Here is a 128,060-nt window from a genome sequence, read left to right as displayed (position 1 = left end):
CGCGCATTTTGCTCTCTTGGGTGGCCATCTTAATCAGATTGATGAGTTTTTGGGGTATTCCGAAGTTGTTAAGTATGGCGTATAGTGATCCCCTGTCTATGCTATCGTAGGCCTTGCTAAAGTTCACGAACAGTGCGTGAATGCTTTGTGCGTACTCCCATTTCTTCTCCATGAGCTGCTTCAGGAGGAATATTTGGTCCACCGTGCTACGGTTTCTTCGGAACCCACACTGATAATTCCCTATGATTTGTTCCGCGTAGGGTTCTAGTCTATTCAGCAGCACGTAGGATAGTACCTTGTACGCTGTCGGGAGCAGAGCAATTCCTCGGTAATTTGAGCACGTCTTCTTACATCCTTTTTTATGGACAGGGATGATGATACCCACTTTCCACTCTCGCGGCAGTTGTTCTGAAGACCATATCTTACACAGTAGCTCATATAGTTTGCACTGGGTGGCGACTCCTCCGTACTTCCAGATTTCGGCGTGCAAATTGTCCATGCCAGGAGCTTTATCGTTTTTCAGCCTCATTATCGCCTTCTTGACTTCTTCAAACGATAATGGCGCTACGTCAGTATGTGTATTTGCTTCACAGTTTAAATTAACAGTCTGCTCTGGCTCTGGGCAATTCAATAGACCCTGAAAGTAGGACCGCCACATCTCTTTGAGATCTTCGGTGTCTGTTACAAGATTGCCTTCGTAATCCAAAAGAATCTGTGCGGTAGGTTGATATCCTTTCTTGACAGCGCGAATCTCTTGGTAAAACTTGTGTGACTCATTGGCTCTTATTAGAGTTTCCATCTCTTTTATCCTATCTTCTAGATGTTTCCTTTTGGCTTGTCGTATTACTCTTTGCGCTTGCCGTCTAAGTTCGTCATATCTCGGCTTCTGTCGAGGGTCTTGTTCTGCGAGAATACGATGTCTCCTCCTATCTTCCACTATTTTCTCGCAGTCTTCTGTCCACCACTTCTTCTTTTTTCCTTTCCTTTTGCCTATAGTCTTTAAACCCGCTTGTTTGGCTGTATCTTTAACTTTCTCCCAAAGGTCTTCTATATCCATTTCGGTGACAACCCTAGTTATAACTAAAAAGAAATGCGGTCAATTAACTCTTTGCCAAGTTTAACTGGCAGTTAGTAGTTAACCGTGTCGGTGTATAGTTGTTTGGATTAATTTCAACCAACACAGTAAGTTTTCTTTTAATACTAGCGGTGTGCATGAACTCAGTTACGATTTCAGCTCTACTATGCCTTTGGGGGGGATGATAGTGTTTTATGAGACTGTGTAATTCGCAGATCTGAGACGTCCCTTTCTGTTCAGTGCCCTAGACGGTCGTCCAACTGCGCCCTAACATAACGCCGGCATTGACCTTTGTACGGGTTTAACTAATATTACAGCAAATCGAAATAAAATGCATTCTTTTCTGGCGTACTCAGAGTATAAATTAAGTACAAACATTTCTTATTAGTTAATATTTTTAGTATACGTAGAAACATTTCGGTAAGTTCAGGTGGACGCTTGCTCGTTTGCCGCCTAATATATAAAAAGGCAAGCTGTTACCCTCGACTTTGTCCGCGTAGAGTTAAAAAAATATTGAGTAGTCTATGTGTTCTTCCAGACTATGTTCTACATCTGTGACAAATTTCATCTAGATCTGTTGAGATGTTCCGGAGATAACTTCATACAAACATCCAACCATCTAAACTTTCTTATCTTATCTGTCTATCTATCTATCTTATCTATGTATATAAAAGAAAGTCGTGTTAGTTACACTATTTATAACTCAAGAACGGCTGAATCGATTTGACTGAAAATTGGTGGGCAGGTAGCTTACAACCAGGAATAGGACATAGGATAATTTTTACCCCGTTTTTTTTTTTTTTTTTTTATTCTGCGCGGACGGAGTCGCGGGAAAAAGCTAGTTTATAATATTAGTAGTCACATGCGATTCTTGTCTCATCACATGTCAATAGGGTTAGATTATTTACCGTTTAACATTGACTTATATCTAATTATAATTTAATTTGGCAACAATTCAATTGATTGGCAAATCTATTGTGTAACATTGGCAGGTGCTTGGTATTTGACGGAAGATTAAAAGGAATTTAATCGCTTTCAAGTGCACACGTGACATTTGTAATAATTACATTACCCTTACGGACGATAATTTTATTTGATAACGTCATAAGAATATGGTAATAAAAAAACTTGAGAGGTATCAAGGGACACCCGGATGGAACGAAGTTCCTTTCAATTAATTAGTGAAGGAACCAATGTTTATTCTATGAATAAAAAACTTAAGTCTTCACAAGAAGTATATTTTATTTCTATGAATTTTCGTTATATATTGTCACGTCGTTGCCATGGTGAAGTAGCGCTCATTCGTCGTTAACATACTTACTATAGCAAAAAGTGTCGTGACAACTTTTCGTAAGAATTTTTCCGTCTAGCCCCCTTTCACAACGCGCGATAAGGAACTTCGTTCCAAAATTGCATATTTTTAAGGTTAGATTTTTAAGTCCATGTTTGGTTGCCGCTGTCTCTGTTCTCGGATACATCGGCCGATGAGTGGAAGAGAAATAAACTGATCGTGCCGAGAGTTGCCAGGACGCCAAACCTACTAGCCGGACAGACCAGCCAGTTTAACCGGACATTTAGGTAGAAAAGTTGGACACCCTATATTATTTAGGATTTTGTCTCAGTATTAATAGGTACACTCTCGTTTGGGAAATGTAAAAAGCCTAACAATAGCCGGAAAACCGTTTATTTTGGCCGGACACGCAATCAAAAAGCCTACCTATGTGCGGCTTTATCCGGACGCCTGGCTACGCTAATCGTGCCTCTCTATTAATTGTATCCGCTCTCTTGCACTCTCGGTTCAAGCGGAACGCGACACTGAGCCATGTTTTTTCGTGCCTTCATTAATTTCACGTCAAAAACTGCTCAACCTATGCGCTTTATAGACTTAAAGATTAGCTGTTCCTAGTTAATTTAAACCTGTTAAGCCGTTCTGGAGTTATTAATATTTTATACATGAAAATAAGCAGAAAATATAGATGTCTCTGTCATCGACTTTAATTTGAGTGGCGTTGTAATCACGTGGTGATCTTTGCCAATATTTATTATACGTCGATATAAAGATGTAGCCAAATAATTGATGATTCATAGACAAGTGCTAGAATTATTATTTAATACGAGTTCCGTTGGTTATTTATGAAAATTATATTTAACAATTTTTACAAGGCTTTATTAACTTTGTCTGTGGGTTTGTGCAGTCTAATCTCAGAAGCGATTAACCTAATTTATTTTCCGTTTCACTAATTTATTGAAGTAATATTTATTTAAAGTTTAGCGTCTGTTATATATCAAAGAATGCGTAATGGAAAAAAGATATGTCAATTGAAATTGACAGGACCGGTTTTTGATCTACATATAATAAATATAAAATTCTCGTGTCACGATATTAGTTATTATACTCCTCCGAAAGTCTTTGAATGATTTTTATAAAACTTTATATGCATATCTAGTACGTCTGAGAAGCAGTACAATTTTATACCTCTACTAGCTGTCGACCGCGACTCCGTCCGCGCGCAGTTAAAAAAAAAAATGGGGGGGTTATGAAAAATAGATGTTGGCCGATTCTCAGACCTACTGAATATGCTCACAAAATTTCATCAGAATCGGTCAAGCCGTTTAAGATTGTTTTTTTTTATCGCGCGTGGACGGTGTCGCTGGTGTCAGTTTACGGATCTCTAAAAAATATATTTAATACAAATTTAGATGCGTTCAGAGAACGTAGTAACATGAATCATTAGAAACATTAATTCGTTTGTCTTATAACGATTGGTTGTATTTCAATTGGCCTAATATATAATGTTACTATGAAACATTACTTGGTCTATGAAAAAAAGTGAGTTTTTTAATTATTATGTGTCAGTTTTATTTAATGAAAGTGTTATTGTGTTATTGAATTGTAAAAGATTTTATAAGTGGCCAGCATTTAAAAAATTATGAAGGGAGATGGTTTTTTTTTAATATTCAAATAAAGAAGTGTTATTTGATTTTGAAAACATAAGTGCTAGTTAATTCAGTGGAAAAAGACCTGGATAATATAAAGAAAACATTTTAAGAATTATTGCGCATTGTTGTCTTTTTTTGACAATATTAAATATTTCAAATAATTATTTATGTAATTTATCTATTATGTACCAAGATAATTTTATTTTCTATACACAGTCAAACCTCTTTAATGAATAAATTGTATTTAAAAAAAACTTGAGAGGTGTCAAGGGACACCCGGATGGAACGAAGTTCCTTTCAATTAATTAGTGAAGGAACCAATGTTTATTCTATGAATAAAAAACTTAAGTCTTCACAAGAAGTACATTTTATTTCTATGAATTTTCGTAATATATTGTCACGTCGTTGCCATGGTGAAGTAGCGCTCATTCGTCTATAGGAAAAAGTGTCGTGACAACTTTTCTTAAGAATTTTTTCCGTCTAGTCCCCTTTCACAACGCGCGATAAGGAACTTCGTTCCAATTATTTTATTAATTTCGTCTTCGATATGACAATCAATTTACTTATTCAAAAAAATTTGCTCTTCCTTCATTTCAGACTACTGGTGACTTAGACAAATATTAGTGTTAATGAAACTAATTTTGTGTCATAATTATTTCCAGAGGGCATTACGTCCCGGGAACAGACGATATCGAACAAAACACAGAAGTCATAGACCAAGGAGCTACGACTGTCAGACCACAAACAACTAAGGTATTATTCGAAGTACCTATAAACGAAACAACGACAACTAACGAACGAGAAAAGAAAACATCTCTCACACACGTAAAGAAATACCGACCTTTTTCTATAGAATATTACAATGAAATACTACATCAAAATATTCCAAAATCATCAACAAAACAAACAGAAACACAAGAGAAAGTTAATAGATTTAAACTACCAGTATCAAATGATTATGATCCAGAAAATCTTAATTGGAATCAAATTATTGATCAGAAAATACGAAAAATTAATTCAAATAAAGATATAAATGAACAAGAATTTATTAAAACAGAAAATAAAGTGTACACCGAATCTTTTATTCATGATAAAAATAAAGAAGATTATGTGAAAGAAGATATAAAAGAAACTGCTCGTAAAATAATCACACAAAGCTTAGTAAAAGCTATTCCAATGAGGGAAGAAATTGCAAAAGATATTAATAATGAATTAAATATAGAAACTGATATACGAATAATTAAAACGCAACCATCTGTTATGTTGAAAGAATTAAAACAAGAAAATGAATTAAAGGAAAAACTATTAGATAAAACTAGTGAAATTAATAAATCTGTAAAAGAGTCTGTCGATTTATATGAATCGATTGATACAAAACTTGGAATTAACAATGATATTAAGACAGATGATGAAAGGAAACTATTTTTATTGCAAGAAATAGAAGAAAGTATCGAAGAGGGTTTAGTTAAAAAGAAATCAACGATATTTGAAAACAAAACTAAACAAATAACAATTATAGGTAGACAGATGGAAAAGTTTGCAGCAAGAAAAGTATTTTGTATAGCATCAGAAACCGTAAAGAATATTAAAAGAACAGCAGAATCAAGATTATCAAAACCTTTATTGAAAATATTCTTGTTGTATATAATACATATAATGATAACCTTAACACGATGTATGTCAATGTATTCAAAAGTATACAGTAGATCGAGAAAGGAAGAACTAGAGTCTACAACAAAATTAACTAAAGAACATCAAGAAAGTTTTAAAAGAAAATTATCAAGCGCTGATATAGTCCAATTGGTGTCTAGAAAACCTAAAGATTTGACTGAAAGAATGGATACTGTTATTTTAGAATTTCACACCAAATTAAATATAAATAAATCACAAGTCAAACTTCATGATAACAGAAGAGCGAAAAGTGTTAGTAGAGTAGATAAAATAAATAATAACAATACTTTCGAATGGATTAGTGAGTTGGATAGAGAAGAGAGAGAACAAATTAAGGAAAAGATTAAACTTGCTACTTTAGCAGCAGCAAGAAGAGTGTTAGGTAGACGACGTTCTTATCACAATTTAACTGACATCGAAAATGAAAAAATAGATGGATTAACATACATAGCGATAGTAGAATCTCACGTATACACAAACAGAAACGCTATCTTCAACGATTATATATCACGCCTAAAGAAACAAGTAAACGATGTCCTAGAAATTACAGATATAAACGAAACAGTTGCTACAGATTGTACAGTAGGTAAATCTTATAAGTATTCAAGTAATCAAAGAGAATTGAAGGATGCTTATGTCAAAAATACAGAAGATTCGCTGTCTAAAGATGCATCTATTGATGAACGTCAAAAAATAGAATATGTAGCTACTGTTACAGTTGAACATAAGCAAATACCTAATAAAATAAGTATCGAAGAAGACGAGAAATATATTGAAATTAATAAACTAGCACTAAATGAGACAATTTTAAATTCTAAACTAGAAGAAAGTGAAGTGAAACAAATAACAGGTAAAATTGAAGACAGGATCGAAGTAAACGAAACTAAAAACTCGAAGGAGGCAATAATACCTAAACCAATTATGAAGAAAGTAGAATTTACAACAAATATAAATGAAGCAACAGTCAATCAAATGAATGAACTATTTAACAAAGAGCAAAAGGAATCTGTAGAAATAACTGAACTCAAGGAAGATTTGTCTAAAGTAAATAAAGAGTCAAAAGAACTAAATAACGTTCAAGCCAGAGGTGTAGAAACAATAGAAGAAATAACAACTGCTATGCATGAAACAGAAGAAAATCAAATATCGTATGCGATTTCAAATGCAAGTGTCGCAGTTGGAGAAGAAAATAAATTTATTGCCAAAGGAATCGCACCTACCGTCGAAGAGGTTAGAAATGAGATTATTAAAGTAGAAGTTGCAAAAGAAGCTACAGCAGATTCTCATTTTACAGAAGCCGGTACAGTTACAGTAACAGATATAAAAGAACAGATACCAAAAATCACTGAAGAACAAGAAAAACTTAGCAAAGCACAAATGTTAAATAAAGAATATATAAGACAAGAAAATGAGGTTTATTTCGAAGTAGATGTGAAAGATGGAGAGTCTTACAAATTGTTGGAAGAAAAAGGTATTTTAACTACAGAAACAGGAAAAATATTTGCTACTAAAATGGTAAACGAAACTTATATTAATGAAGAACCTATTGAAATGCCTCAAACTGAAGTACAATCTGAGGTATCAGCTAAAATTACGACAGAAAAAAGTCACTTAGAGTCAGCTTTAGCTACAAGTCGTGGTATGCTATGTGAGTTTTCTACGGAAACTGAAATAGCAGTTAGTACAGAAGATGTTAAAATTGAAAAAGAAGTTGCAATGACAAAGGCAGAAACGAATGAATTAGCCAACGCTCAAATTGTTGCTATAGCAACGGCTAGACAAACAAGTGAAGTTTTCGATGAAGTGCAAAATGATGTTGAAATTACTGAGATAACAGAAGAATTGCCAACAACAAATTTAGTGGAGGAAAATTTAAGGAAACCTGTCATATTTGGCAAAGATGTATTAAGACAAATTAGTGCTGTTTTCAATACTATTGAAGAAGATATCGAAAAGGAACATTTACAAGAAGAAAAAGCTGTTGAAGTTATTGAAGTCAATGAATTAGCAACAGCTCACAAACTTAATTATGCTCATATTGAAGAAATACATGCAATATCAGATCAATTAAATATTCAGTCTTCCTATAGCGAAGATAAAAATACTTTTGAAAATGAATGTATGACAGAAGAGCATGCTTTATATGAAGAAGAGAAAAGAGATTATTATTTATCTCAGCCTGTATGTACTTCAGTATGTTATTATATAGAAATAAACTTAGAAGAAAGTAAAATATTAGAAAAGGATAATATATTAGAACAATTGCCTAAAATATATATTGAAGAAAATGTATTTGGAAGCGCTTTATCAATCTGTAATTCAACTCTAAATGAATTTCATACAACATACATTGAAGCAGAATTAATAGATAAAGAAGATTTAACATTAGAAAAAGCAGAATCATCTGAAGAAGAGAATAATTATTTTAAAACTTTAGTAACGTGTATTGAAATTTGTGAAAATATTGAAGTACTTCTAGAAGATACTTATGAGCTTATAATTTATAAATTTCAAGAAGAATTTGCAACAACACAAATAGAACCAGAAGTATTTGTAAATGCTTTAACAATCTGTATATCTATTTCAAGCGAAATTAATACGATTTATGTTGAAGCGGAATTCTTACCTGACGAGCGATTGCCAGAAGAGAAATCAGAATTATCAGAAGAGAAGAATAACTATTTTAATGCTTTAGCAGTCTGTAATGAAGTAAGTCAAGATATTGAGTTACTATTAGAAGAAAGTAATGAACTCATTATAGAACAATTGAAAGACGAATTTCCTTCAACGTCCACAGAAACGTTTGTTTTAGAAAGAACTTTACCATTAACTACTTCCATTCTTAGTCAAATCGACCAAGAACTATATGAAGCAATGAATTTAGAAATTGAAGATTTAAGAAAAGAAGAAGTCAAGGTATTAATAGAAATAAGTAAGCTGACTTTGATATTAGCAATATGCATTGCTGCGATGGAAGAAATTTATAAAGATTTAGAAGAATGTACACCATTCACAGTGGAAGAAATAAATGATGAAATAGGTAATTTTATAGAAGAACCATTAGTATTAATTAGAATTCTTCCAACATGCGTTTCAATTTTAGAACATATTAATATATCTTATAAGAACGCTGAAGTTTTAGAAATTAAACCATTGCCTGTAGAAAACGCAAGCTCTACATTAGAAGTAAAACATTTTAGTACAATATTGGCAATTTGTACGGGTAGAGTTGAAACAAAAATAACAACATTAGATGAAGTTAACTCATTTAAAATAGATGAGATTTTAGAATATAAGGCTTCAGAATATTTAGAACCAAAGATATTTTCCAAAACATTGCCAAAATGCATAGCAACTGTACTCATTTTAAATGTACCCGTTTTTGAAGTAACAGTACGAGAACCAGAATGTTTTGAGCATACGACAGCTTCAGAATCTTTAGAAAAGAAAGACCTCGTAACAGCACAAATAACATGCCAATCTATTCTCGAACAAGACGAAATATCTGTAAATGAAGTAGAAAAGACTTCTTCAAGTTACGAAGTGAAAGAAAATTATGCTAATTTAAGTTACGAAGATATTGAAGTTAATGCTACTTATAATGTTAGTACCGCTATTGAAAAACAAATAGAATCAGTCGATGTTAAAATCGAACCTACACATAATAAGAATGTTGCATCAATTCAAGAAGTGAATGTTAATAAAGATAACACTTCTGAAATAGTTAAAAGTCGTAAGAAAAAGAATATTAAAGCTGTTTCTCTAATAAAAGATAAAGTCGATACAAAAAAAATAAAAGTAACGGCATTTGAAGAAAATTCTGCTGATTTTGAATCATTCCATATTGATGAATTAAAAGAAGATGACTTTATTAATGAACAAATAACAATTATTGAAGAACCAATACATTTAATAGAAAAGGAAACCGTAACTATTGGAAGGAAAAAAGCAAACATCAAGAGCAAAAATGAAAATGTTGCTCAATGCAGTACTTCCATCAACATACAACCAACCAAAAAATGTATTAATAATGAGGCAAATGTTAATATATCTATTCAAAAAGCTAAAGCGAAAAAGAATGAAAATTACCAAGAAATGTCTTATAACTTAACTTTGACAAAACCTCAAGTTATGGATATACCTATTTCTGAAACAAAAGAAGAGACTCTATATGTAAAAAGAAGGGAAGATTTAAAACAACATCATACAGAAGAGTTTGAAGAAGAATTTAATGTCAGTTTAAATGAAGACGTCGAATCTGGTGTTGTGATACGTGAAATTACTGCTTCTGATGAAGTTATTGAAGATAGCATCAATGTGGAGAATAGTAATGAATCAATAGATGCATCCCTTGAATTTAGGTCACAGTCAAAAACACAAGATGAATCTAAAGATGTTTACGAAACATCGACATTGATGAAGCGAAGAAGTAAAGAATATGATTCTAAACAAAAGTCTGCAGCTCTTACTATATTCAGAAAAGAAGTTTTTGAAGAAGATATACCTGTTATTGAAAAATATGATGAAAACAATATAAATATCAACGTGATAAATACATATTCAAATGATAGAAGTGAATGTGTTGGTAAAACTGAAATTATTTCTCAATCATCGGACTTTGAATCGAAAAATCTACCTGAAGATACTGTTAATAACAAAAGAGTTAGTAAGAGTATATCAACAAAATCAAATGCTTTAGCACTTAATGTAGGATTCAAGAAAGACAAACGTCAAGAAGTTGGTGGACATAGGCATACGGATTTAGAAATAAATGCTTCTAAATCTCAAATAAATACAATTGAAGGTAGTTTTGAAAAATCAGTAAAAACAAGTTCAATTTCACAAGAAAGTACAACATTGGTTTCCCAAGAATATGATTCTACAATTGTTAATAACAAATCAAAATCACTTTCTCTAAAAACAAATCTAAAACGAGAAGAAATTGAAGGATCTCAAATTGAGGAAACAAGCGAAAGCTCACCAGAAATTGAATCTCCCACTGAACCTCCAACACCATTAACAGACGAGTACATATTTAGACTTGTAGCACCATTACCTAAGAGTCGAGGAACTACACCAGTTCCGAGAGAACCAAGCCCTGAAATAATAGATAAAGATCAGAGTATACTTAACAAAAATCTTGTACCAAATATAGATTCGGTGGCAATCGAAAGGGTAGTTTACAATCCACCTCTACCTACCCCACTTACAAGCCCTGTACACTCTCCTACTTATACTAAACCAGGTTTAAACGGCGGTATGAAGCGACTGCCAAGATATTTTAAGCCAGGCTTGAGAGGTGGATCAGACAGACCTCCAATATCCAAGGTAGGATTAAATATTCTGCTTTATAAATGTGTCTACGCTTCTGTCATTTTCATACAAACCTAACATTTATATATGTAAATATATATATACAAATATATATATATATAAATATATATATATATATATAAATATATATATATATATATATATACATCATAAAATTCACCTTACGTACTAAAACTGTGTCAACATAATTTTTTTGTAAAGAAAATAAGGTCTTTAAATTTATAAATTTAAAGCTATACACATATATTAAAGTACATAAGTTATCTTCACAATTAATAATAGAATCAATTATATTCAAACATCAACAACCAATTTTCTCTATAATATGTGTTGTTTGTATATCAAGGTAGTTTTAACACGAAGTAATTAATGAAAAGAAGCAAATCAATAGTAAATTACATTAAACTCATAAAAAAAATCTTTTACAGGAGGAAATATTAGAAGTACGGAAAAATTTATCAACTCTCACTACAGATATAAATGAAACCCTAAAAAACATTGAGAAATATAAGAAATTGGTTGAAATATTAAAACAACAAAAAGCCGAAGGAGAAAGTTCTACAATGATGGAAGTAGACGACACAACGAACAAACAGACAAAACCCGAAGAAGTTGAAGATGCGAAAGATGCTAAAGAAAACGAAACATCAGAACAGATTATAACAGAAAAACCCATAAACGAAAAACCCCCAGAATCAAATGTACAAACGAATTCTCAAACCGATGAATTTGTTGAAATCAAATTAAATAATAATAAAACGGATACTATGAACATAGACATCAAACATGACTTTGTAAATAGAATTGAAGAAGCAAGAATTAAAAGTTATGATATCAAAGAAGTGACATCTTTCGAGGAAATCGAGAAAGAATATGATAACACTGGAATAGTAGAATTAGCACCAGATATAGCCGGCGAGGAGTCTATTGAAAAAGAATTTAACATAATTACAGAAGATTCAGAATCTGAAAAGCCTATAGTATTGATTAAAATAGAAAGAGATAAGGTAAAAACATAAACCACCTCCGCAATCTTGATACACCTCTCGCTTCTTGTACAGTAATCTACCCATGCATGCACGTCGTTTTCGGGTGCTCTTAATACCGTCCATCTTGAGCATTTCATTAATCTGAACGGTAAAAGTCTGTGACGTCTTCGACCGACACTCAATTTTGCGCCATAAATTTCCCTCGTTGGTCTCCTAATCCTCTTCTTCTAAGCATATTTTCCTCAACCCAACTCAATACATCCTCTTTTATACCACATTCTTTCCTTTTAGTACTATTTTTAATCTAAGAAATAATGACTATAGTATTTAGAGTCTTTAACATACTCTCTTATGGACTTAGGTCTTTCTCATAATCATTCTTTCACTTTATTCTCATTCCCCACATATACAAGATAATATATTTTAACAATTAATCACTTATATTTTAGGAAAAAGAAAAATCTGAAGACAAAGTTGATGTAACTTCTGATGAAGAACAAAAAGAAATTGACGAAGAAGTTGCGAGTAAGTTAAAAGTTCTTTATTCTACTAAATAGTTGCAAAATGGCGGTCAGTAACAGAATTACTAGAATACAAAATTAATATGAGATTAAGTCGCCATTTTAATCTATTTTAGTAGAATTAAGTCTTTAAAAAAATCCTTATATCAAAAATAAAGATTCAAATTTGAAAATTCTTCTAGTATTTCAAATACTTTTCTAATAATTACAGGATTAAATACAGATCTTAATACATCTAAAGAAATAAGTCCTATAGAGTCAAGTCCTAGTGAAGCAGATACAATCAAAGAAGCTCATATAATAAGGTAAATGACTATAGTCCCAGTAATTTATCAGATCCGGTGGACACACGTGCCACTAAATTATAACAGCGCACTAGCGCCCCTCTGTCAACGTTTATGCCCACAAGTAACTGTTGCTGTTTTGACAATACGATCTTGTTTCAAATTAAATTAACAAATGCTTCAACAATTAATATCAATTGGACAAATGCGTGTGACAAAGTTGTTCGCTTACTGAATGCTTAAAGATCTGTTCATGAAGACTAGGGTGGCCCAAAAAAATAAAATTTTTGTTTTTTTCGATTCTCGTGTGGAAATATGTGAGTTTACTATGTTTTAAGAACCTCCACCAAAGGACAGGTTAAAAAAAAAATCTTAAAAGACGACCTTTTAAGATTTTTTTTTTAACCTGTCCTTTGGTGGAGGTTCTTAAAACATAGTAAACTCACATATTTCCACACGAGAATCGAAAAAAACAAAAATTTTATTTTTTTGGGCCACCCTAATGAAGACAGATAGAGAGCAGAGCAGATTTATAATCGCAAATGAAAAGTACAAGATCCATTTCGTACTGTAGCTGTTATGATTTTTCTTTTTTTAACATATTTTCTGACAGAACCCACCGCGACAGTAGCGACTCTCATCGACTCATATATCCTTGTTTGATTTATAGTAGGGGAAGCGAAGCGGTGATTTTGGGTTTTACACGTGCGAGGCAGTAAAACTTCAGGGCTGATACCTGTACTTGGGTACACTTTCCACAAAGGCCGCGTATTTAGAGTAGCCGATAAAGGTATTAAGTAAAAAAATTTATGGTTATTAATACACTAACGCCTCAGTTTGATACAGGGTGAGTTAATTTTATGCATAAAAGTATAAATTTCAATTACTTGTCAATTTGCATGCTAAGGAAATAACAGTCTTAAAGTTGCAAGGATAAAAACGCCACCTAGACATTGTCGATCGGTTTAAAATTTGATTGTAATTATCTCACCTTGTCTTAACCGGAATAGATTTTTTTACTTAGTACCTTGATCAGCTGCTCTAAACTCGCCGCTCTTAAAAATCATTTCATTTATGGTAGGGTTACTTGGTTGGGTACAATGTGGGGAATTTTATAATGGCTATCACGCTCGAGTATATCCAAAAATCCCCTCTTCGCCTCCCTTACTGTTAATGTTAACTAGTTATTTTTTGGTTCCAGTCTTACTAGAGTTCTATCATCACATATGCTTCGTGAAGGATTAAGTCCGGATTGTCAAAAGATGAAAGATAAATTCGAAAACGAAAAGAATCTACCAGAAGAAAAGATAAAAGACGAAGATAGATCATGGACGACATTCTTACAGAAATCGAATAATTTACCAACACAAAAATTAGGACATTTTGCGGATTTACAGAATAAATTTGAGAAGCAAGTAAGTAATCTTATTTGCTTTATTACAATGCGGAAAAAATTGTACAGAAATATAACGGTGTCTCATGTTAGCTGTGAGTATGAAAGAAATATCGATGTTTTTTTTATATGAATAATTCGGCAGTGTAAGTCCACACTATCAATTACTAGCTTTACCCGCGACTCCGTCCGCGTGGAATAAAAAAAAATGCACACAAGATAAAAAAGTTCCTATGTTCGTTTCCTGGTTCTAAGCTACTTGCCCACCAATTTTCAGTCAAATCGATTCAGCCGTTCTTGAGTTATAAATAGTGTAACTAACACGACTTTCTTTTATATATATGGATTAACAAAACTAACAAAAGTGTCACTTTATAATTAAAAAAAATACTATTAGACACTGTTTAGCTTAACGCTTGTTTCAACCCTTTGACTGTCGATAATTGATCGTCGTCGTCGTTAACTTGGTTATAAAAAAAATATTTTTTTACCTTTAAATATGTATCAAAAAATTGCTTGCGTGTTAAATACTTTCATATTGTTATCAAGATCAAATTACGGAAGCCGACGCAATCATTATTCAAAAATCATGGATTCTGGTAATATCTAATATCATTATAACGTACAGTTTTTGTAGAATGAGTAAGTGTAAAGATTAGATAATTTAAGTATCTATTCAACGTTCTTACGGTAAAGGAAAACATCGTGATGTACATATCTGAGAAGAAATTTAATGATGTGTGTGAATTCAACCCACACTAGGCTGTGGTTGACAATGGCTTAGTCACACAGTCACAATGGTTGAGTCACACTCAGTTAGATAGGCTCTGAGCTCCTCGTTGAGGAGGTAAATAATAAGCTGACGAACATATTTTTCCTACAGGAACTATTTACTACTAAAGTAACAGATCGGAACGAAGTAAGATTATCTCCAGTAACTAAACCAAAGGTATGTCAATACTTCTAGAATAATTTAAACAGTTTTATTTTTTTGTTTTATTTTTACAAGGCGGCAAATGAGCAAGCGGCTACTAGAAGTCGCCGAAATTGAGAAAAGACCTCTGCTTATATAAATCCGCCATTGCAGATATGTTGCTACGACGCACTAAAAGAGAATATTTTCCCTCCCTTTGCGTTCCTTCCTCTTTCAAATCCACTTCCGCTTTTAACTCTTTTCTAATCAGACGAAACGCGCGTCTTCTGGCTTCTGAGGCGTGTCGTGTCTTTTGTGCGGTCGTAGTACAACGAAAGTTGTTTTAGGTTTTTCATATTTTACAATAAAATAAAATTTTGTTGCAATCATTGTCATGTTTGATAACATTAAATCTTATATTTGGAGTCGTCCGTCCAATTTTATTTTATACATTAATTTTTTCCTCAAGGATTTCAACTCAAGTCCGGTACCTTGGCAAGAAAGAGCATTAGCTGATAGTTTAGGTGCATCTAATATAAAAGTTGAAGAATTAACACCAGGAGATGAACCACAATTCTTTCTTGCTATACCAACAGAATTTAAGGATGACGGCGTTTTAAAATCTACAGGTAAACCTCAACTAAAAACGATAACTTATATACTTATGTTTGTAACCGACTAACTCGAAAACGGTCGAATAGATCTGGATGAAATTTGTAACAGGGTGATTCTAGTCTGGTTATCTCAAAAGCTACATTTCATCCCGAAACAAAACACATATTACGGGAACAGATGTAATGAAAGTTTTTTTTAACTGTCAAAATAGAAACTTCAATTGTGATTTTCAAAATTATATTATTTTAATTTGCAGTTATTCCTCTACCAAATCCAAAACAAGATATACCAAATGTTGATATAAATGAAAAACTAAATGAAGAAAGAAAATCAGAACATACTGTAGATCAAATAATACAAGAAGCTTTGATAAAAGTGGACAGTTTAAATATTGGAGCTGGTAAAAATAGATTGATACAACTTTTATTGAATAATATAAAAAATATAACAGGTAAGTTTACACAATTATCAAACTAAATAACGTAAAAAAATATATACAAAAATAAAATATAAAAACTTGAGAGGTGTGTTGGGACACCCGGATGGAACGAAGTTCCTTTCAATTAATTAGTGAAGGAACCAATGTTTATTCTATGAATAAAAAACTTAAGTCTTCACAAGAAGTACATTTTATTTCTATGAATTTTCGTTATATATTGTCACGTCGTTGCCATGGTGAAGTAGCGCTCATTCGTCGTTAACATACTTACTATAGCAAAAAGTGTCGTGACAACTTTTCCTAAGAATTTTTTCCGTCTAGCCCCCTTTCACAACGCGCGATAAGGAACTTCGTTCCAATAATCTTGTCAAAATGTACAGATTGACGAAATTTTAGACAGAGATTTTGGTTTCGAAAACCAACAATAAGTAGTTTTAGACAATATTAATTAAAATCGTTTATAGCGAATGGCGTTGGCGCCTTTTTATTACCAAATGTCAGATGTAGTGAGGGGACGTAAGAGTTGATATTTTTGAAGGTCTAGTGTTGTGTGTAACCCGTACGTTATCGGTTTTCTTCTTAACAATGGTTAAAGTTATTTCACTACAATGTCGAATTTGATTTAGATGTTTGTCAAAATGTAGACAGGCGTGAAGTGGAAGTAATTCCGCGTTTCGTCTGATGAGTGTAGTACCGCAGGCCTAATTTAATCCTCTTTCCCTTCCCACCCCTTTTCTTATAAGGAAAGGATGGGAAGGGGAGGTGGTTTTGATGGAGGAGATACATATAGGAAGGTTAAATGTTCTCTTTTTGTGCGTCTCCTTCGTCTATTGAGTGTAGGTAACGCATCTGCAATTGCGAATGTCTATGCAGCGGTCGCTTCGCCTTTTCGGTGAATTCATGTGGCCGCTTGCTCATTTGCCACCTTGTAATATAAAAAATGTATATGGTGGTCGTCATGGTAACCATTACGTTATAATTTAAACAGTGTATTATGAAGTATTTAAACGTACATGTTAATATTTCTTATGACAGATTCCGACATCCCTGTTGAAGATAAATTAAACCAGATGAAAAAACAATTAGATACGTTAGAACAAGTTCCAGATATTATCAAAGAAACATTGGAAAATGTAGCGGGAAAACTGCATCTTATAAATCAGGTTAGAATACAGAATGTTTCAAAATTAAATGAAGTTTTTTCGCTTTGAACACATCTAGCGTCTGAATTATGCAACTTTGAGAGTTAGATTAAAAAACTAATTTTATACTATAAAGAATTTCCAATAATTCTGTATATAATGTGAACATTTTTAACATCTGTTTGAATAATCTTTTTATCGTAAAACCGGAAATTAAACAACAAGAATTTACGATACGTTATGTAATTTGTATTAATTATAATTGATTGTATTATTTTCAAATAATTTTACGTTTAAATTTGTGTATGTTATTGATATATGAAATAAAAACCTCAAGGCTATAAATAATTATTACTTAAGTAATATTTTTGATATTTGATATTTTTAAGAAAAGATTTGATTGTTTGTTTATATCGAATAGACTCCATAAGCAAAAAGATTCTGTCAAATTGCCGATGATATAATACGATGGTTGTTTTTTTGGTTCAGAAATAAATAGGTTATGTAAATACCGAGACACTCGATTCTGCTATTTTGTTAATATAAAATTACTCGAGATTTTTGTAGCATGGAGTTTTGTTAATTTAATACAAGCTGTGCACGCGACTTCTTCCGCGTAAAATAGTGTCTTCTGGTTTCACTTTTAATTACTTAGGCTAATTATTTTACTTAACATTACGATATATTACAACAAAACATATTATAGTCACATAAACCTAACATATTCCCACGCAAAATTTCATCCCCTATTCTTTATTGTTATTTTGCACCCTTGAGGGTAAAGCTCTTGAAAAACATTGAATGTCATACTAATTTATATCAAACTAGCATTTACCCGCGACTCCGTCCGCGCGGAATAAAAAAATAGAAAACGGGGTAAAAATTATCCTATGTCCTTTTCCTGGTTCTAAGCTACCTGCCCACCAATTTTCAATCAAATCGATTCAGCCGTTCTTGAGTTATAAATAGTGTAACTAACACGACTTTCTTTTATATTAGGTCCTTACATATGAAATTGGCGTTTTGTATGGGAGGAACAAAAAGTCGAATATTTTTTAATATAATATATTTATTTAATCAAAGTATGAACCATTATTTTCTATGCACTTTTGCCATCTCATAGGTAGTTCATTGATCCCTTTACTAAAAAAACCAGTCGGACGGGAATCAATAAAATCTTTGAAGGCGATTTGGACTGCCCCATCGGAGTTGAATTTTTTCCCTTGCAAGAAGTTATCCAAATTTCGAAAAAAATGGTAATCTGTTGGAGCAAGGTCCGGGGAGTACGGAGGATGTCTTAGACTTTCCAATTGAAGCTCTTCTAATTTAGTAGCCGTCTGTAGCGCAGTGTGTGGTCTAGCGTTGTCGTGAAGCAGCAGTGGCGTGGAGTGATTGACCAGCCTAGGTTGTTTAGCCGCTAGCTTTTCCATCATGGTTTGCAATTGCTAACAATAGACATCAGCCGTAATAGTCTGGCCAGATTTGAGAAAACTGTAATGAACAATACCGGCACTAGTCCACCAAAGGCTTACAAGTAACTTTTTTGGGGTTAATTTTCGCTTGGGGCAGGATTTGGCTGGCTGGCCAGGATCCAACCATTGCGCTGAGCGCTTCCGATTATCGTAAAGAACCCATTTTTCATCACAGGTAATGATTCGGTTTAAAATACCTTCATTATTGTGCCGGTTTAGTAATGTAACGCAACAGTCGACGCGCGTTTGCCGGTTTGCTTCAGTCAATCCGTGAGGTACCCACCTTTCAAGCTTTTTAATCTTCCCAATTTGCTTCAAGTGAATTAAAACAGTTTTATCACTAACATCGCAGCCTGCAGCTAACTCGGACGTGGTTTGCGATGGATCCGCTTCCACAATAGCCTTCAACTCTTCATTATCAACTTGAGTCTCAGGCCGTCCACGGGGCTTTTTCTGCAGATCGAAATTTCCAGAACGAAAACGTTGGAACCAAAAACGAACTGTGTTTTCTTTTGCAACACGACCGCCATACACATCATTCACCCTTCGAGTCGTTTCCGCAGCACTAGTGCCACGGCGGAACTCGTACTCGTAAATAATGCGATATTTTAAGTTTTCCATTTTGTAAAATGAGTGACGTAAACAGAAAAAAACAGAAGAAAAAAAACAAATGAATGACGGTCATCGAACCACAAATACATGAGTCTATAGCTGTACAAATTTGAATTTGGAATTCCTTACCAAAGAGGAGAAATTCGTGATTAAAGTGGCCTGTACGAAAAACGCCAATTTCATATGTAAGGACCTAATATATATATATATATATATATATATATATATATATATATATATATATATATATATATATATATATATATACATATATATATTAACTACACCAAAAAATAAATTTCACGCTTCTTAATGTAAAAATGACGTTACTTGGAAGTAAAATTGCAAATTTGAACCTCCACTTTCCCTCACAATCCCTTTTTTGCGTTAAAAAGTAGCCTATGTCCTTTCTCAAGCACTAAACTATCTGTGTACTAAATTTCATTTAAATCAGTTCAGTAGTTTTGGCGGGAAAGCGAGACATATAGTTACTTTCACACTTATAATTTATAATATTAGTAGGGATCAGTACATTAACTACAGAATTACTCTGAATCAATTACTTCTGTCTTGTATGAGGTATTTTTCTACGTGATTCAATCAAATGCAATTGTGTTGCTGTTTACTTGTAATTATTTTCAACCCGATTAATTTAATTGGCAATGCATTAAACCTTGGCAATGTGACAAAATTGTAGGTCGACTATTTTGGCAACGTTTTTGGCAATTGCTAAACGATGCAGTATTATTTCGTACTAAGTGGGCAATAGTTGCTTACTACAATATCAAGTAAGTTTTAATAATTTCAAATTGTGAGTGAAATTATTAATTAAACATCCTTACTTTTTCGTTGCGGTGACATTTGTGTACATAGTGTGTTCTATTTCTTTCTCTTTGTTTAAACAGAGACGACAATATGTATGTCACTGCAGTTGAATTTTAGGGTAGCTTTAGCATAATTTGTCAATAGAAGACATCCGACTGTTATAACGTTGTACACCAATCCACACAAGTTTGAAACAAGCTTTTTTGCAGTGTTCGTGGAATTTATATTTCGTGTGGCATTATTGTTGCTTGTGTGCTGGATTGTATTTTCAAAACGCTTCTCACGAAATACTGAAGATCTAAAGAACAAAAAGGTACCTAAAAAATTAAAACAAAAAGCTAATAAATTAAAACAAAATAGCAGAATCGTGGCCAGATCAAAAGTTCAGGTCATATAGATTTGAACTACTGTGCTGAGGTTCAACAACCAAATTGGTATCTCATGGCTCAATGCAATCTATAACTATGCGAGCCGATGATCCGCGAATCAGCTGATGAGTCGAGTGAGTGAGCGACCATTTATGTGATCGCTGTCGCAGCTAAGCTTAGAACCGAATCACTAATCTGCTTCACATATGCGAACCGTGAGCTGATCTGCAACTCATTTTAGTTGCGTTATCAATAACTACATAGACGTCATTATTATTAATTAATTTTTATTTTTAATATATTTTACAGAAAAAAGAAGAAACATTGCATACAACCGAAGATAAATATCAAAAAGAAGAATTAGGTATATTTTTATAGTTTTTTTTAATTGTATTATCTATGTACCTATTAAAAGTCAGAACTTTCTTTTATTAATTACGCTCGCATAAATGTTAAGACATTAAAACTAGAAAGTTTATAATTTTTTTTATATTAAAAAATGCTTTTCTATTATTTCTTGTTATTTTTAGCCGACTTCAAAAAGAAGGAGGTTATAGAACCAAAAGTGATCACAGCCGTGGAAGCAAGTAAAGAAGAACCACAGATTATAAAAGAAAAGGCAAAAGAAACAAAGGTTGCCAAAATGTCGGCAGAGACAAAAGGAGAATTATTGGTCAAAGATAAAAAGGTATTTTATTACTTTAAATATATAAATTTGAATAACTAATCTTTTCCAGCTGGAAAATAATAAAAAAGTAATCTTTTTACTCCATTTACATCGTTGCCAGCTTTTTGAACCACAAATGACCCATAAAAATAGACCACAACAAAAGTTTGGATGGATGAAACCTGAACCACGACCTATAAAACTATTTGGCGGTAGACGATGGAAGCGACCTGGTGAAGAATATACTGAGGAACAAATAGCGGAGACAATTATAGCACATTCTGAATTAATTCAAGGGAAAACTATGGGGTATTCCGTTATTTAGATAAATTTGTTTTAGGTTTTAATAACTCTTTAATGTCTTAATCTTTGACATGCAAATTTCCGCCAAAAACACCGTCACAATGACAATAGACAAATTGAACAACGTTTAATCTTTGGCACTAGTTAACGAAGAATCATATTAATAAAAATAACGTAAGGCCAACTATTTTTATTCAATTTAATTTAATGGAGTGTTAATTTTTTTATTATACAATTTAGGCGCGAGATTGACAGCTGTCAACAGATTAAACGAGAAGTTTGTATATTTGTCTATGACTAATTTTGTAGTAATACTAATACAAAATAATGTTCTATTTTGCATGTTTGCCCCCAAGGCTGAACAATGGGACAAGATTTGGCCCGGTCCGTCTGTTTGTAAGAAATTTAGGTATGTAGTTGTCACTAATTTCGTTTCCATTGAACTGAAACATACATGAAAAACATGTAAAATATTTATTTAGATTAACACAATTGATTTTACAGAGAATCGAACTGCCATCTTGTGGATTTTCATAATGTACAAGAAAAGGTCATCCCTACTTATAATAAATTGATTGAAGTGAGTTACCGTTTTTCATTCGTTTTTGCCGCATTACTAATCGCACTGGCTGTATATACTTTAAAAAAATAAACATGTCATATTGTACAGAGTATAAATATTTTTAAACAGAAAATTTTACTTTTTTACTGCATATTTCTGACTTCTTTTTTTAATTTATTATTTTAATAATTGTTAGGATAAACTTCATGAAGTACGAAAAACCTCCTATACCCCTCGACCACCTGCAGCATTCCGAGGTGTTCAAAATGATACACAACACGGAGCAAACGCCGCAAAAGCCTGTTGAATTACTCCGCACAGTTATTGCTGAGGCTGATTACAGAGAGGTAAGTATTAAATATACATGCACACCCTTCTTTATAACGCAATATCATAGAAATCACGGCATATTTTTGAATAATTGTTTTTGTAATAAAAAGCTCTGTTCTTACGGCACGCTTTAGGCTATATATTTTCTTGCCATTAAACTTAGGAGGTGAGTAAATTGAAATAAATGTGCGAGAACGGGACAAAAATTGCAAACCAACAACAGCAAATATGGTTGGTTGTGCCATAGTAACGGTAATTCTCACTCAGCCAATGACCTTCGTTGTCATTTGAGCATTTGAATTTTGACATTTGCAATTGAAATTTTGCAATGTAAACAATAAAAAATAGTTTATCTGTGTAACAAAAATGAATGAAATTTCATACGGATACAGCCGCACCGGTACAGCCAGTTAATAATAATCGATTGTGCTATTTTAGCACAAATTTGTTAGATTTTTGTTGATTTCTATAACATTAAAGTGGAAGGAGACCCTAGAATAAAGAGATGGCCATTGTTTATGACTTGGATGTGCGTTAAAAAAAACTACATCTCAATTCAATCCATTAAGTCTGGCAATTAAATTCACACAATTTAAAAAACATATTTTTGTTTTCTTACAGAGATGTCGTTCATTGTCACCATGTCCACCGGAATCCAGTACAGAATATAAATCGACCTTTTAAATATATAGAATTTGAATATGTATAAAATTATTAACCATGCAACATTTTAATTATTAAATGACGTTATTTATTTTATAATGCGTTTTATTCCTAAATATTTACATTTGAAAATATATTAAGGTAAATTTTTTAATATCTTAATATATATATAAATCTCGTGTCACAATGTTTGTCCTCAATGGACTCCTAAACCACTTAACCGATTATAATAAAATTCGCACACCATGTGCAGTTCGATCCAACTTGAGAGATAGGATAGTTTAAATCTCAAATTATAGTCGCAATTTTAATTTATTGCTAATTATTTGTCTGTTATTATTTGACAGTCAAATTTATCTGTTAACTCCAAATGATTCTAACAGATGTCGATACCTTTCCACTGGGTTGAGTAAGTAATCAATAGATGGCGCTGCTATGGTAAATCTACGAACGTGTCATATAAGCTTATTAACTGCGCGCGGACGGAGTCGCGGGCGACAGCTAGTAGTATTATAAATTCAAGACGTTATTTATAGTTTCACCTGTCCCAATGTTTGTCATCAAATCTTGTTAATTAAATTTAATCCACTTCCTGGTTACTGGGATTAAATATTGCATGCACGTGTAAATCACGTTATAATGCAATCATACTTATATTATAAATGTGAATGTTTAGATGGATGGATGGATAATGTGAATGTTTAGATGTTTGTTTGAAGGTATCTTCGGAACGGCTCAACGGATCTTGATGAAATTTGACAAGGATTTAGAACATAGTCTGGAAGAACACATAGGCTACTTAATTATTATGTTTTCAGTACCGCGTGAACAGTGTCGCGGGTGATATCTAGTATTAAGAAAAAATAAAATAATTATTCGGAATTAAAATTATTTGGATCCACGGCCGTAAAACCAAAAAACATTTGCCTGATATCACTAATGTCAGTGTCAATGTCATTGTCAAACATTGTTTATCAATTTACGTTTTTGAAAATCAATATTCGCTCAATATCAATATTTTGAAAGCAAGAGAAATATTCTAGAAAGTTGTAGAAACATTTTAAAAGTTTACGTACTGTGAAATTGTGTATATTTATCTGTGTTACATTATGTTAACATCCAAGGTAACGTATTATTTAAAGATTCTTAAAACTTTAAACAATTTTAATTAACAATCATGACGATGCTGATTTTAACTCTTATAAATAAAGCATTATAATTTCAAGGTAAACAAGAAACTTTGGTAATAATTATTGGTTATATAAATAGTATAATAAAACAATATAAAGTTAAATTATGAATATAAACTTCGGTTACATTTTTATTTCGAAAGTTTACAGTTTATAACTTTTATAAAGTTGAATTATAATATATCGTAGTAAAATAATGACAAAATTAATATAACATATAGTTTCTCGGTTCGTTATAGTAAATTAAGATTTTTGTTTGCAGCTTGAAGTTTTAGTTGATTTTGGTCCAAAGTTGGATCAAAATGTACTTGATAAGACATTGAATATGTTGAAATCACAGGATGGAGTACAAGAGGTGAGTTAAATTGAATAATTTCACAATATTGAAGTCAATTAAGTAATATTATTGAATTTATTTAATCAAAAGGCCAAGTTTAACTTTATATAATTACTAGCTGTCGCCCAAGACTTTATCTGTTCGTATTAAAAAAACTTGGTAAGTAGCCTATGTGTTCTTCCAGACTATGTTCTACATCTGTGCTAAATATCATCAAGATCTGTTGAGCTGTTCCGGAGATATCTTCAAACATCCATCCATCTAAACTTTCACATTTTTAATATTAGTAGACTAGCTGTAGTTGTGGCCTGCAATGAATGTTTGAAGGTATCTCCGGAACAGATTATAAAATCTTGATGAAATTTTGCACAGATGTAGAACAGTCTGGAAGAATATATAGGCTCATTACATTTTTTTTTAACTCCGCGCTGACGGAGTCGCGGGCGACAGTTAGTAATATTATAAGTAAGATGTCAAGTTAAAATTAATTTGTTTCCAGGCAGTATACAAAGATGGCGCGATAATGGTGGAAACAATATTACCCAGTACTCAAATATTAGACATAGTGACACAAACTTGCGGAAAAAGAGCCGTCTTACAAGGATTTGGAGGTGAAATATATATTTTAACTTTTCCAGAGTTGCATAAACTTTTTTTTTGTAATCCACATACAAAATGTTACTGGTACCCCCTGCTGTGGTCTTTACACCCTATGGGGTCGGGTCTTTAGACCCTATAGAATCATAGACCACTATGGAGATCACTGGAGAATTTTTTTTGTTAATTAGCAGTTTTTTTTTAATATTAAAAGGTTACAAACAAGCAAACAGCCACCTGAATTCGCCGCAATAGCGAGGCGACCGTTGCCCATAGACATCCGCAAATGCAGCATTGCCTACCTTTAATTAACGGAGAAGGGGACGCACATAAAGAGGATATTTCTCCTTTCTATGTGTCTCTTCTTCTGCCAAATCCACTTCCCCTTCACATCCTATCATATTAAGAATAGTATGGGAACGGAAAGAACACAAAAAATTAGGCCTCCGATTTTTTTTTATAGTAAATGTTTGCTACCCCTGCATTAGATTATTGATACTTCTAGATGATATTACAGATACCCAATCAGCAGTATCCATGGTGTCCAGTCAGTCATGCTGTGGTACCAATGTATTAGGTGTGATCAGGTTCCAACAGACTCGGGAAGGTTCTCTCATAGCTGATGGTTGTATAGACGGACTGACACCTGGATTTCACGGCTTGCATGTACATGAAGTTGGGGATTTGAGTCAGGTATAGTTAACATTTATATTTAGATTTTTTTTTATTTAAACTATAATTTTTTTGCCATTTTTTTTTATTTAAAGCCTTTGTATTGTTTATTTTTATCCGATTTATGTAAAGGTAATTTTTGCAAGTTTTTTTGTGACTGTCTAGTGCTTGAATGACTGAACTGATTTTGACGAGTATGGTGTCATTAAATTCGTCTTCTTTTTCTGAGTGTCATAAGATATATGACATTGGTATAATACACATGTAATGGAACTTAGAAAAAAATCTAAATTATTAAAAAAATTACTTGCTCCCAATTTTTTTTTTTAATGGTTTGGACTATTTAAGAAAGTTTTATATAAAAAAATTTCATGTAATTCAATTTAAATTAAAAAAAATCTTTGTTTTAAAATGCGCTTTGTTAATTTAAAGCCTCAGTCAGTTGGTTTTTTTTAAATAAAGTTAGATTTTTTTACAAAAATTGCCAAGTGTAACAACATCTGTTTAGTTTAGTGTTTTTTTTTTAATCAATAGTTAACATTTACATTTAGAACATTTTTTTTTATTTAAACTATAATTTTTTTGCCATATTTTTTTATTCAAAACCATTGTATTGTTTATTTTTATCCAATTTATGTTTTTAATCAATTAATAGTGTTATGTAAATTTGATTTCTAAAAATAAACTCTAATTCCTCAACTAATAGGGTTGCAAATCGATCGGTGAACATTATAACCCTTTGAGTGCTACACACGGGGCACCAAATGACCCTGAACACAAACGACACGCCGGTGATTTGGGCAATATTGTCGCTGACGAAACTGGTCGTGCTACTTTCAGGATTGTAGATAATGTTCTTAAGGTTAGTTTTAATTTAGCAAAAAAAAAAAAACAAAAAAAAAATTTTTTTTTGTTTTTTTTAGAGTAATTTCATGATGATATCATTCTTAAATGTATGATATAGTGTCATTTAATTCCGAAATAAGTTAATTATTACATTGTTTGTAGCTAATTACGTATTTAATTTTTAAAAATAAAACTTGAGAGGTGTGTTGGGACACCCGGATGGAACGAAGTTCCTTTCAATTAATTAGTGAAGGAACCAATGTTTATTCTATGAATAAAAAACTTAAGTCTTCACAAGAAGTACATTTTATTTCTATGAATTTTCGTTATATATTGTCACGTCGTTGCCATGGTGATATAGCAAAAAGTGTCGTGACAACTTTTCGTAAGAATTTTTTCCGTCTAGCCCCCTTTCACAACGCGCGATAGGGAACTTCGTTCCAAAAAAATGTCTATGAATTATGTTTTTTCGAGTAATGGCAACAATTACTATAGTAAATTGTGTAATAATTTAGGTTTGGGACATAATAGGCAGGTCAGTGGCTGTCACTGAACGTGGAGATGACTTCGGCAAAGGAACATCTCCTGAGTCCAGGATAGATGGTGACAGCGGGAGTCCGTAAGTTACAATTTCATTTGGTGAACAAATTATAACATCTTTACAGTGTTTTTCTTGTGGGCTGTTATCTGTCATTAAAAAAATATCTTCCTTTTTTTTTAAAGAAAAAAAAATCTGAAATGTCTTAAAAAAATTACTTATTTTTTTTCGAGTTAATTTTGTCTGCAGTTTAATTTGTTTGCTATAACTACAGTTCACAGATTACTTTTTTTTTTTATAAAATAAAGTGTTTTTTTGTAGTCTGTACTATATTTAGTACAAGATACTCTTTATAATGCCGTCATATCAAGCAAAAGACAGTTTTCCTAACTCATTCTATCACCTAAAGTAAATTAATCTAATTCCTACAGTTAGTAAATACTAAAAGATAGCATAAAACTAAATACAGGATGTTTATTTAACAGTGTAGCTTGCGGTATAATAGCCCGATCAGCAGGAGTGTTCCAAAATCCAAAACGCATCTGTGCGTGTGACGGTGTTGTTGTATGGGACGAAAAAGATCGCCCTCTAGCTGGTAAAGGGAGAAGAGAAGAGACTAAAGAGCAGAGATGTTGCAAGAAAGAGACACATAACGATGTAGTAAAACCTTGTTGTAGAGTTTAAAAGAATTGTAACTTGTATATGGGATCATTTTTTTTTAATTTATTTTGTTATTAATTTTATAAATGTCATTGTAAATTGCAATAAAATAATAAAAGCAGTTAGTGATTTTATTTTTTTTATTTTTAAAATAATTCTATATGGCCTTTAAAGCCAAGTCTTGAAACACGTTGTGGCTGTGTAAAGGTTAAATAATAAAAATAAACAAAAAATCAACAGTCATAATATTTATTACATCAAGTGTTTACATAATCATAAACTATTCACAATCTGTGCTCGCGGCATCACTCCAGTGACATTGACAGCTGTCAAAGTGACTGACATAAGAGATGTCGCTTTGACGTTTACGAATTAAAAAATCTAGCCGCAGCGAAAACAAAGTGACGAGTTTTTATCATATAATATTATTTAAAGAAAAGAAAAAAGTAAAGTAATACAAAATCGTATTGAAAATAAACATATTTTTAAAGATATAAGACAAAATAATATGAATATTAGGTCTCTGCATAAAAAAATAAATAAAAGAAAGAAAAAAAACTCTTAGTCACTTTATTATCGTCATCAAATGCATACAGACCAATGTTTGTACTATATTTAATCAATGGCTCCTACGTAAACGGTCATAACCTAGAATTTTGCTATTTACCCCCTGTTTTCAGTTTTTCATATTAACTTGATAAATTGATGGCTACGAATAAGTCAATGTTCAAATTAACAATATTTCAGGAGAGAATCTCAATGTTTCAACCATAAAAAATTAGCTTCAGCAAAAAAATAACATTTACACCTGTAAATGTGTTTATTGTATGTTGTTAACTAAACTAAAAGGTAACTATTGCCTCAAAAAAAAAAAACACCAACTTATTACTTTGGCCCTTATACATAGAACCCATCGATTACGTTATTTATATGTAAATTTGAAAGTAAATAGTAAAAAGAACTGTAGATTTTGATTGTCTATTGTAGATTTATGTATAATCCGTCATTTACATTAATTCGTAAAGTTTTATCTTCCAAAATGCGTTTCAAACATACGACAGTTTACGTTGGAACCATCGAAAATTTCCTGAAAAAATGGCACGAGTTAACTTCCAAAGAGATTATAAATTCATAGATTATAATTTATTTGTCGTCTATGGACGGTTTTGTCGTTGATCTGTGCAGTTATAGCAACACTGGTTAAAATCCTTACAGCCATAACAAAGGCACAATATTAAGACTATTATAAAGAATAACATAAGTACAATAAAAGCTTTAATTATATTTTGTTTAATTTATCTATTACTTTATTACTAAATGCTGTAATAAAAAACATGTCGAAGCAAAATTATAGTTGCATTTATTAAAAATGTCTTACTAAGCAAAAAATGTGTGACCATTTTTTTATCGTGAAATTTCAATGTCCAAATATTGATATTAAAACATGTTTTTTATTGAATATATAGACAGAAGATAGTAAACATTTTATACATATGTAATAATAGTGAAAAAAATATAGTAAATCGCAAAGAAAATTGACAATTTGTGGTCTATAATATAAAGTTTATTTATCAAAGATATATTTTCAAAATTAACCGTAATTTTTTTAAATATTAAGGCCACTATGTATATCACATATAGTATTCATAGGGCTATTTTTACTACAGGGGTTTTGTAAGTTATCAGAAATAAGATGGAGAAAAAAAAACTAAAAAAAAACAATTTAAAATGATGAAAAATCTTTGTTCTTTTTATGTTTAATTAAAAAAAATTGTTTATGTAGTTTTTTTTTTGTGGAAAAAGATAAAATTATATATCATAAGTAATAACTTTAAAATTTTCATAATCAGGATATTTTATTTGTTAACAAAAAAAGTTTTTGTCTTGTCACTGCAGAAAAATTACTAAAAAAATTATATTTACTAAAAAAAAATACAAGAGTACTCGTAAATAATATATTCTTTGTTTAAAGATACTCTAATTTAGTAATAATTACAAAAAAAACTAGAAAAAAAATACATCTAAAATATTTGACAGTTAAAAATCATTTTGGTATAAAGACTACTTTATACTTTCGTCAATAATGGTTTAAAAAAAAACGTAAACTATAAAAAAAACTGGTATAAATCAGCATATATAAAATAAAATAAAAAATCAATTAGAAACTAACAAAACAAAATAATTATAATGCGTTTCAAACAAAAATGTGCCCGAACCTAAAAAATAGGTGACATCACCAGTTAAATTTTTTTTTTTTCAAATAATTTTCAATTGAAATCGATATTTTTCAAGAGTTTTTTAACAAATCGAGACGATTAACGAGGGAACTTCCCATTGGGACGTCCGTTAGATTAATCTGTCCAGTGGGAATACTTTTATGATTCTATGGACATTGAGTCCATTGCCTCATTGGCGAGCACATTTTTATTCGAAACGTATTAAACAACAGAAAAAAATCATAGTTATAAGCTTATTGCAAAATCTATGGTGAATTAACTTTGTCAATTTATAAATTTATACGACTCACTCTATTTAAAGTATTTTTTGCATAATATAAAAAATGTAGTTATTTTTACTACATTACTCATATTAATCAAAATATCTCATCAAAAACATGAAAAAAATTGCATTATGATCATTGATTGATTGAAAATGGCGGCAATTTTGACATTTACATAACTTACAGATTAAAAATAAAGTGATTCTTGTGCTTGAGTATTTAACAAAATGTGCATTTTGGAACTTTTAAATTTGTATTTGTATAATATAAAATATTTGTTCATTTTACTTAAAAAAATACATATTTATTCTTATTTAAGTGACTTCAACATATTAAATAGTGAACATTGATAATATATTTTGATTTTGAATCTATGGCACGGTGCTATTTTATAAGCTATATAAAATACTTGACTCGAAGCTATTGAAAAAAATAACCATCAACTTACAACTATAGGTAAATTCCGTGTTGCCACCTAAAAAAAAAAAATATTGCCATATTCAAAAAGTTTTAATCTTCCGTACATTACTACATATTTTAGACTTTCAAACGTCCAAAGTTCAGATGTATGGATCTCCGGAACGTCTCAACAGATCTTGATGAAATTTGTCACAGATGTAGAACATAGTCTAAAAGAACACATAGACTAATACTTTTTTTAATTCCGAACGTACAGAGTCATGGGCGACAACTAGAATAAGTCATAATTTTGCCCTTTTTCCTATGTAGTGTTGGCACAATGTCTCTTTCCCTACCTATCTCTATCAGACGTCATATCTGAAATCACTTCCCTTCTTACACAATACTTTCTTCTGTCTTCCTTTAACTGTGGTGAAACTTATTTTAAGACATCTTACTATTATTATAAATGCGAATGTTTAGATGTATGTTTGAAGATATCTCCGGAAAGACTCAAGAGATCTTGATGAAATTTGGCATAAATGTAGAACATAATCTGGAAGAACACATAGGCTACTTATTAAGTTTCTAATACCGCCCGGACAGAGTCGTAGGCGACAGCTAGTATGTCTATATTTTATCCATACAAGTGATATGACAGTCGTAACTTACTAACCTTATTTCATGCTCATATTCCCGCCGTAGAAGTCAAAATCGTCAAGACCGTCAGGTTCGAAGGCTCGTATTTGCTCAAACAACTCGCTGTCCATAAAGCTACTCTCTGTTTGTGCGGGAGTAGCGGCGCTGAAGTAACTGTTGTTTTGTCAAGTGTATTTTTTGTTGTAAAATGTTTTGTAATTTATATTTGTGTTGTTGTAAAATGTTTTGTAATTTATATTTGTGTTGTAAAATGTTTTATAATTTATATTTGTGTTGTAAATTGTTTTGTAATTTTTATTTGTGTTGTAAAATGTTTTGTAATTTATATTTGTGTTTTAAAATGTTTTATAATTTATATTTGTGTTGTAAAATGTTTTGTAATTTATATTTGTGTTGTTGTTAAATGTTTTGTAATTTATATTTGTGTTGTAAAATGTTTTGTAATTTATATTTGTGTTGTAAAATGTTTTGTAATTTATATTTGTGTTTTAAAATGTTTTATAATTTATATTTGTGTTGTAAAATGTTTTGTAATTTATATTTGTGTTGTAAAATGTTTTGTAATTTATATTTGTGTTGTTGTTAAATGTTTTGTAATTTATATTTGTGTTGTAAAATGTTTTGTAATTTATATTTGTGTTGTAAAATGTTTTGTAATTTATATTTGTGTTGTAAAATGTTTTGTAATTTATATTTGTGTTGTTGTTAAATGTTTTGTAATTTATATTTGTGTTGTAAAATGTTTTGTAATTTATATTTGTGTTGTTGTTAAATGTTTTGTAATTTATATTTGTGTTGTAAAATGTTTTGTAATTTATATTTGTGTTGTAAAATGTTTTGTAATTTATATTTGTGTTTTAAAATGTTTTATAATTTATATTTGTGTTGTAAAATGTTTTGTAATTTATATTTGTGTTGTAAAATGTTTTGTGATTTTTATTTGTGTTATTGTAAAACGTTTTATGAATTATATTTGTGTGGTTATTGTAAAAAAGTGTTTATAAAAATAGTTTATGGTAATTTGTGTATTATTTTTAGAAATCGTGATTATAAATTGAAATGTTGAGATTTTTTTTAGTAACGACATTTGAAAATTAGTTTATTAGTTGAATAGAAATTTTCACAAAATTTAGATTTTAACAATGATTTGTATTAATTGTATAAAGTTTGTATGAAGTGTGTACGATGTGTATGAAAGTGTATGTATTACCGGATCACCATTACAGCAGCCATCGTGTTGGTATCGGGAAAAAAATAGAGAAAATGCAACACATTATTAGACGGTCGTGAATGAAATGACAATATAGTAAACAAAAAAAAAATAACATCGAAATTAAATAAAAAAAAAAAACTATTTCCCCGCCAAAATGGCAGCACAGACACGAAAGGCGTAACATCGCCCGTCTTTAAAAAATAAAAGATGACATATAATAAAAAAAAATATTAAAAAAAATCAACAATAATACAGATTAAAAAAACGACCGTCTGTGTTGCATTTTCGCGAAGGTTGGCAAAAAAAAATTGTCTTTGTCTTTAGTTTTTTTATCTTAAGGTGACAAATGAGCAAGCGGTCAGAGTCTTAATAGTTGTCAAAGATTAAATACGAAATATCACCAAAGACAAGTTTCTTTTTTTTTTGATAAATAATAACAAGGCTTATTTTTTCTGATGTCACATATAATTAAATTATAAAAACATCAAAATGGATAACCTTAATCTATTTTTGTCATGTAGAATTAGTAAAAAAAGAATTTTTTTTATATATAAATCGAGTCCGAGGCAATCGTAGAACACTTCTGCAGTGACACTTGTGTTGTTGAGACGACATATGTACAAGTACTACGGCAGTGGAATTCTACGATTGTAGTCTAATAATTCATTTAATTTTATTTTATAAATTCTAGAATGTCACAGTATAAGATACAACGTCTTTGAAACATTTTTCGAAAATTACGATGTCATTCATACATTTTTTTGCTATTTTTTTGCTTTTTGCTCAGCAGCTGTATAATAAAAAAAAATCATAACCAGACTTTACAAATAATTTGTGCGTACCTTTTCAAAACTTAAAAAGACTTTGATTTTTTCCTTCATTAGTCTGTATATTTTAAAAAATTTTACAAATCAAAAAATTTGAAAAAAAAAATCTTAAATAAAGAAATCTTGATAATTGGTAGTTATTAAAAATAATCTGTCACTAAACAGATTAAGTCCTAAACATAAAAAAATAATACTTTTCGATAATTCAATTTTTTTTTTGAAAAAAATTCAATCTCATTTAATACAACGAATTTGTCATTTTGAACGATTATGTTAACCTTTCCTTATATATTTCATATTGAAAATTATTATTTCAAATAGTCACATCCTTTTATTCTTCTATATCAGAGACAATTCATTCACTCTAAGGGGGCGTCCATAAATTACGTGAGGTGTTTTTTTTAATTTTCTGCCCCTCCCTCCCCCCCTGGTGAGATGTCGTGAGATTTTATTCAACCCCCTCCCCCATCTCCTAATCTCACGTGAGATTTATTAATTTATTAATTTATAAATTATTTTCTATTGAACGAATTAGTGAATGATCTTTATCGTATTACGATTACGCTTAAGATTAAATCTGAAGCATGTACAATCTGGATTAAATGGACCAAAATAGTATAATTTTTTTTTGTTTCAATCAGAAAAAAAATTGCGTGATATTTGCCGAGACCCCCCCTCCCTCCAACGTAAGATTAGATGAGATTTGACTCGACCCCCTCCCCCCTTTAAACACCTCACGTAATTTATGGACGCCCCCTAACCATAGTCTAATATAAAACTTTTGACACATGTCATCAAAGAAAACTCTCATAGTATTTTTTTATATACGTTGTGCAGACATCTCTTGAAATCTAAAATATACTTAACGAAAAAAGGTCGCTCAGTACACAACTTATTGGCATACGAACTTAATTGGTTATTATGTAAAAGGGTACCGAGTTCTCTTTGCATGAAACAAGACAATTCTGTAACTGGAACACCGCGAAGTGCCCTGACTGTACATATGAAATTCAAATTAAAAATACATTTGTATTTGGCGGGGATCGAATCCTAACCTAATAACAATTGCGCTACAGACGATCTCAGTAACATATTTCAACGTAATCCGATATTCTTTTAAACCATAGACATTTAATTCGAAAAATAATTGAGATTCAAATAAGCATTGTCGATGGTTTAACAATTTTTTTTTTGAGTGATCTAAGAGATGAATTCACAACATATAAAACTTGTGCTAGTCACTTCAAAGTTATAGCAAATGCATAGAGATCATAATTTTACGAATTGGTCGAATAAAACCACGTTGGAATTGATCGCAAATGGAAAGAAAATTAAAAAAAAAAAGAAACCTTTTCACACAATGGTTAGTTAATAAAAAGTGTAAAAAAAAACTATAAATCTCCATTTAGTACCTATATAATAAATATAATATATAATTTTAAAACTATAAAATAGTACATATTCAATAAATCCAGAATTAACATTTTATAACAGTATTTCAACAAGAGATATTGAAAAAAGATTTAAAAAAAAACTATAATCCTGGCAACTTTTAAAATATATTTTTTTATCTATGGACGTTTTTCGTTATGGTAGACAACTACTGTTCGACAAGGTGACTTTGACATTGACAGTCTCTAATGAGCTGTTGCAATTTAGTTACTCTTTTTGCCCACCGAGCCAGAAAAGTTTGTCGTATTATAAAATAATATCTTCGATTTAATTAAGGACGGTTTATCTGTGTAAAAATTGACAATTTTTTGCATCTAGTTATTTAATTTTTTATTCTGATTAAAATTTCAATATATCTTAATAACAGTGAATAAAATTTGAAAAAATCTGTTACGTCAAAGACCAAAAAAAAATCAAATGACTAACCGTAGGTTTCTAAGAGCAAAATCTCCGGTTAACACATCTTATCAAAGGTGGGCTTTAACTCGTTAATCCATTAAACGTTAATTAACGAAGTTAACATTTTGCTTAACGGATTAACTTTTAAGTTAACTTCAAAAAGTGTTAACGCTTTTATTAACTTCTGTTAAACTCAACTTCCGTTAATTAAGTCCGTTAGAAGTTAACTTTTTAATTAATGTATCAACGATTAACGAAGTTAACTTTTTAATTAACGAATCAATGATTAACGAAGTTAACTTTTTAATTAACGAATCAACTATTAAATAAGTTAACTTTTCGATTAACTCTCGATTAAGCGTCAAATTTGTAGGAACCACATCTGTATATTGTATTTCTATGGTTTAAAATTTCAAAATATATAATTTAATATAGAACGTAAAGTTTATTTAGTAAAAAAAAAATATTTAGATGTTTTTTTTTAATTTAAATTTATCAACAGTACTGACATTAAATGTCTGATATAAAATTTTGGTCGCATTTTAAAACTTAATTTCCGAAATAGTAACATGCTTGGTCCAGGGCCGTATTTATTATTATTGTAAAAAATTTAACACTAATTAATTGCGGCCCTGTATTTTTTATAATAATAATTAATTATATTTTTGAAAAAAAAAAATTAGTTCGTTGTTCTTCGCTATTTTTTATAGCTAAAATTCGAGTCATCATAATTTGAATTACATTTGTTAAAAAGTTTTTTTATGATATTCATTTCGAGATATGTATTTAATTAAAAAATAAATATAAACAGTCAGTAGTTTTTGTTAAAAAATGTCTAATTTTACTTACATTAGATACAAAAAAATTATTTAAAAAAAATAGTTGTAGAAAAAAAAACTTTTAAATTCGATTGAAACCCTGAGTTATATTTAGATATGTATAACAACCGAAATTTTGAAAAAAAAAATCCTCAAAAAATTTTTTTCTTTAATTTTTTTTTATAAAAATAACGCTTAATTTTTTCCAAGCAAAAAAAATCTTAAAATAGAGCCTCAAAATAGATAATAATAATAAAAAAAATTTCGACCAAGACAAAATTATAAAAAGTAACGCGTTAGACTAAAAAAAAATGTGACTCCACAAAATACTGTTAGACACTTATTATTAACCCTTTCACTGCAAGTGATAAATATTAATAACGTCAACGTGTTTATAAAAAAAAACAATGTTTACTTTTAAATATGTCCTAACAAAACTGCTTCCGCTTTAAGTACTTTGTAATTGTATCGGATTTCTGAAAACTACGCAATCAAATTTCATTATTTTTATGGCTCCTATGAATAAGGGACAATGTACAAATTGACAACTTTAGAGATGCTCTCAAAGTTTCAACCATATAGGAAAAATAGACACGCATTGGACCTTTTACTTCAGCAAAAAAATAACATTTACACCTGTAAATGTGTAGTTGTGTTTAGTGCATGTTAATTAAATTAAGAGATAGCTTTTAACATAAATAAAAAAAAACTTGAGAGGTGTGTTGGGACACCCGGATGGAACGAAGTTCCTTTCGATTAATTAGTGAAGGAACCAATGTTTATTCTATGAATAAAAAACTTAAGTCTTCACAAGAAGTACATTTTATTTCTATGAATTTTCTTTATATATTGTCACGTCGTTGCCATGGTGAAGTAGCGCTCATTCGTCGTTAACATACTTACTATAGCAAAAAGTGTCGTGACAACTTTTCCTAAGAATTTTTTCCGTCTAGCCCCCTTTCACAACGCGCGATAAGGAACTTCGTTCCAAAAATGTAGAAATCAACAATTTGTTACTTTGGCCCTTATACGTAAGAGCCATAGATTTCTTGTAATAGACGTAGGATAAAATGTTTTGAATTTTTTTTAAGTTAAAATGCAATTTTTTTATGGTTAGGCTTTTAGATATTAATAAGCTAATAAAATAAGAATATATAAGCCTTAAAAAGTACACAACGTAATACTAATCAACCACAATAACATGATATGAATAATGACGTCACAGTACGAAATTTCGAGACTAAAAAAGCGACTGTAATTTTTTTCACGTTAATTTAAAAACGTTCAATTCATTTAGAACGGACGTAGTATTTAAAAAACAGTTTACAAATTTTATAACATTTAACATTCATTAATATTATTATTTTTTTATATTAGAAACTATAGTCCATTTACGATAATTCTGCAATGTTTTGAAAATAGTTCATATTAAAAGTTTATACACGACAATAATGTAAAGATAAAATACTTTAACACCCAAGGCATTGGAAAAAGAGGGCGTTGTGGAAATTTCGGCCGAGGAGCTGTTGAAATTTCGCCCAGGGCGCTGTTAAAATGTCACCCTGGGCGCTGTTAAAATTTCACCCTGGGCTCTGTTAAATTTTCCCCCAGAGCGCTGTTGAAATTTCGACCAGGAGCTGATAAAATTTCACCCAGGGCGCTGAAAATATCACGCTCTGGGAGCCATTGAAATTTCACCCAGGGCGCTGAAGAAATCACGCCCTGGGAGCCATTGAAATTTCACCCAGGGCGCTGAAGAAATCTAGCCCTGGGAGCCATTGAAATTTCACCCAGGGCGCTGAAGAAATCTAGCCCTGGGAGCCATTGAAATTTCACCCAGGGCGCTGAAGAAATCTAGCCCTGGGAGCTATTGAAATCTCGCCCAGGGCGCTGAAGAAATGTCGCTAGTTGCGCAAAATGTATGTAGGTTTGTTTTTATGTGTCCGTAGTCATAAACTGATTTATACGAGTGACGTCATATTCATAAGGAAAGACGATTTTTTTTTTGTTTTTTTTTTAACTAGCAATAGACCTATGACATCGTTATCGCTAAAAAAGTATCCTATAACATTCCCGTATGCATCAGCTACCTTCCAGTAAAATTCCGTCAAAATCGATCCACCAGTTCCGGAGATTACCCAGAACAAATACTTATTTGCGGACAAACAGTAAGACAATTTTTTTTTATAATCATGTTTCGTCCACATGAATGTAACGAGGCATTTTTTTCGATTTTACACACAGACATTGCATTTTTATTTATATGTATAGTGTTATCTTATGCAGAATCATCGTGATTGGATTACAGACAGACAAACGTTCCTATCTATCTAATACGAACAGCTAGTTCATTGAAGACCTTAAATTTAAACACACCGAAAAATACCTTTAATACTGATTTTTTTTGCCTACACAAAGACAAGTTGATTTAATCATCCAAAAAAAAAAAATAGTGGTCACCTGTCAAAAATGATGAATCGGCCATCTTGTAAAAATTGGAGGAAAAATTGATCTATTAGTTTTGATGAAAAAAAAATCGCGGTTTTTTTTCTTAGTGACAAGATTTTTTTTTGCCGAATTTGAAAATAAATTACAACATTTTTTTTCAACAACATCTATCTAATACATTTTAATTTTGAACAAAAAAAAAATTGACATTTCGTATTTTTTTTTCCTTGCAATTGATTTACAATTGCAATATAGTAGTGCCGCAGCTGGAAGGAATAAAAAAATATTTTTTTTTGTTTGTGGTCAACTTACAAAACTAAATTATCATAAAACCAGGGGTGGTCAATAATTTTATAATACTTAGTAATAATAATCGATGAAAAACTGTAAAAAATTAAAAAAAAATTACGAAAATCGATTCGAAGACATCAATTTTAAAATCGATTAATTATTACGCCAACATTCAATTTCCGATATGACAATTTACGTCAAAGTGACAGCTGTCAAAAGAACCGCCATTTATTTAATTTGACGTATTTAGCAATGTTTATATTCGACAATAATTGCCCACCCCTGGTATAATTTTTTTCCAGTCTTAATTTTTTTTTTACGACGATTTTTTATAATCTTAAACTAAATAAAGCAACTAGACTAAAATGTACTTTAAGTAATAGAGTTCAAATTTTATTTCCATGTAACTATTACATCATCTAAAAGGAAGGGAAGCACAGATACTTAAAAACTAAAAAAAAAAAAATATAAAAAAAGTAAAAAAATTATCAAATCAAAGGATGTGACTATTTCACTCGATTCAAACTTAGCTTAAACTAAAAAAAAAACTTAAATTAAATTTCACGTTGCGTAGTTTCAAAACTCAAGCATGTACCTACAAATGAAATAAAAACAACAAAAAATGTAAAAAAAATTAAAAGAAAAAAAAAACGAAAAAAAATCCCATGATTTCTTTAATATTTACATGACTGAAGTGTGAATTATCAATAAAAAAAGTCCTCTTTCCTTCCCCATTCTATTCTTATAAGGAAATTATAGGAAGGGGTTGAGAATTTAACATAGGAGGGGACTTACAGGAGGAAGTGGAAATATACCCTTTCTATCAGTCCCCTCCCCTGTCCATTCAAGGTAGTTCCAGGGGAGGGGACTTACATGAGGAAGTGGAAATATACCCTTTCTATCAGTCCCCTCCTCTGTCGATTTAAGGTATATAAAAAACATACCTGCTCTGCACACTGGGTGTATTACGATGCGAGTCAGGAGAGTGCGAGTGCGCGTACGCAGGTGATGGAGACATGTACGGCGGCAAAGTGGTCACCAGTACTGGCTTCACGTAACCGTTCTTCAGCATCTCATTCTCTGAGAGACAATGTTAGGTATATTGTGGTTGGTTTACTCTTTGATGACTGATGTTTTTTAATCTTTGGTAGGTATAAGGATGTTTGACAATTTATTTGACATAGGTATATTGAAGTTGGTTACTCTTTGACGCATGTTTACTCTTTGATGTTTTTTTAATCTTTGATATGTGATTTAAGGTTATGTTCATTTGACATTTCACTAGAAATGATGATTGAGAAAATTTCGTGATTATTTCTACTGAAATACTATTAAAATGCGAATGTTTAGATCAATGTTTCCCAAAATGGGCGATAATGCCCCCTTGGGGGCGTTTGAAACCTAGGAGGGGGCGATAAGGGGCCCAAATGGGGGGCATTGAAATTAATTAAAGTAATGAAATTGTGGTTTTTAAGTTTTAGGGCTGAATAAAAATTAGGGGTCTCTGAAATATAAGTGATTTTCAAAGAGGGCGGTGAAAGAAATAAGTTTGACAATCACTGGTTTAGATGTATGTATGTTTGAAGATATCTCCGGAACGTCTCAACATATCTTGATGAAATTTGTCACAGATGTAGAACATAGTCTAAAAGAATACATCGACTACTTATAAAGTTTTTTTTTTATTTTACACGAAAGGAGTCACGGGCGATAGCTAGTATTAATCCAAACATCTTGATAATTGTAAAAGAAAAGTGTACTCACCAGGTTTAGTATAATATTTGGAGAAGACATCATCTTTAGCAACATTAGGATAGAGGAACTGAAGCTGTGCGAGGTCCAGGATGCGATCTGCCAGAGAGCGCAGCATCAGATCACGAGAGGTGAACGGCTGCAGGCTGAACACCTCATTACCTTCTGGATATCAACAGACAAAAAAAAAATCAGTAAAGCATTTTTGGGGAATATTTCCCAAATTTAGAGTAGATTTATCTCATTTTTAGAGTAGATTTCTCACCAATGCCAAGTAAATCAGATTTGAATATTCTAACTAATATAAAAATTAACTAGAGCGGATCATAGATCACTAACATTAAAAATATTCCCAAATTTAGAGTAGATTTATCTCATTTTTAGAGTAGATTTCTTGCCAATACAGAGTAAATCAGTTTGAATATTTTTACTAGTATAAAATTTAACTATATTGGCGCCCAACATTAAGAAAATTCCCCAAATTTAGAGTAGATTTCTCACCAATAACCCAGTAAATCATATTTGAATATATTAACTTACAAATTACTTAAATATAGTGGTAATCGAATACCTAAATTTAAAAAAAATTCCCCACTTTAGAGGAGATATTATATTTATTTTGTGGGATATAAACGTAATGTAATGTTAATTACCTCCAGTCCATGCGATAGTTATCCCTCCCAGTTCAGAATCAGAGAAACGCAACAGAAAAGTGCCAGGAGGACATTTCGCTAGCATTTCCTCAGCTTGCTTCTTCTGTATGAAGCCCATAATCAATCTAGAAAATGAAAAAAACAAATATAAAAAAAATAATATGAAGACTTTACATAAAAATTAATTCCGAATACCTAAGGCTCTTATGTAAATTGTGGTACGTTTGAAATGAGAAATTTTCCAAAACAAAAAAAAACTTTAAATATACAATAATCAATAAAAATCTACAGTTGTTCTTCTTTTTTTACATCACTTTAAAATGTATACATAAATTTGTATTTATCAAATTAATTTATTTATTTCATCCCGATTTTTATTTTTTTTACTTTTCACATATTAACTCAGCAACGAATACGATAGAAGATAAATAAGCGAGAAAACTCTATAAGCGAGAGTCATTATCCAATTGCAACGGACTAACTCCATAAGCGAGAAACTCAGATTAGAGATACCTCTATATGTGAGAAAAAGAGATACCTCTATATGTGAGAAAAAGAGATACCTCTATATGTGAGAAAAAGAGATACCTCTATATGTGAGAAAGAGATACCTCTATATGTGAGAAAAATCTCACAGTCTCTTGAACTCTCGCTTCAAGTTCGAATGTATATTTTTAATTCCAATAGTCTAAAAATCTGAGGGTCAATAGCTCAGGGGTTAAACACTTGACTTGTAATCTGCATGTCCTGGCTTCGAATCCTACCATATACCAATGTGTTTTTCAATTTACATATGTACATTTATCTGACATTCTTAAGATGAAGGAAAACATCGTGATGTAAATATCTGATAAGAAATTCAATGATATGTGTGAAGTCAACTCGCACTTGACTGTGGTTGACTATGACATAGTCATCTCTAACTTAGTGTAGACTCTGAGACCTTCAATACAAACATATCCAACATACACTCACCTATCACACCACAGAGTACGCAGATAGTCCCTGGTGACCTTCACCACCATGTAGAACCACTCCCAGAAGGTGAAGTTCCTCTCCGGCAGCGCATCCTTGCAGAACTGGGTCCAGCTGACAGCCATCGCGTTCAGCTCCATTGTGGAAATTGGGAGATTGCTCCTGTATGGGAGACTTAAGGTAAGAGGGGTTTAGTTTGTGAGGGACTTATTATATGAGGGGCTTAACCTAAGGGGGTTTTAAACAGTATTATTCAATTTTCGATTTAACTTTTTTTAGCGAAATATTGGTGTCTATTTTTAATCGATTGAGGAAAAACCCACAGAATATAAATATCTCCCCTTTCCATTCCATCCCTTTCATCAAATATCCTTCCCCTTCCAATCCTTGTAAAAAAATTGTGTATTTTTTAACATACCTAAATATCTTCTCTGCGAGGAAGCGTAAGTTATCTTCAGAGAGATCTCCTCCAGTTGCTGAACCAAATTTGATGCGAAGTGTCTCCGCCAACTGACCCCATGTCACCTGAACATAAAAAAAACAAGCTTTAATTTAAAAAAAAAAAGATAAATTACTCGTCAATTCGATTCAAATGTGTCCATACTCTATTAGGTTGTATTTAATTGTGAAGTTCCTATGACCACCTTCCAGTTCCATCATCAGATCAGCGACATTTCATCATTATATTGTATTGACATCAGATTTATAAATATATGCAGAATTTCAACTCATCAGTTAATGGGAAGTGATTGAAAATTTGCAATATTTTATTTAAAAAAAAAGACCGATCAAGTGCGAGGTGAATTCAAACAAAGGGTTCTGTACAAATTTAAAGGTATATGAGTCATAATTTACAGTTTTCACCGATTTTTTCCTTTATCTGTGCTGTAATACGTTATTTCGTAACAAATTAATAGATTTTAAGATCACGAGAAGTACTTTGTAGTTTTTAATTCCTTTGCTAGTGTCAAAAATTCGGGAAAAATTTGCGTCACAAACGTATCTCTTTTGATAACGTTTATTTAAAGGTTTGATTACTTTAAAAATCCAAGAAACAATAGATCTGAATCATCATCAGCTCACTACACTGAGGGTCTCAGAGTCTACACTAAGTTAGAGATGACTATGTCATAGTCAACCACAGTCAAGTGCGAGTTGACTTCACACATATCATTGAATTTCAACTCAGATATTTACATCACGATGTTTTCCTTCATCTTAAAAAAGTCGAAAAACAGACAAACAGACAGATAATAAATCCTAAAAGATTTCCGTTTTTCCTATCAAAGTACGGAACCCTAAAACAAGAAAAAAACTTGATTTTTATATCTAAGTCCACAAGTGGACTTTCTTACCTTATCCGGTACAGCAAAAGGTACACGTCCTGGTGGACTGAAGGCATTATCCCACGTGACTGTTGCCCAGCCGTGGGGCTCCTGGTTACCATGGACTATCACCACCACGGGCAGAGATAGAGTCCATACCTACATACATACATAAATACATATTATAAATGTGAATATTTATATGTATATTTGTTTAAACATATCTCCGGAACGTCTCAACGGATCTAGATGAAATTTGGCACAGATGTAGAACATAGTCTGGAAGAACATATAGGCTATTTATTATGTTTTTTTTTTAATTCCGTGCGAAAGTCGCAGGCGACAGCTTAAGGAGAAGCAGTAATATTAAAAATGCGAATGTTTAGATTTATGTATGTATGGATGGATGAATGTTAGAAAGATCTTGATGAAATTCGGTGTATAGATGTAGAATACAGTCTGGAAATCATTATATTATTACTAGCTGTCGCCCGCGACTCCGTCCGCGCGATATGAAAAAAAAAACTTAGTAAGTAGTCTATATGTTCTTCCAGATTATGTTCTACATCTGTAACAAATTTCATCAAGATCTGTTGAGTCGTTCCGGAGATAACTTCATACAAACATCCATTCATCCATACATACATAAATCCTTACATTAGCATTTATAATGTTAGTAAGATTTATTTTACCTGAAATACAAGTTCTCCTCCTCCGACATTGAACTCTGATTGGAAGAGTAGAGTCAACTTTTCATCCATTACACTTTCTGTACCTTTCTTTTCTGCGCGTTTTATCTTACGCAGTTGCATGTTTCTGGAGGGGAAAGAAAAAAAAAACAATTTTAAAAAAGACAAATTTTTTGAAAAAAAAAAAAAAAAAAAAACTGAGAAAAAAAATTAAAAGCTTTTTTTTCTTTTCTGATATTGTAGAGTTTTTTTACATTGTTTTTAAATGCCAATACTTAAATATAATAAAAATATTAATCCATTTTTTTTCCTCATCTCTTAACAGTAGTAGTCGGGAGATATTTTTTCAAATTTTTTTTAGTTTTCATTTTACTACAATATGACATAACTATATTCTATAAATTGTAGTTAAGATTTTTTCAAATTTTGCAATTTTTTTTTTTTGAAAAAAATTTTTTCAAAAAATTTTTTTTACTTTTTTTGTAAAAAACCTCACCTGAAGCTAACACTGAGCTGCCTGCTGGTGTGCTGGTACTCCATACAGCCGCTATTATTGAGGATATCACCACATTCAACCGGCTGCTTTCCTCTACCACCTTGAGTGTCACTCTTTAGTAACAACTGAGCTTGTTGCTCCGATATTATTACCACCTGGTAATAAATATAATGTTAGGACTGTTGAGGGTAGTCACACAAAAGGTTTTATAAGGAAGCATGCGCTGCTGCTCGAGGCAGTCTCTTTCCATCCGTCATTGCGGAACGTCTGACATTTTTGTTTATTTACGTTCGGTTTGAGTTTATACTATTGCGAGGATTATTATGAAGTAGAGTTAAATTCATTATTTCGCTGTTAGTTTAATTCTTTTAAAATACTTTTGCATCAAATATCTTATAATAATAATAAAGCCATTTATTTCCATACAGATAAACACGAAATTAAAAAAAAATTAAATAAAATGTACAAAGTAACTTACTTCTATTTGCAATTTTTTACAATTATAATAAACTAGCTTTTACCCGCGACTCCGTCCGCGCGGAATAAAAAATAGAAAACGGGGTAAAAATTATCCTATGTCCTTTTCCTGGTTCTAAGCTACCTGCCCACCAATTTTCAGTCAAATCGATTCATCCGTTCTTGAGTTATAAATAGTGTAACTAACACGACTTTCTTTTATATATATATAGACTAGCTTTTACCCGCGACTCCGTCCGCGCGGAATAAAAAATAGAAAACGGGGTAAAAATGATCCTATGTCCGTTTCCTGGTTCTAAGCTACCTGCCCACCAATTTTCAGTCAAATGGATTCAGCCGTTCTTGAGTTATAAATAGTGTAACTAACACGACTTTCTTTTATATATATAAGATGTAAATTAAATATAAAAAAAATAATACTTAAAGATAAATCTTTGGGATACAAAACTTTAAAGAAAGAGAAGAAAAAAACTGTAAAAGTTAGTTTACATTACGGAATAAAACAATTTTTTTGTCAAATAGACGTATAATGCGAGTTAATCGATAACAGAGAAAAAATTACACGGTTAAAATTAATTTCAGTCCTCTTTCCCTTTCCACTCTTTTCTTATGAGGAAAGGATGGGAAGGGGAGGTGGATTTGATGGAGGAGGAGATGCATAGGAAGGTAAAATATTCTCTTTTTGTACGTCTCCTCCTTTGTCGATTGAGGGTAGACAACGCAACTGCAATTGCGAATGTCTACGGGCAGCGGTCGCTTCGCCATTTCGGCGAATTCTTTTGGCCGCTTGCTCGTTTGCCACATTGTAATATATATATATATAAAAAGATCTTGATGAAATCTGTCAATTTATCACTTTTTAAGTTTTTTTTTTAATTCCGAGCGAACAGAGTCGCAGGCGATAACTAGTATGTAAATATTACTTATTACAAAGTTAATTACTTTATAATAAAACTTACCGTAACTCTGGGTGGTGTCATATGAACATTTAATTGACCACCGACGAGCAAACGAACGGTTGCTGTAAAACTGAAAAAAAAAAAAAGAAAAAAAAATCTTAAATTAGAGTCGATTCAATAGTAAAAAAAAAAAAAATTTATCACTTATTTTTTTTTATTAAATTTTTTTTTTACTTATTTGTTATATAATTAATTTTTTGACATTTAAATATTTTAAGTGATGATAAAATGAAAAATAAAATACAAGAATATAAGAACTTATAAATTGCTTTCGATTTTTTTTTTAATTAATCTTTAAAACTCAATTTGCTTCTACAGGATGTTTCTTAAGCGACTAAGAGCTTGAAGAGAAAAAAAATATTTGCAAACAAACATACTTTGAAATTCAATTGGTTGACAAAGGACATCATCTTTTTTGGTCCAAATATGAAAGTGCCGGCCAATAAAAAAATATGCTGTATTCCGTTAGAACTTGTCCCCCTGAGTATTTATTATTATGACACCAAAGCTGTAGGGTCATTGTCCTTGGTGTTATTGGAGTTCAAAAATTCAACATCTTGATTATAAGAAAAATATATATACAGGGGTTATTTTGTTTAATTAAACACTATAAAATCATCATCGTCTGGTACAACAATAATGTTCTCCAATCCATAAGCTGGAGGGGTTATTGCTGGCAAATGTCGTGCATGGCTCATGTACCATATAATGCACATAATATGGGAGCAGCATCCAATTGTTCGCTTTCCTATGATGCACGAACAATAATAGTGAGCGATTGCTTGTCGGCCTGATAACGACCTATCGATTATAATGTAGACATAATACTGTCTTGCTCTAACATGCCGCGATTGCAGTCGGCCTCTTATCATCCATAAATCATTGCCCTGCAATTCCGCCAAGTCTTCATTTGATAACTCATTGCTGAGCTCAATTGTGAATGCTCCATTGTCAAGGACGTGCTCACCGTAATAGCTTTTGGCCTGTTTTAGTTGATAAACGCCCAGAGCGAATAATAATAATTCGTTCTCATCCATTCTTGGAAAATCTACAAACTCTGGCATATCTGCAGTCATTAAAGTAAACTGAGCACGTCTGCGATTGTAGTTATGGCGTATTACAAGATCTGCCAATCTTTTTGGCATATTAATTCTTTGGTGGATAATCTCTAAAATCGCAGCAGCATTTGGATTATCTTCAATCAAAACATGAAAACGATTTATGATCCCCGCTGCTATCTTGAAATAGTCGAACATGCTGGGAAGAGCTCTGTTATTATATACATTTCGCAACAGGCGAAAATCTCTTTTGAACCTGCCGTTGACCACTTCAACCACCCAACGACAGATTGTTACCAGTCTGGACTTATTGGCCTGATCCGTGGTTAGCTGTGTCTCATTTGGATACTTTGTTTGAGGCATATGTTGTACGTATCCACAAGATTTCAGATTTCTTGCTGAGTCTGGAAAACCACGGTCCAGAATAAAAACATCGCCACTCCTATAAAACCAGTGGAAGGCACTGTCAGCATTATTAAGCATATCATTCATTATATCTGCGTCAGACGTGGTGGCAGCATATGGTCCGTTAACTTCGATAATGTGTCCATCACAAGAAACCAAGAGGAACGGTTTTAGGAGGTTTCTGTATTTGTGATGGCTGTAAGACTTGCGTTGGAAAAAATAATTTCCACTTTTTTGCAGATAGATGTACGTGCCATCACAAATCGTGATAGCTTTCCTTTCATCTTCTGGGCTCGATGGGTTCCCAAACAGATTGTTGGGTAGAAAAAGATTCCTGTGTGCTACATCCTCACGGGAAATATGGTCAAACCCAACATTTAAGGGCACAAAATCTTCTAACAGAGCGTTGCGTCCGATTTTTAACCACGTATGAAACGCTGTTTCGCTACATTTAAAAATATTAGCAAGCCGCGCGTTCGAGTCACCTGTTCTTAACTTGACTAATACTGCCGCAAGTACGGTTCTTTTATTCTTTTTAGTTCTCAGACTTGGTAAACTGTCTAATAATTCAGTAAACTGATCTTGAGTCAGTCCTGTCCAAGTATGAAACTCGGCTGGTGCTATATTTTCATACTGCTCAAAATCAAGTATTTCCTCCGTAATATGTCTTTGTAACATCGACATGATAGTCATTATTTGAGCTGCAGTGAATTCCTCAGAAGAGTTGTCTTGTACAGGAAGTAAATGCCACAGATTTTGCTCCACGTGTTCATTACAGACACGTGCGCTTTCTGGCACGAAATAGCTGTAGCGGCATACCATGCGAAAAACTATGTTCTCTGGAACACGACGGCGTGATTCATTCGTACAATGTAGGAAAATGCAACTATTTGCGGTGTTTGGAGCACGAAGAAGACCTGGCAAAATCAGCGAAATTGGTCTTGAATTTGGAACTTCCGATAGATCACGGTCTTGATCAGCTTGCTGTTCAGCCTCCCGAATAAGTCGCTGGTGCGTTCGTTCCGTTCTTTGCCAACAGGGTCGACAAATGAACGCAGTAGGCTCCAACTGTCGAGCTACTATATCTTCTATTACTATTTGGGCGATATCAAGATATTGCATTTCTCTGGAAACCCAATCATATCTTCGCCGATTCTCTGTCGATGCACGGCACGCGATACACAACTCTGCCATGACTCGCAGCAATGTTCAAACTTAACAACGGAGATAACAAAAACAAAAGAAATCAAAGCACAAGAACTGGTGGGCATGACACAAACATACACGGCAGCGTTGCTTTCGGTACTAAACAATAAACGCGATTGCTAGCAAACGAATGAGCCTGGCGATGGCGGTAGTTCGCGGAAAAAAGAGGGGCATCTGCTCGCTGCACCTGCGCGGCCATTGTTATTGCCATTTTCTAGGAAAAAGTCCCGGAATCCCACCCGATTATGCAGTAATATTAGTGGTTTAAATGTTATCTTGTCAGAAATAGGTCAAGAACCACTATATTTTACTAAACGATGTTCAAAATAAAAATATGGTAGAACTGAAATGTATGAAGATGTTGAATTTTTGAACTCCAATAACACCAAGGACAATGACCCTACAGCTTTGGTGTCATAATAATAAATACTCAGGGGGACAAGTTCTAACGGAATACAGCATATTTTTTTATTGGCCGGCACTTTCATATTTGGACCAAAAATGTATGAAATCCCGATGATGTCCTTTATTGATTTTGGCTAAATTATTTTTTTTCTTTTATCCTTTGTAATTTTTAACCTGTTTTCTATAAATCTTACTAAAATTATAAAATATTTGGATGGATGAATGATGTTTGTTTGAAGATATCTCCGGAAAGACTCAACAGATCTTAATATTTGTCACAGATGTAAAACATAGTCTGAAAGAGGACATAGACTAAAGTTTTTTTTTTAATTCCTATTAAACTTTAGATTAATTATGATAGATATAGAGGTCTTTTTAGGTCAATGTTATGAATCATTGTTTACTGTTAATCTAATTCTATCTTTTTTTTTATCTTTTTTCTTTATTTTTTTTTTTTATTAATATTATTTTTTATAAAGGTGTCAACTGAAAACTAGCCCAGGGGCAGTTTAGTCTGTCCCTGCTTCGCTGAGTTGGCTCCCTTTTGGCACACTTTGTGCCTTGTATGTGTGTATTTTTTCTTTTTTGAGTTTTTTTTTTTTTGAGTGGTAATAAATATTTTTTCTTTTTTTCTTCTTTTACTTCTACAAATTTTTTGAATAAAACATCCTGTATATAACTCACCGAGTGTTAGTCTTCATAACTTGAGGTGGTTGCTTCTCTATAACGAAGGTGGATGTAACGAGGGTAGACAGTAAACTTGTCACCTGAAGTTATTTTAATTTAATGAATTAAACTGAACATTGAGTGAATGTATGACAATTTATCTTACTAATATAAACTAGCTTTTACCCGCGACTCCGTCCGCGCGGGATAAAAAAAATGCACATAAGATAAAAAAGTTCCTATGTCCGTCTCCTAGTTCTAAGCTACCTCCGCATCAATTTTCAGCTAAATCAGTTCGACCGATCTTGAGTTATAAATAGTGTAACTAACACGACTTTCTGACTATATAGTATAGAAGAATACATAAGTTACTTGTTAAGTTTTTTGTTAATTACACGCGGACGGAGTCGCGGACGACAGCTAGTTTTGTCGTAAAAAAAAAAAAATTTGAGTACTTTTTTATATGACTATAGTTGACATAATAATTAATACATAAAATATTTTTTTTTTTTTGTATATCTTTAATATATTTAATACAAATGTCGCTTTTGATCAAAATCAAAAAGATCAAAATTAAAAAAAAAAAGGAAAAAGGATATGATTTTTTTAAATCGCGACACGTTGACTACATTTTAAGAGAATCTTTTCTCTATTGTCCTGCAAAGAATGTGTGTTCTATGGGTAGGAAATAAATTTCCCCTACTGTACCAACCTGTTTGCTCATATCATCAAGCATTTCAACAAGATGGGGTTGCCGCAGCTCCACTATAGTCTTGCTGTTGATTCTGGCAACATTATTGACCTGCTGTCTACTTGTCCATATTAAATCAGCGAGTAATTCACACCATTCTTGTATCGTATTTAGGTTCGATTGCATCGGTACTCCGTTACCGCTCAATTGCTGTTCTCGTTTCCATCTAAAATGATTTAATGAATGAATGAATGACGTCTATTAGAGGAAAAAAAATGAAATTTTTTCAATTTTTTTTCAAATTGTGAGGCAATTTTTTTTTTTAAATTAAAAAAAAAATGTTTTTTTTTTTTTATGTAATCTAAAATACACATATTATAATGAGTGAACGGAAGAAACAATTTTGATAATTTTTTTTGTAAAAAAATAATTTATATAAAATGTAAATAAAAAAAAAAATATATTTATAAAAAAAATTATTGTCAAAATATTCTTATAAAAGAAAAAAATATATTTTTGGAACATGATGTATATGTGTAACTTATAATGAAAAATCTTTTTTTAATTTTTATCTAATTTTTATCTCCGGAACGGCTGCACAGATTTTAACCGGACTTGAACTAGAAAGTAACTAATGAGAGAGTAACTTAAGCTATTTACAGCACTAACTTAGCTGTTAGCAGCGAATAATTAAGTAATCACTCACTTGATCAACTCCTCGTCCAATACTTGACTCTGAAGCTGACGTAAGTTAGCAATATTATCCTTCATACGATCAACCAGCTCCATTTGAGACTGATTTATTTGTGCCACCTGGAATATAGACGTTGATTTACAATCTGACGAGTGTTGTTATACTGTTAAATTACGAAATAAATACTCAACTATCACCCCCAACATCTTTGAAACACTTTTTTTATATCTTGATTAACTGTATAAATAGTTTTAATTTCTTATTCTATGTAAGACCCCCCAAAAACGTATTTAGGACCCCCAAAATGAAGTAACCACCCAAAAACTAGTACAAGCCCCCACAAAAACAGATTTAACACCCTCCAAAATGAAATAACCACCCAAACATTAGTACAAGCCCCCAAAATGAAGTAACAACCTAAACACTAGTAAAAGACCTCTAAAAACAGATTTAAGACCCCCCCAAAATGAAGTAACCACCCAAATGTTACTCCAAAACTAAACAAAAAAGAAGACAAACCCCTAAAATCACTGTTATACCCCCAAAGACCAATCCTCTACCACTATCACCGTATCTCACTCACCAGCGCATTAAGTTTCCTCTCCATATCCTCGATTTGAACACGAAGATGAGCCTCCAGCTCTCTACGTTCAGCGGTGATAGGACCTGACTGTTGCAGGTAATTTATATGACCTAAAATGTTACCACTATATACAATATCTCTAACAATAGTAATCTTACTAATATTATAAATGCGAATGTTTAGATTTATGTATGTATGGATGTTTGAAGTTATCTCCGGAACGTCTCAACAGATCTTGATGAAATTTGTCATACATGTAGAACATAGTCTGGAAGAACACATAGACTATTAACTTTTTTTTTAATTCCAATATAATCAAACCTAGATAAGCGAGAATCCATAGGACCGCGATATTTTTCTCGCTTATAGAGGATTCTATCTAACCAGAGTTCCTCGCTTATAGAAGTTTCTATCTAACCAGAGTTCCTCGCTTATAGAAGTTTCTATCTAACCAGAGTTCCACGCTTATAGAAGTTTATATCTAACCAGAGTTTCTCGCTTATAGAAGTTTCTATTTAACCAGAGTTTCTCGCTTATAGAAGTTTATATCTAACCAGAGTTTCTCGCTTATAGAAGTTTCTATTTAACCAGAGTTTCTCGCTTATAGAGATTTCTATCTAACCAGAGTTCCTCGCTTATAGAGGTGTCTATCTAACCAGAGTTTCTCGCTTATAGAGGTGTCTATCTAACCAGAGATTCTCGCTTATAGAGGTCTCTCTCTAACCAGAAATTCTCACTTATAGAGGTCTCACTCTAACCAGAGATTCTCGCTTAGAGAGGTCTCTCTCTTACCAGAGATTCTCGCTTATAGAGGTCTCTCTCTAACCAGAAATTCTCACTTATAGAGGTCTCACTCTAACCAGAGTTTCTCGCTTATAGAGGTTTCTATCTAACCAGAGTTTCTCGGTTATAGAGGTGTCTATCTAACCAGAGATTCTCGCTTATAGAGGTCTCTCTCTAACCAGAAATTCTCACTTATAGAGGTCTCACTCTAACCAGAGATTCTCGCTTAGAGAGGTCTCTCTCTTACCAGAGATTCTCGCTTATAGAGGTCTCTCTCTAACCAGAAATTCTCACTTATAGAGGTCTCACTCTAACCAGAGTTTCTCGCTTATAGAGGTTTCTATCTAACCAGAGTTTCTCGGTTATAGAGGTTTCTATCTAACCAGAGTTTCTCGCTTATAGAGGATTCTGTTCTATCCAGTTCTAACTTATCCATGTTCAAATTTTCGTTGTTAATTTGGAATATATACCTTTATTCTTCAAACATTCGTGATACTGCAGTGAGAATGATTCAATGTTAGCCTGAAGTGATCTGATCTCTTCACCGACCATACTGACTTTCTGTCTAACATTTTGTAGACCTGTTATTAGCTGAAAAAATATAATATTCAAAGAAATATTGGTCGTGTCCTTCTTTTAGGAATAAATTTATTAAGTTTTTTAGTTGATCTATTAGTCATTTGATACCTATATTGAGGTTAGTGTACATTAAATTTCATCCGCCATTTTGTAATGACAGTCATCTTGAATGTTTTCAAAGTGTACGAGGTTGGATTTACAAAAAGATAAATTTTCATCATCATCTGACTATACCCCACTGAGGGTCTCAGAGTCTACACTAAGTTAGAGATGACTATGTCATAGTCAACCACAGTCAAGTGCGAGTTGACTTCACACATATCATTGAATTTCTTCTCAGATATTTACATCACGATGTTTTCCTTCATCTTAAGAATGTCAGATAAATGTACATATGTAAATCGTAAAACACATTGGCACATGTCGGGATTCGAACCCAGGACCTGTAGATTACAAGTGCTTAACCATTGAGCCACCGACGCTCATTTATATAATTTTGCCATCGTCAAATTATATTGTCACATGAATAGTCAACCAACCCACAACCCCTTACCCCCCCCCCTAACCCCACCCTTAACACAAATCTCAATTCAATGAAAGTCTACCTTTATAACACTCACCTCGCTATATTTCCTTTCAGTATGAGGTTGCGCAACATACGGCGTTCCCATTGCGTTCTGTATAACTTCCATCTCCAAAGCCAAACAACGACGTAAATAAGCGTACAGTTTGTGAGGTTCATGACTGTAACAAAATGCTAGCTGAAACATGTCTCGAAACATTCCAACCTCGACCAGCGAGAATTTGAGGGAATGTGATACTATTCTCGCCTATAAAGGTTTCTTTTTAACGTAAGTCTCTCGCTTATAAAGTTTGCTATCTAATCCGAGTTTCTCGCTTATGAAGGGAGCGAGAGTCACCTTGCTAAGGGTCAAGGATTGGATCTGTGAATGTTGGCTTGAGGAGGGATCAGCACAACACATTTTCTTTAACTGCCCTAGGAGACCGTCCCTTTATGAAGTGCTACCGGCACTATCCCCAGACCGACGAGTTTCAAATCTTTGTTAGGCCTCGTACATACTTCTTTGTAAATATATTATCGGAATATGTTAACCAGAATAACATAAGACTATAAGTTGTTTTTCTTTACTGACCTTCTAACAATCTGTTTTGTTATATATATTGTTTATCTTTTTTTAGGTAAGTATTCAACAGTTGATTTTTGTAAAATAATCAATATTGTTGTGACCGTGTGCAATCACGAAACCCACCCAACAAACAAGAGCCCAAACCACAGACCAAGATCTGGATTTTGGCGAAATCAAAAAGGATCGCCATTATAAAAGAAATAGAAAAATATCACCGGAACGGCTCAACAGATCTTGATGATATTTGTCACAGACATAGAACAGTCTTGAAGAACACATAGACTATTAATTAAGTTTTTTTTAATTCCGCGCAGACGGAGTCGCGGGCGACAACTAGTGTAAACGTATTTTATATTATTTGTATCCAGACATTGATAACACTAAGAAGACATGTTTAATATCAATGTTAAACTCTACCTGTACTGCACTCTAAAGTTATTGGCAGCTTCCTTCAATTTCATCTGGGTCACAAACATCTCCGGAGATAACATCAGATCCGCATTCGTCTGGATCTCTTGGACCAACTCCTCCACGAAGTACCTCTGCTGTTCCTCTGGCTCCGTAGTCCTGGAAGATCACGAGACCATAACTACCAGAAATTCACATTTTCTTTCTCCTAAAAGTCTAGAATTCAATTCAAATCATGCGTTATTATTTTATTTTATAAAGTAAACTGGATAAGCAAGGGTCCAAAAGAATGAAATGATTTTCTCGCTGGAAGTTGTCAGTCGGGACCAAATAGGTTCTCGCTTTTAAAGGTTTCTCGCTTATCCAGATTCTACTCTCTAAAAACGAAAAAAAAAGTGAACATACCAAGAGGTGTGCAAAACCCACCCAGTAAGAAATTCCGTAACTTCTATTATGTTCTATTGCTCACATAAAATTTAGTCATCATGTTACAGTCCATGCGTTGTATTAGGTGTCATGTTATCCCGCACTTGTACTCACCATATCCTGCTCTCTATCCACGATGCGAGACAATGACGTACTTCGATCGGAAAATGATCTCCATAGATGGCGCGCACCTTGGACAAATTACAAATGAAATTAAAAAATATATATAACAACTCCTTTGTGTATTGTTACCAGGTAATTCTAAAATGGCTGAACAGATTAATAAAATTCAACTGTCTGTATGTATACTCGAAAAAAGATAAAACATATTTCGTACCCATGATGTATTTGCATATGTAATAAAGAAAAACTAATTTTATAAATATCGATATATTTTATTTTATACTAGCTTTTACCCGCGACTCCGTCCGCGCGGAATAAAAAATAGAAAACGGGGTAAAAATTATCCTATGTCCTTTTCCTGGTTCTAAGCTACCTGCCCACCAATTTTCAGTAAAATCGATTCAGCCGTTCTTGAGTTATAAATAGTGTAACTAACACGACTTTCTTTTATATATATAGATATAGTTAAGAAGGTGGCAAATGAGCAAACGGCCACCTGAATTCGCCGAAATAGCGAGGCAACTGTAAATAACATTAATCAATGGAGAAGGGAACGCACAGAAAGAGGATATTTCACCTTTCTATATGTTTCCACTTCCATTAAATCCACATCCCCTTCTCATCTTTTCCTAGTAAGAAAAAGGTGGGAAGAGAAAGAGGGCTAAAATTAAGTCTACGACATGCACACTCATCAGACTGTACGTGGAATTGCTTCCACTTGACGCTTGTCTTCTGTGTGGTTGTGGTATTTCACCGGTCAAGGCCCATTTGTGTACCCAACAAATGTTATTCGATCTACCACTGTTATCTATATATATAAAAGAAAGTTGTGTTAGTTACACTATTTATAACTCAAGAACGGCTGAATCGATTTGACTGAAAATTGGTGGGCAGGTAGCTTAGAACCAGGTAACGGACATAGGATAATTTTTACCCCGTTTTCTATTTTTTATTCCGCGCGGACGGAGTCGCGGGTAAAAGCTAGTCTATATATATAAAAGAAAGTTGTGTTAGTTACACTATTTATAACTCAAGAACGGCTGAATCGATTTGACTGAAAATTGGTGGGCAGGTAGCTTAGAACCAGGAAACGGACATAGGATAATTTTTACCCCGTTTACTATTTTTTATTCCGCGCGGACGGAGTCGCGGGTAAAAGCTAGTATTTAATATAACTAAATGTACCTGCTGCAAGCTCTCTTGGGGCAGCTGTTGAGCTCTCGCCCAAAGTGACATGGTGAAGGCTGGAAAGAAAATTTATAATTAATATAACACTGTTTGTTTGTTAAAAAACAATAAAACTAAACCCACTGTATTTTGACCCTCGGAGGAAAAAAAAAAAAAAACTTGAGAGGTGTGTTGGGACACCCGGATGGAACGAAGTTCCTTTCAATTAATTAGTGAAGGAACCAATGTTTATTCTATGAATAAAAAACTTAAGTCTTCACAAGAAGTACATTTTATTTCTATGAATTTTCGTTATATATTGTCACGTCGTTGCCATGGTGAAGTAGCGCTCATTCGTCTATAGCAAAAAGTGTCGTGACAACTTTTCGTAAGAATTTTTTCCGTCTAGCCCCCTTTCACAACGCGTGATAAGGAACTTCGTTCCAACAAATTGAATGACACCTAATTTGTCTATTGCTTCAGTTGTTTCATCATCAGCTCACTATACGTCCCCACTGAGGGGCTCGGAGCCTACCCCAATTTAGGGGTGACTAGGCCATAGTCAACCACGCTGGCCAATTGCGGGTTGGTTGACTTCACACATATCATTGAATTTCTTCTCAGATATGTGCAGGTTGCATCACGATGTTTTCCTTCACCGTAAGAACGTCGGATAAATGTACATATGTAAATCGAAAATCGAAAAACACATTGGTACATGGCGGGATTCGAACCCAGGACCTGCAGATTGCAAGTCAAGTGCTTAACCCCTGAGCCACCGATGCTTTCAGTTGTTTATTCAGTTACTCTCAGTTGCTTCATTTGTTTATGGTACAGTATACAATGGAATTGATATATAAAAAATATATATGCTCAAAAATCATTATTGATTGAATCAATCAGGAAAATAAATAATAAAAGGTCTCAGTATTTCAGTATAGAGTTTCCAGATGACATACTCTTTTAAAAATTAAGTGATTATATCTAAACATAATATGTAGGGAAGCATTTTTATTTCTTAAATCAAAGATATTATTATTGTATTAGACAAAGGAATTTTTGTACAAAAAGTTATTATCCATGTTTGCCTATGTAATATATTTTTCATATTACAAAAAGGTTGTTGCAAATTGCACATTCAACCTCTAGTTACTAACCGGTGACCGCACTTCAGCATATAGTGCAACAAACTTATAAAAATAAAATGAATAACTGTATTAAAAATAGCATATAAACAACATGGTAACCAGGAAATGACTTTAATACGTAGATAATTGAATATTAAATACTTTATCTATATTAAATAGATTAAACAACCTACCTTATTCAATATGCGTAGTTCACGATTCCAAGAAAACGGATTACAATAGTCAAGAAAAAATACTTGTACATGCGATAAGGAAAAATATCTAAAGATATCGCGTCTGAAGTATACAGCACTAAATTTGGTTTTATAATATGTCTATCGGTATTATACACTCGAAAAGGGGTGGGTACATATCTCCTGGGAACTGAATAACACCTGTATCGAACGCTTTCCAAATCGAGGCACCGAGGCTCCGGCGGCCAGGCGAATTTCTTGGAAATTTGACGTTTACACACACAAATATACATGTACACAATACTGATGTAAGGAAATAATTACTAGTGTTTGACAGATGCGAATAATGCGAACAGATTGGTAATCGATTTTTATTCGAGTTAACATGATTTCGATTTTTAGAATTAAAATTAACCAAACTTAATGGAATAATTTAATTTCCTTTAAAAAAAAATTATAACATTAAATAATATTTACATCAAATCAAAAAAAAAAATTGCAACCTTGTTAAAAAAAACAGATTTTTTGGAGATGTAGAAATTGAAGTTTTCTGAAAATTCTAACTGCAATATAATCGTTGGTCAAATGTTATTTTTTTCAAATACATACTCAAAAATGTAAATTTTGTTTCTCATATTCAAAAAGTAATACTAAAATGAAATCTTGGTAGTTTTTTAATATTTTATCTTCTTTAGATCTTTGTTATTTTCCCTTTGCGTTTTAATTTTTAAAAATCAATTTCAATCATAAAATCGTTATTTTGGAAACTGTGGAATCGATTCTCAAGTAATGCACGTATGGACATCACTAAAACACGTAAAATGAACAAAGCTAATTTTAGCAATATGTCAACAAGTGTCTGACGCTTACCTGTTATACTAATTTTCAATATGTGACTTTGATATTAACATAATATGACACGGTTATGTATTAATGTAAGGAAAGCACCAAAAGCCTTACAATTTTTCCAACAAAAAGCTTTCAAGCCGGTATATTATTTACTAGATCAATGCAAAGAAATAATGTTAAATTTTAAAGAAAATGTGTAATGTCGGTGCTCGGTGTTGCCAGAACAAAAGTTTCTACACAATATTTTTATTATGTGATTAAAAATCTGATACGTCAATTTACGATTCAAAATAAGTTTCTTCAGACATTTCTTTCCTGTGTCAGTTAATTACTACTTTGGTTAATTAAGAACTTCATTCGAAGAATTAACAAACAAAAAGTTTCCATTTGATACAAATTAGAAGAACACGACTTCCAAAATATTATGAAATTCTGTGTCAAAAACAGAAGAATAAATCATCTTAATATAGAGTTGACACTTTATTTCAAAATTGTATTCTGTCATGTTTACATATTTCGTGATTTAAAAAAGGGTAAAAATTACAACACGTTAATGTAATAAATCTTATCATGGATAAAACAAATTCTAAGTAAGTTGCTTTATATTAGTTTTATCAATAATTACCTAAGTTTATTTCACAAAATAATAAACATGGATGTGTCAATCAAAAAAAAATATATATGAAGAAAATAAAACTACGCGCTCATTGGGCTAAAATTTGTGGTTTAATATTTAACTGTTTAAATTTTCCCGTAATATTACGTTTATTGAATACTAATTCTTAATGTTAAAAATGAGTCAGTACCTGAGTTTTAAGTTCAAAACATTAACCGTGGGTTTTTGAGGCCGAAATCTCCGTTAAAAACAATTGTTAGCTCTGTTTTGTCAAAGACAATGACAGGGACGATGATATCTAATATATAAAATTCTCGTGTCACAATTTTCGTTCCCGTACTCCTCCAAAACGGCTTGACCGATTCTCATGAAATATTGTGAGCATATTCAGTAGGTCTGAGAATCGGCCAACATGTATTTTTCATAACCCCCCCCCCATTTTTCTTTTAACTGCGCGCGGACGGAGTCGCGGGCGACAGCTAGTGTTTTATATACAGATTTTGGTTTCAGAAACCAATGATAGGACAGGTAAAGCAAGAGAACATAGGTTTTGTAAAATAAAACTAGCTTGAGTTAGCTATTTCGGTACAACTTTAAGCCGTCACGTCACCATCTTTTTTGTTATACAAAAGAGGTTTGATATTGAAACTCGTATGATAATTACATGGAAGTAATTTTTTATTTATTATTATATTTATACCAGTGCTACAAAATGTTCATCAAAATCATGGAGCCACAATAGATCTGCTGATGCTGAAACCATAGAAAAGGAGACTAGTCAGAAAGGCAAAGGAAACACGTACGTACAAGATATTCTCGACTGACCTAAAGATATCAATAAGTTTTGTTTATCTGTACCCTACAGTAGATTAAACAGCTGGACAGATTGCAGACTCAAATACATATATATTCTTCCTTAAATATTATATTTTAAAGGTACACCCAACAATTTTAAAAAATATCTTTCAGTGTGAAACCTCCATGCCTATATTGCAAGTCATGGCTGAATAGCACATCGGATTTCGAACAGGGCAGAATAGATAAGACACCATTGTCGCAGGGGACACCGTAAGAGCTATTTGTAATATTATGTAATGATTTCTATGAAATTATAAGCTCAACGTCCGCAGGAATTTCAATCCCGTGTTTTTCCAAAAACGTAGCCGTTAGAATAGAACGTTGTCGTACACGTATAGTAGTAGGTTTTAATTTCTTTGGGAGTAAGTCTGGCAACAAAAACTTGTCAATAGTGGCGCCATCTGCAATTTGTTCACCATATATCAAATATGGCAATTTTAATTTTTAAAAACTTGAATATTTTTTTTGATTTTACAAAATATTCAAGCTATTATAACACTGACAGTTGATTACATTTTGACTTTTACAAGTTTACAAGCAACAAATTTTTGACAACAATCTCACATAGTGTTATGTGGCGCTGTGATCGCGTTTAGATAATGCATAGTTTCGAAAACTTGTAATTTCCAATATACTACGTTATAATATATAAAAAGGAAGCGTAATAATCAAAATACTACATTATTTTAAAACTGATAATTATAATATAAAAAGTTGTATTACTTATTTTTACAGAAGATCTGTTGAAAGACCCAAATCACCTATGAAACAACGCTTTAGATCAGCTGAGTTGGATAACAAAGATACTGGTCAGATCTTTATATATTGTATCTTTATATATTATATATTATACTGTACATTAGTAGGTTACGTGGTCATACTGTATGTTATTTTTTATCTTTTTTTTATTTGGATCTGCTATTATAACATTGTGTGAATAATATTGCAGATGTTAGCTACATTACGAGTTTTCTTTCATTGTAATTTAATCGTAAATCTATTTCAGTATCGGAGCCCGGCAGCCCCTACTTCTCAATTCGTGCACTGAGCGAACAGGACCGGGATAAGTTTAAGCCACTGCAGTCCAAGGGAGGGGACATGGCTGCTCGACTGTTACCCGCAAAACCATAATGAGAACCTTTTGTTCTGTTTTGTAATAAAATTTGTTGAAATGTTAATGTCTATAACTTGTTACATTGCCTGACATTGAAATTAGGTTTTTTTTCGTAATAAAAAATAAAATAAACGATATTTCTATCATCTCATTTTCTACTTTTTATATTAACAAAAAAAAACGTGTACCTCACTCTATTATAAGCAGCGATAAAAACACATTTTTTGTATTGGTTTATTTTTGTAAGTTTTTTTTGTATTAGTTTTTTTTTTCAAATGTTTCTAATTTGGAAACAATGTTAGTCATTCTTTTCAGCGCTAACCAAGGTTTCTACCCCATCGCCTCCGTCAGGCTGAAAATAAGAAATAAATTAAAAGATAAACGCATCAGTTAACATTCTAAAAGTTACGATGAGAGATCTTTTGCCTCACAATTTCAGTAATTTAATCAGCTGAAATTACCTGCATATCAGCCACAGTCAAAGGAGGTTCATCATCTCTCAGAACAGTTTCACCGTCGAGTTTTTTAAGCTGTGGCAATCTTCGCGCCGCCTCTGCGCGCCAAACGTCAAGTTCACAAGCATCGTATAGAGGGTTGCCAACAAACAATAAATCTTCCAAATTTGGTAACTCCTAGAATTAATAAAAAATAATGTAATATAAAACTTAACACTTCTTACAAATTAAAAAAGCTAACGTCTATGAAAACAATTTAACAATTTTAATTAGGGAAGATTTTACTATATTACAATTTAAAGCTTATGGCTGTATCTTAATCAATTTTTTATTTTTAAAAAACCGTTATAAACTTTTTAACAAGTTAAATTAATAATTAATTTACCTGCAACTTATTAAATTCACTCCATTCTTTCACTAGATTGTTACTCATATACAATACTTTCAAATTCCTTAAAACGTTGACACCTTTCAATTTTTCTATCAAATTGTAAGATATCCATAACTCCTCAAGCGTATCTCCTATTGGTTCCTACGATAAAATTAAATAGCAATATTCATAGGTTATTACAACATAAAATCTGTGCTTTTATGGAGAAATGTGCACTATTAAGCAAGCGGTTGACATCTTAAAATACGCAAAAAATTATAAAATAAAAATTAAATTGATGCTTAAAGGAGTATCCTTAAGGCATATGGGCGGGAAAATGTCACTAAGGAAAAGTAATACCATGCCAGAGAATGATTTAATATAATTTCTTCCTAAAGACAAAATTCGAAGCTTCTTCAAACTATTCAAACCGGTGACCTTTTCAATCATGTTTGTTGATAAACTCAATTTCCTACAAAAAAAAAAAATAGAGACTTAAAAGCCTAATAGGAACAGCGTTAAATAATATTTTTTTTAATTATGGTTTGAAGAAACTTACTCGCAATTTGATAAACAGGATAAAGAATTATCCATCTTTTCTATAGGAGGCCATTGAAATATAAGACTGACTTCTGTGGCTGTTGCAGCTTGTTGGCCAGTTTTTTCTTCCCATCGCTTTATGGCTTCTTTAATTGTTGTTGCTTTAGTAGCCATATTTAGACGCGAAAGTTAGTTTAATCTCTTGGTTACTACCATATCGATTAAACTTTCATTTTTCACTATTTTATTATGAACACTACCAAAAGTCTTACAATACTTACTAATCTACCAAAGTAAAATAAGGCTAGAGCACAAGCATTTTTTATTGAGCGATTAGTACTAGCTATATGAAAGGCAAGAATTATGCTAAATATATTATTTTCGATAATATTGCATTCGCAGTTTAAAGAAGTTAAGCTTTCAATGGCTGAAATTAACCGGCAAATTAATAAGTATCCAGATTTTTTACAAAATTAGTATTCGGACCTGCCACAGACAATATATTGATTTTTAATCTACTTAAAATACGTAACTCGCAATACGAAATGGCGGCTTTGCATTGCATTCTCTTTCGGGCAAATAACTTTTAATTGGTGTATTCTAGTTGTGATTTTAAGTAATCTTTCATATTTTTCATTTCCTCATTGAAACTTTAATGATTTAGCGATTAAAAATAAAGTGTCAATTTGACATTTTGTGATTCACCATAGTTTTTACTTTTTCTTTTTTTGAAAGATTCTATTTTTTTAATTAAAAAAAAACAAACGCCTCTCTATTGTCTGACGGTACGGATTAAATTTTGTTTTAAAGATATTTTTAGTTTTCTCAATAATTTAAGCTTTCATCTTTACGTTTAATAAGAAAGTGTTTCTAAAAAAATTGTGGAATCAATTATAGTTTTCTGTTTATGAAAAATCACAGTGACCAAAATATTAAAAAGTTATTTTGTCATTTTTTGTTTCCCGCTGTTTTGATATGAATTTGAAGTGAAATTGTGTTAAGAATTAATGTTTCGTGAGGAACGATTTAATTTAGATAGTTTCAATATTACTTCTGCGCAAATAACGTTAAAGCAATAAAAATAAGATCAATGGCAAATATTTAGCTGAATATTATCTGAGTGGATAGTTCTAAATCGTGTTTTGTACATAATTGGGTTTAAAAATAACAAAATAGACGATGTCCTATTATAACTCGTATGTGTAGATATGTGAATTAAAAAGCCAGAGAAGTGTTAGAATCGTGCCAAATTTAAATGGCAATCTTTTTTAAAATGTTTGTAATATTATTCATTAATTAATAATTATTATTTCAGATGGCTACTCCAGTGAGAACTGTAAATATTGTACCACTGCCTAAAGTTAAAGTAAGTCTGATTTACCTAAATTACATTTACAAATATATAAACACTAACTGTCGCCCGTGACTCCGTCCGCGCGGAGTTAGTAGACTATGGGTTCTTTTAGACAATGTTCTACATCTGTGTCAAATTTCAGAGAGATCTGTTTAGCAGTTCTGGAGATGCCTTGTAACATCTATTATAATATTAGTAAGATAAGCTAAGGAGCAGTGTTAGTTACAACTCTACCAGTGTCCTAGGCGAGATTTCTGGCGATCTCTTTATTTTACCTTGTCTTTGGGAGGTTTTACAGAGTTATGTGAGACTAATACATAGATATATGCCCATTTCTGTCCCTCACTGGGGGGTACTACTACACCCTACAATAATGCAGATACTAGTAAGTGGCAATACTTCAGTAATTAATTATGTGTTGAATGATTTTGATTAAGACTGAATAGACACATTGGATCTAACTAGGGTTGCCATATCGCCAAATCTACTAGCCGGACAGACCAGCCAGTTTGGCCGGACATTTGGGTAGAAAGTTCGGACACCTTATATTATTTAAGATTTTGTCTCAGTATTAATAGGTACACTTGTTTGGGAAATGTAAAAAGCCTAACAAAAGCCACACAACCATTTATTTTAGCCAGACACGCAATCATAAAGTCTACCGATGTCCGGCTTTATCCAGACGCCTGGAATCCTAGATGTAACAGACCTTTAAGTCATGTCTGTTCTGTGTGGAGTACTAGAAAACAGAGACATACAGCAGATGCTGTGCCACTGTTTATATATTTTAAACTCATCTCTTTCAGAGAGAAATCTCTGATGATGAAGATGAAGACACCGTGTCATGTAAAATCTGCTACAAGCACTTTGTAAGCGAAGTAGCATTGAGAAATCATGCTCGTATGGAACACACAGAGATATATATCAATGGTGATCCTGCGTTGTGGACTAAAGTAGCTGTGAGTATAGTTGTTATGAGCCCTAGGATATTCCCAAATGAGAAAGCGAACTGTATGAAAATTGGTTTAATGCCGTCTTAAATGAAATTCCGGTTAAAGTTCATTGGGAAAAGTGGTCTGTTGCCGTTGGGGTCCGAAGAAGCGAGTGTGGTCACCGTCGAGCGCCGTCCGCTCGTTCGTGACGTAGCGACAGTCTTGCCATATCTCAACAATAGTAGAAACAGTTTAATATAAGTAATAACATAAAACAATATGAATTTTATTGGTAATTAGCTGTCGCCATTTCTTTGACACGAAGGTTGGCGATCATTTCTCCATATTTTATTGTGTCTTTTGCTAGGTTAAATAGTTGGGCGACACTTGTAACCCCTGTCCACTCTCAGATTGCGCAACCAGAATTTATTTCTATGAACAACACTTCATTTAATACAAATTGATATTTACTAAAAATATGCACCACACTCGACTAATGCCATCCACATTCCCGAGAACCACACAGAGTGGAGAACCACCCTTTGTGAGGGTTAAGAGGAGAGGTCACGACCCTCAGGAGTGAGGAAACAATGCGCAGAGAGAGAGCTGTCACCCGTGGTTCTGTCTGCGTGGAATTGAGTGCAAGATGTTGTCCCTTATGTTTAATTGTCACACTCGTGTTAATTCAAAAATCTTCACTTTGTATTCCTTACTATAAGTTATTATTATTTCGCGCAAAAGGAGTTGCGAAAATAGGATATAAGTAAATTTAAAAAATATCTTAACACCACTTCTTCCAGACTAAAAAACCATCTATACCTAAAACAGAAGAGAAGAGCGTTGAAGAGAAGACTAAAGAGTTATTAGCTTCTATGATTCCGACGAGTATAACAAAGTTAGCTTCAGAAGACGTCAGTTATATTATTGTCAAATCTGAGGAAACTATTGAAGAAAAAGACCAAATAAAGAAGAAGAAAGTGGAAAAGATTGATAAAGATAAATTGGATAAGCAGAAAGTTATAACGCCAAAGAAAGATAGAGATCCGCAGCCTATTACGTGAGTATCTTTTAAAAAATTTAGCCTTGATTTCAGACTTTTTTTTATTATGTGTTCATTCGTTGAACATGTAAGGGACGAAATAGGGGGTGGGGTTCAGAAAAAATCACGTAAAATCACACATAGGGAGGGGGGGATTAATTTTTTTTACAATCAATTAGTTTTTTTACTACCTCTACCTTTTTTTTTTCTTTTTTTTTTTTTTTATAAAATCACATCTACAGACGCTTGGTCCGTACTGTTTTCTGCACAGGTTTTAGTTATCTTTTTTTTTTTTATTAATATCCCTGTGCCTCTACCTTACCTGACTCGACTACCTCTACCTTAGTCGATGTAACCGGTTGTCTATCTCCTAGTGGTCCATTTGAATGTCTCCAACCATCAACCCTGGTGGCTGAAGGTACATGCCATCAGATATTCTTCTCGTGCTGTGAGTATTCAGCACACTTTAGAGATGAACATACTCGGAGAAGAAAAGGTCTCCGTTGTCAAGTTTGTGAGAAGCCATTGAATGCGGTTGCTGATCCACAAGCGATGTATAGTTGTGGGGTAAGTTTTTAATTATTTAATTACTAGCATTTGCCTGCGATTTTTTCTGTGTTTAATTAAAAATAAGTGTGTAAATTCTAGATTGGTGCCATATTTCAATAATGTGTTGAATTGTTGAGTCAATATGTGAATCAAACTTATTCAATTGGAATTAGACATATTTCCAGGATCATAGACAGTTAATGTTCTTCCAGACTATGTTCTACATCTGTGATAAATTTCATCTAGATCTGTTGTGACATTCCGGAGATAACTTCAAACAAACATACATATAAACATTCGTATTTATAATATTAATAATCTTATATATATAGTCAAAAAGTCGTGTTAGTTACACTATTTATAACTCAAGAACGGCTGAATCGATTTGACTGAAAATTGGTGGACAGGTAGCTTAGAACCAGGAAACGGACATAGGATAATTTTTACCCCGTTTTCTATTTTTTTGTTCCGCGCGGACGGAGTCGCGGATAAAAGCTAGTTTATAATATAAGTAAGATTTTATTATGTTTGCTTGTATTGAATATGTTCTAAAAAAAAATCTATAAAAATTCATTCACTGTTGATAAGTTACACTATATCCGGATAATTTAGTCTATACTAGCTTTTATCCGCGACTTCGTCCGCGCGGAATAAAAAAAAATGCACACAACATAAAAAAAGTTCCTATGTCCGTCTCCTAGTTCTAAGTTCGACCGATCTTGAGTTATAAATAGTGTAACTAACACGACTTTCTTTTATATAAATAAGACTAGCTTTTACCCGCGACTCCGTCCGCGCGAAATAAAAAATAGAAAACGGGGTAAAAATGATCCTATGTCCTTTTCCTGGTTCTAAGCTACCTGCCCACCAATTTTCAGTCAAATCGATTCAGCCGTTCTTGAGTTATAAATAGTGTAACTAACACGACTTTCTGACTATATATATAGATAGATATAAAATATATATTTATATCTTTCCAGGTATGTGGTATAGGTTTTCAAACTAATAAAGAATTATCCGATCACAGTAGTCAAGCTCATGTTAAATTAAAACCTTTCGAATGTACAATTTGTCATAAAAGATTCACACAACAAGGCGGTTTACAACAACATACTAGAATGCACACGGGTTATAGACCATTCTCATGTACAATATGTTCAAAAACGTTCACACAGAAATCGGGTTTACAACAACATTTTAGGATACATACGAAAGTTAGACCGTACCGTTGTGTTATATGTAATAAAACGTTCTGTCAGTCTGTACATTTGAAACAACATATGAGAACACATACAAACGTATCACCATTCCAATGTGGTATATGCGATAAACGTTTTAAACAGAGTAGTCATTTAAATTATCATTTAAAATATCATAATCCTTTAAATATGTCCGATGAACAGAAAAAGAAATATGAAGAATTAGTCGGTTTGATTGGTGATAATCCGGTTGAGTTGTGTGAACCTCAGTTAGGTGATGAAAAGAATGAAACTAGTGATGAATCTTGGTGTGTTACATTTGTTGATGCTAATGTTACGGATAATTGATTAATTATTTAGAAGTTTTAAATAATTTGGTATTTGTGGGGTGTTTTTTTTATTCATCATCAACCTGTCCTTATCACTATGGAGGGTCAGCACAATATGTACTTCTCTCTTCTCTGTATGAAAAAAAAAATTAAATATACAGACAGAAAGACAGATAACAGTGATCCTAGAAGGATTCCGTTTTTACCTTTCGAGTTTAAAAACCCTTAAAAATATCCATAAAAATAACGCTTATCTTTTTGTTTTGCAATTACTAGTTTATAAGATTTTTTATTGGAATAGATTCAATGAATTTTTATTATTTGAAAATAAATATTTATTAAAAAAAAAATTATCCATTTTTTTTACATACAAAATCTCGATTTTATCTTGCTCCCTTTTTTTTATTGAGAAATTTCTATGAAAAAATGTTTCTAGTTGTAATGTTTATTTTAGTATTACTAGTAGTATATAAAATATATTCAATGTATTCTAGTTATAGAAAGTCTAGATTAAGTTGGGATACACACAGCTTAAGGTGAAGAGTAGAGCAGATTTTTTATCTTAAATCATATTGAAAAAAAGTTTTTTTTTTATCACGAGTAAGCTTTTAAATATTTTTCAATTTGAACAGACGCTTACTGTTTTGAGATCTAAATCTCCGTTTAAAAAATATTATCTCGTGTTTTTTTTATCTCAAAAACCCACATTGTATATAAACTTGAACATAGAATTCGATTGCAGTGACTTTTGTATATATGTGTTTTCGTCTGTATTGTTGTTAAATATAATGAAATGGACAACAGTATTACATTCTATCAATTTATATAATAAAACTAGCTGTCGCCCGCGACTCCGTCCGCGAGCAGTTAAAAAAAAATGAAAAATAGATGTTGGCCAATTCTCAGACCTACTGAATATGCTCACAATGTTTCATGAGAATCGGTCAAGCCGTTTCGGAGTAGTACGGTGACGAAAACTGTGACACGAGAGTTTTATATATTAGATATAAAAAATAGTCATATTTAAAAAACATGATAGATTTTGCGTTGTTTGTAACTTTTTTTTTCATTTTTGTCTATGTGTCTGTCTGATAGAAGGTAATTTGTTCTGGGTAATCTCCAGGACGACTGAACTGTTTTTGATAGGACTTTGATAGGAAGGGTAATTGATTTGTGCGTAACTTAGGCTATTTTTTATAATTCTCCGCTTGGGAATATGAGTGTAATTTCAGTGGAATACAACGGTTATGTATATTAAAATGTAGTTATATGCATTAAATGAATTTTTTTAAATTTGTCGTTTTATTTACTTTTTTAAATTCAAAACTATTATGTTTTTTGCCCTTGTGGCGTCCATTTCTGAGTAGCGCCTTAGGCTGTCGCCTAACCGCGCCTTTCTACCTTCGGCTCTGATTCCGGACATGTAACTATGGTTTGGTTCCCAAATTTTGAAATACTTTTTTTTTAATTTAAATTTGGGCGTATATTTTTGTATTGGAGAGAAAAACTGGAAGCTTAAAGTTAACTGTCAAAGATTTTATACGTTTTTTGACATTGACAGGGCGCCTACAAGTTTTAAGGGTTACCAGTGACCATAAATTTCTTAACTTCTTCCGAATGTCGTCCATGTCTCCAAGCAATTGATTTGCAAATTATGACTTTCAATTCCTTTTCCTTACAATTTAAATTCAAACACAGTAGCAAATTTACTTATATGTCATAACATTTAAAGGCCGGCAACGCATATGGGGGTTCCTCTGGTATTGCAGATGTCTATGAGCATCGATGAACACCTTTGTGTTTCCGCTGCTCGTTTGCCCCCCTTCTCTTACAAAAAAAAATTTAGAAATTATGAAAATGGCATCAAATCTGAATATGACGCTGTCAAGATGACATTGTTAGTAAACATATTTTCCGTGAGAAAATAAATTTATCTTTGAGTGTTTTGCGCCTTGATCTCTCATCACAATGACGAAAATAAAACAGGCACAAAATACCAAGATTCATACCCTGTCCATGAAGTAAGTGTTGAGTGAAATTTGACATATGTCATTGCTCCAGTCGATGATAAGATTTCTGTTGTGAGCAAACAGCATTTTTATCCCCAATTGTGAAATTGGTGACTAGTCTTTAAGGATATTTTAGAGGAAAAAAGGAGGTATTATGTAGTTTTTTTTTTTTCAGAAAAAACTGCAATCAAAAAAACGTAGTTAAGGTATAAAGAAAACAAACATGGCTATACTTTACATTATATTGGGAATTTGTCTATAAACATTTTAAAATCAATTATTGTGACAAATCAGAAATAAAATTACATTTATAATATTTTTTTTTTATATAATACGTGAGCTCGGACGACAACGTACAGATATTCATATTAAAAAAAAAAAAACAATTTTTCTGTAATGTAAATAAAATTCATATAACCTCAAAATTAGAAATAAGTTTTTTTCACCAAACTGTCAAAGTTACTACAAAATTAAGGCACAATTGTGTTTATTTTTGCAAGAAAATTATTACAATATGAAAATACAAGACGAAAAATAATTACACGCAAAATTTCACAACAAACATTTAGAAATAAAAGTCCGTACGCCGTCACAAATAACTATTCTAACCTATAGAAAAAAAATGTCTTATTAAACCACCTAAACTATAACAATCCTAACTTTAAAACCTACCAAAAGATACAACATATAAAGGCTGACACGAATAATTTTCATACATGGCAACACACAAGTGTCTTTATATTAAAAAAAAAAGATAAACGTCACTCTGACAGCTAACCTTAAATAAACTTAACGACTAATAGTAAATACCCCTGACACTAGCGTGCGTTTATAATATACATACATTTTTAACAGCAACAAAAGAAAATATCAAATAAATGATGGCGACAAATTTACAAGAAAAAAAAAACTCAGGAAGAAATAGATGGATTTAATTTTGAAAGTAATAGATTCAAGCACACCTTTTTAACAGCGTAAAGAACCTAAATTTTACGTACAATTTTTACATCATAAAAAATAAATCGTAAGAACATTTAATGGAAGAAAAAAAAAGCAATAGAATTTTTTTCAAGTAAAAATCAACTATAACCAAGAGAGAAAAGAAAATAAAGATGTGCAAAAAAATCTGCCAAACACAATTTAATTAAAGTTGTGAAAAAAAAAAAGGAATTAAAGAAATCTCTTAAATAAAGGCTATCTTTACGACTAAATATTGCCGATGTTACTTTAAATGCTAGAAGTTAGATAAAACTTTTAAAATTATTTTTTTATTACAGATAGGTAAACTATAGCAAAAAAAAAGCCTGCGCAGACTTTTTTATTGGGATAAATTCTCTCAGTGTTGTAATTAAATGTTAACCATCTATATTAATTGATATTACTCATATAAAAGACGGGAATTATTGCTTGATTAAAAAAAAATATCAAAGGTTTTTAAACTATTAGGTAATATATAACTTCAAACTTTCGTGGTTTTTACTAATATACTGTTCGTAAGAAACGGTATTCTTACCACGATTAGGCTGTTTGAGTGACTGCCGAAATATCGGGAGTTCAAACAGCCTAATCGTGGTAAGAATCCTGTTTCTTACGAACAGTATATTAGGTAATAATTGTATATATATTAAAAAATCTTTATATTACTTTAATATATGTTACCAACTGAATGTCTCAAGTCATAAACAAATATGTCAACATCACAGGAGACCAAAGAGCTGGCAGTAACTCAGACAAAGACTTAGTCTAGCCATTCAAAGTGGGAACGCTGCCAGTGTTCGGAACCTTGTCTAAAAGGACACCTTTTAATGACATATTTTAGTTTTTATACTATATTTAAATTAAGTATTGGTTATTTAGACTGAATATTGTTTTTTTTTAAATGGATCGATGATCTGGTTAAGGTTACGAGAGTATCTTGGATGAGGGTTGCACAGGACCGATCAAGTGGCTATCTTTGTGGGAGGAGTATGCCCAGCAGTGGGCGTTATGAGGCTGAATAGATATTGTTTTTTTCTTTAAAATTATAACTGTTTTATTATAATTATATATATTAATCATTATACGATTTTAATAAATGTTAAAAAAAACTATTTTAATATATAAAATTTAGTAATTGAAAGATTTTTTATTATTTGAAATTTGTCAACTTTAAAATTTTATTAGATTATATACAAATATAATATATAAGAAAGTCTTAGAACGGACAAATTTATATATATATATAAAAAACACACACAAATTTAATCTTTGACATCTTAAGTATGGATTTTGGCTACAAAATGACAATACGATGGCTCCTACGTAAACTAAGGTAAGTCAAAATTTTGCAATTTACTTCCCTTAATAAGTTGTTTTAAAATTAATTTGATAACAAATTTCTTTGTACATTTGAAGGTTACTTTAAAAAGAATAACTGAAGATTTTGATAGTTCATTGTATGAGTTAATTTTAACGTCGCAAAATTTGCATTTAAAAACTACGTTAGTTTACGTAGGAGTCAAGCAATTTGCTTCGTTTTGACTTCATTAGTTGAAGTTATTATTAGTTCTAGTTTCCGACACCGAAACAAATCTTTACAATCAGCGCCAAAATGGCGGAACTCAAATAGGCACAAAATAGCCATTGTTTATTGCCTGTCCATGTATTGAAGTCAGTATCGTAAAAAATATTAATACACCACAATTTTTGTATGGATTTGTATGATAGGAAAAGAATATATGGAAAAATGAGCTTTAAAAGTTCAAATTGAATAAAAAATCTCTGTCTACCCACAAAATTGTTAACTTTAGACATAAATTTATAATAAAGTCTATTAAATAGTACAAAAATCCATAAAAAACATGGATCGTACCCAAAAAAGTCTTAATTAAGGATTTTTCAAGGTTTAATTTTTAAAATGTCAAATTTATTAAAAAAAAATTTTTTTTTTTTCATTATTTTTGCATTGAATCACTTAAAAACTATCAACAGACATAAGTCCGTCATTTTATAAACTAGCGTACTGTCCAATAAACGGTAGATATAATTTTATTTAAACACTAATTATATTTCTTAATATATATTCACATAATTTTTTACACTTTATTTTTTTTTGTAATTTTTTTTCCCAAACGCACGAAAAAAAATATGCTACTTTATGGTGGATATCACAACTTTACACGCTAATTAAAATTATAAAGAAAAAAAAAACAAAAAATCGAAAAAAAAACTCACACATACTGACCGAAAAAACGGCAAAAAACTGGTAGTTTTTTTTCGCCATCACTTGGTTGAATTTTTTCTTTGTACGGTAGTTTTTTCCGTCTTCGCTTTGACATCTTTTACGGGTGTTTTTTCTTTTTTTTCCATTTTTTCAATCGGTTTAGGTTTTTCTTTGACTATTTTCTCTGTTATCGGTGGTGTTGTTGATTTTTTAGGTTTATTAGCTTTCGCTGCGGCTGCGTAATTTATCGGTTTTATACCAGATGGTACTTCTTCTGTTACCGGTGGTGGTGATTGCTGGAAGAGAAAAAAAAAATTAAGTACTAATAAAAATAAAATAAAAAAATGAAACCAAAGTATTTTTTTCTTACAAAAAATAATGGATAAGCGAGAACCTCTAGTTGCAAGATACCTCTATAAGAGAGAAAGACATCTCAATCCCTTAAACTCTCGCTTTTATCCAGCCTTTTAAAAATCAATTAAAAAATATACTAAAGCCAAAAAAAAGTTCTAATAAAAAAGAAATAAGCCGAAGTATTTTCTTACAAAAAAAAACCTCACAAGAAACTTCAATTAAATAATTAAAAACAGTACAAAAAAAAGAGTATGGACCAAAATTCTATAGATTTGTTAAAATTACTTTAAAAAAAAAGGCTTTAGACAATGCTTTAGATAACGCTTTAAACAACGCTTTAGATAATACTTTAGACAATGCTTGAGACAACGCTTTAGGCACTGCTTTAAACAATGCTTTAAGACAACACTTGAGACGACGATTTAGACAACTATTTAAGCAACGCTTTAGACAATGCTTTAGACAACGCTTTAGATAACGCTTTAGACAACGCTTTTGACAACGTGTTATACAACGTTGTAGATAATGTTTTAGACACCGCTTTAGACAACAATTTAGGCAACGCTTTAGAACAGGGATTCCCAAAGTGGTCGATATCTAACTTAAAGTATTGCTAAATCTCACTCTGTCTTCTATTGACCTAAGTCCGAATTAAAAATAATAATAATAGATCTTAAAAGTAGATAATTTGGCTTTGTAGGTCTGAGGTAACAGTTTATTTTGGAAAAGGGGGTCAATTGTCCAAAATAGTTTATGAATTTCTATCCTCACCTTAGCAATCTCCGTAACAACATCTTCAATCTTCTCTTCAACTCTTGTCTCACTTTTAACATTTTTAACTTCTTTCTTCTTCTGCACTTTGGTCTCAGATTTGACAGCTACAGGTTTCACTTTCACTTTAACATCCTGTTTCACAACTTTCTTCTGTTCAATCTTCTTTACTTCCTTCTTTTTATCTATTGGTTGTACATCTGCTGCGCTCACTTCTGGTGTTTCGCTTGTCTCTGGTGATGTTACTTTGAAATAAAAAAAAACAAAATTAAAAATATTTGCCTTGATGAGGCACAATTTGGTGATTTTACAACAATCACTAGATTCTGTATGCCTCAGCGAGACATTTATGAAGTTACTTCAAAGCCTTAAATAGGCAATTGATTCTGTTTTGACATGGTATTGTATTATTTGCCTTAACAAGGCACAATATTCTATTTTGCCTCAGAGGCATCTATTTGTTTTGACGAGAAATCGGCGTTTTTATTGCCTCGATAAGGCATCTGAATCTGCTTGCCTTATCAAGGCATCTAGATTTGATGATACATATTTGGCTTGTTTTTGAATATTTTTTTTTGCCTTAACGAGGCATTTATTGTTTTTTTTGAATAGGTTATTTGCCTTAAAGAGACACAAAGCTGTTACCAATTTACCTTCAGTTTTCTTCTCTTCTACAATTTCTTCTTTACTCTCGACAGGTTCTGTTTGTGGTGCGACTTCTTCTTTTGGACTCGGTGTTTCTTCTGTCGGCTTCTCTTCTGTTCTATTCTCAGTTTTTTCTTCAGCTGTTGAATTTATTACAACATGTTTGATATGATTTCTAATTTTACTCCTCTTACCCTTCCCACCCCTTTTCTTATTAGGAAAGGATGGGAAGGGGAGGTGGATATGCATAGGAAGGTTAAATATTCTCTTTATGTGCGTCTCCTCCTTCGTCGATTGAGGGTAGGTAACACATCTGCAATTGTGAATGTCTATGGGCAGCGGTCGCTTCGTCATTTTGGCGAAATCATGTGGCCGTTTGCTTATTAGACCGTCTCAAAAATCTACGATAATTTTAGTAATATTATAATAACCGTTTATATTTAAACAAAGACAAATATGTTATGAACACTGTTATAAAGATTACATATATTTAACTAGTCGTCGCACACGACTCCGTCTGCACAGTATTAATAAAAAAGAAACTAAATTAATCTAATATATAAAATTCTCGTGTCACAGTTTTCGTTGCCGTAGTCCTCTTAAACAGCTTGACCGATTTTGATGAAATTTTGTGAGCATATTCAGTAGGTCTGAGAATCGGCAAACATCTATTTTTCATAACCCCCCCCCCCCCTCCCATTTTTTAACTGCGCGCGGACGGAATCGCGGGCGACAGCTAGTAGTCTATATGTTCCTCCAGATTATGTTTTATATCTGTGACAAATTTCATCAAGATCTATTGAGACGTTCCGGAGATATCTTCAAACAAACATACATCTAAACATTAGCATTTATAATATTATTAACGTACTTGTTGGTGGAGACAACACTCTCGTGGGTACAAATTCAGCGGCCAATGGATTCAATGTGGATTTGGATACAGCTTCTTCCAATGAACAAGATGGCTGACCGTTACTTGTCCTGTAATAAATAAAGAAAATTAAATAAATAAAAAATCTTTTTTTTTAAATTTTGTTTGGAAATTAGATGGCTTTGTTTTACGATTTTTTTTATTTTGGCAAAAAAAAAAAACTTTTAAGTGACACTAAAATGGATGATTTTTTTTATATACCTTATAGGTATAAAAAAATATCTATAAGGTATATATTTCACTAAGTCAACACTAAGTTAGGTGTGACAAGGTCATAGTCAACCACAGTCAAGTGCGAGTTGACTTCACACATATCATTGAATTTCTTCTCAGATATTTACATCACGATGTTTTCCTTCATCTTAAGAATGTCAGATAAATGTACATATGTAAATCTAAAAACACATTGGTACATTGGGATTCGAACCCAGGACCTGCAGATTGCAAGTCAAATTAACCCTTGAACCACCGACGCTTTAAAGTGTTTTTGAATCAAGCCAATACAATATAATGATGAAATGTCGCTGATCTGATGATGGAACTGGAAGGTGGTCATAGGAACTTCACAATTAAATACAATCTAATAGAGTTTGGACACATTTGTATCGAATTGACGAGTAATTTATCTTTTTTTAGTTAAATTACCAAGAAAATAAAAAAAAAGACTTTTCTAGTAATCTGGATAAATTACTAGTTATCGCCCGCAAATCAATCTGCGCTAAATTAAAAAAAAAAAAAAAACTTGAGAGGTGTGTTGGGACACCCGGATGGAACGAAGTTCCTTTCTATTAATTAGTGAAGGAACCAATGTTTATTCTATGAATAAAAAACTTAAGTCTTCACAAGAAGTACATTTTATTTCTATGAATTTTCGTTACATATTGTCACGTCGTTGCCATGGTTACTATAGCAAAAAGTGTCGTGACAACTTTTCGTAAGAATTTTTTTCCGTCTAGCCCCCTTTCACAACGCGCGATAAGGAACTTCGTTCCAAAAACTATATATTGTGACAAATTTCATCAAGATCTCTTGAGCTGTTCCGGAGATAACTTCAAACATCCATCCATACATCCAAACATTCGCATTTATAATATTAGTAAGATCTAATCATGTCACTTACGTTGGATACTGATTATGTCCGTTAGTGACAGGTCTGTGTCTCTCTCTCTGTTCGTCCTCTAACATCGCCTCTATACATTGCTCCATTAGTGCTTCCTCTTCCAATTGTTGCATCACCTTGTGGTAAAAAAAAACAATATTTATCACTTAAAAAAAAAAAAAAAAAATTCAATCATTTTTTTATATTAAAAAACTAGTTTTTACCCGCGACTCCATCCGCGCGGAATAAAAAATAGAAAACGGGCTAAAAATTATCCTATGTCCGTTTCCTGGTTCTAAGCTACCTGCCCACCAATTTTCAGTCAAATCGATTCAGCCGTTCTTGAGTTATAAATAGTGTAACTAACACGACTTTCTTTTATATATATATATAGATAGCAAAGCGACCAAAATTGCAGATGTGTTGCTTACATTTAATCGACTTAAGTAGGGAATGATTGAAATATATTTCCCCTTCCTATGTATCTCTTCTTCCATTAAATACACTTCCCCTTCCCATCCATTCCTTAGAACATAAAACTAGACCTCCGGCACCACAATCATCAGACTGTAGACGGAATAACTTCCATTCGAGGCCTATCTTTTGTGGTTTTATTTCACCGGATGATCTGATCCATTCACCACCACTGTTCTATCTTCATTACAAACTCTTCAATAATACTATAAAACGTTCTAGTCAAAAATTAATAAAAATAGACCTGTTTATCAAATTCTTCCTCATTCTCCATCCACATGTAGTCAGCGAAGTCATCAGGTGGTGCTGCATGTGAAGGTGGTGCGGGATAAGCTGGAGGGTAGTACGCCTCCGCCATCACGTAACCTTGAAATCATAAAAAAAAAATTATAAAACAAAATTAACAAAAATTCCACTGTCTATGTTATATCGAAAAAAAAAACAATTTTATTTTTTTTATCTGTCTTGGTAAGTTTACATTTGTTCCTGGTAATCTTGAAAACGACTGAATTGATTTTGATTGGACTTTAAAAGGGTGGTAGCTGATATGTGCGGGATGAACTTGGACAATTTTTTTTTATTCTACACTGTCAAATAAACCAAAAACTAGAAACATAATTTTTATAGTAATATTTGATACTTATTTTATTTTTTTATAAAAATCAATTCTATATTAAGAGAAAAAGAAATGAAAAATATTTCTTTAACTCTCATTACTACATATTTGCCTTCATAAGGCAAACACATATCTGCCTCGTTGAGGCACATTTCCATATTAATGCCTCTATAAGGCAATCATACATACATGTCTCTTCAAAGAGCACAGTCACATAAAACCTATTCATGACAGAAAGTAAAGTTCTACCTCTATGAGGCAAAGTTCTACCTCTATAAGGCAAAATTCTACCTCTATGAGGCAAAGTTCTACGTCTATGTGGCACAGTTCTACCTCTATGAGGCAAAGTTCTACCTCTATGAGGCAAAGTTCTACCTCTATAAGGCAAAATTCTACCTCTATGAGGCAAAGTTCTACCTCTATGAGGCAAAGACCTTACTCACCGGGAATATGTCCTCTCTGTATGTGCACGGGGTATACGGGTGGACGATGCACACCCGCGTCTCCACTTCCAACAATACCACCTCCGACTCCGTTGTCAATGATTACACCGTTGGGCTGAAAACAAACAATTCAAATAAATTAAAACAGAGATTTTATACGAAAAATAAATCCAACAAACATCATAGTCATCAAAAATCACTTGCTATGTAAGCTGCGGACATTACATACAATTGTTTTAGTATTTTAAAAAATATATTAGCTCGGGACATAAGTTGTTAAACAGAACACTATGTTAGATGTAGTAAGGCGATGATGGTTTAAGGTAGGGCTCTACATAGTTTTTGGTTAGACACCTAGATATTTAATAAACACTATACCTAGCAGTAACTAGCTTCGGTTATAGCTAAAATTCGAACAAAACTTATGTCTATAGAAAACAAGTTGTTACTGTTACCTACAGACAGACAGATTAAGGATTTCCATAGTGCAAAATTGTAACAAATTGAATTTCAATATATCATTTCCTTCCTTTGATAATAGATTAGTTCAAAAATAGAAATACCACATCTTTTCCTCATTTTGCATACAAATTTTTCCTTAATTTTTACCATCATTAAATGTATTTTCTACATACAACAATATAACTATAACTACATTCAACATAACTCATACCTAAATTGCCTGAACCATTGCCTTTCTAAATAAAAAAAAAAACTATATTACCCTAAAAATGTACCTTTGCTTTTCCAATAAAAAAAAAACAATGTTGCCCTAAAAATGTACCCTTGGTTGTCAAAAAAAAAAAAAATGTTGCCCTAAACATTTACCTTTGCTTTTCTAATAAAAAAAAAAAAAACGTTTCCCCAAAAATGTACCTTTGCTTTTCCAATAAAAAAAAACAATGTTGCCCTAAAAATGTACCATTGGTTGTCAAAAAAAAAATGTTGCCCTAAAAATTTACCTTTGCTTTTCTAATAAAAAAAAATATTGCCCTAAAAATGTACCTTTGCTTTTCCAATAAAAAAAAAACAATGTTGCCCTAAAAATGTACCCTTGCTTGTCAAAAAAAAAAAAACAATGTTGCCATTACCTGCCACTGTACATTCTCCTCATTGCCATAATAAGCACCAATATTAGCTGACGTCTCGGGAATTTTCATTCTTATATACCTCACTATATATATCTTCTATCCATATACTGAATCCCGAAGATTATTTACTTAAATTGACTCTGTAATTTAGGCACTGATATATTTATGTATACCCTATCTTCAATCTTCATATCGGGTACACTTTACAACTGAAAACAATAGAAAAAATTAATATTACAAAGATGAACTGAACTTTTCTAGAGTTTGACTTGTAATCTGCAGGTCTGGGGTTTTAATTCCACTATATACCTACATATTTTTCGATATACATGTGTACATTCGACGTTCTTACGATGAAGGAAAACATCGTGATGTATATCTGTGAAGAAATTCCAAGATATCTGTGAAGTCAACCCCGCACTGGACTGTAGTTGAGTACGGCCTAGTCACCCCCCAACTTAGGGTAAGCTCCTAATCAGTGGAGGTGTATAGTGAGACGACAACGATGAATCTATGATATCATCCATCCATCCATTCAGACTTGTTACGCCCACTGCTGGGCATAGGCCTCTAACTATGATATACTTTATTCCAATCAGAAAAGAAAAGTTCGTAAATAAGTAATCAACTATTTCTATCCTAAAGTTTGCATATTATACAATTTCTGTGCACTTTTTGATTTCATTTCTCATAAAATAAATAAACGGTAATTCCATACCTGTATCATTCTTAAGAAAACAAGTAAAAATTATATTTTTGTGCTAGTTAAATATAAAACTGATAAATATCAAAATTTGCGTCCCCTTCCCTTTCTATTAAGGTAGGTAATATAACTGCAAATGGAATATCAAGGACAGCGGTACTCAATTTTGGCAAATTAAGGTGACTGGTTGTTTGCCACTTTATATATAAATTAATTAGTGAAGGAACCAATGTTTATTCTATGAATAAAAAACTTAAGTCTTCACAAGAAGTACATTTTATTTCTATGAATTTTCGTTATATATTGTCACGTCGTTGCCATGGTGATATAGCAAAAAGTGTCGTGACAACTTTTCATAAGAATTTTTTCCGTCTAGCCCCCTTTCACAACGCGCGATAAGAAACTTCGTTCCAAAAAGGCAAACTACACATACAGACTATCTACTATTCAAAGCTGTGATCAATAAATGGCAAATATTACATAATTGTTGTTTTTATTTTGAAACAACTTTTGCAACACATCTTACAAAACTTCTCAATATACTTTCACTAATCTACTTATTGCAAAGGTGATTGCTATTTAAAAATATATTAAACTAGCTTTTACCCGCGACTCCGTCCGCGCGGAATAAAAAAATAGAAAACGGGGTAAAAATTATCCTATGTCCGTTTCCTGGTTCTAAGCTACCTGCCCACCAATTTTCAGTCAAATCGATTCAGCCATTCTTGAGTTATAAATAGTGTAACTAACACGACTTTCTGACTATATATATATAGATGTGAAACTATAAAGTAGGAACTTCTCATCAGAGTGCAAAAGTTTAGACATATAGATCAATGTTTGTTTTGAAGTTATCTCCGGAACGTCTCAACAGATCTTGATGAAATTTGTCACAGATGTAGAACATAGTCTGGAAGAATACATAGGCTACTTATTTTGTTTTTTTCCACACGAACGTTCGCGGACGACAGCTAGTCACTAGCTAACAGTTTGTAAATAAAATTTGAAAAAATTATGAATATGGAAGGGTATACCAGTAGTAGTAGTAGGGTAGTGTAGGCCTAGGAAGTGATGAATGGATTGCATGAAATGACAAGATGAAGATAGATCAATCCGGAGGATGACAACCTTGTGATTCCTCATTCGATAAGGACAGAGGGATGACAATAAAATTAAAAAATAACCACATATTTATCTGATGAAAAGGGTGACTTATTTTATATAAGTCTTTGTTCAATGGGTCAAAATGGTTTTTCACATGATTTGGAATAAAATATCATTATTAATACAAATAAAAACGGAATCACAGAATAACTAAATTAATCAAACATTAAAAAAGTTATAAAACTTTTTATTATGATTGAGCTGTCACCTGCAACTATGGTCGTGCAGATTTAGAAAAAAACATAGTCTATATGTTCTTCCAGATTATTTTTTATATCTGTACCAAATTTCATCAAGATCTGTTGAGACATTCCCGAGATATCTTCAAACATACATCCATCTAAAAATTCTCATTTATAACATTAGTAAGATTAATTTTATATGCAATTATTGAAACTAGGTTTTTACAAGAGTTAGGTTTCTCACACTAGGTATTTATTTAGTCTAATAAATAGTCTGGATAATCAACATAACAGCTACATATTGTTATGAAATACACACATCAAAAAAGTCTAAGCAACATATACTATTTCAAGTTATTAATCAATTATTTTATCATTTTTCACCAATTAGGTAATACTTATGTAAACTTTTTTGATCTATAGGACATACTGGCTGGTTGTGAAAAAAAATCGAGTATCATTTGTTTTTTTTTTCACAAATTCAAAAGCGAATGCATTTGTTCGAATTTTACAGCGTTTTCTTTGCTTATTAAAATTTAGTATTCGGTATCAATTTTAAGATTCAAACAATAATTAAAAAAAGTTTTGAACAAATTTGAATTTTGAGACATTTTTTACGTTATGGAGCGACGTCATTTGAACGCAGATGAAATGCAGAGAGCTGTAGGGATGTTGCAAGCAGGAAGAACTCAATCTCAGGTATCTCGGTATTTTGGTATCAACAGAAGCGTTATTTGCCGTCTTCATCAGCGTTAAACTAACACGGGAGATCCTGCTGAGCAGCACCCAGGTCGAGGAAGGTGTACAACACCACGGAAAGATCGATACATACAACTGACTGAAAGACACCAGCCGATGTTAACCGCGCGAGAGATAGGTTTGAGGTTACAAAATTCAAGTAATGTTGTTGTTAGCTGCCAAACTGTGTGAAATCGATTGTATGAGTATGGCCTACGAGCACGACGGCCAATTAGGTGCCCACCGATACGTCACGGGAATCGCGCTCGTCGAAATGAATGGTTTAGGCAACACATTATATGGACCCGGAAACAATGGGATAAAATTTTATTTTGCGATGAGTCTCGATTTGGGTTCTAGCCTGATACTAGAAGGGTAAGAGTGTACCGTTGTCCTGGAAATACTGAAAGACTGAGGTGGCTCCAGGAAGTGCATCCATACAACGACTTAACAGTTATGGTATGGGCGGGTATTATGAAGAACATACGAACAGAGCTCGTTTTTGTAAATGGTAACATGAACGCTGTAAATTACGTTGAGGATGTTCTAAGACCTTATGTCCGTCCATTCGCACAAGCGCTTGGCTTCGATTTCACCTTGATGCATGACAATGCGCGTTCGCATACAGCTTTGCACACACGGGAGTACTTGGCAAGGGAAAACTTCCTGGTATTGCCTTGGCCTGCACAATCGCCAGACCTCAACCCCATCGAGCATGCACGGGACATGCTCCAGAGATGTGTTTTAAATGACTTGGATGGAGTGACAACAACCCAACAACTGATGGACTTACTAAAATTTCATTGGGAGCAATTACCGTAGGATCACATTAACAGTCTCATCGATTCTATGAATAATCGGTGCCAGCAAGTTCTCCATAACAGAGGAGACCACAATTTGTCTTAATTTATGCAATTTTTGTACAACCATTTAATTTTACTTTAAGTTTAGTTGATTAGGCACCTTACTTTGTACTACGTACAAACATTCCTTACTCGTAATTATTGGTTATTAAGATTATTAAAAAGTAAATTAAAAAAATAATTGTTGTTTAATATTAAAAATGCATTAATAAATAATAAAAGTACGAAAATACTAAGGATTTAATGGGAAAACACATTGTAAAATTGAAATTTATATGTGTTGCTTAGACTTTTTTGATGTGTATATTTGCCAAGATTTAATTAAGTATACAACAAATTTATTGATAAGTTGATGAAAATTAACCATTATCTACAATAAAAGTATCAAATTATTCTAAACTTTTAAAACCTACATGACCTAAATATACTTAAGTCTATGATTGTCTATTATACAATGCCAAAATAGCTTCAGGGTCATTCAAATATGAATTTAGTACATAAATATTATTGTATGCTATAAAATTGTCTATTTTCTATGTATGTTATGATTAAATTTGACGTACGAAATTGTCAACAATGAAAATCTATTTTAAAATAATCTACTTTCTCTATCATTCACGTACCACGTATATACGTTTTAGAACGCAAGTTTCATATGCATTATGGCTCAGTAAAAGTTAAGTAGAAATTTAAATACAAAGTTGTCCCCAAAATAGATACTTTGATTAATAGTAAAGGGACAATCATTTAATAAAAATTACACTTGTTAAGGCGCAAAGTCGACGCGGCTACTACTGCACCAATCAAATGCAATTTACTAAATAAAACTTGTAAAGACGCACGTGTCGTTCTACGTAACATATTAAAATTGTTATTTTACTCACTCATATCACGACCTTTATCCTCTTTTCTATTATTAAACAGTCTTTGAATGTGTTGTTGTATAATTTCTTCCGTTTTCTTGCACTGATAAGTGATTAATTACAATTAATTATAACCTATAATTTCACCGCACACAAGACCGTATTGTGAGCCTCCGTGGCGCAAATGGCGACCGATCTGATATTTGCACGATACTGACTCGAGATATTGTAAACAACTTCGCGCCTATGAGTGCGCCGGCTTTTTTTATGGTGGTTTTTTTAAAATAATTTTAATTCAACGAGGGATTAAAACGTTAGAAATTATCTTTTTAAAGTAGAATACATACTCTTGTTAATTTAGACAAACCAAAATAAAAGTCAATTTGACTTTCGGCTAAAGTTTCTATTTTTAAATTTCTTTTAAATTATTCAATGAAGTCCATATAGAAAAAAAGCGTTCATCTTGTTATGTATTGTAAATAATTATTAAATTAATTGTAGTACTATTACACTACTTTAAGATAGTTAAATAAAATAAAAGGTCGAAATAAGGTCCTTCGAATCGATCTTGCAGTGAACAGCGCACGAGTTCTATTTATTTTTTAATTTGGGGGTCTGGGACCTGGATTAAAATCATTGTATTTTCTATTGTAATTCATTAGCCTAGATGAAATTCATTTTAATTGACCGATTTTCCCTCTAGGTTAATATAAACCATATATTCTGATTTGCAACTTTGAAACTTTCTTTCTATTAAAAGCTCGAAATATAGGTAAACGGAACGAAGATATGGCAACACTATTATCAGCCTGTCAATTAACAAATACAAAAAATATTGATTCTCCGAAACTCCTTATCATTTTGATGTGGTGTTTATTTTTATTTTCACCTAACAAATGATATTAATTAAAGAATGACCGAGTTAAATGAACTAAATATGGACCCTACTCAAGTTTGTCGTGGGTGTTTGAACGCAAGCGGAGAAATGAAAAATATGATTGAATATGGTCTTTTAGAGGATTTCTATAAGTTTAGTGAAGTCAAGGTAATATTTAATTAATTGTTACCATCTATTAAGATACAAAATAAACATAATATTACAAGAAATGATATCCAGTCGCCTACGTTCGCTGTATCGCAGTAAGAAAATTGTATAATTTCAGGTGGATAAACCAGACATGTTGTCAGGTTTCCTGTGTTCATCCTGTGAGGAGGCACTGATGGAGTGCCGTGTATTTAGATTGCTCTGTCAACAGACTGATAACATTCTAAAGAATGCTATGAAGGTGATTAAAATGTTATTTACAATAGTTATAACTATTTAAATGTTAGTTTAACAGTGGAAGTACATGAATAGGCTGGCTCAACAGGTTTAATACCACAACCACACAGAAGACAAGCATGAAGTGGCAATAATTCCACATTTAGTTTAATTGTATATTCCCAAGCCCTAATTTTATTCCTCTTATAAGAAAAAGATGGAAAGTAGATGACACATAGGAAGGGAAAAAACTCCTTCTGATGTGTTGACACTGTTGATTAGGTATATGCAATGCATCTGAAAATGCAAGTGTCTATGGGCAATGATTACTTTGTTATCCTGGCGAGTTTAAGTGGCCACTTGCTTGTTATAAGCTATAAAAAATGTACAGTCAAATAATAGGATAAGACAGCTGTTTGACAAAGACCTTACTTACTTAATTACTCCGCTGGCCCACTACCAAAGTGAGTCTTTGCCTCTGACATAAGAGATTTCCAGAGTCGCCTGTCTTGTATCTTCTCCTGCCAGTCCATCGCTTGTAGCTCCAGCAGGTCTAGCTCTAAGACTCTCGCCAGCGGTTTCTGGGCTAGGCGATAGGTTGGTGGCCAGATAAAGATCTTGTAACACTGATATTGAAAGTGGTGTGCTCATGAATTATTGGAATTTGGTTTTACATGTTTGCACAAGTTAACCAATAATATCTATATTGTTACAGACGCAATCAACTACGGTCACAGAAAAAGAATCTCAACATAATGATATAAAATTTTCATTTTATAATAAAAAATTAATCATTATGATATCTGCACCGGATATGAATTCAAAAATTGTTTTAACATGTCCATATAATTGTTCTGAATCGTTCCGAAAGAAACCTGAACTTTTGAAACATTTAATAACAAAACATCAAGTGGAAAAAGACTTTATAATTGATCTACAATATTATTGTTCGGTACAAAATTGTATTTATAACGTTGATGTATTGAATAATAAACATTTTTCAGGTAGAAAATTTCTAAATCAACACTATAATAATGTTCATAAAGCGAAAAATATTAATTGTGGTACATGTGGTTTATCTTTTCCGACTCAAACAGCTTTTGAAAGACATTTACATACATGTAATTACACATATGAGTGTACGAATTGTCACCAAGTGTATAAAACTAATGAAAGACTACTCGTTCATTTAATGAGGAAACATCCGATATTACATCAGCAATATAAAAATGAAAGGAAAGCTGAAAAGAGGAAATTGAAAATTGAATCAAAGCCGGAAATTGAATACTTTTGTGACAGCCCAAAAAGATCATTTGCAACGCAAACTTTGAGACCTGAAGATAATATAAAGAATGATATCACATTACCATCTTGGCCGGAGAAATCTGATGATACAAAAACAGATGAGATATCAACGCAAACTGTATTCGAAGATTTGCTCTCATTAAAATCTCAAGCCAGCGAAGATGATCCTATATATTTTTCTGAATCTGTATCCGATATACAAACGCAAACATTTTCAAAAGAATTCGGTTTGAATAAATCAAATAAAGAGACAATAACTTCAGAAACGCAATCACCGGATCTAAGTATAAAAGAAACTCAGACTTGTCTCTGTCTTTATGACTCTCCGAAGTTCAATTGCAAGTTGTTTGAAAGTGTATCATCAAGTCCTGTTATGAATTTGACGTCGACAGAGACGCAGACAGCTGATTTTGGATCTATTGATGCGTTTTTAGGTTTCAATACAGCTGAAACGCAGACTAGCTTTGATGAGATTTTGAATAGCGATTTGTGACGTTGGTTTTAATTTTTTTTTTTGGATGGTTAATATCGCTGAAATGGCGATGTAACAGTAGCTTCGAATAGATGGACATTTTTAAAAAATACAATCCTTTAACATTATAAATGTGAAAGTAACTCTGTTTGTATGTGTCGCTTTCACGACAAAATTACTGAACCGATTTAAATGAAATTTGGTACACAGATAGTCTAGAGCCAGAGAAAGGACATAGGCTACTTTTTAATGCGAAAAAGGGTTGTAAAGGGTTGAAAGTGGGGGATGAAAAGTTGTCAGAAAGTTTCATTTTTACAATTAAAATCTTGAAACTATATTTTTGGGTTGTTAGTTTGATATAAATAAATATGACATTCAATGTATGTAAAAAATTTACCTTAAAGGGTGTAAAATAATAGAGAATAGGGGATGAAAATTTGTATGGGAATATGTAAGGTTTATGTGAATGTCGTGTAAGTTTCATGTTTTGTTGTAATATTTCATAATTTTTAAATAAAATAATAAGTGATTACTGAAGGCAGTAGTAAGTTTATTTTTTACAAACTTATAAATCTTTTCTCTTTATAAGTGTAGATGTAGGAGAAAAGTGTGCCAGAAGTGTGCCATATGGCATTGCTCTTTAGTATTCTGAATTACGATATGTGCTATTTTTTTATTTGTCCTAACCTCAAAGGTTTAGTGGCTTATGTTTTTTAATGCGATGGATTTGTTGAAAAAAAATATGATTTTGTTCTTGTCATAGTAAAGTACATATTTTATGTGTTATTAGTATAAGAAATGTTTTACAAATAAAATAATACAAAACTACTGTTTGTTTTTTTTTTTACTGAAATATGGCAACATTTTATATTTGGCAAAAAGTCAAAATCAATTTTCGAAATACTTCATCGTTTTTCGGGACTGCTGAAGTTAAATAATTCGAAGCAAAAACTATCAAATTAAAAGTCGTATAACGTTCTAAAATTTAATCCTATTTTCACCAAAATATTTGATCACTAATAGAAAGTAGAATTTTTTGTCAGCAACAAGGAAAAGGAATTAAAAAAAAATTGTAGTGTTGTCAGCATACAAAATAAACTTGCATATTTCTGTGTAGACCTCCCGATTATTGATTTTATTTCCGCGCAAGCGTAGTAAAGATTTCACATGGATTTATATATTCCGGAACTGTGTTCTGAAGCGGTCACGTTATATTTATCTTTAAATAAAAATTAACAATTTAAAAATATCAGATATTTCGATATTTTATTAATACGTAAAATGGTCGATATTTCACCATAATTTTCGCATCGTATTGCGAAGTAAAAAGTGTTGAGAAAAATAGTTTTTCTTTATCGATTATAAAGTAAAGTAAATTAATTAAAACGGCTTCTTTACGAGTGAAAAAAGTAACAAAACCAATGCATTTAGCGGCGCATGCCGTTTTTACTGCGAGTGTAAGGTTAAATTCAACGGAATCAGAGGATCATTTTAAAGGATATATCTCTATATCTCAACCTGCGCCTCCCGATATTCTCAATACGCGATGTCGTTACCAAGAGAATTTATATTTAAAAAGGTAAGTCTATTTTTATAATATCTTTTATCCCAAAAAAAAATTAAGATTAAAAGTTTAATTATGGCAACATGACAATTTTTTTAATGAAGATTGAAGTTCCGAACACTAAATATCAAGTGGTCAAAAACCGAAGTAACGAAAACCTGTCATAATTTTGCATAACAAATGAAAAATAAATATTTTAAGCTCTTTGAATTAATTAGTTTATTTATTATTTTTAATTATTACATAATTTATCTTAACTTTAAAAATATCTATAGATTTTGATATTTATTTTCTAAATTATTTGTTCATTTGTTATTATTCAGTTAAAGGTCATTGATCCTTACACTAACGACGAAAAAATAAATCACAAGAAAATAATTAATTCTGTCTATTAACTTTATTATTTATAAACAGCGAAAAAAATATACAATTCTGTTAAATTATTTACATATTTTTGTATTTATCTTTAGAAATGTTAGTAGCTAGTTGTAAAACAGAATTATCTGCGATCTTTCAAATATTGAAAATCAAGACAGAATCGTTCGACTCAACGACCCACTGACCCATTAATCATTTTATTTTACAAGCAATAGTTTAGCAAAGTCCATTTTAAATCAAGCTTTAATATTAGTAGATTTTAATATTTTACACTTACTAATATTATAAACTAGCTTTTGCCCGCGACTCCGTCCGCGCGGAATAAAAAATAGAAAACGGGGTAAAAATTATCCTATGTCCTATTCTTGATTCTAAGCTACCTGCCCACCAATTTTCAGTCAAATCGATTTTGCCGTTCTTGAGTTATAAATAGTGTAACTAACACGACTTTCTTTTATATATATAGATGAGAAAGTTTAAATCGATGGATGTTTATTTGTTTGAAAGTATCTCCGGAACGGTTCAACGGATCTTGATGTAGGCATAGATGTAGAACATAGTCTGGAAGAACACATAGACTACTTATTTTGTTTTTTTTTAATTCCTCACGACATCTAGTAATTTTAGGAAATACCAAAAAAAGCAACTAATTTTTTCACGGTTTGTTTGTTTCATGACTGCGTAAAGAATCATTAATTAGTTCCTACACTAAGGGGGAACTGTGAGTGCAGCATTTTGTATAGAATTAAATTTTAAAGCAGTCGTAGAGGTCAGCGACCCGAGAGATCGCAGACACAGCAAGTTAAATCGATATGTACTCGTGTCAGCTTATGATTTCCTGGTACTTTTAAATCTAACTACCGCAATCAAAGTCACTAAAGGGAACCTTAGTGTAGATTGATAGTTCAATAGACACTAAGGGAACGCTTAAATAAAGTTTAAAATTATCTGAATACTAGCTTTTACCCGCGACTCTGTCCGCGCGGAATAAAAAATAGAAAACGGAGTAATAATTATCCTATGTCCGTCTCCTGGTTCTAAGCTACCTGCCCACCAATTTTCAGTCAAATCGATTCAGCCGTTCTTGAGTTATAAACAGTGTAACTAACACGACTTTCTTTTATATATATAAGATAGTAATAAATGTTATGAATATCTTGACCAGGAATATAAAAAATCTCGTCATATTGCGGGAAAATATGGAACTGTATATCAGAGCTCACAGTTTGGAATGAAGAATGCGATTGAAGCGCCCCCAAACCAAGGGTTTTTGTATTCTTGGTTAGCCTTTACACACGAACGGTTTATAACTATCCGTTGGATGAATCATTATGTTTAGAGGCCGCGTTATTGATTGGAACTAAGATATAGGAGCGGCTTTTTATGCAACCCATGACAAATCTATATATATAAAAGAAAGTCGTGTTAATTACACAATTTATAACTCAAGAACGGCTGAATCGATTTGACTGAAAATTGGTGGGCAAGTAGCTTAGAACCAGGAAACGGACATAGGATAATTTTTACCCCGTTTTCTATTTTTTATTCCGCGCGGACGGAGTCGCGGTTAAAAGCTAGTATATTATAGTCGTAACACAAATGCGTCTTTGTTTAAAAAGTTTAATTCATACATAGCGGCCAATGTTCTGTTTAATTTGTGACTATTGAGAGATAAAGCGAAATTATGTTGTAAAACTAGCAGTCACCCGCGACTTTGTCAACGCATAATAAAAAAAAAACGTCAAATTTAGGCCAGCCGTTTCAAAGATTATCCGAAACGAACGCTGATTTGCGGACAGATAAAATAAAAATAATGTCTTGATTTTTAGTACCGAAATTACGAAATATGTAAGTTATTTTCGAAATTCCATTCATACACAAATTTTATTGTAGTTTTCTTTGCATTGAATATCGTCCAAAAGTACTGAACCGATTTGAAAAATTCTTTCACTGTTGGAAAGCTACTCTATCTCCGAATGACATAGGCTATATTTTTTAATTCCGTCCGGAAGAAGACGCGAGTAACTACTAGTTATATCAATTATTGATCTAGTATTGAAGGGAATGTCGCAAAGAACCATAAAAGCTATTATATTATACAAGCATTGTTATACGAAGAATCCAAATAAAGTACGGCGTGCTTAACAAGAACGGCGAAGAACCAATGTCTAGGAGCTAAAGCACTAGACTGCTTAAAAGAAAAGAACCATTATTGAGTCCGCCCTATGAAGTATCAGCTGGGGTCTGCTGGGGTACTAAAAGACCGTAAAATAGATGAATGAACCTGACTCCAACACACCTGACATGTAGCTCTTATGTTTGACAGTGCAGCATTTTAAAATATATGAAGTATTATTAAAAACTAGCTTTTACCCGCGACTCCGTCCGCGCGGAATAAAAAAAAATAGAAAACGGGGTAATAATTATCCTATGTCCGTTTCCTGGTTCTAAGCTACCTGCCCACCAATTTTCAGTCAAATCGATTCAGCCGTTCTTGAGTTATAAATAGTGTAACTAACACGACTTTCTTTTATATATATAGATAGATAGAAAGTAATAAATATTGTACAATTTTGTCGATTACAGTTGGAAGATTTGTATCCGCGTATTAACAAAGGTGTAATAAGGAACATTGGCTAAAAGCCAAAACAGTAATGCCGCCTTTGGTATTGATCAAAATGCAGCGATGAACTCGTTACAGTTCCCTGACTAGACACGCGGGGCATTCACCTAAAGTTGTCTTGTCTTCGTAAATTATTTTTTACTAGCTTTTAAGCGACTCCGTCTGCGCGGAAAAAAACAATTGCACACAAGATAAAAAAAGTTCCTTCGTCCGTCTCCTAGTTCTAAGCTACCTCCCAATCAGCTAAATCAGTTCGACCGATCTTGAGTTATAAATAGTGTTACTAACACGATTTTCTTTTGTATGTTTAAAGATTCAGTGAAAATTAAAAACTTTCGCTTTGGAAAATCATCTCTTTCTTCTTCCAGATGGGTCTATATATCTTCACTTGAGTTGTCACTCTATTCTTGAGCCACATATCACGTAATCTACCTCTTCCTAGGTCTAACCATTCCGGTGTACCCCTCATTCATATTTAAAGTTCTTGTCACATACGATCCTTTACCATTAAGGCTACTATCAGACTTCCTTTAATGTAGCAATACATTTTTTCGCCCTGTAAATAAATAATAATAGCCAGGGTTGGTGTCAGTGCAGGGCGCGGTTGAGCGACCGTCCAGGGCACTGAACAGATAGGTGCGCCACAGTTCTGCGAATTACACAGTTTCATGTAAACCTGTTATCCCCTTCCCCCAAGGCAAGGTAAAGAAAGATATAGAACATAGTCTGGAAGAATACATGCTAATTATTAATTTTTTTTTAATTCCGTACATACGGATTAGCGGTCGACATCTAGTAATAATATAAGTTAGAAATAAATTGCATAAGTCGTGGTAATAAGTAAATAAGTAAGTTATATAAGTTACTTGTCTACAAAATGAAATATAGCATTTATGAGGTTTCTTGCGTAATGTAAGATTTGAGCGGAACTTTTCTGTTATCGTCTCACATCTTAAGGTGGCTCCAGACGCTTGGTGTTTGCTATAAACAGCCACAATCTTCAAACACGTGCTAAACACTGTACGAAAACACCCAATTCTTCTCTGTTATCTTAGTAATTCGTAAAATACCCAACCCAAATAGTCAAATAGGCATCCTCACGTTTGTCGAATATCCGTTAAAATGTGTAGAAATCACAGAGACGCCGATCACTGACACAAACAGCGAACAAAACAAGCAAACACCAGTCCACACGTTCATGTTTGTTGTTCGCCGTTGTTTGACAAGCGTGCGTAGCTGGCTTTATGAAATTGCGGAAGTTAGTGATTTAATATTCGTTTCAGGAATTGGCAAGACTTGAAGACCAGGTTCTCGGCTCTTCCGCACCACCGACATCTACCGCACCGTTATCATGCTCCATCGATTTGCCTGCTACCGACACTATTGTCGAGGTAAGCTACCAGTGAGGCAACAATGTAGGTTTTCAATGGCGGGAAATAAACTTACAAGTTCACGAGTTGAAGTAATGTAACAGCAGAAAGTAAACATTTTTATATAAAGGCTCTATAACTAGAACTAGAAAAAGTTTATGAGAATTTTTAGTTCAGATTATTTCCACTAGCGCGACTATCTCCGCGTATTTATAATACGAGTATAAAATTATGTTATTTAATTCATTAATAATAACGTCATCTATCGACAATTTTGTTAAACTCAATAATATTACGATCGTTAATAGAGTCATCTATTGACGATATTTTGAAGCTATTTTTTCTAAATCCAAGTCTCTTGCACCCACAGGCCAGCCTGTCACCGGACAACGCAGGCTCGTTACTGTCAATACAGTCAGCACCACCAGAACAAAGGACGATGCCTCCGGAGCAGAGAGAGCGTCCAGCGAGCCTCCTGCTTGAGTTACCACTAGCCACGGTCAGTTGATACTATTTACTTTTCTAGTAAAGCTGTAACAAACGATTAAACTTCTATACTGTTCCCAACAAAATCAATTTCCATTCCCCATTCTTTCCTTATAAGAAAACGGTAAGACGGGGAAAAGAGACTTAACATTTGTTCCATGTGACTGTGTCATACTTCTGACTCTACCATTATTATTGTATTCAGCAAGTTGGTGCGTATCTGTCAGCAATGTCGCCGACGGAGCAGGAAGAGGACTCCCTGCTTACATTGTCGTCGGTGACCGCGCGGCCGCTGCTCGCCGCCTCCAGGAACCTGCGTCCGAGACCTGACTCTACTGAGTAAATGAGCTACTATTGTATTTAAGAATTTTCCTAACGAGTTTTATCTGCTTCTTTAAAGATATCCTTTCTCTTCAGTATACCATGTCCTCCGGATGGTGGGTACGGTTGGGTGGTCGTGTTTGGTGCATTCATGGTTCAATTTTGGGTGGCTGGTCTATTCAAGTCATACGGAGTACTATATGTTGAGATTATGGAGACATTTCCTGATTCATCGGAGTCCGTCGCCTCGTGGATACCAGCTGCGCTGTCTACATTGTGTCTAGCACTAGGTGAGTTTCCTATAAAGTGACTCTAATTGTTAAACTCGACTAACTGTACCCATGACACTCATGGAAATACGAATCTAATAACCCACTCGTCATAATTGGTTGAGTGCTTTTCACTACACGTCACAATAGAATTTAGATACATACAAATTGAGTCGTGATATAACGAAATGTCTTCTCTATACGTAATATTACCTCAATAGTTACAACAGGTATATTCTTAATCTATTACAGTTGTACTGTTGAATTCTGTTGTCTTCCTTAATACATAAATCTACTTTCAGCTCCACTATCTTCAGCATTATGTGAGAAGTATTCTTGTCGCTTGGTGGTGTTCATTGGTGGACTGTTTTGTGCTACCGGACTCGCGATGTCCTTCTTCAGTACTGGCTTGTTGCATTTGTTGCTTAGCTTTGGTGTCATGACCGGTGAGTATACTATTTTATTAATAACTAACTGATTCAGGTCTTTTAGATGTTATCGTTGTTAGTTCTTTCAGATTAACATTCTGCTGTCTTCTACATCTCTATCAGCTCATAACTGTCAGATAATATGGAAAATATACTGTAACTTAGGATTTGAAATATGAAACATGATAAAAATAGCTAAATTACGACAAGGATTTTATGGCATTAACATCTGGGGGGCGCTAGTGTGCTATCAGAATTTAGTTTCACTTTTACCCACCGGGTCAGATAATTTTGTCAAATTAATAAATCCAGATCTTATGTTGTTTCATCTCACTCGAGAAAGTCGCCTTACTCGGTTAGGCTACAGGTTACAATAGTATTTACGTACTATTAGGAAATTTAGCGGTATTCCACCTGATAAGCGACAGCCGTTTCAACATTTCGTAAGCATTGAGACGACGCGGAAACAGTTACTAATAGAACGCAGCTTTAAAATGTGTATGTATAAAAAAAGTTGGTTGGTAGTACATGACGTATGCACAAACTCACTGCTACCTAATTGGGTATTTCGTAAAAAAAGGGGCGGAGTTTGTCTCATTGTAAGGAGAAATTCCCTGATTGTACATACATAAAAATAAACTTGCATACGCGGGGTAAACATTACACAGCTGAGTCAGGGTATCAAGACAGACAGTCATCACCATCTTCACCATTTCCCTGTACTTGTCCCTGTTTATGTAGATTCGCACCAGGATTTCATCCTCCATCTTGGATAGATCTATCTTCCCTCATTTCAGTACTTACTCTTGTCTGAGGAATGTTATCAATAACTTTGTCTTATTCTCAGGTATTGGCGGAGGATTATCAACAACTCCTGGTATTGTGATTGTGTCACAATACTTTGATAAACATAGGTAAATAAAACTATAAAACTACTTATTTGAGTTTTTTCAATTTATTTCTCCGCGATGTCTAATTACGATTAATTCTTCTTTCTTAATTCTTTTATTGAGATAAATCGATATTTATCTCAATAAAAGAAGAAAATGTTTTTTAATTTTGTTCACTCGTCTCTTTCTAGAGCGTTGGCGAACGGTATTTGTGTGAGTGGGACGGCTGCTGGGAGTTTTGTATTTCCAATGCTGATAGAGAAGTTGGTTGATACATATGGACTACATGGGACTGTGCTTTTACTTGGTGAGTAGACGTAATAAGTTTGTAGCTCGTAGCACGAAGCTCGAAGCAAAAAATTCGTAGCAAGATGCCTGTAGTACGAATCGCGTAGCAAGATGCTCGGAGAAACAATCTCTTAGCAATAATCTCGTAGCACTATCGTCGTAGCGTGATGATCGTAGCAAGGTGATCGTAGCAAGATGATCGTAGCAATAATCTCATAGCACGATGGTCGTAGCAATAATCTCGTAGCAAGTTCGTCGTAGCATGACGATCGTAGCAAGTTCGTCGTAGCAAGATAATCGTAACAATAAGCTTGTACAAAGAATCACTTAGAACGAAAAAGAACTCGCAACAAGATGCCGTTAGTACGTATCTCGTAGCAATAATCACGTAAAGAGATGCTCGTAATATTAAGCGCGTAGCCAGAATTTTGTAGCACGAAGTTCGTAACATAACTTGTAATATATACCTGATAACTAGTAATTGTAAGTGTAACTGATAAGAAATAAGATTCTAACTTTTTAAACTAAAAAGAAGAAAGAATCCCGTTTCCGGTACGATTCATAAAACTATGTATAGCCATGTGCGTATGTGTACAGGCGGTGGCATGCTGCATGTGTGCGTGTCAGCAACATTGTACCGCGCCCCGCCCGTGCCTCGCCCCCCCACCCCCGTCACTACCACCACCACGGAGAATACAACACTATTACATGATATACAGGAAGGTATGTGCTAGAAATACCCTTTTGTATATTATTATCCGATATTCTTGAGAAGAAATGCTACGTCCACATATCTTAGAAGAAATGTCATTGTTTATGTGTTAAGTGACGGAGATATTGAGAGGTAAAAGGTTACTATGGTAAGGATATATGCGGAGGGATGATGACCACATAAACAGAAAAGTAATGAGATTGAATCTTCTGTTAGAGAGAAAAACAACAATGTGCCGGTGTATCGGCGCAACACTAGTCCTACAAAAATATCAACCCTTACGTCAGCTCTCTACACCTATCTGACAGTTTTTGGTAACAAGAGCGCGCCATTCGTTCAAAATTATTTAATTTTTAACTAAAGTCTAAAACTACAAAGGTAGAGGAAGACCGAAAAAGGTATGGTTTGAAAGAGGATATGCTAGAGAAGGGAGTGAATTCAGATATGACGTATTATACAAATGTATGGAAGAGCATAAGTGATATCATTGCGATGGGAAAAAGGTAGACTTAGGGCAATGTGGACGTGTTGACTGAGGCATTGTAACTTAGGGTAGACTCTGGCCCCCACATTAGCCAAGTATACTAACAACAAAATCCCATTTCCAGGTAAAGGTGATCTGAATAAAGACAACAAGTTAGTGAACCTCTTCCAGACGGATCCAGAAATGGCATTGAATCAGAAGAACGCAATGCTGAGTGATGATAAAAGAACTAATCTGCTCACAGAAATTATACATCCTAGTCTTATTGAGGTAATAGACTCTAATGATATTTATTTACTTGCTGCCCTCGATCTTAAAACTTCGAAAAAACTAACTGTGTTACTCCAAAAAATTAAGTTAGACACTGTTGATTTTTACCCTGTTGACTAAGTTAAGTAGTCAGTTATATATAAATAAAATTGTCTGTTTGTAATACCGAAAAATATATCATATTTCGTACAAATTTAATTTTTTTTTGTCTGGCTGTCTATATGTCTGTCTGTAAGGTAGTTTGTTCCGTGTAATCTTCGGAACTACTGGACGGATTTTGACTGGACTTTGACGGGAATGTAGCTGATGCACACGGCCATGTTATAGGCTACTTTTTTGGGCGCTAGCAAAGTCAAAAATAAAATAACTTGGTATTCAAATTTTTTTTTAATTTCACGCAATCGAAAGGCAAAAGCTAGTAATTGATAAAGTGAAGGGTATTTGAGGTACGTTGTTGGTTTGCAACGAGATATATTTTCTGTTCCAGGTTGCACGACCTCCTTTACCATCTCAGCTATCAGACTCAGAAGATTCTGAAGGTTTGGATGTATTGGGTGTAGTTGGTAAGTATTATCATCAGCTCACTATACGTCCCCATTAAGGGGCTTGGAACCTACCCCAAGTTAGATGTGACTATGTCATAGTCAACCACAGTCAAGTGAGTGACTTTACACATATCATTGAATTTCTTCTCAGATATTTGCATCACGATGTTTTCCTTCATCATAAGAAGGATATTGATACTAATTTTTTACCTTCTTCTACGTGAAGTATCAAATCATAAAAGTAATTTCTAGAAGTAATATGAATTTTAAACAGGTCTACCGCGAGAAGTAGCACGTCTTCGTCTCCGACCTACTAGGTCATCATCCATCCTGCATTCAGTTGAAGACCTGTCTACTGACAGCACTTGTGTCTACAAAGCTAGTCGGAGAAAGCTTAGTAGGTATGGAAATTATAGATTAATAAACTTTGGCAACTTTCGGGGACTTCAGGGATTTTTTTGATGTGAAACATCTATAGGATCACTTGTAAACTGAATCGTTGGCGTGGCGACGCTTACCGTGGCGACGGGTCGCCACGCTATACTGAGGTATACATATATATATTATTTTAATAATATTTGATATTTAATATTATTTTTATTATTCATTCATTCCTTCTTTCCTTCATTCATTTATTCATTCATTCATTCATTCCTTCCGTCCTTCCTTCATTCATTCATTCATTCATCCATTCATTCATTCCCTCATTCCTTCATTCATTTATTCATTCATTCATTCATTCCTTCCGTCCTTCCTTCATTCATTCATTCTTTCATTCATTCATTCATTCATTCATTCACTCATTCACTCATTCATTCATTCATTCACTCATTCATTCATTCATTTATTTAATATTTTATGCATATTACTTGTACACACACGATGTTGCCAGGCGTCCCATGACGGCTCACAAGTTTTTTTTTTGTTAATGCGGGGAATGCAAGCACTTCGTCTTCCGTGCTGCGTGCAGCAATCATTCGGGGATAGTATACCTTCACAACAGTGAAATAATTTCTCAAAACGGTTCAGCAAACAAACAAATCCTTTCTTCTTAGGTTTACTTAAACTTTAAACCGATACAATTCTTGAGCAAGTATTCTGTGATGGAATTCATCTTTGTCCAGATCATTGTACATTCGGCCGCCATTACCAAGTCGTTTGATCCAGAACAAAATGGTTGAGCCGGTGATTGATACGAAGAAAGAAGAAGTAAGGAAAGAAGAGAATACGGAAGTAGAAGTAGAGAAGAAACACGGATGTGTTGATAAGATTTCAAGGTGAGTTAGAATATTAATTAAACCTTTAAAAAGACTTTTATCTGAAACTATGATAGTGCTAAGGAAAGAAAAAAAGGCATACGATGTAGAAATAACTAAGGAAAAGAATCGATTTATTGAATTCTATTAAATTATAATTAAAAGCCTAATTTTAGTCCTATTTCTCTTTCCACCCTTAACTTATTAGGAAAAGATGGGAAGGGGAAGTGGATTTTCCGGAAGAGGGGGCGCATGGAAAGGAAAATATCCTCTTTCTGTGCGTTTCCTTCTCCGTTGACTAAAGGTAGTGCGCTATTTATTAACAAAAACCATGATGTATGTTGTGGGGGGGGGGGGGAAATACGAATCGAGACATCTCAGTGGACCTAGCATGAATATTTGTGACAATCGCCATTATATCGACATCGAGAAAATTTGTGTAAAAATTTGTGTAATTTAAATTATATGGGGCGTAAAGTACACCAAAAATCTCATAAAAAATCTTACTCATATTATAAACTAGCTTTTACCCGCGACTCCGTCCGAGCGGAATAAAAAATAGAAAACGGGGTTAAAATTATCCTACGTCCGTTTCCTGGTTTTAAGCTACCTGCCCAACAATTTTCAGTCAAATCGATTCAGCCGTTCTTGAGTTATAAATAGTGTAACTAACACGACTTTCTTTTATATATATAGATGCGAATGTTTTGATGGATGTTTGTTTGAAGTTATCTCCCGAACAGCTCAATAGATCTTGATGAAATTTGTCACAGATGTAGAACATAGTCTAAAGAACACATAGACTATATGCTAACGACAGCTAGTTTGACATAATTGTATTCTACCCTCAGATATCTGGATGTATCACTTCTGAAGTCGTGGCGTTTTGGGTTACTATGTGCATCTGTGGCATTGATGTCTTGTGGTTCTCCGTACGCTCTTTATTATCTACCTGCGTATACTGTTGCCGCTGGTCACAGCAAATCAGCTGCTGGTAAGTACATTTCCACTAGTGTGACTATTCCGTGACTGCTAGTGAAAGTGATATGTATTACTACTGAATTATCTTAATATATGTAAATCTCGTGTCACAATGTTTGTCCTCAATGGACTCCTAAACCACTTAACCGATTATAATAAAATTCGCACACCATGTGCAGTTCGATCCAACTTGAGAGATAGGATAGTTTAATTCTCAAATTATTTGTCTGTTATTATTTGACAGTCACAATTATCTGTTAACTCCAAATGATTCTAACAGATGTCGATACCTTTCCACTGGGTTGAGTAAGTAATCAATAGATGGCGCTGCTATGGTAAATCCACGAACGTGTCATATAAGCTTATTAACTGCGCGCGGACGGAGTCGCGGGCGACAGCTAGTAGTTAAATAAAATCTGGTTAGGTGAGAGTGGCGCTGTTATCGCTGTTAGTTCTGTCAGATCATCTCGTCATTTCGCTCTCTTCTACATCTTTTAACAGTGGTAGATCCAGCAACAACAATATTTGTTGATTGCACGAAATTGCCTCACTCAGTGAAATACCACGACCTCACAGAAGACAGGCTTCAAGTGGAAGTAATTCCAAGTACAGTCTGATGAGTGTGGTACCGGAGGACTAATTTTAGTCCTCTTTCCCTTCTCACCCTTTTCTTATTAGGAAAGGATGGGAAGGGGAAGTGGATTTGGTGGAAGAGAGGACGCATAGGAAGGAGAAATATCCTCTTTCTGTGCGTCTCCTTCTCCGTTGATTAAAGGTAGGCAACGCATCTGCATTTGCGGATGTCTATGGGCAACGGTCGCTTCACTATTTCGGCGAATCCAGGTGGCCGTTAGCTCGTTTGCCACTTTATAATATAAAAAAAATATATTTATCAGCTCATATCTGTCAGATAATATTGAGAATAAATATGTTTATTAAAGTAAATAATAATAATTTATAAAAAAACTAGAGAGGTGTGTTGGGACACCCGGATGGAACGAAGTTCCTTTCTATTAATTAGTGAAGGAACCAATGTTTATTCTATGAATAAAAAACTTAAGTCTTCACAAGAAGTACATTTTATTTCTATGAATTTTCGTTATATATTGTCACGTGGTTGCCATGGTGAAGTAGCGCTCATTCGTCGTTAACATACTTACTATAGCAAAAAGTGTCGTGACAACTTTTCGTAAGAATTTTTTCCGTCTAGCCCCCTTTCACAACGCGCAATAAGGAACTTCGTTCCAAAAAAAATATTTAACAGCTCATATCTATCAGATAATATTGAAATTATATTTAAGCTTAGTATTTGAAATATAAAATATGTTAAAAATAGCTAAATTGCGACTATAATTTTGTGATCTGAGGGGCGCTAGTGTGCTATCAAAATTTAGTTCTACTTTTAACCACCGGTTCAGATAATTTTGTCACATGAAATAAATCTAAGTTTTATGTTATTTCTAGGTCGTCTAGTAGCAATAAGTGCTGTACTAGATCTGTGCGGACGTCTAGGTTTGGGTTGGTTGTGTGACTTACATCTGTTCTGCAGACGAAAGGCGTACATTGTCAGGTTAGTATTGTGGTTTTAAATGAAATTTAAATGTCAATTATATGTTTCTGATAAGTCACTTAGGGTTGATTTCAGAACTCACAGTGGTTAACTGTGGCTGATAATGTAATATTTTATTATTTTTAGTATTCTAGTTGCGGGAGCTGCAGTATTAACTCTGCCAAGTTTGACATCTTGGTGGGCGCTCGCGATAGCTTCAGGTATTATAGTGTTCAAATTTGATTGCACATAATTTGCAGCCGTCATTAAGTTTGGATAACATTGTACTTTTTAGAATTTGATCACTTTTCTTATGCCCCTTTAACTACTATACTACTGTTTATAACTACATGGTAGAAAAAAAATACATCCCTTTTTGTTTTAAAGTTACATTAACTTTTTTAAATCATGTAACAAGCTGTTGCCTGCGACTCCGTTCGCGCGACATTCTAAGAACTTAACAAGTATCCTATGTGTTCTTCCAGACTATGTTCTATATCTGTCACAAATTTCATCAAGATCTGTTGAGTTGTTTCGGAGATAACTTCAAACATCCATCCATCCATACATTCGCATTTATAACATTAAGTAAGATTTGATACCCTACACTATATGATTAGACCCTGAAGATACAAAAATGAACATATCTCTTTTCCTTCTATATTTGTAAGCTGTTTTTTTTTGTTTTTTCAACATAGACATTTTTCAACAGGTGCATACGGTCTTTGTCTGGGATGTTGGTTCCTGCTTGTCCCAGTTCTGTTAGCTGATGCATTCGGAACAGCTCGTATCGCCTCATCTTACGGCCTAGTTAGGATGTTTCAGAGTTTAGCAGCTGTTTCTGTACCACCTACTGCTGGTAAGTGGTCTACTTACTCCGCTGACGTAGCGACTTAAAGTAGGTCCTGTGTCTTCTGCTGTCAGTCTTGTAGCTCCAGCAGGTCATATAGCGTCTTCCAAAAGATCTAGGCTAGGCAGATCTCATGTGGTTAATGTCTGAACAGTTTATCTGGTGAAATACCACGAGCACACAGAAGATAGATCAAGTAGAAGTAATTACGCATACAGTCTGATGCGTGCTGGAGGATTAATTTAAGTCTTATTTCCCTTCCCACTTTATTTTTATAAGGGAAAGGATGGGAAGGGTAAATTTGATGGAAGAGGGGACACAAAGTAGAAGGTAGTATTCTCGTTCTATTTGTCTCTTCCTTCGTTGATTTAAGCTAAGGGTAATCTGCAATTGATGTCTATGGGTGGTGATCGCTTCGCCATTTTGGCGAATTTAAGTGGCTAAAAAAAACGATGGATTTTTTGCTAAGGGTAATCTGCAATTGATGTCTATGGGTGGTGATCGCTTCGCCATTTCGGCGAATTTAAGTGGCTTATAAAAACGATGGATTTTTTTGCTAAGGGTAATCTGCAATTGATGTGTATGGGTGGTGATCGCTTCGCCATTTCGGCGAATTTAAGTGGCTAAAAAAATCGATGGATTTCTTTTTGCTAAGGGTAATCTGCAATTGATGTCTATGGATGGTGATCGCTTCGCCATTTCGGCGAATTTAAGTGGGTAAAAAAACGATGGATTTTTTTGCTAAGGGTAATCTGCAATTGATGTCTATGGGTGGTGATCGCTTCGCCATTTCAGCGAATTTAAGTGGCTAAAAAAACGATGGATTTTTTTCGTGGGTTTTTTTTAACTTAACTGAGTGTTTTTTTCCAGGAATGGTAAGAGATATAACTGGTGGTTATTCTTGGTGTTTCTATGGTATGGGGTCTTGTATGGTACTGGGTTCGATTCCTGTCATAGCATTTCATATCACTACCAAAAATGAAGATAATGAGTCTACTGTAGATTGATTTATGTTTTTAATTTATCTATGTGTGCTGTGTAATTATGTCAGTTTATAATCTGACTGGTCATATTATAAATTGACTTTAAATTGTTAAATTAATGAATAATTTACATTTTTATGATAAATGAAATCGTCAAATTAAATTAATATTTTAAATGGCGATGTAACTTTGAAATTGTAACTTGATTCATAATCAATTGTAAAATTTGTATATCCGTCATTTTATAATCTAACTAGTTATGTTATGAATTTATTGCAAATTATAAAATTTATAATTTCACATGAAGTGGAATTATTTAATTGGGAAATCTGCATTATTATTTTTAAATTATATTTAGTCAAATTATAAACTGACGGAGTACGTATTTATTTATAAAACATCATTTAATGAATAAGTAATATTAGAGAATTAAAAGAAAACTCTGGTGTAATATTCTAAATGTCTAATTTAAATATCACGTAATTTAAGTAACTAAACATGTTTTTATACAAGTTGTACAGTGGAAACACACTGTTATATAACAAAAAAATTAAGACATCTGCAATTGCTGTTGTGTTGCTCAACTTTAAATGACAGAGAACGCACAGAAAGATTTTTTTCTATTCGTCTTGTCCTCTGTCACCACTTTCCCTTCCCATCCTTTTAAAGGTGGGAAGGTAAAGAGTAGTAAAATTAAGTTCACAATTTTGTAGCTTGAAATTATGAAAATAATTTATTTAAAAAAAAAACATTTTTTTTAACTTGAAAAGAGTAGTAAAATTAAGTTCACAATTTTGTAGCTTGAAATTATGAAAAAATTTTATTTAAAAAAAAACATTTTTTTTTAACTTACAGATCAATTGAACTTCAGTGACACTTACATATATATTGTAGTCTCTATTGTTCTCAAAGACAGGGAACGAGACAATATTATATAGACAACGTTATCTGATCCGGTGGGAATTTTACAAACTAAATTATATCAGTTCACTAGCGCCACCCTCACTAGTATTATATAATATTTTTGTTCTTGTTATCTTGTCTTTTTTTTCTTTTATGTAATTACCTATCTCTATGTCTATCAATTCATATATGTTCGTATTGTCTGGACTCTGAGCCTACCTAAATTAGGCGTGGCTAGGCCATAGTCAATGTTCGTCTAGTGTGAGTTGACTTCACATATCTTTGAATATCTTCCGAGATGTTTGCAGCATCAAGATGTTTTCCTTCATCTTAAGAATTTCGGATAAATGTAAATGACAAATTCTAAAATCTAAAACATATTAGTACATTAGGATCGATCCTGAATGTATAAACGCTCTATCTATGTACGTTTTAACATATTTTCTGACAGAAGTAAACGCGACAGTAGCGCCTCTCACCGGGTCAGATAACTTAATCGTACTATTTGATAAGTATCACTGTAGTGTAGTCCTACAATGTGTGCATCACCAGTGTTGCCTGATTAAAATTACAACTATTTAATCACCTGCAAACATTTAAATCAATTATAATTACGCAAGAACATCCAAAAAAATCTCATAAATCAGATGGCAAATTTTGAATGAGATTATTTTACTATTCAGTACATATTTCCTCTAATATTTTAAAACAAATTGTCAATAAATATTACGAAATTAAAATACTTAGTATGTTTTTTTTTAATATCGCGCGGACAAAGTCACGGACAAAAGCTAGTAGGAAAATATAAGAAATTTTTAAATTCCGTCGATGTTTTTTTTTTCGGATGACGGAATTTTTTTGTATTTTACATATCGGTTGAAAAAAAAAATGTTGCCAAGTTAGTGAATTACGAAATACGAAAAAGAAATGAATTAAAAATACACAACTGCAGAGACTTATTCTTGCATTTTTCGATTCCGCCGCCATATTTTGTGTTAAGAAATGCCACTACACATAATTTAGGTTGTTTTTACAATAAAAAAATCAAAATTAAAATTATAGATAATAAATTCACATATTTAAATAAAAATGATACCACCAATTTTTCAAAAGTTTTAATGAATGAAAAATAAGTAAAAAAAATCTTTTTAATTTTAAGTAACAGGAATAAAATTAAAGTACGAGTACTTTGAATTCTTTTCATAGTTATTATTATTTTCTATGATAAAAAATGCAGTTAAATATTTGGTTTTTATAATTATCTATGGTTGAGGTCTGTGTTCAATAATATAATATAATATAATAGTATAGTTTGTTCCAAAAGAGAACTAAAAAAAAAATCTAGACTTAAATTGTTTAAACATTCGTGAGACATAATATTAAATTAATTAAAAACGGCTTAACTCACGTGTAAGTCCGGTGACGGCACCGACTAGTTTCAGATTCGTCGGTGATTCATTTTCAGGGCGAGTGTTTATTTTGAGCGGTGGTCGCGTCTCGCACTAGTCGGTGCCGTCATCGGACGATCATACCTGAATTAAGCCGTTCTTAATTAATTTAAAATCTAGACTAGGGGTTATCTATCTTATATATATATAAAAGAAAGTGGTCTTAGTTACACTATTTATAACTCAAGAACGGCTGAATCGATTTGACTGAAAATTGGTGGACAGGTAGCTTAGAACCTGGAAACGGACATAGGATAATTTTTACCCCGTTTTCTATTTTTTATTCCGCGCGGACGGAGTCGCGGGTAAAAGCTAGTTTGAAATATAGGTGAATTATCAAAAATAAGCTATTATTTTTGATTTAAAATAAAATAAAAGAAAGTCGTGTTAGTTACACTATTTATAACTCAAGATCGGTCGAACTGATTTAGCTGAAAATTGATGGGGAGGTAGCTTAGAACTAGGAGACGGACATAGGAACTTTTTTATCTTGTGTGCATTTTTTTTTATTCCGCGCGGACGAAGTCGTGTGTAAAAGCTAGTTTAAAATAAATCTTCTAAATAACTTAACATTGAAGCGAAAAACCTGGAACTCTTTTATCTTTCTATCTATGTTTTAAATCACTTTTTTTGTGGCAATTTACCAAACGGCCTCATGAATTCGTATATATAGCGAAGCCATTCCTATCTATAGACATTCGCAATTGCAGATGGGTTGCATACTTTTAATCGACAGAGTAGGAGACGCACAGAAAGAGGACAGAACTAAAATGAGTCCTACGGTACGCACACTCATCAGACTGTATGCGTTATAACTGAGTTCCTATACCTTAAATATCATTATCCTATTCAAAAAAAAATGTTTTTTATACCGGTTCCACAGTCATGGACATTTATTTCCTACCCACCTCGATGACGTCATTTTATGCTCGCAATGCTATAAAAATTTTGTTTTATAATACGTACTAAAGCTATGATTTTTTGTATGACATTCTAAATTTGAATCAGGAAGCAAATTTAATTATTTTTAACGTAAAAGTCTCTTTTTGAACAAACTATACTAAACAATTAAAATTATATAAGTATTCAATAAAATGAACTATTCTAAATATTTATAATAAAAGCATTAACCTTTACCCTATTAATAAATGGGAAAATTTAATTCAGTCACATTTGACATCTGTCATTTTTAGCTTCACATTGAAGTGAGCTGATTAAGGGTATGTTCCGATATGCACTGCGACCACTGTACAGTGTGACGTAATTATTTCCCTAGGGTACTGCGGCAGTATACTGGCATTCCATAACGGAACAAATTTTTCTACAGTGATAGCACTGTGCAGTGCTCGCAGTGCATATCGGAACATACCCTAAAAATATCGATTATTAAAAAAAAAAATGGGACCCACCTGCAAGCACTTCCTTTCGATTAAAATAATTTTTATCAAAATCGGACCACCAGGGGCGGAGATTCGCGGTAACACACATAAAAAAAAAATTCAGTCTAATTGATAACCTCCTTCTTTTTGAAGTCAGCTAAAAATGAACGAATAGATTCTAATTTCAAACATATATGAATCGAATTTGGAATTTAAAATCGTTTAAAAAGAAAAGGAATTCACTGACGCAACATTGTAACGACGTTCCATTTACATGATTATAATAAATATGTATTCGAAATTTGAAAAAATGTAAGCAATTTTGTAGTTCTAAATACAAAAAAATATTATATGCCCGCCGTTACAAAGTTATGTTGTTTTGTTGAAGTGTCAAATGTGACTTTAAATCAGCAATCTTTCACACGTCATAACTGAATTCATTAACTTCTCTAGAATTAAAAATCAACTAATAAATAAAATGTATTGAAAAAAACTTTAGGTTAAATGTTAGAAATTTGTTTTGTCTTAGTTAATATATATTTCCATCGCGTTTATTTTCTTTGAAGAAAACAGACAGAAGCGCTAACATGCTGGTTGATAATACCAATGTATTCGTGCATTGGAATCTTACCTTTCGTGTATTATGAACATACTTTACAAACTTACTATAATGTTCACAAAAAATATTAACGATTTAAAAAAAATCTACGACAGTTTAACGTTACAGTTACCTCCTACATACAAGACAAAGTTAATCATTGAAATTAATGTATCCTTGCGTCATATCGTTGCGCGCTTCAAACACAACGTTGAATCCGCCATCTTGAAAATCGCAGCGACTTAACCATCTTAATAAAGAGATTTGCTGGTGAGTTTTGGCGACGAAATATCAGCAACGTGTGTTTGTATAAACGATTTAAATCGCAAGGTTTCGTTGACTTAAGATGTTCTTTGCAAATATACTCTGTGACATTATAATTAAACACATGTTTTAACCTTTTGACTGCCGCTGATTGATATTATTGTCAACGTGGTTATATGTTTCACCATAAATATGTATTACAACAATACTTTCTGTATAAGTACTTCATTATTTTAAAGATTTCATTTCGCAAATCTACGTATAATAATGTTTCAATGACAATGATCTGTCAAAATTTCGCGCCGATTGCTAGTCACAGTATAAAATGGTTGACGTATGTTTAACCTAAAATGTATTTGAAACACTGTTTATACACAATGCAATCTGTTTTCTTAAAAAGAATGAACCAAAATAATTATCTTATGATTATTTTTTTTTTTAAATAGTTGAATAAATGTATAATATTATTGATTAAATTTATGTTTCTTTAATCCTCGATAAGTCAATATTAGCTGTGCTTTTTAAATTGTCAGTATTATTTTGTAGTCACCGTAAAATTGTTGTTCTTGAAACGTCGAAACTGACGGTAAATTGTGAATTGATGGCAATTTTGTAGACAATTTTACGGTGATAAATATATATGTTATATATCAGGGATTGAAGATCCTGTGGGATTTAAAAATATATCATCCCTGAGGGATGATATCTAGACTTCTAGACAATCAAATATTGATCTATATATAATAATATACAATGTGTAACATATTACTGTTTTATTTCAACCTTCGCTTATAATATTTCTTATGTATTTTTGTGTCATCGTTATCATCACCTCACTATACTCACTGAGGGTCTCAGAGTCTACACTAAGTTAGAGGTGACTATGTCATAGTCAACCACAGTCAAGTGCAGGTTGACTTCACACATATCATTGAATTTCTTCTCAGATATTTGCATCACGATGTTTTCCTTCACCGTAAGAGCGTTGGATAAATGTACATATGTAAATCGATAATCGAAAAACACATTTGGTACATGGCAGGATTCGAACCCAGGACCTGTAGATTGCAAGTCAAGTGTTTAACCCTTGACTTAACAGTTAAAAATAGGCTAAATCTTAAATAAAGTTAACTAGAATATATTAGTGAAAAATTCATCTAAATCGGATAAGTCATTTTTAAGATTAACGGACACAAACACACAGACAAATAGACAGACATGTATAGTGTTGATGTAAAGTTTTGGACACTTATAACAGTTTTTTCTTTTTTAAATACCATATGTAAACATCGAGTTGCAATTTTATTATTTATACTAATATAAAGAGAGTAGATTTGTTTATTTGCGTTGAATAGACTCCGAAACTACTGAACCTATATGAAAAATTCTATCACTGCTGGATAGCTACATTATCCCCGGAGGACATAGACTATATTTATTACTAGATCTTTTTCAAGTTCCGCGAAGAAAATAATCCTAATCTTACTAATATTATAAACTAGCTTATACCCGCGACTCAGTCCGCGCGGAATAAAAAAAAAATGCACACAAGATAAAAAAGTTCCTATGTCCGTTTCCTGGTTCTAAGCTACCTGCCCACCAATTTTCAGTCAAATCGATTCAGCCGTTCTTGAGTTATAAATGGCGTAACTAACACGACTTTCTTTTATATATATAGAGATGATGAGAATGTTTGTATGGATGGATGTTTGTTTCAAGTTATCTCTAAAACGGCTGCATTGATCTCGATGTAATTTGGTACAGATGTAGAATGTAATCTGGAAGAAGACATAGGCTATTAATAAAGTTTTTTATTAATTCTGCGCCGTCAGAGTCGCTGGCGACAGCTAGTAATGTTACAAATTTTAATGATTGTATGTATGGATGTATGTATGCAGGTGACAGCTAGATAGGAAATTTGTATTTAAACAATAAAAATCTTTTCTTTATGATTTTTCACATGTATACATTTCCTGCATATGTCCTAAGACCACGCGATATCCAGAACTCCAAGGCAGTTTGGGACTGAAGCTATATTTGATCTTCAGTCTACGTCTTGCCCAGTCCATGCCCACACCGATACTGGGGTAGCAAATACTGCTGGTAAGTATACCTGAAATGTTAGACAAATTAAATAAATATATGAAGCTCCAAAAATACAATACCAACTGTGTAATAAAGTGAGGATTTGTATAGAATAAAGCAAGGAATCCAATAGTTTTTTTCACGTAGTCACTTTTAAAATGTTTACTGGTTTAGGAACTGATGTTACATATCTTTAATGTAGTCCCTCAACTGTCCCGCTCTTGTAAACTCCTGCAGTCTACAATGGATCTCAGTGGTTCCAAATACTTCGGGAACCACTGAATTGACTTTATTTAATAAACCGACGCCATATTTACACAAGGCAACGTAATGACTTTTTTAGTAGCTAAACGATAATAATAAAATGACATGGTTCCTAAGCGTCGTGTTGCCGACGTTTTTTTCTTTCGTCGCTAATATCAGTCGCTAGCAACCTATTTATCAAAATGAGGGTCCTTCAAGAAGCGAGCGTATCAAAGGCCGGCAACGCATCTGGGGGTTCCTCTAGTATTGCAGATGTCTCTATGGTTGTTGATGAACACCTTGGTGTTCCCGCTGCTCGTTTGCCCACTTCTTTTATAAAAAAATGATCACCAAATGTCGTCGTGATTTATAAGATGGAGAAGAAAATCGGGGAGTGCTTCGAAGAACTATTTGAAACGATTCCTGCCGCCGAGTTTCGTCATCAGACGACCCGAAAGACCGATAGCTACCATACCATACCATCTGGATGGCTGGCATTCCACAATAGTGCGGTTCTCGCGAAATTTTTTGCCGCGCACGGCCACGTTTTGGAATAGTCTATCCTCGGCGGTATTTCCAAGCCAGTACGACTTAGGGTTCAAGAAGCGAGCACATATCGACGCTGGAAAGCGTAAACGCTGTAACCCCGAAAGTATGAACTTTACAGGAGAGCCAAAAAATGATAACTCGTGAGCTGATACGCCTACAAGCATGCGGTATTTAGCAATGTTGTGTAGTTTGTGCTAACCTATAATAAAATCATTATCGTTTGATAATGGTAGAAATTATTAACGTGTGAAAAATATATTCGCGATTTCAAGGGTTACAGCGTTTATGCTTTCCAGCGACGATATCTTTCTTAAAGGCCGGCAACGCATTTGCATTACTTCTAGTGTTGCTAATGTCCATGGGCGTCGATGATCACTTTGGTGTTCCCGCCGCCCGTTTGTCCCCTTCTCATATATTAGTACATAAGGCAACGTAAACTCGAAAATTTACGTTGCCTTATGTCAGTGATTCTCAACCACTGTGCCGCGGCACTTTTGTGTGCCGCCAAATTTCAAAAGTGTGCCGACAAATTTTCCAAATATATTAAATTATATCATTTAAAAAAGAAAAGATGTTTTTAACATGATTATATACATATTTCAATCAATGGCAGAAAAATAGTTGAAAAAAAAACAAGTAGCGTCTAGAAATGTCATATCATCATCATCATCATCAGCTCACTATACGTCCCCACCAAGGGGCTCGGAGCCTACCCCAATTTAGGGGTAACTAGGCCATAGTCAACCACGCTGGCCCAGTGCGGGTTGATTGACTTCACACATATCATTGAATTTCTTCTCAGATATAATAATAATAATAATAATAATAAACTCATTTAATCCATTCAGAAAGCAAACAATAATTGGAAAGTAAACAATAATAATGTAATATAAAAAAAAAAAAAATAATAATAACAAACATGCTGAAGGGAGGGAAAAACACAAAACTATATATATAAAAAGCAACAGGCATGTACATATTAACAAGTATAAAAAATTAAAGTTCCTACTAGGTTTGCAATGCTGAATGGACAAGGCCTTTACTCAGCATTGTGCTTATTACTTTTCAGAAATAAGCGCTGATATTCTGTAAAAGCCTTAGCATCAGTGCGTCAGTTACAGCAGTAAATAATTGTTAATTTTCATACATGTATAAGTAAAAAGTGATTCTAAAAAAAAAAGGTGTATAATTACGAATTTAGGTTAGGTTGAGAGTAAAATAAAGTATAATTTGGAAAGGGGAAAAAATAATAATCGGGGAATCTTCCAATCATTGCTGAAAAACAAATGAGGGGTCTGTAGGTCTGATTACGCATTCACAACTCTTTTTGAATTTTCATCAAAAACGATCTCAATTTACTTTTAAATGTGATTTTGGTGCGTGCGCTCTTAATAGGCGGCGGGATGTTGTTCCAACACTTTGTTGCCGCATACCGAAAGCTACCTCGGAACGCGGCAGACTTGTGACGTTGGGTGCACAATTGCGGAAAACGTCGCCCCTGTTCGGAGCCCCTGCTCCTTGTAAAAATTAGTTTATTGCTCAGGTATTTTGGAGCTTCTGTGTTTATAATCTCAAAGAGCAAGCACGCTAGGTGAAGCTTTCTGCGATAAGTGATTTTTAACATGTTATGCTCATTTAGGAATGCCGTAACGTGATTTCGCGGTGGTATCGAGAAGCAAAATCTAGCACATGCATTTTGTACCCGTTGGATTAGTTTTTCAGTCCTAGCATATAAACGAGGTCCGTACACTGTGTCTGAATAATTTAATTTCGATAATACTAGCGCCTCCACTAGTTGGATACGAAGCCGTTCACTTAGATACCTCCGAACTTTGTACAACACTTTTAATCTGTAGAAGCAGCTGCGTACGACTCCCGAAATATGCTTTTCGTAGCGCAAGCTTGGTTCGAGTAGTAGTCCCAAGTTTTTGGCTTCGTAAACCCGCTCAACGACTTCGGACCCCAACGTAACCTGACAGTCTGGCGGAATATTGTTGATCTGATATTGTGATCCAAAGATCATATATTTCGTTTTAGAAGGATTGAGAACGAGACAGTTATTCTCGGACCAACGTTGTATTCTGTCGAGATCCTCGTTAAGGGACCGTACGGCGGAGGCCCATTCGCCACTCCTAAATGAAACGTATATTTGTAAGTCATCGGCATAAAGGTGATATTTGCAATTTTCTATACATTTTATGATATCCGCTGTGTATAAAATAAACAGGGGAGGAGAGAGGATGGTTCCCTGTGGGGTTCCTCTTTCAAGAGATCTGTAAGCCGAGCGTTGTGTCTGACCGCTGTCCCGAGTTATTTCTACACACTGACCACGGTTTGTGCAGGTTTGTGCAGGTGCATATGTGCAGGTTGCATCACGATGTTTTCCTTCACCGTAAGAACGTCGGATAAATGTACATATGTAAATCGAAAATCGAAAAACACATTGGTACATGGCGGGATTCGAACCCAGGACCTGCAGATTGCAAGTCAAGTGCTTAACCCCTGAGCCACCGACGCTCATATAGATACAATTAATTTTATACAGTTGATAAACTATTTATACAGTGTGTTGTAGTAAGTAAATAATTTTTATCTTTTTCTTTGTGTGCCGACAAATTTTGAAATCGTTAAATATGTGCCGCAACAAAAAAAAGGTTGAGAATCACTGCCTTATGTACTAATATACTTACTTTCGTATTATTCAGTAAATTAACTTACCAATTAATAGTAAAATATAAATTTTAATCATATTCCAATTGATTAAACTGTCTCCTTTAATATCTACAAAGAAACTGTTTCATATCAAATGTATTAAAAATGTTTTATACAAAACATTTGACGGTTTCGCAAATTGATTACATTTTCTGTCAACATTATGAATTAATTCGATTTTCTACGACGTTATCAAATTATTTTAATTTACATTTTTTTTATAGCCGACTTCAAAAAGAAGAAGGTAATCAATTCGACTGTATTTTTTGTTTTTGGAACGAAGTTCCTTATCGCGCGTTGTGAAAGGGGGCTAGACGGAAAAAATTCTTACGAAAAGTTGTCACGACACTTTTTGCTATAGTAAGTATGTTAACGACGAATGAGCGCTACTTCACCATGGCAACGACGTGACAATATATAACGAAAATTCATAGAAATAAAATGTACTTCTTGTGAAGACTTAAGTTTTTTATTCATAGAATATACATTGGTTCCTTCACTAATTAATAGAAAGGAACTTCGTTCCATCCGGGTGTCCCTTGACACTTCTCAAGTTTTTTTTATGTGTTTTGATTTCGGCCTAAGTAGGGACATAAACGTAAGTATGTCTAATACATCACAAATATAAAATGTCATATATTTACTTCGGCCGACACCGACTGCGAAATAACAATAATTATACAATATAGACATGTTACAAGAAAGAAGAGAACTTTCTTTAGAGTTTAGAGACACGCAAAATACGCGCTTGTCGTGGAGTTGCGGAAAATTGAGCCCCTACTACTAACTACTAGAGTTTAGAGAGTTTTCATGACATTATTTTGTTACTTTTTAGTGCATTTTGTTTGAAATTGTTTTTTTTATGTTACTGTTTTCATTATTTTAAGTTACTCGATGAATTTGTGTCATACAGATGCCTAGTTTTAGTCTCCTACTATTGTACTTACTACATTTTTATTACAAGGAATGAATGGAAAGTGGAAGTTGGAAAATTAACTGTTCGTCTCTATTGATTGAAGGTAGGTAACGCATCTGCAATTACGGATATTTATGTTCGGCGATCGTTTCGTTAATTCGTTGAATTAAGTGGCTGCATGTTCATTTGCCATTTATTAACTAGCTGTCGCCCGCGACTCTGTTCGCGCGGTATTAAAAAAACTTTTGTAGTAGCTTGTGTTCTTCCAGATTATGTTCTACATCTATGCCAAATTTCATCAAGATACCTTCTAACAAATATCCATCCATACATTCAAACATTCGCATTTATAATATTAGTAAGATTGATTGACTGATTTACTGAAATATAAGATATTAAAGTGAAATATTTCAGGTTTATAAAATTTTATATACCTTGAAATTTATCTTTAACGCAGAGGAAGTCGGGGGCGTTAGCTAGAATTCATAGCTTAGATGTAAGTAGCTTCTGCTAACAGGTATTAGATAACTACAATTTCTAACTTAAATTGCTTTTAAACTTGTTTCAGTACAAGTTACTAATAAAGTTTCACAGAAGAAATTGCATCTTTATAAGATACTAGCTGTCGCCCGCGACTCCGTCCGCGCACAGTTAAAAAAAACTTAATAGGAAAATAGATGTTGTCCGATTCTCAGACTTACTGAATACGCATATAAAATTTGGTAAAAATCGGTTAAATTATGCTGTTAAAATGTAGCTTATATGACACGTTCGTAGATTTACCATAGTAGCGCCATCTATTGATTACTTACTCAACCCAGTCGAAAGGTATCGACATCTGTTAGAATCATTTGGAGTTAACAGATAATTGTGACTGTCAAATAATAACAGACAAATAATTAGCAATAAATTAAAATTGCGACTATAATTTGAGATTTAAACTATCCTATCTCTCAAGTTGGATCTAACTGCACATGGTGTACGAATTTTATTATAATCGGTTAATGCCCGAATACTGAAACGTTACTTAAATATCTCCTTTCGTAAGCATTGCTTACAATTTAACAGACGTCAAAATTTAAGTGGTATACACAAACGCAAATCAAGACATGTAAGCGCGTGATTCCGTAAGTAGACGTATTATTTTTACGTCATGGCAACATCCTTTGTTTTCGGTCAAAGAGTGTATAAAAAATACTTGTTCTCGATTACGTTTTCTTAAAATTCACTTTACGTATCCGTTTCACGCAGCATGGCTTGGACAACCTATAGTTGTAAGACGTGTTCATTCCCAAATAGTAAAGAAATTTAAAATAAAAATACTAAATAATCAAAAATCAAAGAAGGTTGTTAAAAAATATCCTTTCTGTTTAAAGTATTTTTAAATAAAAAAAATTAAAAAATTTGACCATACTTTTGTAGAATGGAAAGCATCTGGCGTTATGTTTTGACAAGTTTAAATTAATAAAATTTTAATAAATCATAATATCATCAAGACACTTTTTAAGCAGTTTAAGCGGGCGCAGACAGATGTCGCTACAAACCTATTTGCGATTTCGATATATTCTCGTTCAGTCGGCATTTTTATATAAATACTAGCTGTCGCCCGCGACTCCGTTCGTGCGCAGTTAAAAAAAACTTTATAGGGGTATGAATAATAGATTTTGGCCGATTCTCAGACCTACTGAATATGCTCACAAAATTTCATGAGAATCGGTCAAGCCATTTCGGAGGAATACGGGAACGAACATTGTGACATGAGAATTTTATTTCTCCGAAAGCGATGATTATGATGAAGCAGACATGTTAACACCTTAGATTTTCACTTTTAAGATAGCTCGCGACCACTCTTAAATTGTTGGCGTACTTAAGTCGACATGACAGTTCTTTTGACAGCAAAATGTCGTTGAGTGACGATCCAGTATAAGAAATGTGATATTGAGTAGCCTTTAAGCATGGTACGACTTGAGTGGCATCAAAGTTGAGATGCGTCTTTAACTGACTTACGAAAATTCCATATTGGAGTTTAAGCGTGGTCTTATAATTTAAGACGCTCTTACATATTTAAGTGACGTTTCAGTATTCGGGCATAAGTGGTTTAGGAGTCCATTGAGGACAAACATTGTGACACGAGATTTATATATATTAAGATAAGACAGATTGATCTGAAGGTTTTATGTAATTTAAAATTAAGTTCAATCTAAGTTAATCATGGCTTACTTTATTCTCTATTCAAATCTGTATGTTTGTTAGCTTGCCCTGTCACCCATAACTTAGTAAGTGTGGAATAAGTGGCCTAAGTTACTCCTGCATACATCACCTACCTACCCTTAAAAGTCCCGTCAAAATCGGTCCAGCCGTTATACGAAAACAAGATAACAAACGTTTTATTTTATTAGTAAAAACTAGCTTTTACCCGCGACTCCGTCCGCGCGGAATAAAAAAATAGAAAACGGGGTAAAAATTATCCTACATCCGTCTCCTAGTTCTAAGCTACCTCCCCATCAATTTTCAGCTAAATCAGTTCGACCGATCTTGAGTTATAAATAGTGTAACTAACACGACTTTCTTTTATATATATAGATTATTATTCTTACTGGAATATGTTTGAAATCCTTACTTAATATTATAAAAATTCTTTGATATTTTATGTTGTAACAGTAGATTTTTTTTTACTGTTTTATATTTATACATTTGTAGAATTGAATATTGTTTCTCCAATTCGTATCTCAAATAAAGAGGTAGGTCAGATCCGATATTACAATTGCTAAGTAGGCGTTTTATTTTCACACGGCCGCCATTTTGTTTTCATTCCTTACTTTTGCTTCCAATAGAGTGAACGGTCGAACCCAAAAAAAAAATCAATCTCTTTTAGTTTTAAATCAATATTCATTCATCAAGTTTAACCAATCAATAGATACCAAGTACAGGGAAAAGTGGAAGGCACCAGGGCACGAGGTAGATCGCCCATGAGGTGGATAGACCAGGTCAGAGCCGCAGTAGATGTCCCCTTACATGTGTGTGCAAAAAAGCAGTAGTTCGGGAAGAGTGGAGGCGTTAGTCAAACGGGTCACGGCACCTACTTGATGACCACGACCAGTCTGTAAAGACTGAAGCGACATGTAGTCCAATAGTGGGACTGGTATTTCGCGGATCGCACACCCGTCAGTGAGTGAGTGAGCCAACTCATCCTTATGCCCCCGATGGGCTCGAAACTAGTCGGTGCCGACACAGGATATATATACGTGAGTGTTTTAACCTTTCCTAAATAAGTTAGAAAATAATATTTTCCATTTAATACGTGAGTTTCAATCGTGTTTTTACAATTTGTTGATGGTCTTTAATTTCAGCGCCATTAAAGTGTTAGGTTATACGAATACGACGTAGCTCCGTAGCTCGTAGCACTTTGAATTATAAATAGTACCTGTGTAGAGAACGTTTTGCAGACAGCTTACGTTCACCGCAAGAAGGATAGGTTTAATTTGTAATGGCTGACATTCTACCTTTGTTATTGTCTGAGTCAAAGAACAAAGTAAACTGTGTAAACTAAAACTTATCTGGATCGGTAGTGGCGTTGTTAGCTCGATTATTTCTGGCAGAAAATGTTTACAGAATAGAAACCAGGAAACGTATATTACATTTAGGAAAAACATGATAAGATAGCTACAGTATAGGGTATTTTTGGAACGAAGTTCCTTATCGCGCGTTGTGAAAGGGGGCTAGACGGAAAAAATTCTTACGAAAAGTTGTCACGACACTTTTTGCTATAGTAATTATGTTAACGACGAATGAGCGCTACTTCACCATGGCAACGACGTGACAATATATAACGAAAATTCATAGAAATAAAATGTACTTCTTGTGAAGACTTAAGTTTTTTATTCATAGAATAAACATTGGTTCCTTCACTAATTAATCGAAAGGAACTTCGTTCCATCCGGGTGTCCCTTGACACCTCTCCAGTTTTTTTTACATTTGTTTGACATTGTTTTGTTGGGTGCACGAATGTGCCTTGCCCGGTGAAATACCACGACCACACAGAAGACAGGCGTCAAGTGGAAGTAATTCCGAGTACAGTCTGATGAGTGTAGTGCTGGAGGATTTAATTTTAGTCCTCTTCACCTCTACACCCTTTTCTTATAAGGAAAGGATGGGATGGGGAAATAGTTTTAGCGGAAGAGGGGACGCATAGGAAGGGGACATATCCTCTTTCTGTGCGTACCCTACTCCGTTGATTAAAGGTAGGCAACGCATCTGTATTTGAGAATGTCTATGGGCAACGGTCGCTTCGCTATTTAGGCGAATTCAGATGTCAGTTTGCTCGTTGGCTACCTTTTGATATAAAAAATATCAATTTAGAATTCAGTACGACAGTTAATATTAAATTAATGCAAAACATACATTTTTGTTTCGTGAATCTGTTATATTAGGTAAAAAGGCTTTACTACGATGAAACTTCCGGAAGCTGCTGAAATATAACTGACTGTTGGTGACAGAATGAGAAATAAAATGCTATCGTTTATTTTAACGTTGTTCTGTTTCTGAATTTTTTATAGTTGGAATTTCTTCTTTATTTTATTTAAGATCTTTTTGTATATAACATAACGTCCGTTAGCTTACAACATCGCTTAAGTTGAAAACATTTTAATGCCATTAAATGGAGCTGCTCATTCCGCGTCTAACCATTGCTCACATGATAATTGTAAGGTTTAAATAAGTACATTGCCAAGAACTAAAGGAATAATGATTCCTTAACCGCTAAATAGCGTATAAAAATATCCACCGATTTTTGGAACGAAGTTCCTTATCGCGCGTTGTGAAAGGGGGCTAGACGGAAAAAATTCTTACGAAAAGTTGTCACGACACTTTGTGCTAGAGTAAGTATGTTAACGACGAATGAGCGCTACTTCACCATGGCAACGACGTGACAATATATAACGAAAATTCATAGAAATAAAATGTACTTCTTGTGAAGACTTAAGTTTTTTATTCTTATAGAATAAACATTGGTTCCTTCACTAATTAATTGAAAGGAACTTCGTTCCATCCGGGTGTCCCTTGACACCTTTCAAGTTTTTTTTAATGCGAATGTTTGGATGGATGAACGCGACATATTCCGCTCAAAGAATAACCAGTCTGAATATAAGATAGTACTATTTCATTCCAGACTTTCACATAAATCTTTTAACAGGCATATCCCATCAATTATTCCATCTACATTTGTCATATGTTCCGTAGGAATTTTAGGTGTACCCAATATGTCAGAGACAAGATCTTTAATTTCGAAATTCAATTTCAAAATTTGATTCAAGCAACATGTACCGTAGTAGATGGTTCAGGGATTAAGTACTTGATTTGCAATTTGTAAGACCTGGGTTCGAATTCCGCCATCTACCAATGTTTTTTTCGATTTTCGATTTGTATATATGTACATTTATCCGACGTTATTACGGTGAAGGAAAACATCGTGATGCTGCAGATATCTGAGAAGAAATTCAATGATATTTGTGAAGTCAACCCGCACTGGGCCAGCGTGATTGACTACGGTCTAGTCACACCTAAGTTAAGGTAGGCTCCGAGCCCCTCAGTGGAGACGTATAGTGAGCTGATGATGAACATGTACCATTTGCTGATTTTTATGAACCAATGTGTCATTGTATCGTATTTTATGTTAACTAGCGGTCGCTCGCGACTTCGTCCGGGCATGATTAAAAAGTTTCTTATAATATGCACGCATCAGTTTATTTGCAGTGAAAGTCCCGTCAAAATTGGTCCAGTACTTTCTGTGATTACACGAAACAAAAGCAGCCTGCAGACAGATAGACAAAAGTTAAAAAAATGGTTTTCATTATAGGTAACATCACATACACGAAATATGTTTTTTTTTCAATAATACATACAGACAGACCAATTTTTATAATAGTAGTAATTTTTAGATTTATAAACATACAAGCGACGGGCCCCAACTCAGTAGTACTTACAATATTGATTTTTTTACTTCAACCAGACTTACTGTACACTCAGGGGAAAAATACTTAAAAGCTTCACTCGTAAAATGACTTCAGTCGTTTAGGCTACAGGAAACATTGTAAATGATGTAAAGTCATCTTACTAATATTATAAACTAGCTTTTTCCCGCGACTCCGTCCGCGCGGAATAAAAAAATGCACACAAAATAAAAAGATAAAAAAGTTCCTATGTCCGTCTCCTAGTTCTAAGCTACCTCCCCATCAATTTTCAGACCGATCTTGAGTTATAAATAGTGTAACTAACACGACTTTCTTTTATATATACTCGTAGATGCGAATGTTTAGATGGATGTTTCTTTGAAGATATCTTCAGCACGGCTCAACAGATTTTAATGAAATTTGTCACAGATTTAGCACATAGTCTGGAAGAACACATAGGCTACTTATCTTTTTTTTTAATTCCGCGCGTACGGAGTCGCAGGACAACTAGTAAAACATATGCGGAAAAAATATTTCTGTGACAGTCGGATAAAATTAATATTCTATTTTTTGGGTTAACGTTTATTGTATTTCATAAAATATTTTCATTAAGTTAAAAAGGAGAGAATTTTAAAATATAACCATGAATTGCTTCAGCTGGAATTTCATTAAGTCGTGTCAGAGTCTGCTTCCGTTTAACGACAATAATAAATGCGCTCACTGCCTCTAATTATTTTAATTAAGTGTACCAAATGTTTTCTCTACACGACTGTACACTTTGTAATGTTTTTAATAGCTTTCATATAATACTAGCTGTCGCCTGTGACTCCGTCCGCGCGGTATAAAAAACGTAATAAGTAGCGTATGTGTTCTTCCAGGTTAGTTCTACATTTTTGACAAATTTCATCAAGATATGTTGAGCTGTTCCGGAGATAACTTCAAACAAACATACATCGAAACATTCGCATTTATAATATTAATTAGATTAAGAATTAAGATAGACTGATAAAATTATAGTAACACAAGGATCTTGTGCAAGTCGGAATATATGTGAACTAACAATGTCATTTTGACAACGTCATATTTTGACCAATGAACGAGCTGCACAGATTAATGTTGCCATTTTTATAATTTTTAAATTCTACAAAAAAATCACATGCAAAATGTGTAAAATTAATAAGTTATCTTACGTATGTATTTGAATTTAAATAGTAAGGAATTATTACTAGAACAATGGTCGTTAATTACAAATCAATTGCTTGGAGTTGCAACATGGACGACTTTCGGAAGAAATTAGGAAATTTTTCCTCACTGGTAACCCTTAAAACTTGTAAGCGCTCACCTGTCAATGTCAAAAAACTGCGGTAAGAACCTTTTAGGTTTATTTCTGAGCCTTTGGGTATAATGAAACTATAATAGCGCCACTGTTAATGTCACAAAATCCTTGTCGGATCGTAACTCTTATGTCATGTTACGTTTTTTGCAATATGAAAAGTCTATGTATCACAGTTTTATTTTAATACCCAATAAATGAAGGCTATAGCTGACCTTATTACGTCTTTCGTTAGTCATGAATTATTGCGGTAGGCTTGAAGGGATCGGAAATTAATTCTCTTGACGTGATTTACCGCTACATGGGTCCTTAATGACATATACTATTACGTCATGACCTCAACTAATTAAAACAAAAGAAACCAGACTTATTTTACGATATAACAGGAAGAATACAAGTAAGAAGAGAAGTTTATTTGAACGGCTTAATTCGCAGGAATACCGCGAAGCAAATATAGTCAATAGCCATCCGCAATTTCAGATGTGTTGCCTATTTTTAATCGATGGAGGGGCGTTGAAATAAAATATTTCTCAATTTCATTTGCTAGAATTACACTCATCAGACTGTACGTGAAATTACTTCCACTTCACACCTTTTTTATATTGATAATTATAGCGCTTGACCAAGATCCCACGCGATGAAGTGGTCTAAAGATGGTACGCGTTAGCTTTGTAGATGCCTATTCACTCTACTCTTGAAGGCCCCCACATCGTACTCGGACGGAAAAACTGATGCCGGCAACTTATTTCAATCCTTTGTAGTCCCCACAAGGAACGATAATTCAAACCTGTCTTCTGTGGGCGTGGTATTTCACCGGGCGAGCCGGATAATTCGCAGAACACATGTTGTTGTTGCTGGCGTCTACCACGGTTCAGTTGTGTAGGCAGATCGCATTTATTGACATACATACAAACCCAAGTGAAAAACATTACCATCCTATTAGTCGGGTAATTTATTTTTACGAGTATTTATTAAAATTTTTAATTTCATAGTTTAACTGAAGTTATATGAATGCTTTTGTTCTAAGTTGTTTGGAATTTTTCCTTAGCATTTTCAAACTTCGTATTTATTCCAAAGGATCTATTGTTAGTACTCTAGAGTTCAGAATTTTAATGGGTTCTTTATTTGAAAAATATTTTTAATAGAACAATAAGGTTTTTGAAGTTAGTAGATATTTTATTTTACAGTTTACGGTAGAATTCGACTTCGTCAGCGAGGTATTGATAATCATCGGCTACCTTCCAGTTAAAGTCCTGTCAAAATCGGTCCAGTCGTTCCAGAGTTTCGGAACAAACTTGACCTTACGGACAGACAAACAGACAAAGAGACAGAAATAAAATTAAATAAATGGTACTTTGTTATCAGCAATTTTTTTCGATGTTACAATCAAATAATTCAATCTTACTAATATTATAAACTAGCTTTTACCTGTGGCTCCGTCCGCGCGGAATAAAAAAATGCACACAAGATAAAAAAGTTCCTATGTCCGTCTCCAAGTTCTAAGCTACCTGCCCACCAATTTTCAGTCAAATCAATTCAGCCGTTCTTGAGTTATAAATAGTGTAACTAACACGACTTTCTTTTATATATATAAGATGCGAGAGTTTAGATGTATGGATGTATGATTGTTTGAATGTATCTCCGTAACATCTCAACAGATCTTGATGAAATTTGTCACAGATGTAGAACATAGACTGGAAGAAAACATAGACTACTTATTACGTTTTTTTTTAAATTCCGCGTGGACGGAGTCGCGGGCTACAGCTAGTTTTATTTTATATATGGGTATGTATAAACTTCAAAACTGAATCCTTGTATCCATTAACTTTCTAACTAAGGAGAAGGAACTAAACTAAACAGTATTAAACTCGACTTGAAGTTTAAGTTGTGGTTAAGTTAACATTTAAAGTTACATGTTGCTGTCAGAGTTTGTATTTAATTTTGGATTAAATGAAACGAACGATCGGGATATCATGAACGTCTCCATGACGCATGCAGGGAGAGCATTTGAACAAGAGTAACGAAAAAAACTTTCAAATACATAAACTACTTAGAAATGCCTACAATATCTAGAGATTCACATTAATAACTGTAAAACTACATGTCATTGCATCTATATATATAAAAGAAAGTCGTGTTAGTTACACTATTTATAACTCAAGATCGGTCAAACTGATTTAGCTGAAAATTGATGGGGAGGTAGCTTAGAACTAGGAGACGGACATAGGAACTTTTTTTATCTTGTGTGCATTTTTTTTATCCCGCGCGGACGGAGTCGCGGGTAAAAGCTAGTTTGAAATAAAATAAAATCAACTTGGTCGGTACTCAGTTTCTTCTGTGGATAACCATGTTAAAAGAATGTAATAACTTTTGTGAACTTAATTAAGTCATTATTGAAATCAAATCTTGAACTACGTTTTGATAGTTGACCACGGAGCTGATCTTCTTCTTCAGTCCTTGACCTTATCCCATTTACTTGGGATCGGCCTTCCTCGTTTTCATTCTTCAATTAGCACGATCTTGCGCTTTGTCTGGTGGAAAAGAGCATTTTTCAGGTCTTTTTGAACCGACGTCAACCATGTGGCGGGTGGTCGTCCACGTGTACGTTTCGTCGTAGGCATATTTAGGGCAAGCTTTATCATATGATCGTCTGGGCGGCGTTGGATGGACCACTGAGCTGATCGTTATAAAAAAAAAAATTAAACTCATCTCGACATAAAATGTTTCTTTTTAAAATGTAAACTTAAAAAGCAAGCAGATGTTGAAAAGTTAGATTTATAAAGAACTTTAAAGTTGTTTTAAAAAAAAAACTTCGTTAAAATATTTTAAAAGAGCTGTCGCTCGCACGTTTCCAACTTTGATTTAAAAAAAAAAACAAAATTTAAAAATTGTTAACTAATTATTTAAAAAAGGACATTACTTTGAAAAATAAGTAAGTTAAAAAAATAAAAAACCTAGTCAAGATATTTCTCATAATTTTGTTTACAATACACAAGTAAACATAGATTTTTACTAATTTTCATGTCCAATTTTTTTTTTTAGTTATAAAATCAATATTGTAAAAGGTCACTTATATTTCAAAATGGTAATTTTGTTTCTTCTCTTTGTTTATTCACTAAAATGTTAAGAATATTATAAATGCGAAAGTTTAGATGGATGTTTGTTTGAAGATATCTCTGGAACGGCTGATGGCTGATGAAATTTGGCACAAACTTAGAACATAGTCTGAAAGTACACATAGGCTACTTATTATGTTTAATTCCGAGCGGACAGATTAAATGCCAACTAAAAATAAATCAGTTCAGGCATTTATTAAATATACCATATTAAATGTAAAGGAACAATTTTTTTACTTTATTTAATACTAGCTTTTACCCGCGACTCCGTCCGCGCGGTATATAAAATAGAAAACGGAGTAAAAATTATCCTATGTCCGTTTCCTAGTTCTAAGCTACCTGCCCACCAATTTTCAGTCAAATCGATTCAGCCGTTCTTGAGTTATAAATAGTGTAACTAACACGACTTTCTTTTATATATATAGATATAGATACCATATTGAATGTAAGGGAACAATTTTTTTTACTTTATTTAATATTATTGTAACTAAATAAATAACTGAGAAAAACATTACCCACCTGTCAGTCGGGCAAATAGATTAATTTCAAACAAACCTTTTTCGTGTTTGTTCAATGAAAACGCGACATGTTAAAAATAATATTGATTGCGTCCGAATTTTTAGATGTCGTTGTTTATCGTTTTTTTTTAATTTGATTATCTCATAACTATTCTAACTGTAGTAAAATCCACAACGATATTTGTTGGGTGTACGAATATATCTGTTCGCCCGGTAATATACCACCACACAGAAGACAAGCTTCAAGTGAAAACAATCCAGTGTTTCGTCTGATGAGTGTGGTATTGGAGGCCTAATTTTAATCCTCTTTCCTTCCCCACCCTTTTCTTATAAGGAAAGTATTAGAAAGGGAAGTGGATTTGACAGAGGACGAAGAATATTTATAGGTTTTTTTTTTATATAAGAGAAGGAGGTAAACGAGCATCGGGAACAAAGAGGTGATTACCGACGCCCATGGACATCTGCAATACCAGAGGAACCGCAGATGTGTTGCCGGCCTTTGAGATTTCCCGGATTTTATGTTCGACTACACTTGAAGGCACTTAGCAAATAAGTTTCTTAATCTCTGCCTACCATTTAATACGTTTTAGTTAATACCATAACATATTTTCTATTTTAAATATCAAATAAAATACATAAACTAGCAATAAATAGAAATACATAAACAAAAGTTTTATTGTACAACTAGCTTTTACCCGCGACTCCGTCCGCGCGGAATAAAAAAAAAATAGAAAACGGGGTATTTACATTTTTTTATATTCTATGTCCTTTTCCTGGTTCTAAGCTACCTGCCCTCCAATTTTCAGTCAAATCGATTCAGTCGTTCTTGAGTTATAAATAGTGTAACTAACACGACTTTCTTTTATATATATAGATAGATATAGATTTAAAAGTAATGAAAAGTTTTATAACTAACTCAACAAACTGTTTAACATTCAACTACATTTATAAAGTTCATAAAGTGAAGAATAAAACTGTGTTTAATAAAATAAACGGTTTGGTTTGAATACTGTAATGTTCGTCGAGAAATTTCTATTTTAATATTCTATTCGTTTGTTTTACTTAATGTGGGCTTCTGAGAACAAAATATCCATTTAAAACATACTGTTATCTTTGTTTAGAAGATAATAACAATCAGAGATTTTAGTTTTTTAGCCTACTTCAAAAAGAAGGAGGTTATCATTTCGACTGTATTTTTTTTAATGTGTGTTTTCGCAAATGTCCTCCCCTGGTGCTAAGATTTTGATAAAAATTATTTTAATCGAAAGGACTACCTTTAAAAAAATAAAAAAACTTGAGAGGTGTCAAGGGACACCCGGATGGAAAGAAGTTCCTATGAATTTTCGTTATATATTGTCACGTCGTTGCCATGGTTACTATAGCACTTGTGTCTGAACTGGAGACCCTACTGGGTGAAGTTTCGGATTGGGGTCGACGAAATCTCGTCGAATTCAATCCCAAAAAGACACAAGTGTGCGCCATTACCGCTAAAAAACAACCCTTTGTCGTAGATCTTCGTTTTGAGGGCACTCCCCTGGTTGCCTCAGCCAGTATCGGTATTCTCGGCGTTGACATATCGAGTGACGTTCAGTTTCGCGGTCACTTGGAAGACAAGGCCAAGCTGGCCTCCAAAAAGCTGGGTGTGCTCAGTAGGGCGAAGCAGTATTTCCAGCCGGGCCACCGCCTACAACTGTACAAGGCGCAAGTTCGGCCCCACATGGAATACTGCTCGCACCTCTGGGCGGGAGCACCCCAATACCAGCTTCTTCCATTTGACCGCATACAACGGAGAGCGACTCGAATCGTCAACGACCGAGCTCTTACCGATCGGCTTGATACCCTGGCCTTGCGGAGGGACGTCAGTTCCCTCTGCATCTTTTATCGTTTGTACCACGGGGAGTGTTCCGAAGAACTGTTTGGAACGATTCCTGCCGCCGAGTTTCGTCATCGGACGACCCGACAGACCGCCAGGTACCATCCATACCATCTGGATGGCTGGCATTCCACAACAGTGCGGTTCTCGCGAAATTTCTTGCCGCGCACGGCCGCGTTGTGGAATGGTCTGTCTTCGGCGGTATTTCCAAACCACTACGACTTAGGGTCCTTCAAGAAGCGAGCGTATCACCATCTCAAAGGCCGGCAACGCATCTGCGATTCCTCTGGTATTGCAGATGTCCATGGGCGTCGATGAACACCTTGGTGTTCCCGCTGCTCGTTTGCCCCCTTCTCTTATAAAAAAAAAAAAAAGCAAAAAGTGTCGTGACAACTTTTCGTAAGAGTTTTTTCCGTCTAGCCCCCTTTCATAACGTAAACGATAAGGAACTTCGTTCCAAAAAAAGCTAGTGCTTGCAGATGGGTCCCATTTTTTTATTTTGAAAGTTTTTTTTTCGTTTTGAAATAACACTGTAATTGTTAAAGATGTTCAAGTTAAATTTGTAATTAGATATATTTTGTTAT

At 33.2% G+C, this 128,060-nt stretch overlaps 8 protein-coding genes across 15 annotated transcripts; 5 read left to right on the top strand and 3 right to left on the bottom strand.

The window, feature by feature from the left end:
* Positions 1-3,800: 3,800 nt before the first annotated feature.
* On the top strand, positions 3,801-28,002 carry LOC106711892. Its single transcript, XM_045685184.1, has 21 exons — positions 3,801-3,905; positions 4,678-7,913; positions 8,202-11,014; positions 11,449-12,027; positions 12,459-12,534; positions 12,742-12,835; positions 14,016-14,229; positions 15,091-15,156; positions 15,590-15,749; positions 15,992-16,186; positions 17,210-17,337; positions 20,903-20,957; positions 21,151-21,281; positions 21,382-21,569; positions 22,322-22,472; positions 24,571-24,663; positions 25,145-25,256; positions 25,760-25,935; positions 26,621-26,776; positions 27,276-27,379; positions 27,784-28,002. Exons 1-21 carry the CDS (start codon positions 3,877-3,879, stop codon positions 27,980-27,982), a joined length of 8,955 nt encoding a protein of 2,984 aa, XP_045541140.1. The 5' UTR covers positions 3,801-3,876; the 3' UTR covers positions 27,983-28,002.
* A 2,814-nt stretch (positions 28,003-30,816) lies between these two features.
* Positions 30,817-59,028, bottom strand: LOC106707664 (signal transducer and activator of transcription 5B). 6 transcript variants are annotated; one of them, XM_045685266.1, is made up of 21 exons: positions 58,825-59,028; positions 56,652-56,710; positions 55,458-55,534; positions 54,927-55,076; positions 53,982-54,105; positions 53,253-53,373; positions 52,000-52,109; positions 51,429-51,535; positions 50,744-50,948; positions 50,050-50,132; positions 46,292-46,361; positions 44,856-45,010; positions 44,363-44,486; positions 43,701-43,829; positions 42,764-42,870; positions 42,346-42,519; positions 41,371-41,495; positions 40,730-40,882; positions 39,910-40,045; positions 31,534-31,670; positions 30,817-30,933 (listed from the first exon to the last, which is right to left on the bottom strand). In XM_045685266.1, the coding sequence occupies exons 2-20, from the start codon at positions 56,700-56,702 to the stop codon at positions 31,535-31,537; spliced, it is 2,337 nt and encodes a 778-aa protein (XP_045541222.1). In that variant the 5' UTR covers positions 56,703-56,710; positions 58,825-59,028; the 3' UTR covers positions 30,817-30,933; position 31,534. The 6 variants fall into 6 exon arrangements, with proteins under 6 accessions (XP_045541222.1, XP_045541221.1, XP_045541224.1 ...); XM_045685265.1 differs by lacking the exon at positions 58,825-59,028 and adding an exon at positions 57,955-58,289; XM_045685268.1 differs by lacking the exon at positions 58,825-59,028 and adding an exon at positions 57,955-58,288 and having other exon boundaries at positions 42,346-42,507.
* A 277-nt stretch (positions 59,029-59,305) lies between these two features.
* Positions 59,306-61,441, top strand: LOC106707437. 2 transcript variants are annotated; one of them, XM_045685283.1, is made up of 5 exons: positions 59,306-59,393; positions 60,123-60,218; positions 60,389-60,487; positions 61,013-61,086; positions 61,284-61,441. In XM_045685283.1, exons 1-5 carry the CDS (start codon positions 59,374-59,376, stop codon positions 61,406-61,408), a joined length of 414 nt encoding a protein of 137 aa, XP_045541239.1. In that variant the 5' UTR covers positions 59,306-59,373; the 3' UTR covers positions 61,409-61,441. The 2 variants fall into 2 exon arrangements, with proteins under 2 accessions (XP_045541239.1, XP_045541240.1); XM_045685284.1 differs by lacking the exon at positions 60,389-60,487.
* Positions 61,442-61,629: 188 nt separating this feature from the next.
* On the bottom strand, positions 61,630-62,930 carry LOC106707316 (dynein axonemal light chain 1). Its single transcript, XM_014510470.2, has 5 exons — positions 62,776-62,930; positions 62,577-62,688; positions 62,232-62,378; positions 61,853-62,023; positions 61,630-61,743 (listed from the first exon to the last, which is right to left on the bottom strand). Exons 1-5 carry the CDS (start codon positions 62,928-62,930, stop codon positions 61,690-61,692), a joined length of 639 nt encoding a protein of 212 aa, XP_014365956.2. The 3' UTR covers positions 61,630-61,689.
* A 349-nt stretch (positions 62,931-63,279) lies between these two features.
* LOC106707271 (gastrula zinc finger protein XlCGF26.1) lies at positions 63,280-68,226 on the top strand. The gene is made up of 6 exons (XM_045685276.1): positions 63,280-63,541; positions 64,072-64,122; positions 64,917-65,069; positions 65,843-66,099; positions 66,456-66,648; positions 67,611-68,226. Exons 2-6 carry the CDS (start codon positions 64,072-64,074, stop codon positions 68,175-68,177), a joined length of 1,221 nt encoding a protein of 406 aa, XP_045541232.1. The 5' UTR covers positions 63,280-63,541; the 3' UTR covers positions 68,178-68,226.
* A 5,053-nt stretch (positions 68,227-73,279) lies between these two features.
* On the bottom strand, positions 73,280-84,656 carry LOC106713467 (neurofilament medium polypeptide). 2 transcript variants are annotated; one of them, XM_045685278.1, is made up of 9 exons: positions 84,328-84,656; positions 79,794-80,002; positions 78,703-78,817; positions 77,888-78,009; positions 77,191-77,306; positions 76,011-76,120; positions 75,148-75,279; positions 74,495-74,727; positions 73,280-73,665 (listed from the first exon to the last, which is right to left on the bottom strand). In XM_045685278.1, the coding sequence occupies exons 2-9, from the start codon at positions 79,860-79,862 to the stop codon at positions 73,429-73,431; spliced, it is 1,134 nt and encodes a 377-aa protein (XP_045541234.1). In that variant the 5' UTR covers positions 79,863-80,002; positions 84,328-84,656; the 3' UTR covers positions 73,280-73,428. The 2 variants fall into 2 exon arrangements, with proteins under 2 accessions (XP_045541234.1, XP_045541233.1); XM_045685277.1 differs by having other exon boundaries at positions 74,495-74,739; positions 84,328-84,655.
* Positions 84,657-85,097: 441 nt separating this feature from the next.
* On the top strand, positions 85,098-87,563 carry LOC106721709. Its single transcript, XM_045685183.1, has 3 exons — positions 85,098-85,351; positions 85,470-85,616; positions 86,562-87,563. The coding sequence occupies exons 1-3, from the start codon at positions 85,220-85,222 to the stop codon at positions 87,363-87,365; spliced, it is 1,083 nt and encodes a 360-aa protein (XP_045541139.1). The 5' UTR covers positions 85,098-85,219; the 3' UTR covers positions 87,366-87,563.
* A 1,066-nt stretch (positions 87,564-88,629) lies between these two features.
* LOC106721707 (monocarboxylate transporter 2-like) lies at positions 88,630-103,628 on the top strand. Its single transcript, XM_045685286.1, has 18 exons — positions 88,630-88,923; positions 93,193-93,300; positions 93,650-93,778; positions 93,971-94,104; positions 94,183-94,376; positions 94,658-94,801; positions 95,631-95,697; positions 95,865-95,980; positions 96,559-96,684; positions 97,282-97,427; positions 97,915-97,990; positions 98,247-98,373; positions 99,097-99,249; positions 100,080-100,222; positions 101,674-101,779; positions 101,906-101,979; positions 102,471-102,617; positions 103,479-103,628. Exons 1-18 carry the CDS (start codon positions 88,891-88,893, stop codon positions 103,613-103,615), a joined length of 2,160 nt encoding a protein of 719 aa, XP_045541242.1. The 5' UTR covers positions 88,630-88,890; the 3' UTR covers positions 103,616-103,628.
* The last annotated feature ends 24,432 nt before the right edge of the window (positions 103,629-128,060 follow it).

Source organism: Papilio machaon, chromosome 29, assembly GCF_912999745.1.
Source record: "Papilio machaon chromosome 29, ilPapMach1.1, whole genome shotgun sequence".
In the NCBI taxonomy this organism is placed as follows: domain Eukaryota; kingdom Metazoa; phylum Arthropoda; class Insecta; order Lepidoptera; family Papilionidae; genus Papilio; species Papilio machaon.
The sequence above is the reverse complement of the archived record's forward strand: the minus strand, read 5'-3'. Positions and strand labels throughout refer to the sequence as shown.

Excerpts from the sequence above, each read along its gene's own strand:
- LOC106711892 (XM_045685184.1), top strand. The coding sequence starts at position 3,877 with ATGAAACATTACTTGGTCTATGAAAAAAA. Across the intron at positions 16,187-17,209 it reads TAATATAAAAAATATAACAG|ATTCCGACATCCCTGTTGAA; the intron begins GTAAGTTTACAC and ends TTCTTATGACAG. Across the intron at positions 25,257-25,759 it reads CGTCTTACAAGGATTTGGAG|ATACCCAATCAGCAGTATCC; the intron begins GTGAAATATATA and ends ATGATATTACAG.
- LOC106707664 (XM_045685266.1), bottom strand. The coding sequence starts at position 56,702 with ATGTCACTTTGGGCGAGAGCTCAACAGCTGCCCCAAGAGAGCTTGCAG. Across the intron at positions 55,077-55,457 it reads TGGATAGAGAGCAGGATATG|GACTACGGAGCCAGAGGAAC; the intron begins GTGAGTACAAGT and ends GTGATCTTCCAG. Across the intron at positions 42,520-42,763 it reads CTCGCAGAGAAGATATTTAG|TCTCCCATACAGGAGCAATC; the intron begins GTATGTTAAAAA and ends TCTTACCTTAAG.
- LOC106707437 (XM_045685283.1), top strand. The coding sequence starts at position 59,374 with ATGGATAAAACAAATTCTAA. Across the intron at positions 60,488-61,012 it reads CCATTGTCGCAGGGGACACC|AAGATCTGTTGAAAGACCCA; the intron begins GTAAGAGCTATT and ends TTATTTTTACAG. Across the intron at positions 61,087-61,283 it reads GTTGGATAACAAAGATACTG|TATCGGAGCCCGGCAGCCCC; the intron begins GTCAGATCTTTA and ends AATCTATTTCAG.
- LOC106707316 (XM_014510470.2), bottom strand. The coding sequence starts at position 62,930 with ATGGCTACTAAAGCAACAACAATTAAAGAAGCCATAAAGCGATGGGAA. Across the intron at positions 62,689-62,775 it reads TCCTGTTTATCAAATTGCGA|GAAATTGAGTTTATCAACAA; the intron begins GTAAGTTTCTTC and ends TTTTTTTTGTAG. Across the intron at positions 61,744-61,852 it reads TGACTGTGGCTGATATGCAG|CCTGACGGAGGCGATGGGGT; the intron begins GTAATTTCAGCT and ends TCTTATTTTCAG.
- LOC106707271 (XM_045685276.1), top strand. The coding sequence starts at position 64,072 with ATGGCTACTCCAGTGAGAACTGTAAATATTGTACCACTGCCTAAAGTT. Across the intron at positions 64,123-64,916 it reads TACCACTGCCTAAAGTTAAA|AGAGAAATCTCTGATGATGA; the intron begins GTAAGTCTGATT and ends CATCTCTTTCAG. Across the intron at positions 65,070-65,842 it reads CGTTGTGGACTAAAGTAGCT|ACTAAAAAACCATCTATACC; the intron begins GTGAGTATAGTT and ends CACTTCTTCCAG.
- LOC106713467 (XM_045685277.1), bottom strand. The coding sequence starts at position 79,862 with ATGAAAATTCCCGAGACGTCAGCTAATATTGGTGCTTATTATGGCAAT. Across the intron at positions 77,307-77,887 it reads AGGAAGAATTTGATAAACAG|GTGATGCAACAATTGGAAGA; the intron begins GTCTATTTTTAT and ends TTTTACCACAAG. Across the intron at positions 75,280-76,010 it reads AGTGTTGTCTCCACCAACAA|CTGAAGAAAAAACTGAGAAT; the intron begins GTACGTTAATAA and ends TAAATTCAACAG.
- LOC106721709 (XM_045685183.1), top strand. The coding sequence starts at position 85,220 with ATGACCGAGTTAAATGAACTAAATATGGACCCTACTCAAGTTTGTCGT. Across the intron at positions 85,352-85,469 it reads ATAAGTTTAGTGAAGTCAAG|GTGGATAAACCAGACATGTT; the intron begins GTAATATTTAAT and ends GTATAATTTCAG. Across the intron at positions 85,617-86,561 it reads TTAAAATGTTATTTACAATA|CATTTTTCAGGTAGAAAATT; the intron begins GTTATAACTATT and ends TTGAATAATAAA.
- LOC106721707 (XM_045685286.1), top strand. The coding sequence starts at position 88,891 with ATGTCGTTACCAAGAGAATTTATATTTAAAAAG. Across the intron at positions 95,981-96,558 it reads TGGGACTGTGCTTTTACTTG|GCGGTGGCATGCTGCATGTG; the intron begins GTGAGTAGACGT and ends GTATGTGTACAG. Across the intron at positions 99,250-100,079 it reads TGTGTTGATAAGATTTCAAG|ATATCTGGATGTATCACTTC; the intron begins GTGAGTTAGAAT and ends TTCTACCCTCAG.